Consider the following 144,179-nt stretch of genomic DNA (forward strand, 5'->3'; position numbering starts at 1 on the left):
GTTCGCTGCAGGTTTTGGACCTTGAGCTCACTTAAAAATGGCTTGTTGTGTCAAACACTTTGCAAATGTCATGGAGTCATCAGGGACTATGCCCCATCCTGATCATTATGGTGTACAAATTAACAACGCCTAGTTATGACATCACTGCGTGGTAAGTAAAGAACCCTGACGTTCTTCAAATTCTAAGGTTGTTCAGTCTTAATGGTTTCAACAGAGGGCTTTCCATTCACTAAAGGTCCCAAGTAGAACATCTTTTTGAAGCTAGAAAGCTTAGCTATCAAAAGAATCCTTGAGAAACCCATCTTTCCAAAATCAGACTCTCTTCACTGGAAGTTTTGTGATGGTGGAATAAATTGCCCAGCATCATTTGTTTTGCAAGCTCTTGAATACTGGCTCTTTTGAGAGCACTTGAACAAAATGGTTCTTCATTTTGTGCCTTGAGGAAAAGGTTCTATATAGAACTGTACAACCGAGGGTTTCTCTTAAACAAAAGAATCTAAGTAGATCCCCTTTAGGATGCTAGATCCCTAACTGTCCAAATGACCTTTACAGAACCCATTTTCTAAGGGTGTATCACATCCAGAATCCAATCTAGATCCTTAAAGACTCTACTTAGAACTCTACAATAAGGGTTTTCCTTTGACAAAAGGTTCAGAGTAGAACCTCATTATCAAGTTAGAAAGCTTAACCAAAAAGCTTTTTTACCAAGTCCAAAAACCAGATTCTCTCACTGGTGGAAGGTGGAACCCTTTTTCTAAGAGTGTATCTGTTCTAAAGCTCTAGTCTAGAACCCTAAAGAGTTGTTCAACCTTGCAGGGGTCTATTTAGAATCCTACAGCAGAGGGTATTCTTTCCATAAATGTTTCCAAGTAGAATCTCTTTATGAAGCTTGAAATCATAACCATCCAAAGAACCATCCTTGAGACCCCCCCAATCCCCCCCCCCTTCTTTTACTAAGTCCAAAACCAGACTCCCTTCACTGGTGGTTCTGTGATGGTGAAATGAATTGCTCATGATCAGTTGCTCTGCAGTTCCTTTAGTCTCTTCATTAAGTTTCTGAAAACTGGCTTGTTTGAGAGCATTGATAGCAAAAAAACCCAAGCTCACTCTTAGCAAAAGGTTCTTCAGTTTGTGTCTTGGGGAAATCACTTTAAATTTCGAAGACGCACCGTACAACTGAGGGTTTCCATTAAACAAAGGGTGCCAAGTAGAACCCCTTTAGGATGCTAGACTCCCAACTATCCAAATAACCTTTATGGAACCCATTCTCTAAGAGTGTCCATAACCCTAGTCTAGAACTCTAGGTTGTTCAAAGTAGAAGGCTCTGTGTAGACCCCTACAATAGAGGGCTTTCCTTTCACAAATGATTCAGATTAAAAACCCTTTAGGAAGATAGAAAGTTTAACTATCCAAAGACCCCTTTTTTCAAAGCCATCAGTGTATCAAATGCATCAAGTTGAAGTTCAAGTTCAACCTTGAAGATTCTATGTAGAATCCTAGAATAAGGGTTTTCCTTTCACAAAAATGTTCTGGGTAGAACCTCTTTATGAAGTTAGAAAGCATAACTATCCAAAGAACCCCTGAGAAACCATTTTGCCAACATGTTCAAAACCACATGTCTCCTTTCACTAGTGGTTCTGTGAAGGTGGAATGAATTGCTCAGTATCACTTGCTCTGCAGGTTCCTTTACCACCTTCAATGGAACCCTTTATGGAACCTTTATGGAACCTTTATGGACCTGTGCTTTATTCCTTACTTGTATTAGCAAACTGTGACATCTGGTTCAGCTGTTAAGGACAAGCCAAATGTTTTTGCCCTCAATTCTGGTCAGTTGGCAGAAATTTATTCTTGTAGCACTTCTTATTGTCAGTACATTAGAAATGTTTGGAAGACATCTTGGACAAAAGCGATAAAAGCGGACCGTCTGGGTTTGGTGCTAATTGTAGCCACAATGGCACTGGCATGTTTCTGTTTATCAGCTCCACCTAGTGTGAACACACACACACACACACACACACACACACACACACAGAATGGGGGTTTCTACAGTACGTATTCTCTCATCTCATCAGGGAAAGACAGAACTCAAACTGTCACATCCTGTCACAGTCATCGTGCCTCTCTATTTTTGGAAGAAGTGAGGACGTCTGCTGTCTCTGCACTCATTCACTTCTCCTTCCTCTTCCTCCTCCCTCTTCTTCTCTTCTGCTCACCATCTCTCATTTCTTCCTCATCTCTTTCTGCATTACGAATGACTCTCTGCCCTAGTTCCTGCTGTACTGTGGATCTTTCCTCTTACTCGTTTTCATCTCCGCACTTACTGCATCTTCTGCATCTGTTTATTGTTTACTCATAAATTGTGTTCATTCATCATCCACTTCTTTATTAACTTATTCATTCAGTCACTGTTTTAAACAACTGTACTTTTATTCACTAATGTGTTCATCATGCCTTTGTAATTATAAACACAGTAATCTGTCCTTCTTTCCCTTCCTCCCTCCCTCCCTCCCTCCCTCCTTCCTTCCTTCCTTCCTCTTTTAGAAAACACTCAGTTTATCAAGGGTTCTTTGGATACTTAAGCAAAAGGATTCTAGTTGGAAGCCTTCATGATGAGGAAACATTCTCTTGTATGATTTCATGCAGAACCTTTCTTTCCTTTGGTCTTTCTTTTGCGTACTTGTTTCCTTCTTTCCTTCATTTCTTTGTTTTTCTGTCTGTCTGTCTTTCTTTTCCTTCCTTTGTTTGTTTGTTCTTTCTCTCCTTCCTTCCTTCACTTTTTTCTTTCTTTCACTTCCTTCACTTCTTTCTTTCACTTCTTTCCTTCTTTCCTTCCTTCCTTCCTTCCTTCCATTTCTTTCCCTCCTTCACTTGTTTCTTTTTGTCATTTCCTTCATTCCTTCCCTCCTTCACTTCTTTCATTTCCTTCCTTCCTTCCTTCCTTCTTTCACTTCTTTCTTTTTTCATTTCCTTCCTTCCTTCACGCCTTTCTTTTTTTCCTTCCCTTCCCTTCCCTTCCTCATTCTCTCCCTGTTCTGGTTGTTTATATGCTCCTTCATTCATTAGTTGCAGTTTCACTTTGTACCTTCCTCCTCTCTCTCTCCCTCCTCTCTCTCTCTCTCTCTCTCTCTCTCTCTCTGTGTGTTATTTTAAGGTTTTGTGGCTCTTGGCTCTGCTTACTCATAACTCAGTAAAGGGGGAAATTGGAAGTTTGGAGTCTGCTCCAGTTTTGCTGTGACAGTCCCAAAACTCTACAGCTTTGACCTGAATATTCTCCACTGAGTGCTAGGCAAGCCTGAATAAAGGAATCTCTCTCTCTCTCTCTCTCTCTCTCTCTCTCTCTCTCGTAACAGTATCTCTTTTAGTTATATCTGGTACACCCAAACACAACTAGTATTATTTTTGGCACTGTATAAACACATTAAGGACAAAATGCGATTTCTTCACCTGGAGTCCCTGTGGCTCTCTCTCAAAGACCTGGGAGATCTGGGATGGCGAGACAAAGGCATAATTAGAGTCTTATTTGCATCTGCTTCTTTTCATCATACATTAAGACCTAATATGACTCAGAGCCATGGGGATTAGCAGGCCTTGCTCTGTTGATTTGAGCTTTCAAGAAATGTGTGCAATTTTTTTAGCATTAGGAGCCCAGAAACCTCTTCATGCAGTTATCCGTCACATTACTTCCTACCTTCAGGCTGTGTTGAGTGTGTAACAGCTGGGGAATGAACGCGTGACCTGCTACAATGTACCTGCACACTCTATTAATCAGGCCTGGTCTTTGAACAAGGTGTTGTAGAAGCCTTATCTTGTCTGGTGTAGTGTTGTTTTCCTCACTGTGATGATTTAACAAGAAGGGACGGCGTCTTTATCTCCGCTACTTATATGTCAAAACTAATAGTGTAATTGACTAAATAGTTATCTCGCTGTTTGTATGAGTGTGTGACCAAATTAATTTCCTGTGTGAGACAGAAAAAAAGTCCATTCCAGTGTGCGAAAAGGAAGAATGGGGTAATTGGCGTTTGACTCCTGAAAGCACCGATGCTGATGAGGGCTGTGAACTGAGTAGAGTGGATCGTTAATGCGAAGGCTGATGAGGACCGAGCTGAAGCAGTCATGTGTAGTGCTGTCTTTGCCCTGTTATACTCTTGAAGACATTTTCCTACTCATTTGTGGGGCTTCATTAGTGCTATAACTAGCATTGCTTCAAGCCCTGATCAAGCGCAGCATTTGGAAACCAGCGAAAACTTTCTGTCCTCTTCCTTCTAATCTCTGACGCTGTAAATCAATTGATCCTTATCTCTATTCTCGCTGACTGAGGTATCACATGTGGTACTCTGACTTGGTTTTTCCATCATATCTACACGACTGATCCTAGTATCAAGCCTGGAAATATTATTTTTTACATCACCTCAACCTCTCTACAGGGGTTCCTCAGGGATCGGGGGGTGTCATTCATCAAAGTGTGCATAAGAACCGTCAGTACACACAAGAAAATTGGTATTTATTTTAAGGGGTGTAATGATAAATCATGACACGACGCATTGCGATTCATATTGTGGAAATCAGCATTCTATTAATTATGCAAATACTGCAGTTGCCAGAGGTCCCAATTTGCACAACTCCTAGAGTTAATATGTATAGACAGCACACTGGTCACATGATTGCATCCTTTGGAAAGCCTGTGCCATTACCAGGAATCTGCACTTCTGAAGAGACCGATAGCTCTGGATCACAATGGCCGACGTGTATTATAGGTTATATGGTTACACAACCACATTATGCCAGAGAAAGAGCTCTTCAGTAGCTTTCAAATGACACCAGTCCCACATTGCTGTGATCTACAGTGCCTGAGAAAGAGGCCGTGGGGTTTGGGCATTTTAGCCGACGTTGGAGCTCTACTTCCGGTTAAAAGGCTTCTACGGAGCTCATTACATTTCAATCAGTCATTTTCCCTGGGTCAGAGACTTTGTTTATTCAATCAAATTTTTTGGGAGAATTTATAAATTTATTTATTTATTTTAAGACATCATAGTAAACCTCAAAATCATTTTAGGTAACAGGACACATTACACTCAGTCCAATATCAGGTGGGCCAAACCAAAAAATGATTAGTACACTAATAACTTCTCTTAAATGTGTTCATTTATCATGGTACATTCATAATGCATACACAGTTATACGTATCAGCTGATGAACAGACTGCAATCCATTACCAAAGGAAAAAAAAAACGAAATTAATGATTCCAAATTATATATACAAAATACCTTGCATAAGTATTCACACCCACCTCCCTCGAACTTTTCCACATTTTGTAGTGTTACAACCGGGAACTAAAATGGACTTAATTGGGCTTGAATGTCATGAATCTATACAAAATAGCTCACAATCTTGAAGTGCAGGAAATCATTTTTAAAAATAGTTTGCAAAATTATTCACAAATAAAACCAGAAAAGCTGTGACTGCACCCCACTGCTGTGAAACCCTTAGATTTGTTCTTTGCAAAGGCACATGGTTAATGTGCCTTTTTTGAGTTAGCTCTATAATAAAGAATTACATCATTAGCACATATTGTTTGAGCTCTATTTTTCTCCCTAGTGGAATTACAAACACTTGCTCTTTTCTTTCAATTCAATTACAGTCCATCCAATGATTTTAATTTAGGACATGGGTCAGATTAGAACCTTTATCAGCCCGGTATCAGTCTGTCCTCAAGTTCTCTCATCACACATGACCTAATTAGAGCTAGGTTTCCCAAAAGTATCACAAGGATAAAGATCATCTGAGAGAGAGAGAGAGAGAGAGAGAGAGAGAGTGTGTGTGTGTAGAGTATGATGCTTGCTCTACCATCTTTGTGCTGTGATGTGGGAGTTTTTGGGAAACTCGGCCCAGAGCATGCAGTTTTTTTTTCCTTTTCAGCACTGTAAGAACACAACCTTTCCTGATTACAGAAGCTGCTCAGTTTCTCAGAAAAACTCTGCACTGGCTTCATATATCTTATCTACAGAGCAGAAGAATACTGAAGAATACTGCTGCTCATCTGGTTCATCTTCTCCTGAAGTTCTTTCCTGTGAGTCCCCTACTGAGGTCACGCCATCAGCTTCCTGCTGCAGAAAGAATCAAGTTCAAAACTCATGTTCTGGCATTCCAGGCATCTGAAGTCTTTATACCAAACGATAAGGGAGATTAGAAGAACAGACATTTATTGATATCAGCCAAGGAACTTTTATAAAAATTTGAAATGATCACCAACTAGAAAGCCGTAAAGCACATTTCACATTTCTGTTTAGTCTCCGATGGCCTGCTATATGAGTGTATGTTGGTATTAGGTCAGCAATTCAGCTCCGATGGCACACCATAATTCTTCTGGCAGTATAAAAGTGCTTTCTAAACTGAGGAACAATCTGCCATTGTGGTTTACTTCTAGTCGCTGCTAGCTCTGTCTCACCTTCTGACTTTTGGTTAATCAAACTCACCCACTCAAAAAACCAGCTCGCTCTGCTTTGACAGTGAATCGAAAAGAGATTTGTCATGTGCTTTTTAGACTGATTGATACTTCAGACTCTGTTGTCTAAGAAGAAGAAATATATAAATAATATTTTGAATCTACATATTAACATATTAATGTGATTCTAATACAATATCATTTCTATAATAACAATTGACTCTCAGGGACTTGTACAGTATGTACCACATAATAAATAAATAAATAAATACTACTACTAATAAAATTAAGACTAATAATAAACAGATACTACTAATAAAAATAATACTACTAATAATAAGATTAAGACTAATAATAAACACATAAAAAAGTGTGTTTTTTAACAGATTAAAATTCAGAATTGATGATATGGTGATGTTTCTTTATGGAAGGAGTCTCCAGTGTCAGTCACGAGAAAGTCTTCAAGACAGAGGAGTTTTTCATTCTCTGTAACATGACAAGCTGAAAATTTTCATCTTAATAACTTTAAGAGAGAAAACAGGAACTAACTTGTTTTCACCAACGGAAAGCTACACAACTTTAAATAACGGAAATAAACGGAAAATTGCTGGAGGAGTAAATCATTTTAACGATATGCTGTTAGAGGAAAATAATCAACTTCAGGATGGTAACCGGAACTCTGTTTACCATCTGGCCTATTTCTTCTTTCTGTTTTTCGGTTATTTTCGAATACATCAATTTCAGGAACTCTTTGAACAAAATTCTGTCTTTTTTCATTATTTTTGTGGGTTTGAATCCGTCTCTGTGTGTCTATTTCACTTACCACACACACAAAAACAAACAGATGTGGAATAACATGAGAGATGGTGATAATCTGGGCTAGATGAGCGCTCTCCTCTTGCTAATTGGAATATATTAGCTTTCATGTTTGTACCGAAGCTTATACAAGAGCATCTCTTACATCTTCCACATTAATGAAAACAGGAAACAGACAAGACTTGTTTTTCTACTGACCCTTTCTCTAAAATAGTGTGTGTTTTCATTTGCCTTCATTCATCCTTTCATTTTACTGGCTGGAAATACTTACAACTTTGAGCCTTGAGCCCATTTCTTGTTAAAGGGACTTTTTTTTTCTTTTTTTGAGAGTACTGCATTTCATTTGGTTTTTTAATTAAACATGTGAATCGAAAAATCGACCCTCGGAGATAATAACTCGATCAAGAACTACTTGAATGGAAAATGGATGGCGAGATTCACTTGTGTATCTATTACACACTTGAGCAGTCAGTGCTTGTAAGTGGGTGCTGAGTTCAATAGACATAATCATACAGTTTATAAATTGACTTTAAATTCAGCCCCGGTTTTGCAGTATAGCGTTTCTATCAATCTTGAAGAGAAAAGTACAGCTTTGTACAATCCGTATACGTTTTGCGCATGGAGATTAAATTAATCAAAATGTGAATCCAGAAGGTAAGATCTGCTTTCTGGTGATATGCCAAATGAATCATATTCCTGCTAAAAATTTATAGATGCCAAGTAGTACTTTATACATCTACACTCACAGCCACATTAACAACAACACCTGCTCATTCATGCAATTATCCAAGCAGTGCAATGTATAAAATCATGCAGCGACAGATCAAGATCAACACCAGAATTGGGGCAAAATGTGGTTTCAGTGACTTTGACCGTGGCATGTTGTTGGTGCCAGATGGGCTGGTTTGAGTATTTCAGAAACTGCTGATCTCCTGAGATTTTCACACACAGAAGTCAAAAACAAAAACAAAAAAACCATCCAGTTCTGCAGTCAGAAACGCCTTTTTGAGGAGAGAGGTCAGAGCAGAATAACCAAACTGGTTTGAGCTGACAAGGGCTTGGGAATTCAAATAATCACTCTTTACAACAGTGGTGAGCAGAAAAGCATCTCAGAACGCACAATGCATCAAACCTTGAGGCTACAGCAGCAGAAGACCACATCGGTTCCACTCCTGTCAGCCTGGAACAGGAATCTGAGTCTCCAGTGAGCAAAAACTGAACAGTTCATTATTGGAAAAATGTTACCTGGTCTTTGTGTTCAGTTTTCTACTTATGTAGGATCTGGAAAGTTCAAATGCCAGGGAGAATATCAATTGCTGAATGCTTGGATTAGACCCCGCCTTGCCAGGTTTTGCAAACATACTATACACACTGTAAATAAAAATCTTTTAAATAAAAGACTTTAAATCCAACCTTTCTGTTTTTATTTATAACTGACTTTATTATAAGCCCTGACTATGCTTGGTTAATATTACTTTGTGGAAAAAGAAGACCAGTGTCATTGAGCTAAGATGGCTACCACAGAGGCATTATAGCATAGATCAGGTTTAGGGATCAGGAAAGCTTACAGAAAGACCTTCAGTGTGCATTATGATGCAGAATTTCAGGCCAAATGTTACTGCAATGGGAAGCACCAACTGTGGTCAGTTGACATTAATTATGTGTCTGTGTAGCCAATATGGGAAAAAGTTTTAAACATTAATCTTATCTGAACAATCTGCAGCGCCATGCTGACAAAGATTCGGATGATTTAGCAAAGGTAGGCCTTTAGCATGCCAGATAAATTTAACAGCAAATGAAATGATTCGCCTTTTAGCAGCTGTCTTTGGTGATGGTGAGCTTGATTACACAGAATAAGCTTATTTTGGGGGTTCCTGAGGGGTGCAACAGAAGAGCTTTTTCATCAAGAGATCACTAGTTCGAATCCTGATGATGTAACAGTCATCCATGGCCGGAAGACTAGAGAGCAAAAATGGCCATATTCTCTGGACAGCAGGGATGGCGTACTCTCTCTCCCCTGTCAATCACAGCAACACTAGCCAACTGTGGGCATTTTTCTGAGCTCATGTATGCGGAAGAGGGCAGATAGCACTTTCCTCTGACTGTGTTATGCTGGCTGGGGTTTATTTTTAATTCTTATCAAATTTGTTTGTGACTTTGGCTAGAAAACAATGTCCTTTGGTATGACAGCCATGATTTGATTGAGATATACCATACTTTGAGCTGAACTCATCAATCTAAAGTCATCAGTGGCTTACAAACCAGCTTTATAAGAGGCCACATGTATAAATAGAGCTTGTTTTCAACTGTATAGGATTTATCACTGCTAATTTGTCTCTAGTGACTTTATCATTTTTGGGATTTGAGAAAACAGACTTCTAGCCACAGTGCCTCAGACAGTTACTTCTAGATAGAAGAGTTTTTTTAAAATTTTTTTTTATACCTCTTCTCTGCTGCAGTGAGAGCATTAGGCTACTCATGGGGGAGAGGGAAAAAATTGCTGTTTAAGACCAGGCAGTAAAATAAAACTGTATTGAGAATCAAGCTCAATAGAGCACAGCCAGTACAGCTCTTGAGGATCCCCGGCTATGGATAGATGTGGCATCATTGGGATTCGAACTTGCGATCACATGATATGTTTTTTTAAAACACATTTTCTTGTGCCCCTTGGGACCCTGTGAAAACAAAGGGATCATTTTCAACCATATATAAAGCTCTAAATTCAAAATATGTGTATAATACTAGACTTTGCCAACTAAAGTCTTAACTATTTGGGTAGTCAAGGACAGATCGACCTTTACAATGTCTATGTGTGATTTTGGGTTTGGATTCTTGGATTTGTTTAGCCTGATCTCAGAGAATTAATGAAAAACCCATCTTTATCTTTCACTATTTTAATTCAGGTCTTGGTTTTCCCCGATTTCCAGTGAAGCTACAGTATCTGTGAAGCCACCAGACTGGCTGCACATGGTGCTGTTTAATAGGTGGCTTTGACAGGCTGTGCACGTTTCAGTGGTCTGGTCCGGGTCATCACACTGCCCTCGCTGATGTACGAACTTTTGCTCAAAAGTGCACTAGATGTAGAAAACGCGAGCCGAGATGTAATCTCTCTCTTTCAGTCTCCGAGGCATTTAAAACACAAACACAAACATAAACATTGTCTCGCTCTACAGGAGGTTTGTCATCTCCATAAAGGTCAGTGCTGAAAAAGATGCCGCGTACCATACCATAGAAACGTAATGAGAGCAAAATTAATGCAATAGCTGAAGAAAAAAAAAATCAGCTGTTCCCTATCAGGCTTGCATTTTTCCCTTTTTCTGGAAAATCTCTCTGTAAGTGTCTCCTGCTTGTAATTACATCTCATGAATGTTGTGATGCTATGAAATAGTCACTCACTTGCCAGAACAAGAAAGCATACCGAGCATTTTTCAAGATTTTTTATTTGTCACTTACATAGTTATAGGCAGTATAAAACTTGCAGTGAAATGAAAGCGATTTTTTGTGTAATACATCATTCTGGGTGGGTCACGTCTCCGAGGAGGGTCACAGTTCACTAACAGCTCGTTTTGTTTATTCTGTGTTGTCATAGAGTTACATGACGTTCTAGACATACGTTCTAGTCCTGCTTCAAGACAGAGTTTGGATTGATTATTTGAGATTGGATATTTGAATTTCCCTGCAAGCCTTGATTTACTGGTGTCCTTTAATCCTTGAGTTGTTTCTGATGTATTAATATTTCCTGTGCATCTGTTCCATGTCTCCTTGCGAAAGCTGCTCTTTAACAGGAGGTTGAATAATTTGTAGCAATAAAATTTTCAGTTGGTGTTAACTGGTGCATATTAAAATGTCGCTGTCTGGACTGGAACCAGGGCTTTTGGCAATAGTCTTTAATTTCTACCTTATTTCCACTGACTGAGTGTCCCTCCAGGCAATGTCTTTTTTTTTTTTTTTAATTCGAGGAGCTGTCTGAGAAGGCTGGTGTACCTGCTCCCTCTGGGAATGTAAGTGATTAGCTGCAGCAAGTGGTTTTATTTCAAACAATGGATGGTGGTCATTTAGAAAGGCGGCTGGAGAAGCGATAGAAACAATGCGATGTTAGAGTTCTACCTTTAGACTTGATGCAACATAGCAGCTAGAAGTCACTCATTTTCAACAGAGTAGGTGGGCATAAATAAAGTTGACATAATAAAGGTGAAGTGCTCATTCCAGCTTCCATTTATTTTCTATGGCAAATGTCTTTTATTTCAGTTATTCTGGTCAGGGTTGTGTTGTGTTTGGAGCATCACCTGGGAACAGCGGTTACATCACATCCATGTATGCATAGGTTCACATCTGCAGGCAATTCAGTGTAACCAGTCCACCTACTGCCATGTTTTTAGCAGGAGAAAGGAAACAGGAGAACCCAGAGAAATCCCACATGGAAAGGGGGAGAACATGAGAAACATACAGAGAGTAAACTAAGCTCAAACCAGGGACTCTGGAGATGTGAGGCAGCAACGCTAACAGCTGCGCATCTGTGCTGCTGGCAAATTTCTTAACGCTGTGCAAACATGACACCAGTCAGATTGTTGGTGGTGGTGTGGAAAGGGTTGTTATTCATGTACACCCATGCAGAATACAACTCCAGTGAACCTCAAATTCTCACTTCAGCACTGTGTCTGTGATGATTCTGTGATGATTCCAAGCCTTTTTATCTGTGTGTCTTGATTTCTTGATTAGAGTTTTGATGATAACCTGCTTACTGTTTTACAGACATAGCTTTGTATATTTTAAGCTTGTTTTCTGATCATCTGACCATCGTGTGTCTGTGATTTGCCTAGCCCTTTTGTTTGTTGCCTTATAGGTTTTAATAAAACCAGAAACCTGCACTTTTCATCCTTCTGTCCACTTTATGACAGACATGCTCACAAGCCAGACTTCTAGCTTATGGTAAGTTGACTGATATTACAAACCTTTCCCATGGCCTGTCATCCAGCAAAGATTATCCTATTTACACACCACTAATTACTTTAAACAAAACTTTTAAAACACGATGCCATAAACATTTTTCAATCCAGTGGTTATATCTTGCTCTGACAAACTCATTGTGGTGTCTTCTTCAAAAGTTTATTTATCCGTCAGAAGCTTGTGCATGTATGGGACAATCCGATTGCAGCCTTCAAGATTCTGAAGCTTGTAGCCAGAAAAGTGTACAAAAGAAATCAGCTACTCTGTGGGCCATGGGTGCAGCACTAGCAACAGAAGAGCAAAGTAGAATATCTGTATCAGTTTCCTGCATTCTTTAACAGGTCCTTTATAGAAATACAAAAAAGATCAATTTATGGAGGAATGTTGCAGAATTGGATGAAGTGGTCACTAAATTGCAATCAAATTTCCAGAAAAACAAAATGGTGACGCAACAAACCATTGATAATTGTGAATGGTGAGAATTATGTGTTTTATGTTCCCCACAATGAAACATTATCCGTCTTTTTCTTTTTCTTTTTTTATTCTCACAAGATGTTTGTTCATTGTCAAGATGGTGAAAAAAACATTATCCTTATACTATGTAGTTATAGGTCATCTTGTGGACACCATGTTGTTAGCTGAGCAGCAGCAGTTACCGAATCAGGAAAGGCTATTAGTGACCATTGTATAGTACCTCAGGCCATGTAATGTGAATAATCTCTGTCGTTTGTGAATGTAGGTTTAGTTTGGTGAGCAGAAGAGTGTTAGTGCGCCAATGCAGAAGACGGGTGTGTGAGGGTAAGTGAACAGCATCCTGTGTTGTTCTGCACAACATTTTAGAGAGAATTCTCTAGAAAAGATAGAAAAGTTCCTTTGGGCAAATTCATAGCAGAGAAATGCGGAAGACGTGAAAGGAGGCACCCACCGTGACGAGGTAGCAAGGTAGACGGAATGAAGCAGCCAGTGTGACTGTGAAAGAAAGAGGGAGAGAGAGAGAGAGAGAGAGAGAGAGGGAGAGGAATGGAGGGATGGAGAAATTCCCCTGCAGCACACTGTGAAGGCTTAGCGAACACATGGTGGAGAATGTTAATGGAACCGTAGCGCAGTGGCACAGATCTACCATTCTGTCCCTCGGAGCACAGACAGGCACAATAGCATACGAGTATAACAGCAGGGATACACAGATTTACACATAATACAACTTCAAAACTGCCGCAAGAGCACACACATTCAATAGCAAATAAATATGCTCCAAAATAAGGAGGGGTTGGAAAAGGAATTTATAAATTCCTATGTTTATTTTAGGAAACTAAGATGCGTGTATCGTTACATGCCTATAGTAATTCAGTTCAATCACTGAAATGACAAATTAGTGATTTACATATTAATTTTCTTATACTATTGGCTAAACAGTCAATGAAAGCATTCTGTAGTACTACGTTTTGCATAAATATTGACACCACAACAATTGCCCTAGACTTCGAATACAAGTCAGTTTCTAGTCAGTGGATTTTCGGTTCTTTTCTAAATACATGAAAATGTGTGTAAAGCATTTAAGTGCCTCAGTTTCTGTGTGATGTCTGTACCTGAGGTATTAGGCATCCCTGACTGTGTTAAAAGTTTTCTTGCCAACTTGTGTTTGCTTAATTATGCATTTAAACTCTTTGAAGCACACAGCAGATTTTTGCATGAAATATAAAGAACCTTTTTATCAAGGAGTCACATGTTTTCATATTCATTCATATGCATTACTTTGGATTTATAATTAATGTGTCCAGGAATGGCTCTGCTCCCTGCTGTTCACTCAGCAGCTATGATTATAAAGTACATTTATAGCTTGGCAGTATTTAAAGCAGTTTATATTTCCACTAGTATTCAGTGTAATGTTTTAATTACACACTGAGGCGATGTGATTAATAAATCATGATGTGCTGCTTTCCAACAATGATTCTAGACAAAAATCATGGTCAGAAATTAAATGAGAATTGAGAACCTTGCCCTGTTTAATACTGTCTAGCACCTTCCCAAGGCTAATGGGGGTCTCTCTCATGTTTTGCTAATTTTAGTCAGATTTCCCATGTGTCCTTGAAAGGGTCGCAGATATGTTTGGAATGTGGTGTCCTCTTCATAGCGTCTAGTACTAGGAAAGTAATTTTTTGACATTTTAACTGCTTGAGTACTCGACAGCAAAAATAAGGGAGTACTTGGGTTTTCAGGTAATGGTAGGTTTGCAACAGTTCTCTATAAGTTGCACCCATGAGAAAAATCAATGGTAACAAGTCTTGGCTAACAATTTAGATATAATCTGTGTTGTTCTCTCTATTGTTGTTAACGCTACTAGCCCACATATGCCTATTGTGGTAAAAGACAGTATTCAGGCTTGATATTTTGTGTTTAAATATGACATCTCAGCCAGCAGTGGTAGAACAGTTCCTGCCCAAACAGTTCCTATCACCATCACCAATTGTATCACAGCTCCCCTCCAAAATGCCTCTAACAAACTAGATTCTACTTTCTGCCAAAGATGCCATTGTAACCAATCAGACCACAGTTCCTGCCCAAAACAAAACCAATTGGACCACTGTTTTCATGCAAAATGTCACTGTAACCAGTCAGAATATAGTTCCTGCCCAAAATGAAACCAATCGGACCAGAGTTTCCACCCAAAATGTAACCAATCAGAGTATAGTTTTTAATCAAATATGCCAAGGCAACCAATCAGACCCCAGTCCCTCTCTCACAACATAACCAAGTGGACTACAGATTTTACCCAAGACACCTCTGTAACCAATCAGACCATAGTTCCTGCCCAAAACGTAACCAGTCATACCACAAACCACCTCTGTGGTGGTTTGCAACAAGATACAAAGAAAAATAACAAAATGTCCTTCATGCATTAATCCTGTTTAATTATTGCTGCCGTATGAGTGCACTTGAGCACTCATGCCTATGTCTATCCAGAACCACCCAATTTCACCAGTTCCACTTTGAGATAAGTACTGTCACTATTCCAAATCAAATCTGATCTAGTGTGATCAGATGGGAGATACAACATCAGAGGGGTTAGGAGCCAAAGTGTACAAAGATACTTGTACTAGCTTTTTAAGAAGAGGTAAGTATTGGTTCCCCTGACTTTCAATGGTCCTTATAAAAAAATAAAAAAAAACATTAAAACTGCTGCAGCGTGAAATGTCTTTGTAATGGTGTACGACGGGACAGCATTCTTCAAGTTGGCACCATTAAGCTCACACATCTTACAAGCTGTTCTGAGAAATACCTGTGAATCGAGTTTTGAAGTGAGATGCTGAGTACAGATATACGGTCCTATATGGTGTCAGGGAAACAGTGCTTTTGGTTTTCCAGTGACAGTGACATGATTCTGAGAGTGAGCACTTACAGGGAGTTCTTGTTCATGTGCTCGATGCAAGCCACAGAAGGAAGAGACTTGGTATGTCTTTTTTAGGCTTTTATCCTGCTTCTGTCTCAAGGTTTTCTTTGCCGCTGTTTCTGGGCTGTTTCACTCTTGTAGCTGTGTGAAGCTACTTTGAGATGATGTCTATGGCCAAGGCTTCTATATAAATATGACTGTCCATATATGTGTCCCAATTACTATCTTTCATATTCTTTCTGTTGAAGCTTATTAAAACATTTTCTTCACCACGTTCACCACAAATGGTCTCATTTGGTTTGTAAGCATGGTAATAATATAAAACCTTTCCTTTTAGGTGACTGAATGATCTCATATTCTTCTTTTGTTTAATTCACTAAATATCCAACATCACAACGAAACCCCTAAGGTATCTTATAATTAAGTGCCTTTTAACACAAATCTATTCAGTTTCTCCCTTATCTCCCCAATTGACAAGCAAAAATTGTTCTGTAATTTCCCTCCTTCCATCACCAGAATTGTCTCCTTGAAAGTCATCAGTGTGCCCGCACCATAGCAAGCATTGGGAACACATATTAATGAGCATTCAGAGCACCTGTTGGGGCCGTGCCCACTTCTGTTACCCTCCGCTTTCATCAGCAGTGACAGCACGGTCGGTCACAAGACACATCTCATTAGCTTCGGGTTCAAATTCCATCTGTCACTTGAGCCCTTTCTCAACCTCGCTGTCTTTCTGGGTGCCCTGCTGCCACTGTGCCATTCCTCTGTCCAGTACTCAGACTCGGACACCACTGCAGTCGCATAATGGACTGAAGTGGCCGTGTCCTGGCCTCAAATAGCCAAGAGATGTCTTAAAATATGTTCTTTATTCAGTGATGTACACACGTAGTTGAGTACCCGAGTACTCATTAACCACCCAACCAAATACATAAAATTCTACCTAATATTCAGTACAAGACACCAGCAAGTTTGTTGGCCTACAGTAATGATGGAAAGACCCAAACAAAGCTACGGGTGCCAATACTTTACTCCTAATGTAGAATGTTGAGGGTTTTGTCACTTTGTATTTTCTTGTGCTTTAAGGTCATGTGACAAGGTGTCACTGTTTTCTGAATGAAAAAATGGCAATATAAAGCAAAGAGTGCACTATGTATGTTCTTCTACGCCATTTTGTAATGTCCTATTTAGTGAGCAAGTGTAGTGACAAGGAAGTCATTTACGATTTGTGATGGCATTTGTTACGTCAAATTCAAGCTAACAGAAAGCAGAAAACATTACTGTGGGTAAATAGATTAAATTAATGCTATAAACTATGATTGGGTGTTCTGTTATAGGAAGGAACAAACAGTCGGTGTAGTGTGATGCCCCAGGTGCCAGTCCCAAGCTGATTATTTTCCAGTAACAGCACATCCTGAAGTGTTTTATTCCTCTTGTACCACAGGAATTCACTAGCAATTACATTTTTTTCATTTATTGCCATACTATGACATGCCATACTTTTTATATGTTTATAGTTACATTTAATATTGTTATCGAATAAAAGTTAGTTCCTGTTATCACGTGATATACCATCTATAAACAGCCATTCCCTTTCTCTTCTCTCTCTCTCTCTTGAAGTCTTAAAGTTAATAAGACAAAAAAAAAAAAAGAAAATGCAGTTTGTCATGTTACCGATAAGCATACCAACAAATTGCTGACACTGGAGACTCCTTCCATAAAATGTTATATTTATATAAACTCTCCTTACAGAAAACTTCACCATATCAATAATTATACATTTTTCTTTGTTAAATTGTTTATTATTAGCCTTAGATTATGTGGAGGCATACAAGTACTTGTGAATAAGGTGTTACTATGGAAACGATAACATATTAGAAGGAGCGCATTAATATAGTAGTGGAAGCACTTTCAGAATCAGAATCAAGAATCTAATCGAGCTGTGGTATAAAACTGTAATACTGCCCTACATAAAGTGACACATCGTCCATTTTCTTCCAATAAATGCCAGGTGTAGTGCTTCTGCTAATATTTGCTCCATCTGTGGTAGTAAACTATGCTTTTAAGGATAATTCTAGCCTTTGCATGCTTGGTTATTTCACTTGTTTAACTGACTGCATAGGTAAATGATGTAACTCCGTTATAAGATTGAGGCTGACGAGTAAAGCTAAATAACTTCACCCATGTGTCAAAATTTTTCTTTTAAACATTGAGCAATTGATTCTTCAGTTATACATGTTTAAGTGCTCGACTAGAATTATTTAAAATTAGTTTCAGGGAAGCAGGTCATTGAGTTGACTTGGAGTACAAATTCAAAATGATTGAACTTGAGTGGCTGTAATCTAAAAGATGCTCAATTTGAGGAGTTCCATCCGAATGGTAAATGAATACACCTCATATAGAGGCTTTTAACTGATTCTCAGTAGAAATCACAATTTAGTAAAATTTCCACTGTGGATTAACGAGAAGTCATGATACGGGAAGGACAGATGCAGGTGATTTTGGATTAAACTGAATCATCTTCGTCGCCCATTTGAAGCCTTTTGTATTCAGACGGTGTCCAGATGGGAGAAGACAACCTCTTAATTAGGGACCATGACACAGCCTCGGCCGTCACAGATTAAAGACGGCGGGGACGCCACTGAAATCCTTATCGCAGAGAAGGACAAGAAGAGGCAGGGTGAGTTATACACCTCACATTATTAACCTTTATTAGGAGGACACACTGAAATATGCATCCATGCAAATACATTGAGGGAGAGATTAAAGGATTGCTTAATGAGAAACATTCACATTTAATCTTATCAAAACAAACACTATTAGCATGTTATTATTTTGCAAATTCAATCAGTTATGTTTAACTTTATAGTCATTTTAGAATTTTGATCATGTAACCTTGAAACATAGCCCTTGCTGAGTTGTAAATGTAGACAGTACCTTTTGATAGCTGGAATGTCAAAACTTCGACGCCCCATTAGTCAAAAATGGCTCTTCACTTAAACTGAACCATAAAATATGAAGATCAGGAAGATTTGCAGAAGGAAATGGATAGAGAGAAGAGAGCCGGAGCCTCTTTCTCAGGATGGTGATTACATTAAACGGTCTGATCCTTTCACGTCATCGTGCTGCCAAAGTGTCTAATCTCAGCTCTCTGTATTCTATATTTAATGATTACTGCATGACCAAGTTTCTGTCATTCTCCTTTTCTATCTCTCTCACATTCCCTTCCTTTACATCCATCACTTTCTCATTCTCATCCTCATTCATGCCATCTCAGTCTCTCTATAGAATTAAATGAAGGTCAGTTGAGGTTCTCTGGTCCCTTGAAACACATCAGCATCATGACAGCCCATATTTCTTGGCAAATTCTGTACGGTTAAATCCCGTATGGTTAAATCCTATACAGAGCCTGATTATAATTCTATAGTTCTGCGCAGAGATGGAGTTCCTCATCTGGGAGTCTGAAACAGTTCCAGTTTACAAAGAGACATCATGAAATGTTAAAACAGAGGAGTCTGATATGAAATTGACTCAGTGTTGAATGAGAACATGGCGGCTGTAGTAAAGCAAGCTACATGTTTGAGTTCTGCTTTTGTTCGGCAAGTAAAAGGAGAGATTTCGAGAGAGTGAGAAGAATGCTTTGGGAAAATATTTCAGTGGGTTTGTGTTCTAAAAAACTAAAATTTAACGCAATGCCAAAACTCAGTATGATAAATATCCAAATATTTATATTGGCATTTACAAAATAACACCTTAACATGTAAGTCTAAGCTAACTGGACAGCAATTTTGGTGTACACCACTTTAGTGCCCCCAACAGGGCAAATTTATATAATAACATTATTGAATTATAGCAATAATAATCCTCTAATTCTTTGGGCCGTGCCAAGTTCAATGGATACCATGATCTTAATTTCCACCATACTGTATTTTTCCATTCATAACACGCAAACTTCATAAAACTGCTCATATCTTTTGAACTGGTCAAAGGTCAAATCAAGATTCTTGTTTCTCTTGATTCCCTGGAAGGTACTGAGTGTTCTTGATGTAACAAATTAGTGATTAGTCAAACAGGAAGTTGGCCATTTTGAATTTTAACAAAAACATTGTTTCCCTTCTTCTCCTACATACTTTGTCCAAACAAATCAAATTTGGATCAGAGAATTGTGAGACCAACTCGAACAAAATCTGTGTCCTTGGATTTATGATGTGCAGGAAGGTTCGTCCATAACCCACAAACGAATTTGATGGCAAAGTTGCCAAACAGGACGTGAGGGCAGAACTCAGTGACGATGTGACGTATTCTGACCAAAATTCATACACGAGTGAAGGACCAGAACCTATGAGACCCCACAAGGTTTTTGTCTAAATTTACATCTAGGAGTACTTAGCAAAACTGCTCAGAACCACGAAACATCAAAATCATGATTTCTCTCTTTCTGTTTATTCCCTGGAAGTTGCAGAGTGTTCTTGTGCCGATGTAACAAATTTGTGATTTCCCAAACAGGTCCTCCTCCGTTGCTAAGGAGTGGGGCCAGAAAGTGCTTGGGCCCTTAATTGCTGCTTGCATCTATATTTACTACTTTATTCATATTACATGAAACTGAGAGTGTGTGTGGGGTATTTGGTTGATTTTAAGCAGTTTGACAAATCTACAGTATGCTCCTTTCGATAAAAATAGACAATTCATTTCTACATTTAATTTGGCGTTCACAAGCCAACAGAACACAATGCATCACTTACATCACAGAGTGTTCATTGCTTTGCAAATCCAGTCTCCCACTTTCTTTTTCCCACTATTTTTCTTTCTCTTTTTCACCACAAACAGAGAAAGCATCCCTGCAATGACATGCCATGAGGTCTTTACAGAATAATCAACCTTATGCAACAGCAGAGAATCCTTCCCTCATGAAGGAATGCATTAGGGCTGACTGCATTAGACATTTCTGATTTGATGGACACACACATGTGCGCACTCCCCCAACACACACACACACACACATACACAGACAAGACATGACACATGGCACAGCAGGAAAGGAGCTAAATGTGGTGTGATTACCTGCTGAAGAACTCGGCTGCTCATTCTGTCTTACTGCTCTCTCGCACACTTTCTCTCTTTCTCTCTGCTGTCTTTTATTTCTGATCTGTTGCTATGTGGTTGAGGGAAATGTCAAATAAATACAGTAAACAAGCTAAAGCATGCAGCTGCGAGGGTGAGAAAATGACAGACCCAGCTGCTTCCACCTCTGCTTCACAGAGAAGCGTATTCTGGGAAAAACACTAAATATATTGTTCAGATAAGCTACAGAAGGATACATGAAGCCATTAAACGATACAGTTGTTGTGTTTCGCAAAAACAATTCCTTTTCTGCCATTCTTCTTGGCCTGCTCTTGCTAGCTTAATATTCTCAAACTCTCAAAGAAATGATGATTCCCCACTCCAACACCCCCTCCCCCCTCCTCCTTACTGTGAACAGTTTGATGTAATGGAAAACACTGTGTTAACGCAAGTTCAAGTAAAATATAAATCCTGATGAAACATAGAAGAACAGGAAAAAAGCAAATACTGAAAATACTGAGAGTTACAGGCTGTGTCTTAGATCCCCTAAATCTGATATCTGAAGTTGTCAATCATGCAGGAACTGCGGTCCAGTCTGGCCCGCTATCTGCTCTTATCAGATGAGCTGAAGTGAAGCACGGTATAGATAACACAGCGGTTAAGAGGTCAGCCCTTTTTCTCATTCGACAGCGAGAAGCTCCAGACTCTGTGGAGGATTGGCTGTCACAGGTTAGAAAGTAAATGAGATAGATGCACACGTTTACATGAAGGTTTGAGATCAATCTGGAGAAACTCTGAGTGGTCTTTCTGCTTGACTGGGATTAATGCTGAGGTTGAGGGAGTTGATTAATTCTCACAAAGCACCTAAATCAGAGCTAGTCAACTTAAAGCCCATTAAAAAACTGAGGGGAAAAAAAAACCACCACACGCTGGGTCTGTCTGTCTGCCTTTGCTATTAATGAAAGTGGATATATATATTTTCAAAAGGATTCCCTGTCAGAAAGGGTTCCAAACTACAGGCTTTTAGGAAGCTAAGAATCCTTACCTATACAAAAAAAAACCTTTTAATGAACCCTCAACCTTTTTTTTTTCTTTTAAAAACTAGGTGTACAATTTTCCGCCCAATTTTGTTGTTGCGGGAAAAAAAAAAACCTTGTAGATCCCAAAATAATTATTTGGTCAAGAGTCTAGACTGGTGGTCTTAGAATGTAATGTGCTCACCAGCAACTGATTTAATGCTATTGCGACCAAAGACCAAAGTCAATGACAAAGTTCTGGCATTTTTGATTAAAGCCACCAATAAGAGGACAGCATAGGGTACACGAAAGTCATGGGGAAGCTACAAATATGGTAGTAGCAATGACAAATATGTCATTAACATAAATGAAACATGCTAATGGACAAAAAATATCCTTATTACCTCAAGCTCACTTTGAAAAATATTTGTTTATGTGCGCCAATAAATCTTGGCTTGTGCAGAAAATAGGCTCACATAAACAAATATTCTTCAAAGTGAGATTGAGATCTTCATCGTATAATCTGACATGGAGAAGATGTTATTGCAAAGTCTGTTATAGAATCCGGCCAAAAATTTTATTGGGATCATCTCGTACAGTGCAATTTAATAATCTTAAAAGACCGCTGAAATCAAACAGTCTAAAACCAACTTTATACAGACGTGGAGTTCATCAGAACTAAAGCTTTAAGATAACCTGGGAAAGATAAAATCCAGGAAAACCTGGGTTTGAAGGACACAAAGACGGACAGCGAGGACATTTAGATAGTCAGTAACATGGAGAGGCAGAGAATTAAACAGAGAGAGAATGAATGAATGCGCACAGCAGAGATTAATCAGTGAGTGTATGAGCTGTTACCATCTGAGAGAGCTGTATTAGGAAGGAAAGAAAGAGAAAAGAGAGAAGAGAGAGATATAAAGATGAGTATGAGTCTAGTGGGACAGGCGGAGAGAAAAATAAACAAGAGATAAAGGAGAGCGAAGGGAAGACCATGGCAGCAGGGAAGGTGGTGCCTCATCTGTCTGTCTGGCACTGTCTCCACATTGAATATTGTCTCAGGACACCTGGGTACCCTTCTCACTCTCTCTCTCTCTCTCTCACACACACACACACACACACACTCTCTCACTCTTGAAAAATTTCTCCCCAAGAAAACAGACAGTCACACAGGTCCACCTACTAATATGGCTTTCTCCAACTGGAACGATGCCAGTAGATTCAGGCTTTATTGCAGGTCTCCATTTCAAACCCCCCCAAAACTGCATGGATAGCTGCTTAATCAAGAAGGGTCTGTTTGCAAACCATAGATTGGTGGGTGTGTCTTTGAATGGGAAAGGTAGTTTATTTGAGGCCATATATGAACTCATAAAGTATATACACTATACGGCCAAAAGTATGTGGACACCTGACCATCACACCCATATGTACATGTTGAATATCACATTCCAAAACAATTTGCATTGATATCAAGTTGGTCCCTCCATGGTTGTTATAATAATCTCCACTCTTCCTTGAAGGCTTTCCACTAGAGTTTGTAATGTGGCTTTGGGGTTTTGTACTCATTCAGCCAATTCAACCACAAGAGCATTACTGAGGTCAGGCACTGATGTTAGGTGAGGAGGCCTGGGGTGAAGTCGGTGTTCCAATTCATCCCAAAAGTGTTCAGTGGGGTTGAGGTCAGGGCTCTGTGCTGGACACTCAAGTTCTTACACTCCAACCTTGGCAGACCATAGAGCTCACTTTGTGCACAGGGGCATCATCATGCTGGAACAAGTTTGGGTGTCTTAGTTCCAGCAAAGGGAAATCTTAATGCTACAGCATACAAAGACATTCTAGACAATTGTGTGCTTCCAACTTCTTGGCAAAAGTGTGTGAAAGATCCACATATGGATGTGATGGTCACATACTTTTGGCCATATAGTGTTAACACATCCTTCAGATATGTCTGAGGAGGCACTCGGCCCTTGAAAATAGGTTTATGATTCCACTCAAACTAGTGAATCTGGTTATCTTATGCTAGTTAGATAACTAGTGTTCTCGTTAGCCCTGGGCTTCAAACCCAAACACTAGTACAAACACCTTTTTACTAGAGACTTTATCTAATAAACTGAACCACTTTCACACCTTTGCTCATATCTCAGGCCAATTATATGGTGTACTTTCTAAAAAAAGGATTACCTTCTCTATCACACTCTTCAAAGGCCTCTGTCTTCATTTCTTGTGGGCACCAAGACCCCCATGGGCCCAGCAGATTGGCCTGTTCCTAATCTCTCCTAATGGCTTTAGATGGAGAGCCAGTGTTGCTGTCAGAGAGATCCATTCTGTACATAAATCAACACTAAAGTGCCCAGCTAGCACAGAGTCACTCTAAATCTTTATTTGCGGGAACTCGCAGCATGATGCAAAACGTTGCCTGCCATTTCATTCTATTAGGGAAGGAACTTCCTCACTGAACAAAATGGGGGAAAAAAGAACAAGCTCTCAGTGGTGCTTGCTGAGTAAGTAATGGAGAGACACAGTTGCTAAAGAGGCTTCAATTTCAGAACTCAAAATTGGAGTGTGTTGTATTCTTTGGTGCATAAAATCTTAGTAGAAGCGAAAAATGAAGGCAGTGACTTCAAGTAAGGATAAGCCCTGCTCATAAACTTCACTTCTAACTGTAGCCAGCTAGCTAGCATGAGCTAAAGGATTTTTAAAAGCACATTCATAAAATGTTCATAAACTTCACTGTTAGCTGTAGCCAGCTAGCTAACACAGGCTAACCTAACAGGATCTTTAAAACCACATTCATAAAATGTTCAGAAACCTTACTGTTAACTGGAGCCAGCTAGCTAACATGACCTTAAAAAATCCTGTCCAAAATCCAGTGTTCATAAATATTCATAAACTTCACTACAAACAGTAGCCAGCTAGCTAACACAGGCTAACCTGACAGGATTTCTGACAGGATTTATTTAAGCCATGTTCATGAGTGTTCATAAATGTAACTGCTATCTGTAGCCAGCTAGCTAACACACACTAACCTGGTGTAATCTTTTAAACAATGTTCGTAAATATTCACAAACCTACAGTAACTGCCACCTGTAGCCAGCTAGCTAATATGAGCTAACCTGTTTCTGAAAAATCCCATGTTCATAAATGTTATTAAACTTCAATACTAACTGTAGCCAGCTAGCTAACACAAGCTAGCCATACAGGATTTCTGACAGGAATTTTTAAACCATGTTCATGAATGGTCATAAATCTAACTGCTAATTAGCAAGCTAGTTAACATGAGCTAACCTGACAGGATTTCTCTGAGGATTTTAAGTGTTCTTAATCACTGCTGCCAAGTCTAGCCAGACATATAACATTATAATATTTTTTTGAGGATTTTAAAGTCACTTTTATAAATTTCTATAATCTTTACTGCTATGTCTAGCCATCTTACTCTGATGAGATAAATTGACGGACTCTGAGAGAATCTGAGTGGACGTTGGCTTATAACATTAAATAAATCTTCCCAAATTCGATCAAGTCTATCAAGCTGTCTGTCTGTCACTATCCATCTATTTAACTTTAGCTAATATAGTAAGCTTTTGAAGTCATATTAATAAATGTTTAAGATAATGCTGATAACTAGCTATCAAACTAACACGAGCTAATCCCAGCCCTCAATGTGTAAGCCCACTTTGTAGCACTTGACCAATTTATAAATTGGAATAACACTGAAGAATGATCAGAAGAAAGAGGAATCAGGAGTAAATTCTCCTCATTCTCCTTCAGGCAAAGAAAATTTTAGGTCAAGCTGCTTCGTATTATCCAGCTCTCTCTGTGAAAACAAGTTAAATCAAGCATTTGGATAACTACATGACACCATTTCTTTGGTGTGTGACCTTATACCAGACTGTAAAGTCACACACCATTGCCTTGGGTAAATGGCCAGAGGGATTGATCTGCTAACACCACATGGCTCTGATATCATAAAGTCCAGTACAAAGCAATTTAATGATCAGTTAAATGCTGATCAGTGAATTTTAATTATTCCTGCCTTGCATATAATAAATGTTCAGGATCTTTTCCCCAAATGTGTCGCAGCAAGATCAAGATCAGTGTGAAATGGTTGCATATGGAAGAGTTAAGGGTGCATTAGGTTTTACCATGTCTTATATTCTGTTAAACAGACCTGCTAAATGTCTTCCAAGAAATATTGATTACGACAAACAAAACATGCAGAGATGCCAACATGCCTAAGAAGAAAATCCTAGCAGGCAATAATAATAATAATATTAATAATGATAATAATAATAATAATAATAATAATACTAATAATAATAATAAAAGCTGCAAGCAGCATTTTTGGGGGCCAAGCACCCAGACTCGGTGAGCCACACATTCACAGACATGCTACAATTGTTGCCTAAGCAATCACAGGAACGTGGAATTTAGGCAAAGGTATTCAAGAGTGATTTGTAGTTTCACACATGATGTGTATGTTTTGACCACAGACAGTGGTGGAATTCTCTGACTGAAGGATGAAAGGTCTAGATGAACAAATGGGCAGCAGGGTGCCATTGCTGCAGCATTGTTTAGACAGGTGTCAAGATGATGTGAGCCAAATTTGTTGAAGATTGGACAAAATTTGGAGGAGGAGTAGCAAAAATGGCAGTTAGATGTAAGCATTTTTTAGCATGTTATTGTTACTTTTGACCAATAGGTCAACCGTTTGGAATATTCAAAATTCTTTTGATAACTTTTGTCAGGCTTACTCTGAAGATGATATATGCCAAATCTGGTGATGATTGGACAAAATTTGTAGAAGGACTAGTGAAAAAACTGTTTTTTAACAAAATCCAAGATCGCAGAAAATCTAATTAGGCAGAAATTTACGTCATAGGGTGCATTGAATTCATCTTGGCTTTTAAATTTTGGACACAGGGTTCAAAAGTTATGCCCATAAATGTACTTCCAAATTAGGCCCAAATTCTACCTGATGGGGCACAAGAGTGTTGGCAGCACTTGGCCCCAATTTGGTCAGAATATTCTTCCCCAATCAGTGTGCCAAATTTCACAACTTTTTACCAGATGGTTCCACGGGCTGCCATAGACAACCTAGCCAGAAGAAGAAGAAGGAGAAGAAGAAACATAGAATAACAAAAGGGTGCCTATGCACCTTCGGTGCTTGGCCCCCTAATAATAATGAAAAACTTACCACAAAAATCGTAGAACGTGTTGGTGGACAGGATTTCCATTTTTTTCAGATGTGCAGCAAGTAGCGGGGTTATATTTTGAAATTTTCATGCTAGGATAGCAATAACCAAAAGTAAACTCCCGAATCCAACCTATTTGTCCACAAAAGCTTCAGAAGTTTTCTTTGTACTCGCATGTGCATGTTGATAAAATGCAAAATGAAAGACGAGAGAAAAGGCACAAAGACAGAAGTGAAAGTTATTTTGACTCATTAGCAGTGTAACAGCACATGAACGGGTTAAAATCTAGAGATAAATTCCAAAAAAAAGTGAATTAGGTGTGAATTAAGTGAGGTGACAAGAAAATAGCGTGACATGAAAATGGAGGAGCAAAAAAGTCCCCAGGTGATCATGCACACCAAGCACGTCACACAGGAAAACTGCTGTTTTAAAATCGTTTTAAGTGTCTTGGCCGACATACTGAAAGTTTTGCACAGTGTTAAAAGAAGATGCCATATCAAATGTAACTGATTTATAAGCCAGCTTTCATCTTCCGGAAGAAAAAAATCATACCGTTCTTTAAACATCCTTCCCCACACACTCAGAAGCATCAGTAGGATACGAATGTTTTTCTGAAATTACTGGATTTTCATGAATTCCAGATTTCTTGTGTAAATGCTCCTACAAACAATTTACGAATGAATCTGTTGATATCCAGCTAGATAAATGTGGCCCACTGTCACTATTGATCATGTTGTTGTTGTAAGCTGAAATACACAGCTTACAACAACTAGCAAAATCTAATTATGTGCAGTGCTGCTTGCCAAAATTTTATAGTCGTTTCATTTAGTTCTGGTCAGCAATGCTGTGTTCTTCTGTGCTTTTGATATGATAAAGTTATGAACATGCTAGGAATGGCAAAAGAGGTAGCAATGTAGTGGATTACACATCAAAAGGGTTTTCAGTACAGTCCGCATCCATTTAATATAAAGTCAACAGACTTCTTAACGTGTACAACTTAACGTGTAGCCTTACTCTTCTTACTCTAGATACAAGGTAGTTAGCTAGTTAACCACTGACTTTTGCCATTTCAATTACATCAACAAGCTAAACTGACTAAATCCAATTAATTCTTCTTCTTCTTCTTCTTTTGAAACCAGTGTTTTGTTTCTACTCTTCTGTTTTTTTTCTTCTTCTTGCATGTTTCCACCCCAGATAGATGGTTCTTCTTCAAGAACTTCTGATGTCATTTACTTAATTTAATTATGCAAATTGCAGTTTCTATTCTTTTCACACCACAAGTGGATTGCCAAATTATAGTAAAGTGTGCTTTCTTGCATATGTATTTTAAAAATCACGGGCCCCCTCGGGGTCCAGGAGACGACCACTAAGCAACCACTAATAACTCTGATGTCATATGACGGACTCCAAATGCAAATCACGGACTCCAACTCCCAACAGACACCGTGGCCTAGGACTATGGCCGCTTAGGACTACACTCCGCAGATCACTCAAATGCTCCCTCGTTCACAGTCACCCAGCTTCTGATTGAGCACACATGTTCACAATCACACACACACACACAGGACACTTTGTAAGAGACACATACACATCAGTCACATACAGGTATACGCTCAGCTTTGTCCTCATGTCATTACCAAGCCTTAGTTTATTGTTGTTTCCTCTGGTTTTTGACACAGCCTGTTTACGGTTTCTGAATTTTGCCTTGCCTAGTTTAGTCTGTTTGCTGATCTAACGACCCGTGCCTGGTTCCTGATTTTGAACTTGTTTGCTGATTTGGATTTGGTTTTTTCATTAAAGCTGCCTTACCTGCAACTGCTTCTTTCTACATCTCCATTATATAACAGCTTACAGCAAGAAATGGGTCTTACAATTAACAACAAATGATTGATTGTCATTACCTGAATGTTACAAGAATGTTACAAGAGGTAAAACTTTTACTTGATAGGAACAGCGACATCATTTCCTGCGCTTCTAAATATTCATTTAAACTGTCTTTAGAAATGATCATCCAAAGCAGAGATATTCAACTAAAATTTGTAAAGGTCCAGTCACATAAAAAGCTCTGGATGAGTAAAAACATGACTAAATGGTGACTTCAGTTACAGTTAGTTCATGGCTATAAATAAGACAATTTGAAGTGGATAGGTTTTGGTTGGCACTGGTGCTTCATGCTCCACTTTCATCTAATGCGGACTCTGAAACAGAAGTGTGCCTGCTGTGACAGTTATTATTTTTGATTGTACCTTTCTAACAAACGTAGTTGGTTCTATTTCTCAAAAATAGCCACCAAATATGTTTCACAAATTTAACCCACTGTGACTCTGCTCAGCATAAATCAGTTACTGAAGATGAATGAATGCAGTAAATGTGTTGTGTCTGTAAGCGAGCAACCTGTGGATTTGCACCTTAATGAATGTGGCCTTCACAAACTTCATATCTGACCTCCTGTATTAAAGTAAATAACACCTGCTCTCACACTCTCAACTCTACTCTGAACAGATGAAACACGTCAGTTTTGAACTTGAAGTGGAGAATAAACACATACTTCACAATTCCTCTTTAAGCATTGTTTTCATGATTGACTTTTTATTTAACAAGCCATGCTGTCAGTTCCCTAATCAGACCAGAAAGTGTAAATGAAAAAAAAAAAAATCCCCTTTCTGACTTATCTAGCTCTCTCTCTTTAGCTAGTTTCTGGTCCGATGAGTATGGTTCAGATAAATAATTCATATAAACGCAGAGGATCTGCTACAGAAACCACGCTGGTGTTGTTGAACTACAGTTTTCACACACTGATCATCTTTGTTACAGGTATTTTTTTCAAGTCCTTGGTTTGGTCCAGTGTAACAGTTTACCGGGTACATACCGGGTAACATGACTGACAGGTAAATAAAGACACCTCCTTCTCACTTTTCTCACTTTTTTCCAGTTGACACAGTAGAATTTTTCTGGAAGGAGATTATTTTGTAGCTCCTCAAATGTCAGAACAACTTACCAAATGTTATGTTCTGATGTATCCCTTCAAAACGAGACCCACAAACTTCTTCGCTAGTCTTTTTTTAAAGTCATTTTTTTCCACTTGATGCTTTTAAGCTTTGCGTACTAAGCTTTTGTTTATGAGCTGGAAGCTGGAGATGGAAGCTGTGTCAGGAAACTTTCAGACTTTACAGGTGGTCATATTTGTGCACTTTACCAGCAAAGAGACTTGACTACAGATGAAGATTTATATCAGTAGCGGTCTGGGACACACTTTTCATATCCAACGATGGCGCTGGACACTTCTTTTCAACAGCTTTTTGAGTTCATTAGTTGGATCTTCATGGCCTTTCTCATAAAAACCTATCAGATTGACGATGTTTTCCTCCTTCGTTGGGCTGCTGTAAGCCTCTGTAAACAGGCCAGCGGAGCCAGAGCCAGATGGATCCTGCCTAGCAGATGCTGCTGTGTGTTTCCCTGCTGGGTTTCTAACTGCAGCATTTCCCTTTACAAATCCCTGGAATTTATCATTCTGGCAAGCTCAGCTGCATCCATATCAGTGTTATGAAAAACCAGACTATGGACAATCCTCCTATCTGAGATACCAGATGGACTACATCGTTTGCTGAATGGTGTGTTGGGTAAAATGGAGTGCTGCTAAGACCTGATCTGGCCATAACCACAAAAAAAGAGCTCCATACTAAAGCCTGTGCTCCATAGCCAGACCAAATGAAGCTGGTGGCTGCTTAACACAGCTGGATTTATAAAAAGCTAGGCACATTGACCAAAGAGTCATCTGAGGATGGGAAATGGTATATAGTATCGTATAGTATAGTATAGTAAGATAGTATCTTTTTTCCCATTTAACTGAACTCTATGTACCCCTAGAGATATTCTTTAAGAATGACAACTTTTAACAAACATTCCGCCACTTCACAGTGTTTGAGCGTGTTTATATATATAGTATTGAGCATATTTATATAAATGTACTTACACAGGGACTTAAATGGTTAACACTTTGCATTATCTAAATCTACAAACAGATTAAAAATTGTGTTGTTATGTAAGGAGATGTTTATTTAACATTTATGGAAGGAGTCTCCAGTGTCAGTAATAGTTTGTAACAGTTAGTAAATGTTCCACCATAGGATAGTCTTTAGGACAGATGACTTTCCACTTTTTTGAGTGGACATACATGACATACTGTATTTTTTGTTTGTTTGTTTGTTTGTTTTATTAACTTCAAGAGATGTCAAGAGAGCTACTATAAAGTATATGATAACGGGAACCAACTTGTCGCTGATGTTCCACAACATTAAATGTAACTATTAACTGATAAAAAAGCATGACTTGTCTCTTTAATTGGTAGAAAATTGTAATAATTGACAAATTGACATGGTCTAAGGCAAACAAAACACTTCGCAATGTGCTGTTATAGAAAAATAATCAGTTTGGTATTGTTGGTAACAGAATCTCCGATTATCATCATGCTGCATCACACCAACCTGTCATTGATTATTTTCCTATAACAGCATGCCCCATGTTTATTCCTTACATATACAATAGATACAAACTTAATATAAACCAAAAAGAGAACAAAGTGGACCAGGATTGAACAAAAATAGACCAATGGACATCTCAGATCAGTTGGTGTTCATTAGGTTATATTCGAAGTTCAGTAAATGACTACTACCGTATGCGCTTCCCAAAGTCTTATCACTAAGACTTTCATCTAAAAAAACCTAGCTGGCTTTTTCGTTCTTTCACAGGATAAATCGATCCCGGTAAGATTTTGGCTGACCTCGTTTAATGAAAGGCAGTACTCATAGCAGGAAGGCATTAAAGGCAATTTGCCTCCTGACTTATTCCCAAATGGACTCAGTCTGCAAAACGAGAGCATTCTGGATGTCCGTATAATTGAATCTCCATGACATAATGGAGACACTGTATTTCTATTTACATAAAGATGACTCTCGAGCCAGTTCAAGATAGCTCATACGAGATGGTGACCTCGAAAGCACTGCACACTAAAATAAATGGTGTATGTTGAAAACAATGGAATAATAAAGCCATAATCTTTTAAAACGTTACATTAGTGGAAAGATCTTTGGGCTATGATCGAGTAGCATACATGTTTGGATGATGGCAATTTAATTTGCTATGTGCCTTGTGCATTTTTCTTCCAGACAATAATTTCCTGTTTAATTCACTGATTAATCATCACACTATTGTTTTCCGAGAGCTGAAAATGAGTTTGCAAAATGTAGTTTTAAACGTTGTAATTTGTTTTTTTCTTCTCTTTGTCAAGTTGAAAGGCTGTAGAGGTTTTTTTCCCTTTCAAGCCTGTCAGATTTCGAGATTTGGTTAAAATTTCAACAGCTTATGAGAAAGAAAAAATATATAAATCCACAAATACATAGATTGCAAGCCAGAATAAAGATGACACAGCTGTTTTTTTTCTTTCCACTGGGTTCATTAATATTCTGAAGAGAGCAAGTGCAGGTCTTACTTACTTCCAGAACCCTGGAGCTTGTTTATTCTTTCTTTTTATCTGTCATGAAAAGACAAAAGCACCCAACAGTGCATCTAATAAGCTATAATATAAAGTCATACCAACCTAAAAACATAAATAAATACTGCTAAACACACCAGTTAACACAGTACCAAGATGGATGAGCTTCAAATGTAGTACAGGTCAGTGAAATTCTCATTGGCTTGAGTACATTCGTTAATAAAACTGACCTTTTTATACAAAGTGATAAAACGGTGCATCATAAAAGCCATCATACAAGTCTCCAGCTAGCAGAAAACATACGCAATGCGTCACCTTGCAGATAAACATGTCAAGAAAAAATAAAGCTGTTAAAGAGACTTTAAAGAGAGAAAAATGCAGCACAAAGCCAAACTTGACATGCTACCTCAGACCTTTCTTAGAAAAGGATAAGGCCGAGTCCTCTCTGAATTTATATGCTCCTTTGTGTCTGTATTAACGCACTTAACAAGCTAACTAGCTCACTATACTTGTAATGTTATTCCATTACGTTAGCTACCAATCAATTCCATGCAACCAAAACATGGGACAGTCCATTAGAGCTAATGGATTTATGAATTGTCCCTTGCATATAATCAGAATATATTATCTGAGAGGACATGGATATTTAAAAATCATGTTTTTGAGGGCATGGGTACTTTAAAAGCACTTTATTCAAAGCTTAAAATAAGCCACATGTACAATGTGCACGTGCCTTGCTTTAAATGGCGAAAGAAACAAGGCACAGGATCAACCTGTTGGCCCTTCCGCCTTCTTCTTTTATTCATACACTTTTTCCGTTTGCTTCTACCTTCTCCTTCTCTGACTTATAAACAGTGAACATTAAACTGATGCTACCCTGTGCCCCGATACGCAGTGTTGTCGTTTTGCTGTAGCTAACTCCAGGGGAGGTCTCAGGGCACATGTAGAATAGCTATTTAAAAAGCTCGCAGGCAGTCTGCATCATTAGAGAGAGATAGAGAGAGAGAGAGAGACAGGGAACCCGCTAGCATAAACATTAATGCTCACACCCTCATGATCTCCGGGCTGATGGATGTTGAGGCAGAGTGGAGAATCGCCTGCAGGTGAACACCAAGATGAGATGCAGCTCGTCCTGAATGCACAATGAGCGGAGATGATTGCTAATGAACTATGAGGGGAACGTAGGAGCGAGCTCCACTATTATACTCCCATTACTGCTGCTTGTGTCATAAAAACAGAGCTGCCACTTGTTTATTGATCATTAAGTTGCCGAGGTGTTTGACGTCTAGTGAACCGTGAATAGATTCATGTGAGTGATAAATAAAATCAGTGAGTGATATGGCTCGAGGTGCTAGAGTGTTTACACTTCACACTTTTTCTGCTCTGTTTTTTTTTTTTTGTGATCATTAGCACAAGTGCAACATAAGACCTGACATCACAGGAATGGTGTGGCATAAGTAAGGAATAAAATACTTTAGGGGTGTGCTGGTATAGGAAAATAATCAATGAAATGGTAGTGTGACCTGGCCTGAAGCAAGGTGGAGTTAATGGTACCAGCCTAAAGTTGATTATTTTTCCATAACAGCACCTCCCGAAGTGTTTTATTCTTCTTACAGCACAGCAACTTGCCAATAATTACAACTTTTTCACAATCCATCTCAATCTTCTGGAAGATTTTTCACTGGGAATAAATACTGCACTTATGTACAGTATACCGCATGTTACTCTTTATAATAAACCAAGATTTAATTTGTATTGAAATTTATGTTCAGTTTATATATAAAGTTTAATTTATTTAAACTTTTCATTGACACATCAGTCTATTTTCACTTTGGGTAACTGTTTCCTAAATTACCCACAATGCAGTTAGTCTACCGAGTGATAGCGGAGCAAGAGGGATTTAGCCCTTGTGTCATCTCTACCTAAAGATAGAGATGCAGCAGCGCTTAAGTTCTTTAGTCTGTCCAGTTATCTCACCTACTCATCTGTACACTCTGCTCAAGCAGATCAGCTTCCAAAGCTTCAACTTTCATGCTAAAACTTCCACCAACGCCAAAGAGCTCGTCATCTCGTAGATCACTAACTAGCCGAGTCTCTGCCGTAACTACATTATATAGCTGGACTGCATTTCAGGACTTTGAGTCCAATGCTTGCACTAACGATCCACTTCTCTGTCAGATTTCTCATTAATATGATGTTGAAAAATTGTCGCTTGAAAATGGCGAGAAAAGAAGCTCTTGCTGTTTTGTTTTTAGGAGCTAACAATAAAACCTGACCATTATCCCCTGTGTCTGAATTTTTTCTCCTATTAAAATGCCAGTGTAACTGAGCTAGCAAAAACAATATCCCCCTGTGACGTCAACTTCTCATAGGAATAAAGAAAATACAGCATCAACCACAAATTAGCACCAGAATCGATGAATAGATCACAAATATTCCAGTTTAAACATATTTATGTTTCAGAGTGGAGTTTTTTCTTTAATGCACTGTAAGAGTATCAGCTATTGGTAATGAGTTTTGGTGTCCATATGTAAATGAGTCTGTATGGGGGTATCATTATGGCATTGATGGATTGATAATGTGGACCACCAGCTCCTCTTGGTAGCTCTCTTCTTGTCCTCCATCAATACTTCAAGAAATTTCTTCCTCCCATGATATGATTTTGTCTGCCCTGGGTGTCAGGACCTGTCATCTTTAGTCCATGTTGGAGTGGACTATACAGTCAGGTTGACCCTCAGCTGTTTAAAAATCAATCCCCCAGGAAATGGCAGCGCTCCTTGAGCTGACACACTCTACCATCAGTTGGACTCCTGGCAAGTAAAATGTAGACTCATGTTTTTATTGTTCCATGGACAAATCCACTGTCATTTCTAATAATCTTCAATAAACTTCACCCATGACCCCATGCATAAGAGTGACATTACAGTTTAATTTAGTCATTGTCGAACAGGTCACTGCGTTTACCCTTCTGCTCTTTAAAGCATGACACTTAGAGCACCACACTGCCAACCGCACAGCTGTTGCCTCTTTTTCAATGATCTGCAGCCAGGTTTCCTTTCCTGTGTGTGGATTAGTGCAGAAACAATATACACATTCATTCACTCATCTGAGCTCAAGATCACCCCGGGGACCCTGGAGCCGCATAACACTAATGAGTTAAACATCAAAATGTTAATGTCACTATGAAATCTTTGACAGTTTATTGCTGTAGATCATGCATAAGTAAGCAATGCAAAATAAATTTTAAATCGTAAGTATAGTGACATCTACAGACATTTAGCTTTCAGAAAGATGTGATGCTGTAGACTGATTTTTCAATCCAGTCCCTATATCTTCCTCCAAAAACTCATTGTGTCACCGTCAAACGGTATGGGTACGTATACAAAGAAGTTCGGACAGCCAATCAGATTTAGGTCCAACCTTTAAACTTCTGAAGCTTGTGGCCAGCAAAGAATGCAAATGATATCTGATGCTTATTAGTGGTCTGAGGCTGAGGCTACTCTCCTTACAAAAGACAAGCACTGTATCACTAATAAAAAGAATTTTTGCTTTTGGATCCAGAGAATCCTCTTGCTCTGTGAATGTTAACAAAGAAATTTATTCCTGCAAAATACACCTACAATCATAGACTTCCTAATGCTTCCAATACCACGTTTAGGATTTTGCTTTTGCAGAAATAGACTAGCCAGATCCATGAGCCCTTTGGGACTCTGAAGAATCCTATCTCTGTGGTGATGGACTGACTGAACTAGTGAACTGTGTTAGCACACCTGAGAGGGCAAACGTTCTGGGTCAGGGTTGGTTTGTAAGATGGACGCTCAGCCGTCTGCATGAGCTGCCAGATTCACTGATGTGTTCCAGTGTGGTTGGTGGTTTGAGAAGATTTAGTTGTCTTTAGGTCCATTTTTACAATCTGGTGATGAAAACATACCACCACCATGAACTCGTTAAATGTACTATAGTGGTATAATAGTACAGTAGTAATATGGTGGTGTCAGGCCACATCACAACAAGTGTTGATAGTCATTGATTATTTTACTATTTCTTATGGAAAAACCAGAAACCAATTTCATTAAAAAAATGCTAGTTTAAATGTTTTACTGTACCATATAAATTTATTTGGGGGAAAAAAACAAACAGAAAATATTTTGCTTTCATGTTGATGCCAACTGACAAGTTCTGGCAATCCAAATGTAGTTAAATTAGAGTGACTTATGCATATATGGCAGAAATCGGTATCAAAAACTTGCTTCACATTAATCACATTTCCCTGATGTCAGTTAGGGGGTTGCCACAGTGGATTGTTGTGGATTGTTTGGCACAGTTTTTATGCCGGATGCCCTTCCTGATGCAATCCTCCCCAGTTTTATCCAGGCTTGGGACCAGCACTGAGAGTTCACTGTCTAGTGCAACCCCAGTGGCTGGGGTTGGTTCCCTGACTGGGAATCGAACCCAGGCCGCGGCAGTGAGAGCTACTATGGCCTAAGCACTAGTTCTCCGGCGACCCTATGATGTCAGTGTTGTAAACATCCTATAATAACACTGTTGACACCCCTGAAAGAAGTAGAACACCTATACCTTCTAAATCCCAATTTAACCTGTAGTGTTGCCACCCTGACCAGGACAAAGTGGTTACTGAAGCTGAATAAATACATTAAATGAATGGTGTCTAATGTCCAGCTGTGACAGCTACTTTAATAATGTTTTGAGTCATTTTTAGTACACGCATGTATGTGAGCATCTTTAGTGAGTCAGTAATAGATTGTAGACTGTGAGTATGTGAGTCATAAAAGCAGTGGTGATATAAGACTCTAATACCTCTCTCCATTCAGTGGTGAAATAGTGTTTATAGCCAAACTCAGTATGAACAGCTTCTGAGCTCAACACTGCCCTCTATAGTGAAGAACAACCAATACATGACCTGCAACACAGAGCCCCTCTCGGGGCATTTATCCCTGCCAAAGAGAGATTCTGTGAGCAGTTCATTACTCAGCATGTGTCTTGGCCTTGGCTTAAAGTCCTCTAGGTACTATTGACGTGTCCAGTGCAGACTGACCTTTTGAACAAATGGCCCCATAGTGAGGGCTTTTTGTGCCTTGTGAATTGCAGAGAAGGTTACAGCTTCATCTTTACTGTGACTAAGAGGCTGCTTTTGTTGGGAATGTTTGTCATAGCAGGAAAGTGCCAATACAGGACTTAATATGGAGCGCAATAAGAGGGAAAGCATGGAGGAGGAGACATGTCTGGGGTTCTTACTGAAGCATTAAAATATTACTTTATAGCTAGAAAGCTGCTATTTTGGTTAAAGCTATTAGGATTTGTTCAAAGGGTGTGGTGAACAGAGCAATTAACGTTCAAGCTCAAACATGAGAACATAGTACATAGCTCCCCTTGGAGCAAAGCTTTTATCAAAATAGTATCTGTATATATAGTAGCTTTCTCTGCATTTCTGCAGCTTCACTTTTGTCTCATCTGGGAGTATGAGGAAAAAATATATTAGGTATTACCCATCTGACTCATCCTCAAAACCCTTCCTCATGATGCAGTCACACCAAACTACACCCCCACATGCTACACATAGCATGTACCGTGTCACATTTTGCCTGGAGAGTATAACAAAGGATTCTGAATTACATTTCTGTGCAACAGTGCACCATGTTGTGCAACAGATTAGCTTACTTAGCATACAAAAATTTTATGCAACCTCACACTCACTTCACTCAGATTTTAATCAGTCTTTCTAGTAAAGGCTGTCTGTCCATCTTGGCAACCCTTCGGGGCAATTATTTTTGGTCAACACCAGTCTACTTGATTATTGAGAGACCCATAAACCTGAAATGGATTGACAAAATGGCTGTTCATCTTACAAAGATTTGAAATCACTGCCGAAACTGAACGAAAATAGTACATTTGTAGTCTACTGCACCCACATGTTCCTTCATAACAAGCAAGGAAGTGGGATCATACACCCTTATTTACAGCTCTTTCTATGATTTACCACACAACCTTATTTACAGCTGTTTCCATGGGAACGGACGGTGATTGCCAGCTAAGAAACCATACCGAATCCCAAGTGGCTTCCACATAGGGTACATTATTTCAAGTTTTTTTTAAGTGTGTATATATATATATATTTCTATCTTTTTTTAGATTTTTTTTTGTCCATTATCCAAGCCGAACCTGTCATCTAAACATACAAAGCATTGAATTTCTGACCTTAGGGTTTTAGCCTCACTGTAGAAAAAATTTGGGGCTTTATTTCTCCTTCACCACCCCTCATTGCTTTTCACCTGCACATCCTTTGCCTTTATCTCACTGTCAAAGGGGGTGCCTGTCCTCAAAGGACAGCCAAAGCAGCCGAGAGAGACCGCCTGCTGTCAGAAAGTCAGAAAGAAAGGAAACGAAGGAGAGATGTGGAGAAGAGAGTGACTGACAGAGCGCTTCATAGTCAGTCAGGGGTAGCCGTTTGAGTGACGGTGAATAGACCTTCCTCCTTATTTTATACTTGTGTGTTTATGTGTGTGTTTGTGTGTTTGTGTATATAAACCTGCAAGCAAGGACCATCCATCAACATGGAGAAGACGATACAGGCCATACCTCACTCCGATTCTATAGGCACCAAGACAAAGAAAGAGACAGAGAGAAACTCAGCTCTGATCATAATAGTCCATCAGGTCTTCATTGGTGCACCTGCGTCCCATAGCAGCATCTCGGGTCCACAGGTGGGAACCACAATAGGATCATTTTCAGGCCACAAATCCATCACAGCTAGAGATTCTGCTCTAATAACATACATCTGGCTCAGAGAACGCAGCCAAGCGGTGGGTGAAAGAGGTTTCTATGTCAGGAGCAGATTTTAAAAATGATTTGTGTTTGCAGTGGCATTGTCGAGGGGAAATGAACACCTGCTTGCAAATATGTCACCAAATATGACAACAAAAGGGAGAAAAATATTCAACAGAATAGTGAAGATGGTGTCTGAGTGAATACTGCCTGCTTGTTTATAACAGAAACTCTTACAGTGTTCTCATACGTAACATACTGCCTGGTCTCTGTAGGATTTTTTTGCATATTCAGTATGAGCTTGATATCAAAATTGCACTATTTGAGGTTCTTTTAAGTCATAACGGAGTTTTTTTCCTTTATACTGTCACTTTGGATTTTCGATAGACCTGGATTTCTGTAAACCCCACACTTAGATACAAAATTAAAACTAGAGCCCTTTGGGGTCTGAGGCTATTTTGGCCATTTTTATAGGCGTTGGATTTTGTCTATATATGTATAAAACCTTTAGAAATGTTTACCATACCAACTAGTATCTTTTTTCTCTTAAACATACTATAAAAAATGGATTTTTTTCTGTGATGCACAGATTTAAACATTTTTTATAGAACAAAAAATATTGGCAAAAATAGTCCAATAAATGCAACGACTATCCTGTGCCAGTTTGGCAGGTGAAACAAATATAAGGTTATTTTTTATATCATCTTAACTATATCTCCATTTCTACATGGTCTATCCACATCAATCACAAGCCAATGATGTTCCAAGCCAGCACTTTTGACGGACATTGGCCACAATGCTTCAAATAAGGCCATTTTTGTGATATTATCATTAACAATTTGATGTAAATTGATCGTTCTAATCGGCATAATCTTTGTGGTAAAGGTTCTAGAAGGAGTTTCAAGTAGCGAGCAAAAAATTACTTAATTATCCAAAGATCCATTGAAAACACATAATTTGTCACAACCATGAGCAAATTGTTTTGGAGCCATTTCTGAACTGTGGGTCACATTGTTTTTTTTTTTTGTTTTTTTTGGTGCTTAACATTCCCATGGTGTGACCAAACATGCACATTATTTGTCCTTGTTTTTCTCTTTTGTATTAGTTATAAACTGTGCCCTTATAAACTCCCATAATGCACTGCACTCAGTTAGGTACATAACTTCTTAATATCTGTAAGTATACAGAAAACTCATAACCCACTTTTGTGTTCGTAGGGAATAAGCAGCAGGGCATTATTTCAGACACAGTACCAGTCTGTCAATGTGGGGAATCAAACTGCTGTCTAAAATTGCAGGAAAATTGGTTTGTTGCTTGCTCCATTGTTTTCTAACCTGATCAATTGATTTATGTCACCATATTTTTGGTGGTGCTGTGGGTAGCATTGCCAACTCACAGCTTCAGGGTCTCTGGTAATGGTGCATGATGTGTGAATGTGTGTATGTGCAAAGATGGACTGGCCTCCCATCCAGGGTGTATTCCCAAGTCACTCTCATTTTCCTGGGATAGGCTCCGCATTCCACCATGACCCTGACCACGATAAAGTAATTATCGAATATGAATGAATGGATTAATATTTCTGGTGATGAATAAAGAGTCAACTTATGTGTTTTATATCTTTTATATATGGTATCAATTACCTGTACCAATTATGACTGCACCATAGCCAATATGCCCATTAATATATCCTATAGTGTATAGTATATGATGTTTATTAAGTTCATTGATGCTACAGAATCAATAAATCTCATCGGTACACTGCTCAAGAACAGAGCAGACTCAGAATAAGAACTCACGTGGGATTTTATTTGTTGATGCTTATGCCCCTTGGCATGGCTAGTGAGCAGCAACATAAAATTTAAACAAACAGAAGTGCAGCTTTTTTAGCACTTGCCGCTTATCCTACTAATCAGCTTTACTCTGCTCACAGCCACATACATGCTCATCTTCCTGCTCAGAATCGAGAGAGAGAGAGAGAGAGAGAGAGAGAGAGAGAAAGAGAGAGCGAGAAAGAGAGAGAAGACATAAATAGGACGTAAACATCACTTTTTCTGCTCAAATCCACATCCTCATCCCTCCTCTAAACCACATTGCCACCTACTAAACTAATATTTTTCAAATGTGTTATGTCAATGTCAAAAATATGAAACCAAAACTACATAAAAAAGCCAAAAGGCTGTAATTTATTTGTGATATGGAATGGTTTAAGATTTTGCTGTAAATTTTACAGAAATAAATCTTAACATGCTGCAACTATAATGCCCAAGAATAGAGGATGTCATGGTACTTGGAAACTTTTAGCTGTAGAACAGAACAGAGCTGAATTGAATTAAGACTTTACATTGTGCCATGTTTACCAACCAGTTAAAAAGCTCTATATATTAGGGAACACATTTTCCTCATGTTCCAACATCTGACAGACCTGAGGCAGGACATCAGAATTCTGCGGCATTAGCTGGCCTCATTCATCTACAGCTGGAACAGAGTGACTGTCAGGCCAGGCAAGAGCTCCCTGAGGACTGGACTGAGAAACCGTCCAATGAAATTCATTCAACATTTTAATTATGTGGATCAAACAAACTGTAATATCTATTCACAAAGAGCTGAAAGAGCTGAAAGAGCTGAAGCGCTTCAGGATCATTATTCCCACCTCTATTGTTATAGCAGGGGTCTCAAACTCTGCTTGAAACAATCATGCCAGATTGAGCCACACCCTCAATGGTTATTTGTAATCACATTGGATATAGATAGAATGCCCTTGGGCTGTAGAAATAATTGAGTTGAGATATAATTCAGTTACAGTTTGGGGCTGTTTATAGTGAATTTGATTTAAACCAATGATTGGACTGGAATATGGTCAATTCGATTTGACAGCTGTGGTCATGCAGAGCCACAGTCCAGCACAGTTTGTTGATTTTTATGCTTTAACACACCAGATTTAATTTAGTTAACAACAGGAAAGTTATCAAACTATGCATCATTCCAAGCTTCCTTCAATGTCAGGTTGCTTTTTACCCCCATTTTTTAACCCCAATTTGGTCTTCTTCCAGTTCCCACCCACTAACCAGCTCCCCCCATTATACGACAGCTACAACCCAGAAAGGGTCAAGTCTAACACATGCTTCCTCCAAGATATGTGAAGCCAGCCAATGATGTTTTTGAACTGCTGCTCATGCTGCATCACAGGGCAATGTAATACCCTCGGTGGAAAGTGCTATCTGCCCTCTTCTGCATACTATATATGAGCTCACAGATGCCCACGATTGGCTAGTGTCACTGTGATTGACAGGGGAGAGAGAGTATGCCATCCCTCTCACCAGAGAGCCTGGCCAATTTTGCTCCCTTGACTCCCGGCCACAGACGACTGTGGCATTGTCAGGAGATCACAAGTTTGAGTCCTGGCACACTGTTGATAGCATTTTACTGCAACCGGTCCATTATGGTAGGCCTACTGCACATGTTTGTCTTGTGTTAGAGGCAAATGGATGGAAGTGTGAGTCATTTATTAACAATCCAAATTAGATATAAAGCTCATGGTCACAAACAGGCAGGTGTCAAACATCAAGCTAACAATGCAATGCAGGGTAGTCAAAATAAAGGGCAGGAGCAAAAAGTCAAAAATCAGGAATGACCAATACTCAGAGATTTACTCTGGAATGGCAAAATCTCAAAAGGTGGGTGTTGAATTGGTATAAATACATGGATGTAAAACAGGGTTAACAGGAAACAGGGGCATTCCAGCACCACCAAGCTGCCACTGTTGAGTCCTTGAACAAGACCTTTAACCCTCATATGCTCAGCTGTATCCAATCTCAATTGGAAGTCACTTTGCATAAATGCATCAGCCAAATGAGATTAATGTAAATGTGAAGTTCAGTAGGTGATTGAGAGCGAGCTAATGTCTGCACTGGACCGGATTGTGGATTTGTCATTGCTCCTGGACTGGAGATGGATTCAGATGTGACAATGTTCCAGCAACTTCCAGATTACTCTACCTTGCCCTTCTGGTATCTTAGTATATATATGCATATTTACTGTATTTGAGCTGGAATTATGGTCCACAATAATACAGTTAAGGTGATGCAGTGGGCGAAGTCACTGTCTCACAGCTCCAGGATTTGAACTTACTTTCTGTGTGGACGTCTCTGCATGTTCTCCCCATGTCCATGGGTTTCCTTCAGGTTCTCGGGTTTCCTGCAACCACACAAAAGCATGCCAGTAGGAGGACTGGTGACCTGTGTGTGAATGAATGCATGGTGCCCAGTGATGGACTGGTGACAGGGTGTTCAGTATGAGCAGATTGATAAATAAAAGTCCTGGGATGATTACAGGACAGTCTTTATGATAAAAGCAGCAGTTCTAAGGTACAACTCTACAGTGAAGTGTATTCATGTGGGTCCATCCACAGCAGCAGTATAGTGTAGAAGCTTGAAGTAGAGGAAGTATTTACTACTAGTCCAGTTGAAGATGTGACACATGATGGCAAGATTGTATCTTTTGTATCTTTAGCTGTTGTGACTGTGCAAAAAGTGTCTGAGTTAAAAAAAAAAAGAAAAGAGGATGAGAAGTTAGTCACTGCATGCATCCAGTGGTTAATAAAAGGCAATATGGTAATGGAGGACCGCCTTCACGCGTCGCCTTGGCAACGAGTGAGAAAACGGTATTGCAAAATTCTCCAACCATGCGCAGCTCAGTCACCTTGAGCAGGTAACTATGCATTTAGAGCAAAAGTCATTAAATCGAGGGAAGTGATTAAACATAGTGATGCACGACTGAGGATCGTCGCGCGCGCGTGAGGACCGCGGACAGCTCGGCGCGCGCCTTGTGTGAGAGGAATGCGCCTTATTTTCCCTCGGATGAGAGCTCTTTGCGCCTTTTCTCCCCGGAGGAGAGGCACTCGCCTTGCTCTGTCTGCACTCTCCTCATCTGCGGAGTGGCTGCACTGAGCAGCGTGGAGGAAAAGTTGTCGCGGCGCGGACTTTGAGGTCATATATGAAGATCGGGACTGCGCGCAGACATGCCCATGCACCCCGTCACTTCCACTTTGATGTACCGCGGGATCTGCACCATCCCGGACATCCTCTCGTACGGGACACCGGTCAACCTACCTGAAGATGAAGTGGAGGGTGAGTCTGAGCGGCTTGTGCACTAGATGAGCTTCATCTGATGATCATTACGCACCAAAACGCGGAGTCCAAATAGTTCCTGTGGTTGATTCTTAGTCATGTCTGTCGTCTCAGGGAGTTGATTCTTCCCTTCGCCACTGTCACCTCTGGCTTGATTAGTAGGAATCTAAATCTACATCCAACTCCAACATGACAAGGCTTACTGCTAAAAGCGTTATTGAATAGAAATGAAATGAATTATCATGGATAAGAAGCGCATCCATTGTTACTTACAGTCTCAGAGCACCTGTTAGTGTGCTCCCAGTGTGTTTTATTATATGTTTTTACAATTATTATTTTCATCTGGAAGGAATTCATGGTCAAAAATGCATAATAATAATAATAATAATAATAATAATAATAATAATGATGATGATGGTGATGGTGATTATTATTATTATTATTATTATTATTATTATAGTATAGGTGTCTCATGTATCTCATATATCTTGTACAAGACTTGTTGCTCCATATAATTTATTGATCATTATTACCATTCAATACTCTTCTGGTAACTAAGGAGGCAGCCTGGTATCATTTCTTTTCATTATTTTTTTCACATTTTCAGTGCGATTCATTTTCTTTCCTGTCTAAATTGGTGGAAAATCAACCACAATCAGGCTTTCCAGTTCTCAACAATTCATCTGAAACATGAAACAAATGCAAACCTGTGGTAGAAGTAACTAGAAATATTTTATCTTTGAACGTGATTTTTTTTCTTTGAAAAAAAAAAAAAGTGTTGCGTTCTTTTGAAAGTACAAGTCAAATGATCAGCGGCAGTAATCTCAATTTTCTAAAAATGTCTAATTGTTTTTTCCCCTGAAGGAAACCTGTTCTTTTACAGATACAGTGAAATGCATGTGTGTGAGAGCTAAAATCAATTTCAATTCCAATTTTCAGCTCTAGTCTATTGATTTTGTTCAAGGTTAAAGCAATAATTCAAATCATTATTGACTCGGGAGGAGTCTATCAGAGCGAGGTGTTTGATACTCATTATCCTTCCATTCTAGTATGTTTCTAGACTTCAGTACTTGGAAAGTTGTTGGCCACAAACAAAAGCAAGTTATGTTTAGAAATCCATTACTCAGTACTGAAATTAGCCCTATGACTCATGCCTTTAATAAATCTAGGACTCACCTTGACCATAAACCATAGACCATCGAGTTTAGTGTCTATGTTAAACAAGAAATTCATGAGGAAACATGCTGTCTTTCAAAAACGTAAAAAATATGACATCTGAATTTGTATTTTGACGTACGGCTTTTATATGAAGGGGAAAAAGTGTCAGCTGTGGCTCGTTCCAATATAAAGCATAAGCAGGGGAGGGGTTTGTGCTTAGTGATACTCCGAGGTGACAGGCTATTACAGCGGGCAGCGTGATGAACAAAACCATCTTGTCAGGCTACCACACACACACACACACACACACACACGTGTCTCTAACACCTGCATCAGGATTCAGCTCCATACGGCTGCAGCGCATCCTCGGATATGCAAGGCAAATTGTAAACACTGTCAAGAAGAGGCACACTAACACACAAACAAAGGCAGGCACATACCCACTCACACTTCAAGAGCGGATTAGTGTGGTCTGATATGAAAGAGAGAAAGACAGCAGAGCTAAAACACTCTTACACAGACGTCAAATATAAATGAGTTATTTTTTGCTCATAGGGTTCGGTAACCTCTTATATTGCTGTCTAATGCTTTGGGATAGAATAGAATATGAAGTGTTGGTGTGTTAGTATATCACTTGAAATACTGTAAGGATGCACAAATCTGACCTTTTTGATATGATACACATATCAGAGCTGTGTGTTAGTATACCTAATATTGATCCAATACTCATGACGTCGCAGTAACTGAGTGTCTCTGTGTGATAAGTTATGTAAAACATCAGCAGCATTGTGCTTTAAGACATTTCACATGTAATGTGGCATTTAAATTACTATCAGAGCATAAAATCAGTGGATCAGATCGAAAACCATGTCAAATCTGATACCAATTCTGCATTTTAGGCCAGTATCAGTTCAGTAAATCCATGACAGTGAATCATTATGAAGAGTTTTTACTAGGGATGCATCAATATCAATATCAGTATCAGTATCGGTATCAATATACGATATCACGTCATGTGATACTATGTGAAGCAAGCCTAATGTACGTTGCTGAGCTAATGAACGGACAACATGAAATGAGACCGATCTGGACGTATATCATGATTAATGATAGCAAATCGAAGTAAACCAGACCGCAAACTGTGCACCGTGAAAATATCAAGAAGAGGAACTACAGCATCTTCATACAATACAAGTAACCTGATCGAACATCTTTAAACACGGGGAGTTCATTGCCAGCAACCAACACAGTAAACGCTAATTAGGTGAGAAGAAATGCCCAGAGACAATGCTAGAACAGCGAAAATTAACAGCTCTTAAAACGTCAGTATCTAATGACAACGAGGAATTCCAACGCAGTGAAGACCAAAAACGTACTTTACTTAGAGCTGTACATATGTAGAATTCCAAAGTGAAAGAAAACCTGCTCTTCTTGATCCATGGCAAATAATGTAGCTAGCTAATGGACACTTCATTTAAAATCAACTCGCTAACATTATAAAAATGAGCCTAGTAGTCTAAGTGCATGAACACACACGTATGTGCTTTTCATGGGCACTATTTTAACCAGAGAAACATCTTTAACAGAGTTAAATATTATTGTTACTGATTTCATTATCAGTATCAGTGTCAATATTAACAGGTATTAAAAAAACATTGGTCTCAAGACAACGGTATTGATACATTGCTACGTTTTACAGAGACAGTATGAGTAGGGACGGGCCACTGACTGGGACAGCACATAACGTTCAGCAAGGCAACTGTATCACGCAAGTCCCGCCCCTCAGTAAAAAGAGCCAATTGACTTGTTGGCAAAGATGTTAGCGATAAGCGTGACCTATCAGATGCTTACACAGATACATACACAGATATAGGGCACTTTGCTCCATTTATAATGAAGAAACATGCATGTGCATTAGCTGAGAAACCTGAACTTTTTTTTAATGATATTAGAGCCACAAATTATAATGCCATTATTTATGTCTGATCTTCAAATCAGTTTTAAAATGTCATCCTGTTGACCTTTTTGTGGTATATGTGTCTTGCATGAATGAAAACTGCTCAGGCGTGTTGAAAAGATGGCTGCCAATTGGAAAGACTTCGCTAGAAGGACTTTGGTTAGAATTCATTTCAAAACTTTCAAACACAATCATCCAGTGAATTTAATAGCATGCCACAGGAGAAGAATTTAGGTATCCATAATCAACAACTGGAGCAAGTGAATGGTCATGGAGGCTTTATTTAATCTAAGGTTATTTGGATTCACATTAGCTGTTTTTTTCCTCAACCACCAGCGCATGTTTCAAATGTAATCCTACAGGAAGTGGCCTCAAGGCAGGCAGAAATGTTGCTTCAAAAAGCACAGCTACTTTTTTTGATCATCTCCAAATGTGCACCTTTTCAGACAAGAGATTTTTTTTTTATCAGCTAACCAATCAGGTAGCAGCTTAGTGTACAAGCAAGGAAAAAACAACAACAACATGGAGGACAGAGTAGTGAGCAATTGTAAGAAGATTAATGACAAGTCAAATCAGAGATATTTCAACATGGAACAAGCAGCCTCCTCACCATAGCCAGTCGGAATATTGAGAAATTGTAATATGTAGTTAGAATCAGGATGCCAGTGGTGGTATGTGTAATGCATAATCCAATAATAATTCCAGGCAGGGATCAGAGAACAGGATGACAACATTGAACAAGGGTAATCTATGATCATAAGTCGAATCACAAGCAAGATAAAAAAACAAAACAAAACAAAAAACACACAAACAAGGAAACAACAAACACATGCCTGGACATAAAGTTAGAAAAAGGCATGATAAGACTTCGCAATGAAAGACAGAAACAACAGGTTTAAAAACACAAAATAATTACAAGATTAACAGAGAACACATGGACACAATAAAGTAACAAAAGCACATGAGAAAAGTAAACAAAAGCACATGGAGTGAACATAAAGGCAGGCAGTGTTCATTATACTGGGAAACACGATTCACATGGAAAAGGGAAATTCATGACAGAAATCGAATCTAAAAGATCTAATATTCATTGTTAATAACTCTAGATAGCTGTTCTAGCTAAGAAGCCATTACAGTTAGATGGCTAACGTGGTAACACTGTTGTCATGGTCACAGCCTGTGTGCTGCATGTGTCATTTTTTTTAAATCTCTGGTCAGGCGTGATAAATCGATACTAGTCGGGTGGCCATAGCTAATTTCAGTGAGTATGTAAAAGATTAGGAAATTACAAAACTTAGTGTAAAAATGAAAAACTTGTGAACTGGTTATGAGTAGTTATAATGATTATGATTATGGATCTGGATTTGTAGCTTTTCATACATTTTTGTCAGAAGTCCTGAAAATTCACATTTGGGATCATTCCTAATCAGGATGCATCTCTTTTCCATATCTGATCCGATTCTGAGATCAGAGCTCTGAGTTCTGAGCTCTCAGCCGATACCTTTTACTGATCCGACATCTTAGTAACTGAGCCTGCTATCTTCAAGCTTCTAAAAAGATCAATGATAAATCTTAGATTGTAACCTTCTAAAATGTGAACATGCTCTCAGCATTAAACACATGAATGGGATCAGAAAATATCTGATCTGGACTCGAGTTTGAGGCCAAATATCGGATTGATATTGCTGGTTTGTAGAAATTCATTATACTATGTTAAACGACATAAATAAAAGCCTGCAGCCATTTTAATGATTTTATTCAACAATGAACTGGTGCCACAGAAGAAAATCTCACAAGAGTATTAAGTAAAGTGACAGACCACTTTCAGTGATACACTGCGAATATAGAGTTGCCTCATGCCATGCCAGTAACACTCTGTTGATTGGCAGTGTTTGCTGTTCTGAGGAAACTCCCAGATGTTGTCTGCACCTGGCCATGCGCTCCACATGGCATTCCACTGGCACCATGATGTTCAGGCGCTGAGCTTGTTTCGAGCTTGATTAAAGCGCTTGGCAGAGGTGGCAGAGGTGGAACTGCAACCATGATTAAATCTGCATTTCGCTCCTGTCTGAGGGGGTTGTGCGGCACACGAGCGTGGAGGATGTTATTTCCTGTGTGAGAGAGAACGCCATCTCCCAGTCATCTAGCACGTGTTGGAAAGCCATGGATCATACAGTAATTTCACACACTCCTGTAGGATGTGGAGATCCTGGTTCAGTCTCTGGTACACACATGAAGGTGCCATGAGAGAACACTGTGAATAATGCTTTACGCTTCAGTAGGTTTTATATTGAGTGAGGATATTTTTAGTCTTTTTGAAAACTCACAACCACTAGATAGATATATAGATAGATAGATAGATAGACAGACAGACAGGCAGACTGATAGATAGATAGATAGATAGATAGATAGATAGATAGATAGATAGATAGATAGACATACTGATAGATAGATAGGCAGACAGAGAGATAATCATATTGATAGATAGATAGATAGATAGACAGACAGACAGGCAGACTGATTGACAGAGATAGATAGATAGATAGACAGATAGGCAGACAGAAAGATAGATAGATAGATAGACAGACATACTGATAGACAGATAGGCAGACAGAAAGAAAAATAGATAGATAGATAGATAGATAGATAGATAGATAGATAGACAGACATACTGATTGATAGATAGATAGGCAGACAGAAAGATAAACATATAGATAGATAGATAGATAGATAGATAGATAGATAGACACACTGATTGATTGATTGATTGAGACACATTCTATCTAGAATCCTAGAACAGAGAGGTTTGTCTTTAGGAAGTTGAGAATTATTCAAAGAAAAACATCAATAATCAACTGATTTCTAATTTTAGTCATGTGATAGTATTTTTAGGTTGTTGCATCTTAACTAGACTGGTTTGTTTTAGTTTCATTAAAATAAAGATGGCCAGAGATGAAGCACTATTAATCTGGTGTATAAAGCTCTAAATTTCATACAGAAAAAGGCATTTTCCTATGATCCTGTTGGCAGGAAAGTGCGCATGGTGCCTGCAGTGAGGGCTGAGCGCCCGTGCTGGGTAATGAATGACTGTCGGTGAAAAGGAGACACATAATTAGGCTAAAGGTTTCCGGAAATTTCAGCATAGTCCAGAGATGCATCTACATGCCTGAGCTGTTTGCGTGTGCTCCCTGATGAAGCTCATCTCTCATGAAGAAGTTCTTACAGAATCAACAACTGAAGCATGGTAACGACTAGATTTTTTTTTTACTCAGTCTGTTTTTTAGGGTTGGTCCAAAGATGATCATTTGTTCTCTTTGCCCTGTTAGGTAACGAAGCTAAATAAGTTTTTTAAGATTTAGTCGCTGCCAGCAGAAAAACTAAAGTGGAACTTGTGTTCAATAGAAAAGTCAATACTTAAATGTACTGAAAAATCATTGCAGTACAAGCAGCGCAGTAAAAATCAGCAGTGACAGATTAACCCCTCCGAGGTGAAAGTCAAGCAGATTCAACACTGTGACAGCAGCCTCAAAGGTGATGCCGTGCTGGATTTACGCAATAATGTCTCTGCTCTTATACCATCGCTCGTCTAGGCCCTGGAGTAGAAAACGCATACGGTACTTACAATGTTATATGACTACTCTAGCTGATGTTCAGAGTAGTGCATTCTCACCGATATCTATGAATCCAGATTAGTGAATTGAAACGAACTCTTTTTTTTTTTTAAACAAGAACCTGCTTTTTATACTGATATTAATAGCATGGCATTTATAGCATCCTAATCTTTATAAATTTGATTTAAATTTGATTATTTGGAGGCACAGACTGGTCAAAGTGCAAAAAAACTGTCACTGCATCAGTTTTGCTGCATTTTATTACACCATTTCCAGAAACAAAACTAAAACACATGATGTGTAATAATGAAGTGTTATAGAAAGAAAATATCACTAGTTATAGGAAAATAATTAACATAATGGTTAAAAATAATCATTAACAATAATGAGGCCCAGATGCAAAATGGAATCACCGTTATCCCTCCTGGAGTCATTTATTCCACTTAGCGACTTTCCTAAGATTACACATTTAACTTTAATTTTTATCCATTTATAGTTTTAAGCTCCTGCTGTCGACTATGTTATATCAGATAATATCCTCCTCAACATTCAACTCTTGCTTGTTTTTCTCTCTTGAACACTTTCGTTGGGTGGAAACAGTTTTACATTTAACTTTTACAAAGTGTTGACACTGGAGACTCCTTCCTAAAATGCTAAACAAACGTCTCCTCACAGATAGCTTCTCCATCACAACTTTTTTTCTTTGTTTAAAAACAGTGCATTTAAAAAAAAAAAAATCTGTTTATTCTTAGGCTACGTTAAATGATGTGGCACTTTAGCCGAATGAGTCCCTGCGAATTAGGGGTTACTATAGAAACGATAAAAAAAATAACATATTAGAATGATCGGATTCATATAAGCCTGTGATTTTAAATGATAAGCTGGAACGACTGTCAGAGCTGCTGTTAGAATATTAATCAACACCTTCTGACCATTAGAATGTAAAATCTATGTTTGGTCATCTCACATGAAGGCTGTTTCCTATTTGTTGATTTTCTTTGGTCTTTTGGAATGCAGTTGAGGTTAGAAATAGCGAAGCCTGAACAAAAAGAATGACTCAGTGAACGATACTGATTCATTCACCTTAATGAGTCACTAGATATAAAAGAAATAAATTTACAACTCATACAGCTGAATTTCTAACCGTGAGATCATCAGGCTTCTTTTTTGCTTCTGGCTACTGTTTGGGCTCCATTTTTTTTTTTTGCTGTAATGAATTCCAGATTTCCTGGTGATAATCCTGTGGGTCAAACACTGACATTTTATTAGGACAAACTTCATATGATTAGCCTGACACTGTAATCAGTCTGTAATATGACACCGAATGGTTGGGCTTATACAGCGTTCATATCAGTGTCAGCTCAATCGACAGAAGAGGCTTGAATTATGTTTTTCACCAGTGCGAGTAAAGAGTGATAGCGTGATTTAGAAGGAAGATGAGTTTAGACCCAACTTCTGAAAAGCTATGCATAAATAACTGACAGCGAATCCGCGACATAACTGTTCTGCCTTCTGACTGCCACTGTGCTCCATACGCAGCATTTCTTCTGCATCTGTCAGAGCCTACTCTTCACCCCCTGGCGTGTTCTTCACGTGTCTGAGGAATGAAAATGGAGCAGGAAAATAGTTATCTCCTATTTGCATCTTACATTTTTTCTGGGAAAACTCCAAATCCCTGAACGGCATACATCTGATTTGTATGCGCTGATGATCAGAGGCATTTAAAATGTTTCAGTTGCATGACTTATAATAGCCAGAGGAAACAAAAGCAATTTTCGGAGTTAATTTACTTCTGTTTAAACATTTTCAGAAAGCGGCATCAGTGTATTGAAATAGATATGAAATCATTCCTACTCAATCTAAAAAATAGTGTATTCTTTTTTTTTGTGATCAAACTAGAGCTTGAATTCAACAGAATACTAATACATATTGTTGATATTGTTGATTTAGGTTGTATATATATATATATATATATGTATATATATATATATATATATATATAGATGTACGTATATATATATATATATATATATATATATATATATATATATATATATATTGCACAGAACTGTATGTCTTAAAGTCTTAGGCACATGCAATGAATGTATGTATGAATGTATGAATGTAGAGCAAAGATGCTTTCAAAAATAATGAAATTAAATGTTTCCACATTAGAACATACTATAAAGAGCAGTAAACCGTAATAAATGGATTTATTCATTTATAAGGAAATGAGCTGTAAGTGTTACTGAGCATCTTGCAGAAGCAACCACAGTTCTTCTGGAGACTTTGACTGTCGCAGTTTCTTCTTATTTCTGCAGCAAAACCCAGCAGCCTTCATTATGTTTTCTGTCTGAAAAGTGTCTCTTATGTAATCTGCTGCTTTCTTTACTGACATACAATCATTTTTCTGTAACATTTAATTTTGTGCTGGAAAACTAATGTTTGGAATCTAAAAAGTTTTTGTACTGAATCAATAATGTAGAAATCAGAAAATAAAAACCTATAACAAAGTTTGTACTAAAAAAATAGGGTGCCTAAGAATATATATATATATATATATATATATATATATATATATATATATATATATATATATATATATATATACTGTATCTACTAAACACCTTTTTTTTTAGAAGAATTGGTACAATTGTAACATTTTTTTGGTAGAGATTTCCCAAATAACATAAACCCTAACATCATGCACTTGTTTTCTTCTTTATCACGTGAATTTTATTAATATCATCAGTGAATATTATAAACTGTAAAGTACTATAAAAGGAGCAAAGTGGAACAGTCGCTTAGATCAGCTGTAACCTCACTCAAAAATTGCTTCACACTTGTACGTCAGGAAAAAAAATCGAATTAAACATTGATTCAAACATTGATTACTCTGTATGATACATCTCTGAGGGTAGCAGGAAAAATATTACTCAGTGACAAAAGAGCACTGGATGTCCTTTATGCACAAAACAGTCATTGTAGTTGACTGATGATGCAGAACTCATACAGATGTTAACTTTTGTGTTACTGATTTGTTTTCATTCTTTTTTCCATTATTTGTTATCACAGTAACTATAATTATTAAGGTATGGTTTATGGTTACAATGGTTTAACCACAGTTCTTGAAAAAATCGGATAATGTCTTTATTGGAGGTTGACTGGCAATTAATTAGAAAGAAATCAAGCATTTTAAGGTAATCGGCATCGGTCCATCAGCCTGCAAGCATGGCTGATTTATAAAAGTGCTCATGCTTCCCGTTTTTTCAGCTCTGGCAATCACATACTGCCTTCAAACGCAATAAAAAGCACTGACATTGGCGTTCCCAGAGAACAAGTGGTTAGGCTAAATTCCTTGCTCTCAACGAGTTCATTAATTAAAGTTAATCAAATTAAGTTCATTGTATTAGCCGCCTTTTATAAGATAAGCTAGTTTGCTCTAGCCTCTATATTATTTGGTTGAATTCCTGTCGCTTAGTGAGAAAACCTGATTCTACACAAATGCTGATGCTAACTACACAAAACTCTAATGCTGGTGTGGGTCTTTTTGCTATGTCAGACCTGGTTAAGCACGCAATGAACATTCATTTCTAATTTGAACACCGTGTCATTATTTTCCCTTAGTGCAGCTTGTCGGGTGTGTATCTCGAAAGCATGTGTTGCTGTTTAAATCAGCTGATGATTAGCCAGTTCTCAGCCCAGCATGGGCTTATTACTAAATGTGGAGACTTTCTTTTCATTCACGCACAGTGAGATGGATGATTAGAAGCCAATTAAATCTCATTAAGAAGCATTCATTGTGTGGCAAGGTGCCTTTCAGACAGCAAGTTGATATTTCTGTCACTCTTTGTAGCTTGGCTTGCATTAATATACATTGTATCATGGTGCTGTGGAATTTTCGAATCTGATTGGTCAGGAAGTGTTAATTAATTTTCTGTAACAGTAGCACAGACAGTAGTGCTGGCTGCTAGAGGTTTATATTAATTGTTTTAATATGTTATTGTTTCTATAGTAACAGCTACATCACAGGGATTTGTATGGTACACGCTGTACATAATCGAAGACTAATAAGAAACAGATTAAAAATGTGTTGTTATTTAACAACAAAAAATATATAATTGTTGATATGGTGACATTTTTTTGTAAGAACATGTTTATTATATGTTTATGGAAGGAGTCTCCAGGGTTAGTGCTTTGTAACAGTGAAAGTTAAAGCTGTTCCGTTGTGTTTTGTGCTTTCTTGGTAACACGCTGGAAAGAGAAAGTAAAAGAATGACTGTTTATAGCTGCTATAATGTAAGTGATTTTTTTTTTACAGCTGTTACTCCACGTGATAAAGGAATAATGCTTTGAATAACTATAGACACATATATATATCCAGATATATATACAGTACATTAGAGTTATTTTTATTATATAAGATCTATGAGTTTGTGACAATAATCTTCCACTTACAATTTGCCAGTGCATCTTCAGGACATAATCTCTGACAAGGTTTATTGCTAAGTAGTGACACAGAATGCAAATAAAACCAGGAGAAAAGCTTTAGAGGACAAAAACAATAACGAGACAAAATCTGCGATAACGTTATGCAAAGCATGCTGGGACTTTATAGTCAGTGCCGCAGGCTAAATGAATTCACCCAGGTGCTACAGTATGGATATTGAAATATTTGAATAAAAATGTTGATAAGACTTTTGCTGATGTTTCCGTTTCTGTTTTGGATGAAATGTATGAAATGAGTAAACTAACAGACAGGCTGGATCATACTTTGCATGCAGTAGGCTGTAGGCTATGTGGAAATGTAAGACTTTGAAACTTAAGGTCAGCTTGACACTTACACGTGCACACACACACACACACACACACACACACATATGCACAGGTTGATTTTCAATTACTGGCAATGGCAGGAACTAATAAAGGATGAAGAAGGATTTAAAAGATTTCCGCAAACTAACATTTACAGGGCTTAGTGTTAGGACAAGAGGATAGCTCTTACACTTGTACATGGTGTGTGTGTGTGTATTGCATGTGTGAATGTAATTTGCGATTTAACCATCTATCTACATTCATTCCAAGACAAAAAATTGTCACTGACCTATCACATTAATCAAATATCTGTTGCCCTACATGGAAGAAACAAGAAATCTGACATTTAAATGAAGGCGCTGAACTTTTCGTTGTCTCTCCGAAGATGAGAGGTGACTTTTTGGCTTAAGACTTGAAAAAGTGTCACTATTGTGCCCTTCTGCATATGCCATTTAGCTATTGCTGCATTGAAACATGTAGGTACAGTTGACATATTAGTGCCGTATATATTAAAGACATGGTTTGTATTTTTAGAGTCCTCTACTGCCTGAGGGGGGAATTGCAATTTCAATAAAACCACTGACAAGCCTGCCAAGTGAGCACTGCTTGCTTCTTAATTCACTCCATGTGCTTTTGTTTACATTTCCATGTGCCTTTCTTTCTGTTCTAGTCCTGTCTCCGCCCCTGTCCTGTCATTGGTGTATTTTCTGATTGTGTTCACCTGTTCTGTGTTAACTCAATGATTAGTTTGTCTGTTAAATCCCCGCCGTTCCTATCTTTTGTCAGGAACAGCCACTGTGCTTTTTTTTATAAGTGCTAAGCCTTTTTTCTTGTTTCTGTTTTCTGGTTCAGACCCTCGTTTGTTGTTCCTGTGTTCTGAACATAGATTATCTCTGTTTAAAGTTGTCTTCCTCTTCCTTGACAAAATAAATATCATGCACATTACAAAGTCTTCCTCATATGCCTAGAAGGTTAAAAACTGAAAAAAGAAAGAGTTCTTCTTTAATTGATAGTGGAGGTCATTTCTGGGCCAGATAAACTTGCCAGATCGATTCCATGGCAGTATTATGAAAGACCGTATGTTTACACCGGCAGCAGTTTTTTCACTCAAGAAACAACACTCGTTTCGCTTCCTGTCGCTGTAAATTAACAGCTCTAATTAAAAATGAATGACCTCCGTCTGAAACCGGATTTGGTCCTCTGATTACAAGTTCAAAACCTGATAAAAAAAAATAGAGAAAGAAAAACAGAAAGACAAACTGAGAGAGAGAGGAGTATGTACACTTGCAATAAGGGGTTCCTAAAGGGTTCCACTGATCATTATGAGATCTTGGGTTTTACCTGGAACCATCACTGTTAAAGGTTCCTCTAGAGGGACAAGCTGAAGAACCGTTAAGGGTTCTAGATTTCAAGAGTGTATATGATATACAGCGTTTACGGTATACAGTAAATGAAACAACATTTTCTATGACATACCCACAATCTCTGTTAATGCATTAGGATGTAAACTCATCTTGAGTAGGCACTTTATCCTGGTTAGGGTGGCAGTGGATCTGGACTCTATCCCAGGAACACTGGCTGGGAGGCAGGAATACCTCCAGAGTGGGCACCATGCACACACTCCCTCAAATTCGAGACAGCAGTGAACCTACTGGAGTGTTTTTGGGAGGTTGAAAGACACCAGAGAATCTGGAAGAAACCCAGGAAGACACAGGGAGAAAATGCGAAAGTCCACACAGACAGAAACACGAGCTCAGGATTGAACCAGGGACCATGAGCTGTGAGGCGGCAAGAATGATTTTCTTGAGCATCTGCTGTGTGAGGCACATTCACTACAGGACTGTATGAGTGAGCTTAGCGGATAGTAGGCGTATCAGGGTCAAGCATGGCTCATTTACAGCATATGCTTTAACAGAACAGGCACAACAAACATCACATCGAGTGACGGTATTCAGAAAAACAGAACAGCAGTAATAAGATACATATCCATTTAAAGTGGCTATATCGTGATAATTTCCTGTATGCCAGTTGTTTTTCCTTCAGTTTCTTCAGTTATGAAGTGACACAAATCTTCCTCAATTTAATAAGCTGTCCAAAAATCACAGACATCGTCTCCGTCACATGAGAGATGCACATTATTTGCATAATCAAATGTGATTTGGCTGCAAATCAAAATACAGTGCAAGCAAGTACAGCTCAGTTGAAGCTAGACACAGATTTGTAGAGAGCTAGCGACTGCTAATAAACAACACACAGAATATCAAATGAAAAATGTCTAAAGAAAAGTACCACCCCTGCTGAAAAGAGGCAAATTAATTCCTTCATGTTCCTCAGATAAAATGTCCTCCTTAAACTCTGCTTGATGTTTGTACAAATCCTTATACTCAGGTGTGTAACCTTTATTTTTCCTAGATTAGCATAATTGTTGATTCTTGGTCAGGTTTGAAACAGGAACAGGTTAACAGATTTATAAAAGACAACTACATGTATTGATGTGTAATATACTTCTCTGTTTGTTGAGTATGTTTTTAGTTAGCTAATTTACCGGAGTAAGCTAACATTACCTCACAGAGTCCCCAGTCCTACAGCTAAGTAGGGTACTGTTGATCAACGTTAGCATAAACCCACCGCTCTGAAACACATTGCTCCTCTCTGAGGTGAATATTTCAGTAATATTTCCAGTCAGATTCACAATGAACTAAGCTAATGAACATTATACCACAGCATTGTTGAATTCTCAAACTTGATACATGACTGGGACAGTAGTTCTGGCTGCACTATAAAAGATTAAGGTATATCATCTTAATATAAAATATTAATTATATCATCTTAGCCTAGTAATAAACATATTTTAAAAATGTGTGTTGTTCAACAACGAAATATGGTTTCACTGTGATTGACAAGCTACTTTTTTTTATACTTCAAGAGAGAAAAAAGCACAAACGGAGAGGTTGATGAGGGATATAGTGTCATTTCCTGTAAGGACACGTTTATTTAACATTTTCAGAAGGAGTCTCCAGTGTCAGTCAAAGGTACAGCTGTTCCGCTGTGTCTTGTAGTTTCTAGATAACAAGCTACTGTACATTTTTTCTGTCTTCATTAAAAAGTGAAGGAATGACAGTTTATAGCTGCTGTAATGTAAGTGATAAGAAGAACTACCAGGTGTGTTGTTCTTTTTAATTAATAAAAATGTAATTGTTGGCAAATTGCTATGGTATAAGAGGAAAGAAACACAGCAGTATATATGCTGTTATTGGAAACTAATCAACTTTGGGGTGGTAACAGTATGGTATCATGGTACAATATAGCGAAACCATATTTTTGCATTCCGCTACACCCTTCTTGCTACATTTCTCCCTCACTTTTCAATTTGATTAATTTTCTGCTTATTTCACTAAGTGATTCACATCTCTGTTTAGTCACAATGATGTCACACCCTACATGACTCTGTGGTTTCGGTAATCAAACGTTGTCAATCACATTAAGGTCAACAGACGGATGCTTTTATGGAGTGACTCAGAGGATGAAGAGCATCATGGGGTGCATATTAAAAAATCTTTCTTCAGAAAATAAAACAAATAACAGCTATACATAACGAATCTGAGGGCGAGTTTGTACCCAGCATTTAAGAATGTATCAGATTCGCTAGTAATTGGATTACTCATAAGAATTGTCAGAGTTAAGAGTCAAAATGAAAAAGATGGCAGGTGGCAGCTTTTACTCCTCACATCCTCTCACTCTCTTTCTCTCCATCTCTCTCACTGTCTGTCAGCCCCAACGAGATGTTCAGAGAAGTTTTTCATCCTTCTTTTGAGGTTTTTTTTTTTTTTTTGACAGATGACAGCTTTCCACTTGAAGTCAGGCTTCTGTCATCATGTAATTATGAGGACGTGTGCTAACAAAGGAGGTCTCGCTTTATTCACTGCTCCCAAATCACAAATCTCAGCTACGAACACTGAGTCGCACAATAGTGAGATGACAAAGTCTTGCTGCAATAATATATATACTATAAATCAACGGTTATAGCTAAGAAAGATTCAATTTAAGAGGACTATTGCCAGATTTTACAAATGCACAAAGATCATCAAGGAGCAATATGTCGGCTCTCTCCAGCACTCGTGCAAAACAAAAAAATAGAAAACCTGCACTGGCAATTAATATTTTAATATTTAATATTAATATGTATGTTCTAGGTCGGTAGGAGGCTTATTACCGATCTCACCTTGCCTACTTTTCTGCAGTGAGCTTTGCCATTTCCAGGAGTGCGGTCATGTAAGATCAGATTTTAGGTTAGCAGTGAGACAGAGAGACAGCATTATATTGATGACTCTGTGTTCTGTAATAGATACAATTCTGTGTTCTGCAATAGATACAGATACAAATACAGCCCTATTACTTAAAGCTAAATTTAATTATTAGCACCTGCCTGATCTCTGAAAACAAGCGAAAAAAAAACCCCTCTGAAATTAGCATAAAACTCTTCTTTTTTCATGGATGTAGCTTTAATTTTGATATGGTTAGCACATTCGCCTCATGCCCCCCAGGTTAGCACTTTCGCCTCACACCCATGCTCCGCGCCCTGCGTGCACAGAGATTGCATGTTCTCCCTGTGCTTTGGAGGCTTCCTCCGGGGTACTCCAGTTTCCTCCCCCAGTCCAAAGACATGCAATGTACGCTGATTGGCATCTCTAAATTGTCCGTAGAGTGTGAATGGGTGTAAGTGGTACAGAAAATGGATGGATGAACAGATATAAATTGTGGATATTAATTTTAAATTGATAAATTCATTTCAAATGAGCAAGCCAGAGGTATTGGTGGCAAGGAAAAACTCCCAAAGAGGACATGAGGAAGAAACCAATCCTCATCTGGGTGACATTGGATCGTACAGTTCTAAATTTCTCTTCTATAACTATATAGTCAAAAATTTCATTTCTGAATTCGTTATTGTTTTAACTTAAAGTCTATTGTATCAGACTGAATTTATTAACTGTGCAATGATGAAGACTTGAGTGCAAACTGTTAGCAACTGCAGTCCTAAGGCTAACCAAGGAAGAACATCTACAGCCATCCTTATAATTTCTATGCAGTACCATCCACAGTAATCTCATGGTGATCTTTAGGCTGTCAATGTGGAGCCATCCTCAGCAGCAACGAGTGATTTTCAGGTAACGAAAACTCCAAACAGAAATGGGGGATCAGGATGGATCAGGGAGGCAGAAGGAGTCTGGAGAGCAGAAGGAGTCAGGATCACTGGGAACTCAGGAGTAACACGTGTAGCTCTGTCGAGAAGAGAAGTTTGCAATCTCCATTCTGAGACTGTACAGTAAAAAAGTGACAGTAATTTTGGGAATTATGATTATACTGATATGCACCTGAGAAGAACAGATACTTGCATTAGCAGAGTGTCCACGCTAGCCATGTGTTCATAATAAATATTAATATCATTATCATTTTATAAGCATTAGCTATGGGTTACAGCTAGAGTGTGGTGTGAGCTACTGCTTTATCCTGATGGACTGTAAACTAGGAATACACCTTGGTTGGGACTTTAATTTGGGAATTTGCATTGTCAACCAGTAGCATAATTGGCTTTGGTTGCACTGACCAGATGCCTTCCTTTTTAATTGTAGAACAATAAATAAGATATGACAGCCCTATAAATTATTTAATAAAAAAGTGGTAACAATATGCATTCAAGATACAAGCATTCGTTTTCTAGAGTGGCACAGAGCCATGATTTCAGTGACAAGTGACATGTGAGTTGAGATTTTCTCAACTTAGGCATGATGCCGTAAAGCAACAAATCCAAACCACTGACTCGAATGATTCCTTGGACCAATTGCATGATACCACATTTTTTTTTTTCAATTCCCCTCTCACAACTTTAGTTCCTACCTACAATTAGTTCCTAAGTACTGCTTGACTCGAAAAAAATGGGAGAAAAACTTATAACCGTGTGTGGCAGCAGGGGTTTGGTCGAGCTTTGGCTGTGGACAGAGAGGAGGCGGGTCGAACCGGCAGGTAACGCATGATGATTCTCACCTCTGTCTTATTACCGCCACTTTACTTATGTGTGTCTCCTTGTGCCTTCAGGAGGCCAGTAACAGGCAGAAGAGAGAGCTGAGCAGCACAGAGCCGTGTGTGTGTGTGTGTGTGTGTGTGTGTGTGTGTGCGCCTGTGTAGCGAAATATAGTCGCTGAAAAGCAAAAAGGAAAATAAAGAGCCATTTGAGTTGTCCCAAGCCTGCCTCCGAACCAAAGGGAATTGTTACACCATGGTTTCATGTTATCCTCATCTCATTAAGCGTATGTGTAGCTGAAGAAAAAGATAAATAAAGCTTGGAAGAAGTAGCAGAAATCACTGGTGTCTCAGGAGAGTGTTAGCTAGTACAGTTTAGTTTCCTGTTAATCTGTTACTAGCTAATATGAAGTCTAGAACATAACGTAAACAATTTGCACATTGAATAGTGTGATACTTATTTTGCGTTTAACTAGATAGATAGATAGATAGATAGATAGATAGATAGATGTTTCAGCTTATTTACTTGCAAGACATTTTGGACAGGTTAGCAAGCAAGATTGACTGCCAAGAGACTCTTAATTTACAAAACTTGTATATATACTTAGGACTTGATTTAGTAGCCTAGATTCATTTAGGAGAGTTGACTTTGCTTTTACAAAGCTGGCGATCAGCCACAGGTAAAACGCTATGTCACGGCTAAAAACAAAATGTAAGGTTACCATCAGCATCTAATGATTTTAATGGTTAATGGAACCTTTAGGTCATCTTCCATTAGTGTTTTGCAAAAGGATGACTGATTGATGACTATTGTATAACTGGTTATCCTGAGCAGATACCTTTCTTGAGTCTGCTGGAGAGAAAAACATGTTTATAATGTCTTCCCCACAAAATTATTCTTCCTCAGGGGCAGAGTGAGAAGCGAAGGGAGAATCTTTCTGAACCAGTGCTGCGCTTAAGCCCATTTACAGACTCTCGAGGCTTGATAAAATACATTTACGGTGGTATTCAGATCTGAAGTAAAGTCTGCGCAGAATGCAGAATGGACTGAGTTTACCATGGAGGTTTAAAAATAAAGTGCAGAACACACACAAGGGGTTAAGGGTGTTTTTGCAAGCATTGATTTTTGAGAGTGTTATATAAACAGCTAGTATGAAAGTGCACAAATGTGGACCGGAGATCTAGTGTGTGTGGGAGATCCTGCAGCTCTCAGATCACATCTATTAGATTGAAACCATGGAAAGAATGAATAACGATCCCCGTCATGATGATGTATGTGCACATACTGGCAGTGTTAAACACCGTTTAACTCGCTTGATGAAGCTTTTGCGGTTTCCTGTCTGAAGATTTATATCAGTAACATAATTTTGATTCAGAATTTTGATTGCATGCTCATGAGTGTGTCCTCGCATATATTATATAGGGTCCAGAAGCATAAGGAATCCATTTAACCCTGCACAGATGCACTCTCCAGAGGGTCACTTTCATGTCGGTCTCACTTGAAGTCACCACGGGAATCATTATATCTTTGAAGTGTGAGCGCACCTTCACACATCAAACACAGCGTGAGTGTGTATCAGGAGCAGCCGAACCTTTCCATTTAAAAGAGATGAAATTGAGCAAGAGCCAAGCCGTCAATATAAACAACAAAAGAGCGACAAAGCCGGCAAGGATATTTAGAGGAGATTCTGGACCAGGAGTCAGAGCCTCATTGGTATGCAGCATGATGACAAGCTGAGATATTTATTAAGCTGGACAATCTGAGTCTCCTATGCTGTCATCGTGACCACTCAGAATAAAAAAAAAAAACAAAACTAAGATACATCTGCTTATCATCAAGGTGGTAGCCTCTAGGGTAGGTCTTTTTGTTCCTTTAATTAGAGGAACATCAATAAGGTACACAATAGTTGTAACTCTGAGGGCATATTTAAATTGTACCTTGGGGAAAAGGTGTTGCTGTACTTATTCTGTCTTTCAAGGTAATGTAATACAAACATTCATACACATGCCATCTGTAAAATGCCCCTGATAAAGCATATGAGGAGAAAAGTAGACATCAAGTAAGGAATGAATCTCTGGGGGGCATGCTGTTTTAGGATAGTAATCAATGATGAGGTGTGGTGTCTGCCTCGAGGCCGAGTTACTGTTACCACCCTGAAGTGGATTATTTTCCACTAAGAGCTCATCCTGAAATTTATATAAGAAGGATACAGTGTAATTATTATTCATTTATAGTTACATTTATTGTTGTGGAATGTCCGTGAAACAAATGATCTCCGCTGTTATAGCGGCTATAAACAACTGTTCCCTCACCAGCCTGTCTTTTTCTCTCCCTTGATTGTCATGTTACTGAGAAATCGCAATGCATAAATGTGTAAGACTTTCCCATGTTTTCAAAGTTACAGCTTTATCTCTGAGACTGGAGACTCCTTCCATAAATGCTAGACAAATGTCTCCTTACAGAAAGCTTTACCATTCATAGAAGGCTTCTATCTGTCATAGAAGTCCCTATGTAAGTTGTTATGATATAAATGATAGCGTATTACAGTGAATGCATTAATTAATATGTGACTTGCAGCCAGAACTATTGTCAGAGCTGCTGTTATAGAAAAATAATCAACATCTTCTGATCAATCTGAATCACTGTGATATAAGCCATTATAAAGAATAGTCTCTACTGTAAAACAAATAATTGTAGGAAATGCAGCTCAATGTAGAATCTGCAGGCTGTGTGTCATTGTGATATCACACAAGATTTATACAAATGATATCAAGTCAGAGCATCTTAGGAGTAAATATGTTACTTTTTAAACAATTTGTCTCAAATACGTACAAATCAAAAAATTTGCAGGAACCACTAGTACTAGAACCAGAGTGGGGCATATCGATTCTACCCCTCAGTTTCCTTGTGCGTATTTGCAAATTGTGTGTAATGCAAATTTGCTTAGAAAGTTGTCTTTAATTTCTACTTCAATGAAAATAGGTATATTTCACAAATATAGTATACGTAATACATTATCATGCCTGTCTTCAGTATATACAAATGCTCCAAGCTGAATATTCAACTTTACAATGTCAGGTTACACAACACATTATAACATCTATTCATGAGAACATTGTAGGCAGTTCCGTTGTAATGCACAATAACACCACCTCTAGTATTGTATCTGATCTGAAAAGTTATAAAGGAAGAGCCTGTGTTATAGCAGACGTGTCTTCTATGTTCCATTTACTTCATTTTTTGAGGCTTTTCTTTTTTTTTTTTTTAAATCCAAAGCTTCAGAAGCAGTTGAGGAATGAGGGCCTTGCTCAAGGACTCAGCAGTGGCAGCTTGGCTCTGGTGCTGAGATTTGAATTCACCTTCACCTTCTGCTTGGTAACCCAAAGCCTTAACCACTGAGCCACATGCAATGTTCTAGTGAATAAATGCTATAGCATTATGTAACCTTTATGAAGTGACATGCATGTTAGTATAACTACTTATGCTAATTTGTAGAGATTTAAAGGTACCTCAGGTACAGTAAGAGTAGTCTTTTTTTAAAGATTGAGACTCTAAAAGTTAGGTGGGTTTCACATTTGAATGATTTCCAATACTCCTTAAACCCACTCCCCCATTCTCAGCCATGTTCACGAAGCTCCGCCTCCAGGATCTTGGGTGGCCTGTAGCACATAGTGTCTATAAAATGACTAACAGAAGGCACATCCAAATACCAAAAAGCAATCCAGACCAGACGACAGTTTCCCAAACGGGGTTTATCGCCGAGTTAATAAACTTTTGCCACTTTATGCCACGGCTTAATCTGTTGTTTTTTTTTTATCACCTTCTACATATCTTCCAGGTTTATTGCACAAGTACGGAATTAAAAAAAAAAAAAAAAATCACCTATTGCACCTTTAAGCCAGGCATTACAAGGCATTATGTACGTGGTTATGTCTTAAAGAGATTCAGGAAGGTGTTATTCAATTAACTGCAATTAAAACATATTCATAAGATATCTGTTAACCTCTTAAACTCCCAGGAGCTGTGGGCAGGTCCAGACTTACATTCCTCACTCTCATAGCTGTACACATTTCCTTTTACTTTCATTGGAGTTACTGAATAATTCATAATACTAAATAACTGAATAATAATCAGGGACTTTAAGGAATTGCCTATAGTCAGTCCCAACAATGCAGCTGTAATCCTGATATTTCAATACTTATATATGAGACCATGCTGTCTTCATGTTTCTGTGTTCTTTATAGCTTAGGATACAGAAAGCTAATACAACAGGAAAAGCAAAAATGATTCACATCAACTCCATTCTCTCTGTAGAATAGGAGGCAGAGGATACCCCCTCTCCTCTACATCTTTTCTTGAGCACAGATTAAGACTAACTATGGTCTCTTTGTAGGTTTAAATTCTGTATAAAGGGCTCACGAAAAGAAAATTGGAGGCCAGTGAAAGATTAATTCATTTTCTTTGATCTAAGTTCATTCCTCACCCACGCGCTGTTCCCTCTATTCACGCTCTCTATGTTTAAAATCTATTTCAGTACTTTTGCCTTTAGCGAGACCCACACGGCCCCTTTTTCTACTGAGAGATAATAATCACCATGATGGAGTCACTTCTACTATTTCTTTTATATCAGCCACTCAGACAGGATTTCCCTTTTATCACACAATATAACCATACAGACTACAGTCTGTATATCCACTAACACAGGTTTATACCTTTATACCTACAGTATATTAGTGATGGTTTGGGAAAGCGCTGGATATGATGATATTCTGTACTATATATAGTTCTAAAACCTACTGACTTTACTGAAATATCTTTCTTTTTTGCATGCACACTGTATGGACTGATGTGTGTAGACACCTGACCATCACACCCATATGAAAAGCATGAGCATTAATATGGAGTTGATCTCCACTTTGCTGCTCCACACTTCTGAGAAGGCTTTCCACAAGAGCATTAGTGAGGTCAGACACTGATGTCAGGCGAGGAGGCCTGGGGTACATTCAGCGTTCCAGTTCATCCCAAAGGTGTTCACTGGGGATGAGGTCAGGGCTCTGTGCAGGACACTTGAGTTCTTCCACACCAACCTTGGCAAACCATGTCTTCATGAAGCTCGCTTTGTGCACATTGTCATGCTGGAACAGGTTTGCGCCTCTTAGTTCCAGTGAAGGGAAATTGTAATGCTACAGCATACAAAAGACATTCTATACAATTGTGTGCTTCTAACTTTTTGGCAACAGTTTGGGGAAGAACCACACATGGGTGTGATGGTCAGGTGTCCACATACTTTTGGCCATATAGTGTATCTCAATCACAGCTAAAGTTCTAGCATTTTAAAATCTGGTTACACTCAAAAGTGAATGGAGCAACTTGCATTTAAAGGTTTAATTCTGGCATTGCTGACATTTTGACAGCTGGTATCTGAATACAAACTGAATTCATTAAGCTCATATCTGTTTCAATATGGCACATACTATATCCAACAACTTGATCAAAATAAGGCATTCAATGTGTGAGGAAAAGCTAGAACGGTTTTAGACAGCTTTAGGCTGAAGTTTATTGGTGTAAAAGACAGAAAAACCTTGCTGGATAAATGAGATTTGCTCACACAGTGAATGCCACACTTTGATCAAGTTGTTGGATAGCTACATGCCATAGCTAAATGGACGTAAGCCTAATGTACTCATATCGCTAGCAAGGATTTAGCTATCTTTAGGCTGAAATATATTGGTGAAATATATGTATTATTTTTAAAGCTAAGATATCAAAGTCTGTTATAGGCAGAAAAGCCCAATTTTATCCAAAACCTGATTTTTTTGGTCTTTAATATATATGTAATAATGCAATATGTAATAATGTAATAATGAACTGTTTTATTTTATTGGGTTTGAGTTACATTTGATTTTTTATAAACACAAATTGCTCCTGTAACCCTAGCCTTAACCTCCATAACTTATGTGACTTCAGACATGCAAACTGTTATAAATTTGCCATGTGGTGTCTACAAATAAAGATAAATTTAGCATGAACATTTGCATTTACTGGAGCCTGAAAGTCATTTGGAAACTACAATCATGTGCACAAATTAATGCAATTGAAAGGCAGGTATTAAATTTCCATTTCTGCCATCTGAAGAAAAAATAACATTATTTCTATATAATATTTGATTAAATATTATATATATTATATATTATTAAAAGCAATGAGAAATGCATAATTATGATATTATTTTAATTTATTTGATTATTTAGAGAGAAAGTATAATAACTTATTACATCCCTAATACCTTATCGCATTATTGCAGAGTACCTGACCTAATGTAAATATGACCAAGACTACTTTTATTGCAGGTTTTCTTTTCTAAATCTCCTATTTTCTACTGCAGCACTGCAGTTACTTTGATAACTGTCATTCACCCAGTTATCAGACTGCACAAAATAAAAGCTCTCATTTCCATTCTAAATATTCCATCTATCGAACCATTTGTACAGCAGGCATGAAGGCGGGATTTCCAGTGTTAGTGTGTGACAAGGTTATGAGTGTGAGTATGTACCGTATGCATGAAGCTGTGTGCGTTTACGGTCACTTCTGTTTGCACAAATGCCCGTGCCCCTCGCTGAAAGCTTTTCATAAAGAAGACGGATGGATGCAGGAGCATGGACGGATATGAAATCAGCACTATTGTAGAAAGAGCGGGGTCAAAACTAAACACTGCAGTTTTTCAGCACCCATAACTGATGATCACGATCACTGAAACCTGAAAACACCACAGAGAGGGAAAGCAACTCTAGTTTATTTCTCTGTATACATTCCAATGCCTTAGGTTAATCAGTTTTTTACTAAAACCATTGCAACCTGATGCTTTATTCATTAGTCAAGTTGTATGTCTTGTGTTTTATGTTTGTCTATATTCCAAATGATGCTTCTTCTCCAAATGCTTATTGTCATGCATTTTTATAGTTTATTCTAACTTTTTTTAAGATGCATACATTATTGTTATACCACAGTGCTGCTGAATGCTCAATTTTGATTGGTCAGCAGGTCACCTTCAGTGATGTGTATAGAGGACGGTGCACATAATTGGATTAAAAAACAAGTGTTGGTATGGAGAAGGTTTCTGTGAGGAGAGGCTTATTTAGGAAAACTTTGTGTTGAGAAAGTCTTCAGGAGGAGTTTGCACTTTCTCTGTAATATGACAAGTTGCATTTTTGTCTTAGAACTTCAAAATAGAGAAGAAACGAGAGGCTGGTGAGGGAACGATTGTTTCTAGCTGCTATAAATGAAGTAGGAACTAAATTGTTTCATAGATATTCCACAACCTGTCAACAGCCCAGGACAGTATCCCTCCCTGCCAGCAGAGGACAATGTCCCCAGAATTCTAGTGTAATTCTTGTGTTTGGCCATTTCCTGCTTAATGACTGCGATTTTGATTTGTGATTCAGTAAAAACTCTGCACATGGACCCTGATCATCATACTGAATCTGCATTTTTACAAAACATAACTATAAACGGATTAAAAAGAATGACGTAATTCTTTAATAAACTTTATGTTGCCATACTGCTGTAGTATAAGAGGAATAAAACACTTGGGGACATGTTGTTATCGGAAAATAATCAACTTTGGAGTGTTAACAGTAACTCTACTTTACGTCACCACTCTGTTGTTGATTATTTTCCTATAACAGCACGCCCGCAAATGTTTTATTCCTTACTAATAATGCTGACGTGCTGTAGAACAGATTGAGGTTTAAATGATGTACGCTTTTCATGCATAACCAATATCCTGCTTCACTGAGTTCAGCTCTTGAAAATGACCTCTATGCTGAAATTTCTATTTTAAAGCCCAACAGTTTAAATGTGAGCTGAATGTATTCTTATGAACTTATTCTAGTTTTAAATATCGAATCATTTCATCCCATATTCTGTTATGGATTCCCTCTTTGCGTTATGGTTCATATGGTGATAAGCGCCATGTGCTCACGTTTGTTTCTGTTTGGTCCTGTCTCCGCCCCCTTTCCAGTCACTTGCTTGTTATGTGACTGTGTTCAGCTGTTTTGCATTAGTTCTTGATTTTTTTTGCCCATTTCTAGGCTCACAGCATAACAAAAACCACTGTTTTTTCCTTTAATTTGTCACCCGACTGTATACATACAGTAGATGTTGCTTTTGTTTGGACTCTCAGTCCTGTGGTCATTTATCAAACTCGTATCGGAAACAGCGCTTTACAGCACATTAATATCGCTGTTCAGACACCAGAAAAAAAACAATTCAATATGTTAAAAGCGCTTGGGGCAGACACATACTTCACGAATGCCACATATTTCATAATTATGATCCCGGCATTATAACTTGTGACTGGACGATGATCCATAATGCATATAAATGAAGGTTCAGTCCACTACTTGCTCATGTGTTAGGACTTCTACCAGACTGCAATCTGTCTGAATAGGACAATTTTTGTTTTGGCAGAATGTTTGTGTGTCTGTGTACCTATTTTAAGAAGTGCAAACTAAATATAATATATACAGAAAATGGTACTATTTTTGAATCACTGTGTCATGTAATTTTAATATCTGTCTCTCATTTTAACATCTGTTCCACACAACCGATATTAAACATCATTTAGAGATTCATATTTTCTCTTTTTTGTGTCCTTGTGCTTTTTGTCTCCTCAGAGATTCGGGAAGCGTTTAAGGTGTTTGATCGCGATGGGAATGGCTTCATCTCTAAGCAGGAGTTGGGCATGGCCATGCGCTCTCTGGGCTACATGCCCAACGAGGTGGAGCTGGAGGTCATCATCCAGAGACTGGACATGGACGGTGAGGAAAACCACAAACGTGACCAAACTTCCTACTAAATAATCCATTTCTAAATAATCCATTAATTCCTTCCATTTATAAACAGGCGAGTGGTGGAAAGAGTAGAAAACACACTGATTTTGAGTAAAAGTACTGCAGGAACTATAGCAATAATTCACATAAAAGAAAAAGTAGTGATCAAGAAAATGACTCAGGTAAAAGCAAATAAGTTGTCTTGATTAAAAACTACTTGAATAATTACTTTACAAATGATGTTCAAAGAGCTAATCTGAAAATGTTCTATATCTGAGGTTCCTTTTGTTACTAATCAAGTGAGCTGTACTAAAGTGAACACCACCTCTATTATCAACCTTATATAAACACATGTAACGTTAGCCAAATGCTGTTGGGGTTTCAGTAGCTTGCTAGGTTTGCTGGCTAGCTAGCTACTTTGTGTTAAATCATACATGTTTCTAGGTACATAGTTAGCTATCTAGCATAGATGCCACTTACACATTATCCTGAGCGTTACCAGGCAATCGCTACTGAACATTATACTGAGATTTCACACTGTAACACACCCAAAGATCTGGCTAGCTAGTCATTTACACTTACATTTACATTCATGGCACTTGGCAGACGCCCTTATCCAGAGCGACTCACAAAAGTGCTCTGAAGTCTCTATCAATAAACACATTCTGATACTGGCCCGCTAGGTCACAAACTAGGAATACCATCAGTCCAACAGCTCTGTTTGGGAGGTAATATAGTAATATAGTAATATAGTCTAGCTCACTCAACTACCTAATGGCTTACCTGTACGTGTTTTCACAGGTTAGACATTGAGCTATCGTCACAGGTTGATGATATCGCCACGATTTCGGCTCATTTCCTATGAAGCATTTAAAAATGAAGATATCTGTTTAATTGGGTCAGGAATGCTCATCTGTCTTGACTGTCTCAGACACTGCTGCTGCTGGCTAAGCATGTGGTGCATGAAGTGTAGCCTTTCAGTCGGAAACTGCTTTATTTTTATTGTGTCTCAAAATGATTTAAATGATTTAAAGCTTGCACATACAGTCTTTTAATTGGATTACAGTCTTCCAGGGTTAAAGGTGTTATTTTATTACAGCAAAGTTGAAAATTGTATAAAAAATAGTAATTATACACAAAAAAGTATCACTGCAGTAAACCATGTATTAAAGTTCTGCAATGAGAGTACCTGTAGTTCATTACTTTCCACAAAACCTTCTTTCTTTCATGTGTAGATGTATTTTTGGTGCAAGCCTCTCGTTGTCAACTATGCCAAATCAACATCTAACATCTAGCACCCAGCCTGTCTACTTCATGGTTCGATGCTTCGATCTGTTCTAAATAAAACATCTTGGGATTTGACAGTAGTGTAGAAAGTGCAGTAGTAATCCTGACACTCTGCATCGCCTCACATTGACAAGATATCAAGTGAAGAAATAGTACAAGCTACAAGTCACACCCAACTGTCATGTCAACCCTGGAACTGGTGTCAAAACTCTCCCAGAATGCACCACTGTCTACAAATATGGCCGCCAAGGACCACACCCAGCCATCTTATTTACTGTCACATTTGCAGTCACTAGATGACTGATCACACACACACACACACACACACACACACACACACACACACCTGGACTCCGTTACCACTCACCTTGCGTTTGCCTCTGATATCCTGTTTGTAAATTGTCTGATCTATTGTCTGCCCTTGACCAAGTTTAAACCATGTGTTTCTCGGAGTAGCTTGTTGTTTGCCAACTTTAATAAAAGCATTACCCTCCACTGCGGCCTTCTTTGCCTCATGACACCAACAAGCTATATATCAATTTTTCTAATTGTGCTTTAGGTGTCAAAATGACAAAACTTCATTAACACTTCCAAATTTCGTACACTTTAGGATGTCGTTGTTTTTTTTTTTTATCCTGGCCTTCATAGGTATCCCACAATGCATCCATCCTGCATCATTTTTAAAACATATACATCACACAAACATTTACATACACAAATACTGAATGTACCTTTAATCGCATTTAACCTTCAGCCTGGTTATAGAACAGAAGAAGTCCGACACATGCACTAAAAATTAAATTAAATTAAATTCTGCTCAAACATCTCTTCCTCTCTCTCGGTCTCCTTCACTCACTCTCTCAGGAGATGGCCAAGTGGACTTCGAGGAGTTTGTGACACTCCTGGGGCCAAAGATCTCTGCGGCTGGGATGCCTGACAAGTTCAACGGCACAGATTTTGACTCCGTGTTCTGGAAGGTAATTACTAAGTGACTCTGTCTTATTAAAACTGACACGAAGCACAGCCTCCTCTGCTCATGTCTCTCATACACACACACACGCATATACACACACACACACACATGCACACACATAAGCCAAATCAGGAATGTATCCGCCCTCACACTTACTCTGCAATTTGGTATTCATCAAGCAGTCAAATAAAGAGGTACCTCGTATTTGCATCCATGACTGTTTTCATGTATTTTAAGCACTTTGCTGATGTGCAAATTAATATTTTTATTTATGGGAACACACACTAACAGAGGCTGAGTTATCTTTCAAGTCCAAGCAGCAGACTGAAATGGCTTAAGGGAGCTGGTTAAGGTTTCCTGTTACAGCTCGGTGTTGTAGTGTCCTTGAGCAAAGCTCTAGACCCTCAGAAGCAGAAGGTCCTCCAGACTTAACTGTACACTGAGGTTTTACAGGTCGCTCTGTGTGTGTGTGTGTGTGTGTGTGAGACAGCTGTGCCTCTATACCATTTGAAGGATATAATAAAATATCTGCATGCTCTCTCACAGCTCTTATTAATTAATGTTTCATGTGTTATGTCATCAGTGGTGGAAAGAATACAAAACACAGTGACTTGAGTAAAAGTACTGCTACTGCAGTAATAATTCACTTGAAGATTATTCAAGTAAGAGTAAGTACCAGGGTGAGTCAAAAGGAAACCTTTAAACCACTACATTAATTTGTAGTTGCAAAAGTAGAACTGCACTTCTGGTCCATTGGTCTCAATAGTCCCTTTTACTGCTACCTTAAAGCTCATACACCTATTTGCAATAACATCAGAGTTTGTATCTAGTTACTAATCTAGCCTAATTCAAATTCTATTCTCAGGTTTTGATTGTTTGTATGATTAACTATATGCTTATAAAATGTCAGAAATTTACAGTATTATGTTATCAAAGTTGATTGAATTGTAATCGCTGTGGGTCTCTGGTGGCTTTGACCAAATTGCTCTGAAGGAATACTGTTGTTATATAGTGTAAATATTACTCTAATTCAACACACATTAAAAATATGAAATAAACTCAGCTAATCCTTTTGGTGAGTATGCCCATCCAGCATTTTTGTGGTAGCAGAAAAGCAGGCCATGGCAACAGGAAGCAGCGTCTGTCACATGACTCAGGTATTATATCAAAACAGACAAAATCAGGCTTCATGAAAAGAAAAAATTCTAAATGTATGCTAATGTCAGTTGTTCTAAAGGGCTTATCTGTGTGTCATGTAGCCTTATGAAGTAAAATTGTTGTTTCTTTTTGTTTTATAGTGCGACATGCAGAAGCTCACCGTAGACGAGCTGAAGCGTCTTCTTTATGAGACGTTCTGCGATCACCTGACCATGAAAGACATCGAGACCATCATCATGACGGAGGAGAACCACATCGAGAACCCTGAGGACTGCCAAGTGGACATCGACTGTAAGAGTCCTCCATGATTAAAACTCGAAATCTGTCTTTTGTGAGCTGCTTGATGTGATGCTGAGATGAATTCCACGTAGCAAGCATGATTTCTGTCTTTGATCGTTTTGTGATTTCTGTCTTAGTTCATCTATCAGTAACACACACCACTGTTAGAAAACCCTGGTGGTCATTTTCTCTACTCTGTCCTTTGCCTTTTGTCTTCATCCCTCTTTACTCTCTCTACTCAGCGGAGAGTCCGACACAGCAGGTGAAACAGACGTGTGTAAGGAAGAGTCTGATCTGCGCCTTCGCCATTGCTTTCATTATCAGTGTTATGCTCATCGCGGCCAATCAGGTGCTCCGCAGTGGCATGAAATAACGTTGGCGTTCAATCACAAAACCTGTGAACATTCAACACTAACTGTAAGCAACACTGTAAACAAAACAAATTATATGATCACAAGAAGCGACAAACTGAGTCCAACTAAACCACCTGGCAGTACTGTGATTCAATTTGTAATTAATTTAATTGCAAATTTGTAATAAGTACTGAATGGAATCTATTATACACAGACCTACAACTGAACAAAAGGGGAAAAAATGCACAGAAAAAAGACTGTTTGATTGGATCCACATCCTGATCAGGTCATGCGACTTAAGAAACTCTACTTTCCCATTGGCCTTGATGTCCAAGATGCATGGAAACCTCCAACCCAGGATCCTCCTCCTGCTCCTCCTCCTTCAGTGCATGAAGTGATGAAGTGATGCATGGACTTCCAGTAGTCTTATAGCATCTGTCGTTTTGTCTGTATGCCAGTGGAGGAGTTGAGGATGTCATCTTTAGACTGGAAATATACCCTCTATACAGCGTGTTGATCCATGTGCATGACTATAAGGGCTGTTCAGGATATGCTCATGTTGTACAGTGTGTATGTGTGTTACGTGTTGTTTATCAGTTCCTGTGCTTTCTTACCCGTTGCACTGAGCACATTGTAGTAATATTTCATACTGCCAAAGGGGGGCGCAGCAGCCCTGAAGTGTTGTTGTGGTGATGTATTGAGGTTCTGTATTTCTTTAGAACTGGGAACCAGAAGCTGACGACCCTTGAGATTCAACTTATTTACATGAGTAGCTTCTTCAATATTGGCTGTAGCTCCTCTGGTGTATTTACTCTCGACTGCAAAAGAAAAAACATGTTGGTCTTCGTTAATCTTGACATTTATTTTTGGTTGAATTGGTTCGGGTGGGGTTGTATCGGAAGTAAGTGACGTCTGGTAACGTTATGTCAAATTGTAATTAGCAATAACATTGTAATCGTTCCCATAAAAATACTAGTGGCCTCTTTTTGGCATCTAGCTCAAATTTTTTTGGAACATTTTAGACCACCTTTACATAACCATCGCAAGTAAAAAATAAATAAAAAAAAATGGTATTTGGCTGAGTAATTTCAACTAGCCATTACGTCTCTGGTAGGGAGGTTTTTTTTTTCCCCCTCCAATTAGGTCCAATTATTTTTAAAAGCTTTAAAAAATATGACCTTGCTTGAAAAAATAATTCATTAACTGTTTAAATGTCTGGAAGGAAAGGGATTTTTTTAAACCAGGGTCATTTATTTAAATGACAGTAGAAAGAAGGGTTAGCACAGTAGAAGGTTAATTATCGTCATTACCCTATAGTCATTGGTGGATGACGTTAGTGTGATGCAGTTAAATAATTGCACAGTAAAGATTATTTTTACACGGATGCAATAAGCGGACCACTTCTACAAAGTAATCAATTTAGTTTTTTGAACTGGAGGTGGAATTGGTGAAGCAGCGTGAACAAACTGCAACCTACGTTATTTTGCTGCTTTCTGCGAGAACCAAGTCCCTAAAAATACACACAAAATACACAAACAACGGTACATGTTTGGCTTTATCATACATACCAGCTTTTCTAGCACCGGTACTTTTGCCGAAGAGATGCCACTACCTAACATTATGTACGTATCTGACACGCCCACATCTTTTCTAATCAGATGGAAAGCATTACAAATCTTTAATAAATTGTTTTTACATTTAAAAGCAGATTGACATGGACTTTAAAAGACTAAAACAGTGCACACTTTCCCAAAATGACACAAAGAAAACATAAGGTGAAAGGAAAGATGAAGGATTGGGTCAAACTCAGGACTTCAAGGTGTACAGCAATATGATTGATTTGATCAAGACAGGATAGAGATTGCTTTAGGAGTCTGTACATCTTCTCTTGCACTCACAGACATATATATACACACACAATAAAAGAAATCACAATCTCAAGAGACGTTAACTGCAGGTTCCCGTTTCTGGAAAAAAAAAAAATGAAGCATGTCTGGTTCAAGAGACACTCTTTATGTTTGGCCAGAAGTGAAATTTTCAAAATTTGTGCTCTAAGACTGAAGTTTTGCACTGATAAAAGCTATGAGGTTAGTGTTGCTTACAAGTAATGAAAACTTGTAGCCACTAGTTTAGCCTTTGGGCAGCCTCAAATCATCACACTCTTGCTTAAAAAACTTAAAAAACAGATTTGCTTATCTGGTTTCTGACACACTGATAGTTATAAAAATATACAAACTGACAACACAGTCATAGGTCCATTGTGAAGCCAAATCTCTTTCTTACTTACAGCATCATTTGGTGTGAATGAGGTAGGAGACATGGCCCAAAATTTCTCAAACTTTTAGTAAAGTTGTGTTGTAGAATGTTTTCATAAGCCAAACTGAACTTTCTGCCAGATTTACAAAAGTATCTGTAGCATTGATTTTCTTCATACTCACTTAGGTATATTGATGAATGCCAATCATACGTAAATTACCAAGTGCATCCATGACAGCTGAATTGCAGTTAGGGACGCCCACAAAACTCCATAAGGGAAAAGCTCATAGACAGCTGAAAATGACAAAATGACGATTAAATAGTGAAAGAGTGCTTCCTAAGTGTGGTGTGTGCTAAATCTTCCAGTAATACAGCTCAGCCACTGCAGTGCATCAGTTACTATAGACACACTAAGTCTTTCTACTTTTATAGGGTGCCATTTCTTTTGTCCTAATTGAATAGCTAGTCTTTTTGGTCTATTAATTTAGGAGATTAAATTTTTTAATTAGGATGAAATGACTGAGTTTCACAAAATTTTCATTAAATTTGTGTGTGTAATTGAAATAAATAAAACTTGACAGTGTAATCTGTATATACGATTCCAGTAACTTGTACTAATTATACGATTTGAAGTTGATCAGTCGAGATTCACATTAATGAGTCTCTTTATATGTAAATTTACACAAACTCAGGAGCGTTGTGTAAATGCTCCAAGTGACTTACAAATAAATTAGTTATACAGGTTGGTAAATGATGTCTTTTGAGGCAAGTGTGTGATTATGTCAACATGCTGCCCAGCTATAAGCTTTCTTTACTTATTAGCAACATTAGCAACATTAGGCTCATAGTGACAACATAACCTAAGCAAGCAAGCTTCAAACACCAAAAAAAGTCTTTGTTGAACTTTTCAACATTTCATTTTTGGCCAAACTATCACTTTTATCATATGAATACAAACAGCATTAATTATTCCATCTTCAAATCACTATGCATAACCCAAACGGTCAATCCTATGTACAGTAATTGTTTCCTGTCGTTACCCACAACTACCTTTGCACTGTTGATGCATGATCGTGTCGTGTCAGAAATGATGCGAAGTTAGAAGAGTGCACTAAGTGCATCTTATCAACAATTTACTGTGATTTCAGGAAATGACTTTAATAATTTACGACTGTCCAGACATAATGTAATATAGAGAAAATAACCATAAAATATATTCTATCCATATTTTGAAATATAAATATAATGTATTGAAATATATTACAGTATATTTACTTCATATTTTGGAATGTATTCCAGAATATTTCATTTTACAAGTGGGTAAATACCACCAGAACAAATTCACCCTGTTATTCATGATGTGTAATAATTCTGTTTTGTTTTTCTGTATATAGCATGCATCCATTATTGTGTTTGACAGTCAAATGCAGCAGATTTGTTTGTGAATGTTTTCTGAGTCTATGTGCAATGTGACCCACTGACAGCATATGGAGTGTAAAATCACTGCAGTCCAAATCACACACACAAAATATGCTCCACATTGGTTTGGGGTTTAAACTTAGTGTCCAGGGAAGACTTCTGGTTCATTACCCACCAGCCGCATGAATAGTAAGGTCCAAAAGCCTGAATCCATGACTAAGAACTGTTTCATTTCATCAGTTATGAAATAAATCTGCAGTACAAATTCCTAAAGCTATATTTTTCAAACAAGATTCACTAGTGTAAGCCCAAAACTTAAAAGAGTCAGTTGGTTGTTTTCCTATAACAGCATGTCCTGAGGTGTTTTCCCCTTATACCACGGCATCTTGCCAACACTGAGTTGTTAGCTCCTTCATTTGCATTATAACAGCTATTAACAGACATTCCCTCATTTTTCTCTTGAAGTTTTTTTGAAGACAAAAATTGCAGTTCGTGACTCAAAAAACTTAAACTGCAAAGCCCTCCTTCATGCAGACATTCCTATGGTGAAATAAATTAAAATGACATCTTTACCTCTGACTGTTTCAAAGTGCTGACACTGGAGACTCCTTACATAAATGTTAAATAAACAGCTCCTAACAGAATTCTTCACAATATCAACTTATATTTGGTTAAGTAACATCACTTTTTGAATCTGTTTATTATTAGACATAAATTATGTGGAGTTTTCACAGTACAATCTCCGTGAATTCAGATCGAATGTTACTATAGAAACGATAACATTAGAATAAGTGCAAAAACATAAACCTGTGATTTGTAGTTGAACTATTGTCAGAGCTGCTGTTATAGAAAAATAAGCAACAGTTTCTGACCAATCAGATTTGAGAATTCAACATAAGTCATATAACTTATTTATTTTAATATTTTACATAAATTGAGTGATATTCAGTAGCTACCAAGCTATGTAGCTATTTAATTAATTATGTTTAGCCACTCCAATGATAATGAATAGTGCTAGTTATATTTAGTAGCTATATATATGGTACTGTTTGTAAGCTAGCTGTTTAAATTTATACGATGTAGTCTGATAATAAAGCTAGCTAGTTTATTTAACAGCATTCAAGATCAGATGCATGATTTCACTCAGTGAACAATATCTATGACATCCTGACTGCAGAAATGGAAGTCAAAAAGCAACAGACTTTTGGACCTTATAGCCAGCTTTCTGTTTATTTGACACATTATATCTATAACGACACATTAAATCAGAAGGACTGGTCTAGCTGAAATATGCAATAGATACGTACTTAAAGGGCATGATCACTATTTTCAAGCAGAATCTGGTGAGTTAGGGTAAGGGGACAGCAGTGTTAATTTGGTATTGTGTTACTGTGTTAGCTGTATTTCCATGTGGAACTATATAAATATAAAAGAGACATGTTGAACTTACATGAAATAAGAATGTTTACCTGAGAGTATGGAGTGCATATATGTCAATCATTTTAGAAACAGATCAGCTGTGGGTCGAGTACAGCATGTGCCCGACTATGAGGTGCTGTTTAGGTCAGTTCTCAAATTACAGTTCTTATCCACACACACGCACATACACACACACACACACTGATCTGACAGTCTCTGCTTTACGTCATACATGCACACAAAATATTCTCACCACTTTAACTCTAACATAAGCAAAATGCTCTCACCTTGCTGCTTTACCTCACAATTACACACAATATGCTCTCGTACTAGCTTCACTAGCTAGAGAACTAGCTTCACTAGTTTTACCTCACTCAAACTGATGTCAAATTGAACAGAACTCTTTCGTATTCACATAAATCTTCTCCTGCTCACCAAAATTCATTACATGCTTATTTTTTGTGAGAAGTACAATGGCAAATATGAGATTGTGAATAAGATACAATGGTGTATGTTTTTTCTGAGGTAAAAGGGCAAATGTGAGAATGTTCTGTGTGAATGTCTGAGGTAAAATGGTGAATGTGAGAGTGTGTGATTGTAGTAAAATGGTTAATTTGTGAGTTTGTGGTAATTTCTGAGGTAAAATGATGAACGTGAGAGTGTGTAAATGAGCTAAATGGTGAATGTAAGATTTCTGTGTGAATGTGAGTTGATTTTTTGTAAGGAAAAAGGGTAAAGTTGATACTGTTCTGTGTGAATGTGTGAGGTAAAATGGTGAACGTGAGAGTGTGTGTATGTAGTAAAATGGTTAATGTGTGAGTTTGTGGAAATTTCTGAGGTAAAAGGGTAAATGTGAGACTGTTCTGTGTGAATGTCTGAGGTAAAATGATGAATGTGAGAGTGTGTGAATGTAGTAAAATGGTTAATGTGTGAGTTTGTGGAAATTTCTGAGGTAAAAGGATAAATGTGAGACTCTTCTGTGTGAATATGTGAGGTAAAATGGCGAATGTGAGAGTGTGTGAATGAGCTAAATGATGAAATGTAAGATATATGTAAGATTTTTGTGTGAATGTGAGTTGTTTTTTTTAGGTAAAAGGGTAAAGTTGATACTGTTCTGTGTGAATGTGTGAAGTAAAATGGTGTAGATGTAGTGGTAAATGGTTAATGTGTGAGTTTGTGGTAATGTCTGAGGTAAAATGAATGTGTGAGGTAAAACTGAATTTGCAAGTGTTGTGTGTGAATGTCTGAGCTAAACATGAGTGTTTTATGTGAATATCTGTGGTAAATAGTGAATATGAGTGGTGTGTGTGTGTGTGTGTGTGTGTGTGTGTGTGTGTGTGTGAATGTCTGAGGTAAAATTGTGAATGTGAGTGCTGTGTGTGTGAATGTGTGAGGTAAAATAATGAATTTGTGAGTGAGATAGAATGGTGAAAGTGAGTGTTTTTGTGTGAATGTCTGAGGTAAAATGGTAAATCAGAGTGTTGTCTGTGAATGTGTAAGGTAAAATGGTAAATGTGTATGTTTTCTGTAAGGTAAAATGATGAATATGTATATGTTAGAGCAAAGGTTTGAATAACGGCACCTCCAAAAAAAACCTCATGTGTGACGGCTGCATTTCTGGAACAAATATGTTTTTTCATGGGTTGCGTTATCTGTCCCATTGGTGTTCCATATGCGCTGAAGCAATACATCGATTGTTGAGGCAGGTACTACATATATGGACAACTGTATAAAAATCTGGGCGCTATCTGAGATTTCAAGGTGCAAGAGCTGAACAAGACCAGTGGGATATTTTATTTTCTTATTGCACTTTAAAATCCTATTATACACAAGTTTAATGAATTCACATTGTCATTGGATCAATGATTATTGTAGATATGCTGTATATGTATATACTAAATGAGTTTTCTATTATATAAATGTTTGTTTGTAGGTAATATATGTACATGTCCAAAATTATTATTTGTTCAAAAGATGGCAATATATAAAGCAGGCCTAAGAGGTTGGATGTAAGGCTTATTGTTGTGTAGTTTTGTGGGATAAAAATACAAATGTTCGTCAAAGGCAGTGCTTGGTTTAAATATTTGAATACTTGAGATTTATACCATGCTGAATGTTGTTCATTTTTTATTTGCCCTATACAGTCTCATTTTTGTTCACTGTTTACAATGATATTTCTTTATTGAAATTTTAGACAAACCTCTGTTTAATCTTACTTTGGATTATATGTATATTTTTACTGGTTTTTTTTTTGGTCATAAATATATTTATTGATGCACCATGCTGTTTCTGAGCTTGGGTAAATCTGATATGTGATATGTGCGTGTTGGGTCCAGCCTGTGAAGTGTGTTTACTGCGTCTTCCTGTAATACTGTATCTGACAAGAATAAAAAGAAGGCCAGACAAACTGGCCTCGTGCAGTGCTATACACTTTTTGTAATAACACAACATGAGAAATGAGTTCATGTTAGTTTGTTACAGCAAGTCTCAACTTGCTGTAAAGTCAGCACCTCTCACAATTTACCATAAGTGTTCAATGTTTGGTGTGTAGATCCAATTCTGAGGCACAGGCCAAATATGAGATACACACAAAAAAGGTGGTAAAACAGAATGTCATTATGCCTTAAAATCTGCTATATCACCTAAATTCATACATTCAAACTCATGATTAAACAAATCTGTTTATGTGATTCATAAGTATATATAAAAGGGTGGAAAAAATGACAAACAATAGTGGCTCTGTTATGCTGTGGAGGCATTTATTTACTTTTCTCAGATAGTTTGGCTCCACTTATCTCCTTAATGCAAAATATCACTGCAAATCAATAAAATGTTCTTCAGACTGATCACATTATTCCTATGATGAAACATTTCTATCCTGTTGGGCGTGGTCTCTTCCTGGATGACCCCACCCCCAGGGCACACGGGCTCACTGATTGGTTTCATGAGGACGAAAATTATATAAATCATATGCTATGGCCTTCACAGTAAAACAGATCTCAACCCAATTGAACACCTATGGGAGATATTGGACAAAGTGTTAAAAAAGTGATCTCCAGCATCATCAAAACACCAACGGAGGGAAGATCTTTTGTAAGGACGGTGCTCGTCATTCCAGTACAGTTCCAGAGATGCATAAAATCTATGCCAAGGCACATGGAAGCTGTTCTGATGGCTTGTGGTAGCCCAGAACCTTAATACCACACTTTAATTTGTTATCCTTCTGTATCTGTCTATTAATCTGTCGATCTAATCTAAACTGAAGGGAAGCTATATGAAAGTGTGTGGATGTGTATTTGTGTATGATACACATTATATCAATGGATCAACAAAGACAACAAAGGAGGCTCAGAAAGCGCACTTAATGCTCATCTGTATTTTTGGGATTCAGTAATAACAAGCATCAATATGTGGGAAAATAAATAAATAAATAAATGTGAATTATATTTCTTATATTAAAATTATTAGTATATAATTATTGTAAAATGTATCAATATTCCAGTTTTATAAGGCCACAAACTACCATCCCTAGAAAAAAAAAAAATTCAAAATATATAAATAAATTAATGGTGGTGGTGGTGGTGAAGATGATGTTGATTACACAGTTTTGAAATTGCGGGTAATTTGGTGTGCATACCAATTCTGATCAGATGCAAAAAAAAAAAAAAAAGAAAAAGTCTATTGTAAAGAACTAAAAGAATCTCTGCACAGCAGATCAATATCGAAGTCAATTCAGTGAGTGCTCAGTACAATTCTGAGAAACCTGAATGACTTCAGCGAAGACAATAAACCTGAAACCTCGCTCATCCCATCCAATACCTGGCTTCCTGTGTGGAGAAACAACAAAAGGCAACAGGCTAGGAATCTGAGACTATACCTAACCAGGAAATTTGAAATATAACGATTTTTTATACCATGTAACAAAAGAATAATGTAATTAACCAGCTTATGTTTATGATTTCCTCCAGGACTAATGACTTTTGTAAGGATTTATGAAGTATTTCGTGTGAAACACCAAATTCAACTGCACAATGCTTACGTGGTCAACGGTAGGACAAAATAAGGTCAGATCAAGTATAGTTCAATTCAAGATTCATTGTCATTTCAAGAGTACAGTGTAGAATATGCAATAAAATTCTTCCTTGCATGTTTCCTGCAACAACATTACAACAATAGTGTTAGATCTTCCACAACAATGAGTCAGGATTCAGGAGACTGAGACAGGAGATTGATTTTCAGACTCTAATGGTAATTGTGGTAATCTTCAGACCAGCCTTTTCCCAGTAGAGGCACAACTTTAGAAAGGTTTCACCAGCTCAAAGCTGCAGATTGAACGGGCCTAGTGAATGTAAGAAAAAAAGCAACTTTATTTCACTCTTCCTTGCAAAAGTGCTTCAACTGCAAGGTGATCTCATGTGCACAGCCCTCTTCAAGTCATTCCACAGATTTTCAATAGGATTTCGATCAAGACTCTGAATGGGACATTCCAAAACTTTGATTTTCTTCTTCTGAAGTCATTCCTATGTTGACTTGCATTTGTTCTTTGGGTTGGTATCGTGCAGGAAGGTGAAATTGTTCTTCATCTTGAGCTGTCTAACTGCCAGTTGGCCTGCAGGTTTTGTGGCAAAATAGATTGGTATTTGGAGTTACCCATGATTCCCTCTATTGTGACTAGAGCTCCAGTCCCAGCTCAAGAGAAGCAGCCCCATAGCATGATGCTGCCACCACCATGCTTCTCTGTGGGAATGGTGCTCTTTGATGTGTTGAGTCACAATGGCTGAACACATTGTACCAAACCACAAGGAATGAAAACTGCAGCATTTTTAGAAGGATCCTAGGCATAAATGGTCATGCAAAATACAAAACATAATTCATTCAATGTTTCTAAGTTCTTAAACAATGTATTCATTAGGTAGGTATGAGCAAAACCTATGTCACCTTAAGCATAGAGTTAAGACATCAACAATCAAATTATATGACAAAAATGAACAAACCAATAATCAGAAAACTAAGCAAATAATCAAAGTAAAAATGATTAAAACAAATATTTATTTCAGTAGAAACAAACATAAATAATTTACATGAGCCATTCAACAAATGTTAATCTTCATAAAGTCTTCTTTCACAATTCCTTACATTTTAAATTTTGTTGAAATGCTACGCTACTTAGTTTTTTGTAGTGACCAATGATTTTAAAAAAATGTTGCTATATGATAGATGTAATATTTCAGTATTTCATTGATATGGTTGACTTTCAAAGATTGTTTTTAAGATCAATTTTTAAGGAGGATATTTTATATCATTTGATTATAGAGATAAATAGTTATACTTATATAATAATATTCTGTATTTAATGCTCAATTTGGAATTGACTATCAAAATAATTTATCTTTTAATATGTTTTTCAGTGTTTTTGGCCTCAAGTGAAGCCTGTGGCAAACAAAAGTGCTAGCCACTAAAGGCACTAAAGGTCAGGCAAATGGCAAATGGCCAAAAAGTAGTCAAGAAAGGCTTGGAATCATCACAGACAACGCTGGAGTGAGTCACTTAAGTGTGATTATAGATATAGTGTGATTATAAACAGACGAGTGTCATTAGTAATCATGTGACATCATGGATAGGAGCATGACTGAAGATCATGTGATGATATGAGTGACAAGAAAATACAATTTGGACACATAATATTAACATATTTGTTATTGTGACATTTTTTTTTCAGACACAAGGATAATAATAATAATAATAATAATAATAATCACCATCATCACCATCATCATCATCATTTTGATTTCTATAGATTTTTAATACTTTTTCAATTAATCTTACTGAAGAATCTATCAAGAATATTATTTAGGATTAGTATTAGCTAAAATGTTATCCACTTATTATTATGGATTAGCACTAAAAGACAGGCAGTGCTATTCAGCTAAATTAGCACTTTAAATGGTGTAACTCTAGAAGATCCTCATAGCTTGGCGTCCGGTCAGTGGCTAAACGATGCTATGCAGTGGTCTAATCTGCAATAACCAGACATATATACATATCTCATAGAAACTCGGTGTGTATACTACAGAAGCATACAAGCTGTAAGGCATACAAGTCTTTTGATGCTAACAATTTGTAATTTGTGGGCATATCCAAGACATAATGTTTTATGATTACAACATCAAGGATGTCATGACACTGGAAGACGTTATGCTGCCCAAATACAATCCGTAAACTCATTTGTATGCTGAATGACATTTTACCTAGGCTAACCTGTCTGTTATAAGCAACTTCTCAGTAAGACCATGACCTAGCTATCTAGCGTCAGGTATCTAGCGTTAGAGTTAGCGAGATAGTTTCTTGATGTAGGATTTTAAGTGAGCTAGGCAGGTTTGTTAAAATCTAAACCATCTAAATTAGGCATAGTAACCAACTAGCAATTTTAAATTAAGCCTGTTAAAATCTTAGTTAGCATGCCAACTCCTCTGATAAGATAGATAGCGACATAGCTGAGATGAAATGGGCGCTGCAGTCATCCTTCCTAATTGCCTGTGAGCACAACTATCTTCTGATGGCTTGGAAAGGTGTCTGTTCGATCGTATGTGGTAAAAATGAATGTTTATGAGCACTTTTTTGATTCTGACATGCAACAGCAATCCCGACATGACATTATAGTATATAATATATATATACTATAATGTACAATAGTATATATACAGCCAACTACATTGATGCAAAGCTTTGCAGTACAGTAGCCTCATATTCAATTAATGTGATGTTTAAATAAAAGTCCTCTTGGATAGATGATTTCAGTAGTATAGGTTGGTGTGTTCGTTAAATTTCTTAGCACAGTGCTATATTGGCATTTTTCTTTGTTTTTTTTTTAAATGAGACTAAATCGGTCTTGTGTTGTGTAAAAGTTATATTTTAACAGACTTTATTAAATAAATCTCTGAGAACATGACAATGCAACCCGAGATACTGAAATCCCACTCATGTTGCCTGTGGAAAGACAGAAAGATCCTCAAGGAATCATTTTTTACATTTGCATATCATGTATATTCATAGATTCTGACCTATTTTTTTAAGAGAGCAAAAGTGTACCAGTAGACCGTTTTAGTAGTTTCCAGAGAATAAAAACACAGTGAGAAATTTTTTATTCCACACAGATTTCAGGATAACAGCACACATATTCAGGGACTTTATGATTCATAAAATATATGTTTTGTAATTCCTAACAAATACATACCCTTCCTCTCCATGTTACTTCCAAAGCCACACCCCCAGACTACAAGGTCTTAATGCTAATCTGGGAGGCGGAGCTTTCTCGATTGTCACTGCCACATGTCAAACAAGTAAGGACACTTCTTTGTCCTGATTGGAGATTTATACTAGAGAGAAATTGAAGGAATATAAGTTTCTTGATGCTTATGACTTTGTTTTATGATTACAACATGGAGGACATCTTCATGGCATTGAAAGCTGAGGTGCTGCCCAAACAGATGCCATAAATTCATTTGTAAGATAAAGAGTACTTTAGCTAGCTAAACACATCCATTATGGGCAATTGCTCATTAAGAACGAGATCTAGCTATCTGGTGTTAGCTAGCTAGTTTCTTGATGTAGATTTTAGATGAGCGTAGGTTACAAAGGTTTGTTAAAGCAATATAATTTAGCCATATTAACTAACTAGAATGTGTGATTCATGAAATATGATTTGAAACTCCTAACAAATACATATCCTTCTTCTCCATGTTCCTTCCAAAGCCACACCCCCAGACTTTTAATGTGGGAGGCGGAGCTTTCTCAATTGACATGCGACATAACAAGCCAGTAGGGACACCTCTTTATTCTGATTGGATATAGACTGGTGGCTCACAATTTTTTTTTTTTTTTTTTTAAAGATTTTTAATAGAAGCTTCTGGAATGTGGGAACTTGTTGTGCCAAACATCACAATATGTTGTTAATTAACAATTAATTAATTAATGTGGAATTCAAATCCAAAGTGTTGGTATTATGTTTGGGTATGAACAGTTTACCAGACAATATTTTAGTACACACCAATAAAACCAATAATACAGTCTTAAGTAGAATCGAACTGAACTGGTCGTGAGATGGATAAGTGGAGGCAAGGGCGATAAAATGGTTAATTAAACACTGTTTGTTCATTTAACGTGCACTCGTATTTAACATCTGAATTGAGTAATCAATAGTAGTAGTTTCTGGCCAAATCCGCTGTGCGCTTAAGTGATATTTCCACAAGGGGACTTTCAGCAAATGGAGGTGCCAAGCGCTGACATGTTCTCTAACAATGAACCACGCCATCCATTAAACCAGTTTATAATTACACAAATCGAGTAGAGGACGCAGCGACTTTGTCTGAGACAAAGCAGCAATCAGCGCTCAGGCACGGCCACGCACCAGATGTGGAAATTGCTCCGGAACATTCCCTCAGTTCACCTTATTTGAATGTAGATAACAGATGGAGTGCGATGCTGAGATTAGATTAATATTTGATGATGCATCGAGCTCTGACACTCCCATTTTCTCTCTATATCCATCTCGCTAACATTTTCTTTCCTCACCACAGTTATATTCTTCTGATTTTAAGTTATTAAGGGATGAATTTGCTGTGGTGAGCTTTATCATGTTGGGATTGACTGTATTGAGATTTATACCACAGCAAAGTAATTTAGTATTATATTAGCTAATTCGAATACATTATCGTTTCTATGGTAACAGCCAGCAGAGACATAATTTAAGCCTAATAAAAAAGCTGTTATTTAATAAAGGTAAAACATATAGTTGTTGGCATGTTGAAGGTTTCTGTAAGGATGTGTTTATTTAACATTTATGGAAGGAGTCAGAGATAAAGCTGTAAATGTAGGTTTTCTGCTATGAGAAGGTCTTTAGGACAGAGGAGTTTATGCTTTGTGGTTTTTTTGGTAACATGACAAACTGTATTATTTGTCTTATTAACTTCAAGAGAGAAAAAAAGAGAGACTGCTGAAGGAATGACTGTTTGTAACTGCTACAACATGTGAGAATACAGATAATTCCACAACATTATACATTATACAAATGGATAAAAGGTACGGTCGTTCTTTAATTAATGAAAATGTGCAATCATTGGCATATTATTGAGGCATAAGAAAAATAAAGAAGCATGTAAACAAAAGGCATGCTGTTATAGGAAAATAATCACCATCCCATCGCTGATTAGATTTTGTTGAGCATTAATATTTAAAAATTGGAACCCATTACTTTTTAATTTGTAGTTCACATTTGCTGTTTCAACTTTCAACTCACATTTTCAATTTTCAACTCCTAGTTTTCTGTAAAAAAAAATATATATAAATGTATGTATAAAATTTTCTGGATTGTTTTTCTATCATGGTGTCACTTTTAATACCCATATTGGGCTACTTAAAGGTGCAGGCAGTGGATTTTGGCATTTAGCTGAATCTAACTCCTTTGTAAAATCCTACTAAATGTACTGTACATACATTTCCCTTCTGTATCCCTCCAAAGCCACGCCCCCAGACTCAAATGTATGAATGCTAATATCAGATGTTTTATAGAAGCTTCTGGAATGTGAGAAGAACTTTACCCAAATATTACAATTATTTCTGAGCACAAATCTCAGCTTTAATCATATAATTGTATTTTTTCATGCTTTTGGATATGAACAGTGATGATAATATTGTGCTATGTACTTAACAGCAAAACCAGAATTCTCTTTTGAACAGAGTTGAACTGAATTAAAGTGAACTAAATTAAATTCAGAGAGAGAGAGAGAAAGAGAAGCTGTTGCAGCAGCAGCAAAAAAAAAAAAAAAATCAGGTCATGTAAGAGAATAAGTACACATCTGTGTGTGTGTGTGTGTGTGTGTTCATGTGTGGGTATGTGTGTCTGTATGAGGCTTCCATCTTCACTGACAGTTTACAAGAGGCCCCTAGAGCTCTAGGCAACTTCATTTCTCACCTTCCCAAATTACATTTTTCGGTATCTGCGCTCTCCTAAAATCTCGCCTACTCTTCCACACGTGCTCCACGTGCAAGCTTTTATACACATCTGCTCTGTCCAAGAAACCAGTTTATCTAACAAGAATAAATCTGAACAATCGCTGCATGCTGCATACAAAGTAAGCCCTTTTCCAATTGCCACCTGCATTGTGTCTCAGGGTAAAGCAGTAATGGGAATTTTCTACACTGACACACGCTGGCTCTCGCAGCAAGGGGCTCATATCAGCACATTAACAAGCATCTGAATCCTCCAGCATAACTCGATGTTCCTCTGCCTATCGGCATCAATAATGATCCAGGAATCAGACTTTGGCCCTTATTAATCATTCATGTGGGGTCACTCATATCTTAAGCGTGACTCAATTAGATTTCAAGAGCCTTATTCCGGTCCAGACGGCGGGCTTTTGTAATTGACTCTGCACACTGAAGCGGCTTAAATCTCTAAAGCTGGTCAGGGTTTATTTGGGTGATTTATGAGGAAGCTGGAGCACTACTGAGCACTGATTGTGGGTCTTTAAGAGCAGACAAATGTTCTGTGGCTGTTGTACATGTGATGATTAACTTTCCTTGGGAGTAGATAAACAAAAGTTAAAGGCTGGCAAATGGAAAATGGTCAATGTCCATATATACAACAATTTACAAAGCCTTTCACAAGCATGTCGAAAATAAAACACTGGTCTTATGATATTTTGTGAAAATATCAGTGGCAGCGTGGTGTGATGCAGCTCTGTGCAAAGTAGCATGACTATTATTAGTGTTTTATTCCTCTTATACCACAGAATACCACTGTGCTGACCCTGGAGACTCCTTCCAAACATATTAAATAAACAACCGCTACAGCAAGTATTACACAGGTTGACACAACGATTACACAAGTTCTTGTGCAAGTTGTTTCTGCAGAAACGATAATGCATAATAACAGGCACAATAATATAGACCTTACAGCCAAGCTACTGTCAGAGCTGCTGTTATACAGCGATCAGAATTAAGCTTTCAACAGTGCTTCGGTATAAAAACGAAATAAAATGCACACACACACACACACACACACACATTATATAAATATATAATCTTAAATAGCTTCTATAGCTACATAGACAGTTTCAAATAGCTAGCCAGCATAAGCCTTCACCAGTGTTTTTCGTTTTTCTTGAAACACGAAAAGTTAATAATCAAAAGTTAATATTTTGCTTAAATTAGCATGCAAAAATGCACATGCATGGTACATGTTATTAATTTCATATAATCCCACAAATTGAAATTCTCGCAATGTACTCTACGGAGCCCTTATACAAAATAACAAAAATAATACTTAACAGATCATGTTAATACGTTTATCTAAACCCAGATACAAGAAGGTAACATGACAAAAAATAACCACACTGAAGCTACATCCCATATATGGTTCATATTTAACATTTATGGATTTATTTAACATTTATGGAAGGAGTCTCCAGTACAAGCACTTTGTAACTGTCAGTAAGTTTTCCATGATGGGCAACTCTTCAGGACAGACTTTGTGCTTTGTGATTTCTTGATAATGTGTCAAGCTGTGTGTTTTTTTTTTGTCTTATTAACTTCAGGGGAGAGAAAAAAAGAGGGAACAACTGTTTATTACTGGTAGAACGTAAGTGATAACAGGAACGAACTAATTTTGATGTTCCAAAACATTTAGTGATGTGCTGTTATGGGAAAATAATCAACTTTGGGGTGGTAACCATAACTGCCTCCTTGCATGTTTCCTGCAACAACATAAACAGCAATAGGTGTGAAAAAAAATGATGGAACACTTGTCAAGTAAAAAGAATAAGAAGACACTCAGTTTAAGCTGCAGGACTGGATGAAGAGTGAATTAAGGTATAAAGATGGATTGAGAAAATGAGATAGTGATCAAGATAGAAGGTGATGGAAGCACCTCATGCATACAGATAGACTCAGTCTCAATACAGACTCAATCTCACTCTTCCTTTATCCTGAACACAATGAGACCTTTCTGTGATTACTCAGAATTCTCTAAAGCATCTGATCCTGAAAGATACATGACCTCTGTAGTTCATCAAGCAAGGCCACTGCGTGACTGGGTGATGGCCACATGAGGAATCACACTCAATTTTTTTTGGCGAGGCAGAATTAGATTTCAGCTATAAGAAAGCTCAAAAGGTTCAATTCTATCTGCTGAAGAGGGGAGTCAAGTTCACGACCTTTCCAGCCTCATTGTTTGCCCACCTTTCTTAGCTGAGATATTGTTCAGGTTCTGGAGAGAATGTGCTTGTAATAGTGTCACAGAAATAGAAAATTCTTTGCAGAACCTCTCTTAAAATTCCCAATGCACTCATCACTTCAGTTCATTAGTTTATAATGTGCAGCACAAGGATTTAATTCAAAATTTACATTTCTTACTCAAAGTGTTTAAAATACTAATAAATCCATCAGTGACAGTCATTATCAACAAATGAAATTGCTTAAACCCAAACAATCTAATTTGTCATATAAGAATCAGTGCTATTATCATTAACTAAATCTAAAACAAATAAGAAATAAAAAAACAATGAAACTAAGACTATGTGATTGAATTTTCTTCACTTTTATATGAATGAAGTCATAAGACAAAGTATGAGCACAAACTCCACCCCTAACTCTAACCTTAACCTTTGTAAGTTTTCATACAAGGCCTTCAAATTTTTGCCAATTTGAAAGTGAGAGCATATTGATTCATTTCCTTTTTATTTTATGTTGGTTTGTGTATTAATTTTGGAGTGAAAGTCACTTAAATAAAGTGCAATGTTTAGCTGTGCAGATACTATGTCCAAAAACCTTAACCGTGGACAGTTGGCTTGGGTCCATGACTAAGGTTCTAGGTTTTAGTACATAAAATGGGAATTCTAGCTGGCAGAAAGTGATTACGTGCGACATGGGAGTATCTTGAATATATAAAAAGTACATACCTGGTTCTATAATATGCAGTGCTGGAATCAAAGGGAAAAACACACTAACCTGATTGTGCATCTGCACAGCAGACACTGTGAGGCTTATCAGAAATTCCTTTGCAAAAAAACAGAAAAGGCTCAGCTTTAGCAGCAACTACAATACTGAGATGGTTCACCTGTCACACAACACAGCAAACGTTCAGGGATTTAGTCAGTCAAGTCAACTGAATAAAAAAACAAGATGATGCATTAGATCATGTGATCGATATCTCTACTAGACGTACACACATTACTCTGTGTGATAATGCTGCGATGTCATCTCTGAAAACTTTATTTCTCTTTTTTTCCCTGTTGTCTATTGGCTTGGACTGCTGAAAAAAAATATTTCAGCACTGATCAACTCTGCTAGAAAGTTCAGTGATCATCACCTCAACGAGGAACTAGAGATCCTCACCACGCCAATATCTCAACAACTACAGGTTCAATCTCTTGACTAAAGACCTGTAGGATCCTAAAACATCACACATACTACCAAAGAATTCCATCTCACTGTTGGAATCATCCATCAGAAAGAAATCCCACCCCCCTTTTTTTCAAGTAAAATTATTATCCCATCATCTTATGTCTTCATAGGCTTGGAAAACACAACTCTAATATTTGTTGGGAAAAACTGAGCATCGTGTCATGGTCTGATGCCTGTATTCAATCCTGCACATTAAGTTCATGATATCATCTACCTCTTCTGATCAAGTAGAAATTCAGGTATCAAGATCTGTTAGAAATGTACAGTAAGAAGCAAGCTACCAGACTTCCCCATATTGTTCCCGTGCCATTGAGCAAGTACAGGGTTCCATAATACCTAGATTTACGCATTACCTACTTTTTCCCAGTTGAACACAAAGCCATGAAAGAGTATGTCAGTGAAGCCCTTGAGCAGGGATATATTAGATCCTGCAATATTCCCACCGCAGTCAGTGTCTTTATGTAGAAAAGAAGTTAGAGAGGTTGTGCCAATGTATTGACTGACTATAGCAGACTCAACAGTATCATAGTAAAATATCCCCATCCACTTCTTTAGGACTATTTTGAAGTGCTCGATATGTCAGCAAAGTTGGCAGTACCTATAACTTTGTCCAAATCTGAGTGGAAAACAGCATTCATAAATAAGTCTAGACATTATGAATATTTAGTAATGCCATATGGCCTGGTCAATGCCCCCCTCTTTAGTTCCGTGTTTTAAGGGACATGCTAGGCCATTTTCTAATAGCTTATATTGATGAGATATTGATTTATTCCTTATCATTTAGTGTCCATGTCACTCAGAGCAGTACTCAAGAGAATCCTTGAAAAGAGTCAACACTTCCTTGAAAGATTATACATGCTCAGTTAGAGAGTTTAGTAGTATAGCAGTCTTTCCACTGAGGCTGCTGTACTCAGAAACGGAAAGAACAAATTGAACAAGGCTTCCATACACTAACAGCTTTCCATTCTTAAGCCCCTGGAACCCTTGTTCATAGTTGAATTAGATGGTTCAGAAGTAGAGATCATATTATTGTAAAAATGGTAATCCCAACAAGAGGTATCTAGTATCCAAAATTTCTCGAAAAACATTTCCCTGCAAACTGGTACGAGGAGAATGGAGGCACTGTTTGGAGGGAGCTTTTATATCTGTTTGTAGTACTGACTGATCACAAGAACTTTGAATGTACACTATAACACTAAAATCTTTGGACACCTGACCATCACACCCATATTTGTTCCTTCCCCAAACTGTTGCCACAAAGTTGAAAGCACACAAGTGTATAGGATGTCTTTGTACGCTGTAGAATTATAATTTCCTTTCACAGGAACTAAAGGCTCTAGGCCAAACCAGTTCCAGACAAGAGCAAGGTCCATGAAGAGATGTTTTGCCAAGGTTGGAGTGGAAGCACTCAAGTGTCCTGAACAGATCCCTGACCTCAACCCCACTGAACACCTTTGCGATGAACATCAGTGCCTTGTCACACAACATCAGTGCCTGATCTCACTACCACATCCACATCCATGCTCCAAAATCTAGTGGAAAGCCTTCCCAGAAGAGTGGAGGTTATTATAACAGCAAAGGGGGACTAAATCTGGAAGGGGATATTCAAGAAAAAACGTATGGGTGTGATGGTCAGCTGTCCACAAACCTTTGGCAAAATAATGTATACGAAACACCTGTTTATACTCTATTTAAATATAAATAATTTATGGTTTTGACCTTGTTGCATGGCATTTTTTTTTACTTTGCCCTTGATTGCTATTTTCACTCTGTTTGCATTGTGTCATTTCTTTCCTTAACAAAACTCTGTTATTTTTAACCTGTGTATGTCTCCGCTAGTCTGGTCCAAGCATGACATATGCAAATGTGCTACTGACTTGGAATATTTAATACAATATATGGGAAACAGAATGATTGTCAGTCAGGACTGTACCTAAACAGATAATAACCTAAGCTGTAATAAAAAGGACAACCTGATAAAACTGATATTTTTATATCAAAGCATATGATTGTATAAAATACTGTCATTCATGCAATGCAATATTCCATCCTGGCAACATAAATGGATGTCTTTATTACATTTTCTTTCGGAAGACAAAGAGCTTATGAGTCTTTAGTTATGAGTCTTTATATTTATGACATCTTCATGTTATGATACATATTGTATTATACCACAGACACTCCATATAATCTACAGCTAATAACTAGATTTAAAAATGTGTTTGTTATTTAATGAAGAAAAACATATCATTGTTGATATGGCAAAGTTTTGTGTAAGGAGTTGTTTATTTATCATTTATGGAAGGAGTCTCTAGTGTCAGTGCTTTGAATAGTTATTAAGTTTACAGACACAGGAAAGTCTTCAAGACAGACGAGTTTGCGCTTTCTGTTTTTTTTTTTTTTTAATAAAATGACAAAATGTGTTTATTTTTTGTCATATTAACTTCAAGATAGAGATAGAGCAGAGCCTGGGGGGATGACTGTTTATAGCTGCTGTAATGGAAGTGATACAGCATTAAACATAACTATAAACTTTTAAAAAACACATAAAAATGGTACTTATTGGCAAATTTATGTGTTATGAGAGGAATAAAACACTTCTGGACAATATGTTGTAGGGAAATAATCAACTAGGTTGTTAACAGTATTTTATTCCTTACTTATGCACCATTATTTAAGCAGCTCACTGTTTGTGGTTTAACAGAGAGCATGATGGTAATATTTCTGCAGAAACCCATTCAGAACAGCTCATCAAAATATAAGCAGCCATTATTTGACTTCATATGCAATCATTGAGTTGATGAAATTTCTTTACAATAGTGATAAAAAAATGACAGTTAGCTATCACTTTAAAAACGTCTACAGCCCACTGTAGAGTATAATACCATAATTTGCTCTAAATAACACTTTCCAAGCTGTGACTGTCTGCAGATCTGAATAATGTATCCAGGTTTCATCTCATTATAGTTCAATTATTTAGTGTGTTATTAATTTTTATGGGTGCCGGGGAAAGTGTGTGTCACTCTGGAGACAGCAGGCTGTGTTTTACCCCACACACAGGACTGCAAACTCGCGCCTGTAATTCAGCGTAAAGTGTGACCGCTCTCTGAGGAGCTTTGCTGCCTCTACGATGTGCAGCGTGAGCATTAACTGGAGGACTGGTGATGGTGACGGCAATGGCACCGACTTCAGAATTTGGCCGAAGAACCCCGATGACATTAAAGGGCTTTTATGACTTCTAATGACCACATATATAAAATGCATCAGCACTAAGTGAACTTTAGACAAATTGACCACATGTGAGCAGACCCATAAAATGAATATTAAATGAACATTCAGCATCCAAATGAACATTGGAAGAGCTCGAGCATGATTCATCAGAGAGAGCAGGAGTATTTGCCATTCAAGTTTTTTTTTTTTTTTTGAACAAATGAGCTCTTGCTATTCAGCTTTCCTATATTACAAGTATTAAAAAGTATTTAGTGTCTTACTTTTATTACTGTATCATATACTATGTATTATTATTATTATTATTATTATTATTTCAACAATGTTTACTCTTACATTTACTTGTGCACATTCTAAATGCAGTTTAGAGCTATTTACATGTTTTTCCTCTATTTTTGTTTGTCCTATTTTTTCACATTTCCTATTGACTTTTTTAAAACACAGTGGTTTGGTTTTTTATATTAAGCAGTAAATAATTAATGATTGTAATAATTTTATGCAACAGCACTAAAATATTTAGCAATAATAACAAATCCAGCACTTGATTTTCTTTTTCTTTCAGTTTTCGGTCCATTGTGCCCTACATTTTAGTTTTGGCCAAGGATTTTCATTCAGTTGTATAACTTATATCCTGATAAGGGATCATTCTTCACAGTATGGAGATACCCATAAAGCTGACGGAAAAGTATTTTAAACCTTTCAAGCATAAATTATTTATACGCATATCCAGATTCTTAAGGATATATTTTAACCTTAAAATTACATGATATATAAACTTTGATTCTGTCTAAGTATCAAATATTAAAAAGTAAATGGATTGTCCATGAGGCTAAATCAGTCTTCCAATGTGTTCCAATGTCTAAAACATTAAGGTGTAAAATATTTTAAAATATTCGAGGTAGAAAAAAGTAGATACCAAAAAACAATAACAAAAAAAATACCCTTTTCATAAATCTAAGGCGTTCAGTGTAAACAGTGTAAAAAAAAATGTTATTTAATTTTTTTAGAATGTTAGTACAGATTGGGAAATAAATATAATATTGATAGCTAAAGAAGGTTATATTAATTTACAGTTAAAATAGGCGATTTACATTTCAAATTATAAAATATAAAATATATTTTAAAAATATATAAAAATATGTATTAAAATATAAAAAAGAGCCTTAAATTGACTGTCCATGAGTGTGGACACTATGCATGAAAGGGTTAAATTTTCCTTGTAAATGTTAACACTGTTGAATTGTTGACATCAGAGTGTTGTATTGTTGTAGCGTTGATGCTTACACAGCTGGAGTAAAATTCTGTCTCCTACACTGAGTGGCTTAAGTGAGCTTCTTAGAGCAGAAGACAAGCTATCCAGTTTCACCCAATGTGTACGCTACTGCAAAGGAAGTGTTTCATAATTTATAGTTTTCCCGACAGTACAGTCAGACACCTTATAGAGAGACAAGAAGAACTAACCATGAGCCTTTGCCAGGTTACAGGATTTTGAAGAAAGGCAAGCAACAGTAATTCTCACATGGCAAGCGACGACAAAAATATAAGGTAATGCTAATCCACTTTTAGGGTTTGGGAGTTGGAGCTTTGATATTCTAAATCTGTGGGTTTTTTTTTCTTATGCCAAATAAAATTGATTAAAATGCTCCCTCTGATCTGCCGTAACCTTCTTTGCAACATGAAGGGGAATCATTTGTAAAGGACTTTGTAATTTGGAAGGTTGAATATGACATATTCTATTTAATACTCATTACTTTACTCAGAGTAACCTACTGTAATACAGTGTATATCTAAATAATATAAATCAGACACTAACAGAAATAATTCCCAGCATCCTGTGTTTCAGAATAGATGTTATTAATCTGTCATACATCTCTAAGAAAATCCTTTTATTTTATTTTTAGTATATTTAATCATACAAACCATTATACACTGTGTAATTTTCTTGGAGAAACTCCTCCATATCTGTATCCAAATGTGTTTTCAAGTCTTAGTGTTCACAGTAGTTGTAGTCAGTTATGGAATTGGAGATCTATTCCCACTGCTTAGTTTTTATATTATGAAACATTTCCCATTTGCCCGTGTGCTCCGTGAAGCGTGGCCAAGTGAAATGCGAAGTAGGCTAAATAGGAAATCAAACTCGATGTTGCTGTCAGTGCTTGTAATAATAACAAAATGAAGCTTTATATTTCTGTAAGAGAGAACTGAGGGCAAGCCAGAGGGCTTGAGAGAAAAAAAAAAGAACTGACGATGCAGACTGCAATGGTGTGTCACGACTAGATCAAGAATCCTCTCAGCATCGTGAATCAGACATAAAGTCAATAATAATAATACTAGTATTAATGCTAGCATCAAGTCTGTTAGATATAATCCTGAGTGGTTATAGGGTTTTGGCTGGATAAATTATGAAGCGTTGGGAAATTATCTATAAAATTAGCTTTTACATTCATTCGTTTTACAGTGAAACTGATCAACTGCACTATTTACAAGGCTTTTTTAGGAGATTAATTTGGACTAATTTATCTCGGTGCCAAGATACAGCATGGATTACTTCTATAGATATTTTCTGATTTAGGCCTTGTGAGAGCTGTTGCAGCAAACTATTTGACAGTCTTTTTGAACTTTTCATGCCTTAAATACAGAATATATACACATTCATTGACCACTTAAATAGGAACACCATTACATCTACTCCATCATCCAATAATTATCCAAGCAGCCAATCATGCAGCAGCAACACAATACAAAAAAAAAATTAAATAAATAAAATATGCAAATACAGTTCAAGAGTTTCAATTAATGTTCACATCAAACATCAGATTGGGGAGAAATATGATCTCAGTGAGTTTTGTGAGTGCCAGATGCACTGGATTGAGTGTTTCATAAAAAATCTCTTGGGATTTTCACATACAACAGTCTCTAGGGTTTAGACAGAACAGTATGAAAAAACAATACATGTGAGCACAAGTTCAGACTGGTTCATACTGACTGGATGGCTACAGTAACTCAAATAACAACTCTTTACAACAGTGGTGTGCAGAAAAGCATCTCAGAACACACATGGGCATCTCAGAAGACCACATCGGGTTCCACTCCTGTCAGCCAAGAACAGGAATCTGAGGCTACAGTGGGCCCACTGTAGCAAATTAAAGGAATAACATGGAAAAACAATGAATCAGAGGATAAAGGTGATCAGTCAAAGAACTCTGTATGATTTGGAGTGGCTCTTGGGGAGACGTGGACCAAACCATGCCAGCAAAATAAATAAATGCCCCCCAGAGCATAACAGTGTCACCGAGCCACCTGTCTGTGTATACTGCTTAATATGAAATTCCACACTCATTTCATTCTGTCATTGTGTCTGCTACAAATCCCAGCACTGAACCACTTAAGCAGATGTTACCTGGAGACAAAGCTCTCATTAATATGTGACTCAGGTAAACGTTTCGGTAATGTACATCCACTAAGAAATGCAGGACTGTATTCACATCGGGCAGAACGTCTTTCTACAGTCATGCTACAGTGGAGAACGTGATAGCCGTCCAAATTACATTTTTGAAACTATTCGCGATTGAATCACAGAATACTGGCTTTCATAAACTACAACTCTGGACATTTTCTGACCTAACCTCTACAAATAGAATGCTTTCTTTCTTGTCTAAGTGAAATGAAATCAATGGAAACCCTACCAAATGAAAACCTCTTTTCATTCACAGACATTACTTTTCCATTGCTCTTTTTTTTTGCATTTTTGCTGCCACAAGCCACACAACCAATTCCTCTCCTTCATTAACTGCTTTACGTCGACCAATTCCCCCTGCACCACAATATAAATCGATCTATTCCCTCTTGCCTCTAACAAACAGGATTGCTGAATAAACTTTTAATAGAGAGCGAGCAAAATCCCGCTACACAAATGTCATCGTCGTGAAATTGAAGCTCTAGCCCTGCGTATTATACGCCGGATCCACACCGAAGCTTGAGTCATTAATGCCAGCGCCAGCTCACTAACAGGCCGAGGCGCTCGCTCGCTCGCTCTCTCACTGCTGCTGTCACGAAAAAACCTTGAGATTAAAGCCACACCAGAGCTGAGCTGTATTCATCAACGTCCTGAGCCATGTTTCCACCACCTGCAGCTGCTCAGATCACCATTTCTCCCCCCCCGACACTGACGGTCAGACAAATTGAAAATGTGATTCTCTAAATTGAGGGCCTGGCAGCGTTGGCAAGGCAAATGCAGCAAGATAAATGAGACCAAATACTTCTCCTGCTAAATCAAATGAAGTCTGCTGGTCAGGAGGGAAAGGATTCTGAATTGCTTTACAGTAATTTTAAGGAGGAGGCTCATGCTGCGATTACAGAAAAGAGTGCTCTAGACTTGGGCTGTGAGTTCTGTTTAAACTTTCTCATGCGTCCACTTGCAAGTTCATTTCACTAAAAACAGCTCAGTGTGGCTAAATATGGCTCGCTATGTGGTGGCAAAAGTGTAGCAGAACTCAAATTTATGCGAAAATCCCATTGCGTTTTAGACCGTCAGTGTTCTTCAGGTCTAATTAACAAATGTCAAAGTTTTAATAGGAGTTTCTGCTTTTTAAAATACCATTTAAAAAGGCAGAAGATACAAATGAACATTTTTTTTAAATGGAATTTTCGTTGTAAAGGGATGACAAGTTGTTAAACTCTTGAGTGGATGGGTAGTTTCATTACAATTTCCATCCTTAAAAATATCACTACTTCCGACTGGATAGATACTAAACACAACACTATTGTGTTTTCTCCCAGAAAATGTCCAGCACATCTTGTAGATTTTGATATAAGCCATCAGAGCCACTTCACGGACTTGACGTATGTTTACAGTGCAGCGTCGAATGATTTTCCAACTTTAATATATCACTAAACTAAAGTCTACATTCAAACTACAGAATTAACCTCTTCACAAAACAGCCTACAAAATGATCCTTCACTTTTCTCATCTATCCTCTCTGCATAAACACATGTCTCTAACTAACAATGCCATTCTTTTACCCGCTGATCAAATCAGTCTCATGTGGAACAGGCTGCAATCAGTCCTCAAAGGAAAATCTATCAGCAAAGTGTCAACATGAAATGAAGCCATCCATCCAATGACATCCATCACGTTCCCATTCCCAGTGGATAGCTCGCATTTTACATGTTACATAGTGGTGGAAATGTGCACCATTCTTGTAAAATTGGTAGAATCCCCTGTAGGCTGAATTTCTCATTTGCTCACACTGCATTAATGGCTCTGTCTCTTTGGGATGCTTTAAAAAAACAGGAAAATATTCATAGGTCAGTAATATAAGAAACAACATTCCTGCCATCATGGGTGCTTAAACTTTTGAATGCTCCTGGATCGTACTGTACTGGGTTGTACAATATATAAAGGGAACCCTGTGATGCAAATCACAGGTTTGTATTAATGCACTTTGTTAACGTTTCTATAGTAAAAACTGTTTTTACTACTGCATTTGTTTAATATATAAACAAATACTGTATGTGAATGGTTTCTTAAACTTGAAGCGTTTTATATGCAGAAAAGCCCAAATTTGGTCAAAACCCTTTATCTTTTTTTGCTGTTTTCCAGAATTCACAACATTATGCCTTATTTTCTCCCAGTTTGTTAATTTGCCATCCCCACCCACCGACCAGCTCTCCCCTATTCACAGAGGGTGAAGGCTGACACGTACTTCTGCCAAGACATGTGAAACCAGCCAACTACATCACATCTTTTCAAACTTCTTCTCATGCTGCGTCACACACTCATAGGAAAGCGTTATCTGCCCTCTTCCACATACATGTGCTCACAGACGCCCATGATTGGCTAGTGTCACTGTGATTGACAGGTGATAGAGAGTATATCATCCCTCCTGCTCAGAGACCAAGGCCAATTTTGCTCTATTTATAAAATATTAACTCCATGCTATATGTTTTCCAGTGAATCGCCCATCCACCTACAGATGTAGAAAAAAAATGCTTGGGGAAAATGAATATTTCTACATGACCAGGTCTGAAATTCATCCTTATTACAGCTTCTTCTCAGACACTTTCACAGAAATTAGAGAGTCCTACAAAGCCATTTACAACCACTATGCTGGAATACGCACAATATTCTGTAACCAGGGAGTGCTAGGCTTTATTTTCAGTTCTAGCACTAGTGAATCAGTATGTTTTAGTGTGCCAGGGCTGTTCCATTTCATCTCCTCTCTCCCTGTCCAAAATGTATTAATTCAACTCACTCTTCAAGCATACAAGGTCTGGGCATTGAAGAGCCCTGATCTCCAGAGTGCATTTCCATTCCCAAGCCCACTGCTTCTTCATTCCCTCTCTCTCTCCCTTTTCTGTAGCTTCTATCTCTTTCCGAATGATGGAGGGCAAAGTCATTAAGCTGCGGCCACGAGAGGCCACAGAGGGTGAGGTCTCACGGTTACTTACCCGGGAGAGAAATATGATTACACTTTAGTTTCTTTCTGTAATACGCCTGCAATCGTATAGATATGATTCCCTTGTGAGACGCATTTTTAAATCTTTTTGATGCATTTTTTTCTGGTGTCCAACTGTTTCACAGTTTCATGATGGATGCAGACATTAATAATGGATAAAGTTGTTAATAAGTAAGCAATAAGACATGGCAAAGCATGCTGTTATAGGAAAATAATCAAAGATGTCCCACTTTAAAGTTGATTATTTTTCAATAACAGCGATTATACTGCAGCAATTTGCCAATGCTAAAAAAATAAATAAAAACAAACAAACAAAAATCTCAGCTTGTCATGTTCCCAAGAAACTGGAAACTATATTTTTTAATCTGTTTATTCCTAGTCTTAGATTATGTTGTAACGACAATATATTAGTATGAGTGCATTAACATAAACCTGTGATTTGCCTTGCAGCCAGAACTACTATCAGAGCTGCTGTTCTAGAAAATTAATCAACACCTTCTGACCAATCAGAATCGAGAATTGAGCCGCTTAGATCTTCATAGGTCATAGATCTTCACACTTTAGTAAATTCACTATATACTTACTCTAAATTGATCAAAACCTCTCTGATATTCAGATCTACATATATTTAAAAATGTCATACATGGTATAGAGGTAAAAGAAATCTTTTATGTCTCCACCACCCCATCAGCTATATATGGATCTCTCTTTATCTCTTCTTTATTATGTAAAACTAAAATATCTGCCAACCCTATTGTTCCCTAAAGCAATTCCAAAGAAAGCATCATGCATGGATTGTTTCAGGTGCTTCAATAGTTCCAACAGAGCCCCAAAGTGCTCATTAAAAACCTTTAAAGGAGCCATAACCGGAGGCTGGTACAGCTGTAATATTGTAATTAGGGAGATATTTTATCACACACACACTCACTCACACACACACACACACACACACACAGAATAATAAAGACTGAGCAAGAAAAAGAGACTGCCATACAAATGTCAGTCAGATTTTTGTACCTGTACAGGTGCACATATAAAATTACACTCATGAGTTTTAGCTGCAACATTAGTGCTTAGTTAGGAAAATGTAAATTTTGTCCCTGATGCTGACTTTGTAGAGAAATTCTCCATTTCCACTTCAGTCGCTGCTGTGATCAAACCCTTTTAAATCTAACAGACACCAGTTTTAGATCTGGGATGTGATGCAGGTTCGTGTATTTGTGACCCAAAAAGCAAACTATAGTGTTTAAAATTACAAGTTCTCTTAATTTCATGTGGGTGTTATAAAGAGTCACATGACCAGAGTTTTTCGTCACGGATACCTTGATAACCCACACAAACCTGTTGCTGAATCCCCAGATTTCCTCAGATTTAGTGTGATGATTGTATAACAAAGTGTCCAATTGGTTTAAAAGGCTGTGTTTCGAAAGTGCTTGACCTGCTGTTTATAGCACAATTAATTTTGAAAATTGAACAGCAAATTAAAAAATACAAAACCTAAAAAAAAAGTTTTTACTCCCAACAAAATCACAAAAACAAAACCTTTTAATTGCTAAACTTTGAAGCTACAGGTGGATTTACAATCATGTTTTTTTTCCCCATTAAGCAACAAGTAGCAACACTCTCTTTGGTATAATAATAATAATAATAATAATAATAATAATAAGTTAGCTATTGCTAACACAGAGATGGCTAGGTTGCTACATCAGCTTTGTGTGAAGCAGGCCATCTTTACATGGAATATCTGAAATGACATACAACTTATAAGTCTGAAAAATCACACCAAACGGGACCTTTTAAAGGATCTATTAATGGTATCTTAATAAAGCCTGTGTATCAAATGTTTTTCTTTTATATAGTTTGATGTGTCATTTGTAAGACACTGTAAATTCATATGAGCCAAAAAAGGATGCATGCAGTTTTATAGCTTTACTTCTTCACTATTATTACATTTATATTGTCAATATAAGTTGCTTTAAAGTGTTATTCAAGTTACTTTTTGGTTATACTGTATAATTAAGTAATTCTTTATACTCATTAATAGAAGCAGATTGTAACCGAAAATAAAACGCATAGATTCACATACCTTTCCAGACATTTTTAAAAGAAGCACACAGTTTCTGTCATTGTGCTGAGTAAAATTCCTCAGTCCTCCCAGCGCTGGGAAAAACTCCGGATTCAACAAGTTAATGCAAATGAAAGATGGCAGAACATCTGGAACAGCAGCAGCAGCGTTCCAGAGTTCAGCTCCTAACTCTGATGAGACAAAATGATTGTAGGGGTGAACAAAACCTATCACATAATCATCACCACTGCTATATTTCATAACACCAGTTCCAACTGTCTCAGAAGTGTCACTCATACACACTGACTACCATAGCATCTGTTATAGTGTATTCAGCATAGCATCTATTGATAGCGAGCACTAATATAGTACCATATAGTATGTAAGGAATAACACTTGGAGGTGTGCTGTTACAGGAAAATAATCAATAACGTAGCCTGATGCGAAGCAGTTGATATTTTTCTTATGATAACATGTCATGAAGTGTTTTATTCCTCTTAAACTTTCTTGTAGAATTTGTCACTGATTACGATTTTTATTTATTAAAGAATGACACACTGTATGTATTTACAATATTTATGTTTTGGAATGGCCACAAAACAAGTTAGTCCCTGTTATCACTTACATTATAGCAGCTATAAACAGCAGTTCCCTCACCAGCCTCTCTAAATCCATATAAAATTTACACACTTTTTTTTTTTTTTCCTGTTTATGTGAAGCGTCCACCAAACAAGTCCCTGTGCAGGATGCTACTACAGAAATGATAACATATTAGAGCAATTATTAACAGAAATTTGCGAATTTGTATTACTGTCAGAGCTGCTGTTATAGAAAATGAATTAACACCTTCTGACCAATCAGATTCGAGAAGTCAGCAGCGATGTGGTATACCACAAACTGCCATATTAAAGACACCACCATTGCTATTAGCAAGGGAAACACTAATAATACAGAGAAAGCAAGTATTATAACAGTTTATGATTTTGCAGAAAAATTATGATCAGTGTCTTTTTTCAATATACCTGTTTTTACATGTTACTAAAGTTGTGAAGTAAAAAAAAAAGAACACTTTCGCACATACTGCTAAAGGTTTTACCCTGATTAACACAGACACTAGTGGTATTCCCTACTGCAGTTTGTGTGTGTGTGTGTGTGTGTGTGTGTGTGTGCCGCATGAGAACTAGTGTGATGAGTCATCCCATGAATGCTTACTGGCAGTAGCATTTGCTGTAAGTGTAATTGTTTTATTGTGCCACCATGTGCTTATGATGTGTATTACATGAGAGTAGGGTGCCAAAACTTTTATCCAAATGGTGAAATAAATACGGAGACACAGGCCACAGGTTATTTGTACTAATAATATATACATAATATATTAATAAAGGCCAGGTTAATTCAATTGCTTTTCAGTTTAAGTGAGCAAATTAATTTGTCAGTTTTACAGAAAAAAACAGATTTGTTTAGGCCTGTTTTTACAAAGTTCACAGGAAATTGTATCTCTTTCATCAGGATTTTGTAACAGATTTCACTCTCTGCTTATGTTCTCTCATTACTTCAGTCCTTCCCTAGATATTCCAATCTGCTTTAGTCCTCTTTTTTTGTTGTTCCTTGGTATTTCATGCCTACTCAGAATCTCTCTAACATTAATGTGGGACTACTATACTTTATTTCAGTATCGTTTTTGAAAATTGGAAAGAAGAGAAGGGAAGCTGGTCCAGTTGGATGATAGTGACACCCAGTGTTTAAACCAGGAACTTTTAATTTTTATGTCCTTCCTTAATATTTTATAAAAAAAATTTTTTGTGGGTGATTTGTGGGTTACTCTGTAGATGAATCAGAAACCCTGAATTAACTAATATTCCCAGCCTCCTTGGGAATCAACTAATGTCACAGTCACAGAGGTAAAACTTATGATCAATGATGACTCAAATTCAATGCTTTTCAAGGCTCCTTTACAGTTCAAATGCTGCCCAGTGAGACAACTCAAATGAAACACAGCTCCTATGTCTAATCACTGTGGTTGGACATTTCTGACTGGAAGAACCGGTAACACACTCCTGTTTCCACAGGAGAAGCTGAACATAGAGGATGTGTCTACAGGCCTGAACTGCCTGAGGTGGAACTGCAGAGCGAGTTTCCGTGTCATGACCCTCAGAGCCACAAATGAGGATAACACCTCACCCAGGAGGAAGGCCAGATACAGAGAGTGCATTACTCGCTCCAGAGGGAGGATTAGCAGGCCTTCATCAGTGAGGAAGAAGAGGAGGATGGGCAGCTGGAAGGCTAGAGAGATCAGCCAGAAAGCAGCAAGTTCAGGGACCTTACAGGAGAAGAGAGAAGGGAAGAACTATGAACACATACAAACACACACACTTTACCTCAAACGTACTCATATACCTTCTCTTTCAGGTTCCCAACATAGCCGAGGTACACACGGAGAACCTCAAGTACGCTAATTATTATCATTCCAACCACCATCAGACACTGGTAGTATCCAGGCAGTAGGGTGAACTGGGTTTAAAAACAAAATAAAAACAAAATAATTCATTTAGTGTCTTGCAATAATTACCATACATTTCTCTCAAACCATTATTAAGGAATAATTCAGTAAAAAATGTCATTTGTACAGTTTCTCATCTACTCCAAATCATCCAAAACATCTTGGTATCTCTTGTTTGCTTTGTCTTGTTTGATATTTTGATAGCCTTTGCTTACTTTTTAGCAATAGTAGCCTCACAGCTCCAGTACAAAGCCACTGAGGTGACATGGTGGTTATTTTTCAATAACGCATCACCAAAAGTTAATATATTGAGACTACCAGAAAATATTTCAAGAAATATCTGATGACCATTAATTATTATGATACCAAAGTTGTGGCCACAAATTGTGTAATTTGAGCCAATGACTGTGGGAACGTCACAGTTAATATGTGGCCTCCAGTTAATCATTTAGTGGAAACAGGCAAAATTTACTTTGAGAAGTCACTTAAGGTGATGCTTTAACAATGCCAGTGACTCCAGTATGTCTTAATGCCTCATTCCAAGAGTGCAATATTGTGAAAGTGTAATATTATTAGTCATCTCCATACTGGCTTCTGTCACCACAATGAGCTTGAATACATTTGGTAATAATTTGGCCGTGATAATTAAAAAAATAATTTTTGGCTGGATTATTTCTTAAATGGCAAACTGTCCAACTACCTTCAGTTCGATGATAGTTACAATTCCGGGTCACTATACCAGCCCAAGGTCTAAAGTCAAGGTCTAATAATAATTAATTCTAATAATAGAAATAATATATATAAGATATGGTCATTTATTGCTAAGCCAATGTCTCATAATACAGTAATATAGAATAAAAATGCTTTATATGAAACTGTCCTGGATTTCCAACATGCATGTACCTTCTATTTGAAACACATATATTTGAAAGACTAAGATTGAAAGACTAAGACACACCTTTAAGTCCAGCATGACGATCTCGGAGAGCCACCAGAAAGGAAAGAAGAACATGTTGAAGTAGAGAAACATCTGCAGAGGCAGGTGAGATGAAACCTTGCTGGAAACTGTAAATGTGTTGGAGATATTTTTAAATCCCTCTGCTGCTTGTGACGTAAATTTTAACTGCAAAGAACACATTGACAGGCCTTCCCTTTTCCCAACTTATACCCCCTCTGTAGAAACAATATATGCATTATGGTTTGCTTTTCAAAGAAAAAAAGTAGAACTGAGAAGCTGAGGTGCTAATTTCCAGCACTGAAAAATTATAACTGTGAACCTGAAATGAAATATATTTGAAATTGTGAGTATCCAATCCACCTGCAGGACAGAAGGAAATGAGAGTACTGGAAGATGAATATCTGATGAAATGTGAATGCTCAGGATTGAACTGGCGACCCTGGAACAGTGAGGCACCAACACTACCAGATATATCACCATGCTGCCAAAATTTGATCTCCTACAAAAGTATCCATTGTAGAACTCTGCATTTAATTCAAGATTTGAGTGTTTTTATTTTAAGTATTTTTATCTTATATTATGTTTTATTAACCCCAGTTTTGCTTATTAAGTGTAATAGCCTGACAATTTGTAGTTTTATACTGCCTTCTTTGTAAAGATACATAGTGAAATAGATTTTAATAAACTTACAATATCATAAAGTACCATAGTAAAATGGTAGTTTCATGGTAACTGTACTAACCATAATGTATCATATTGTAGCACATGAATTTCCGGAATCAGTATGGGTAAAAATATATATATTTTATATATATATATATATATATATATATATATATATATATATATATATATATATATATGTAGTAAAACCATGAAATTTTCTGGATTCAGAAATTGGTAAATGTAATTACTATAAACCAAAAAGAGTAAAACATATCACAAGTATCAAGATTCAGACTTTAGTAACCAAAGTTAGCATAAATTAACAAAGTAAAACTCTGCAATTTTAAAGATCCAGAATTTGATAACCATAATTACTGTACAGCACCACAATAAAAACACACAAGTATTAACATTCAGAATTTGGTAAACATAGCTACCGTAAAGTAAAGCAGTAAAACACACAACCAGCAGGACTCAGAATTTTGGTAAACATACTAAACTACATGTGAATTTTCAAACATAACCTTCAGGTTAACACTCACCTTCATTCTCAACTCCATGTCCCTTCAGATATCCGCTATCTCTTGTTCTGTTGTTGATAAATATGGCACTACTGGCATGTGCCAGACCCACTCTCAGATTCTGGGGTATTGGGGTGTAAAACACTGGCATGGTGGCCTAACAGAACCACTCAGCCATGCTGCACTTCGCCCATCTGAGGCTCTTTCTTGTGTCGGCTGAGATTAGAGACAGATGGCTAAACGTTAACCAGATTAAATCCCCCTGACAGGGGATTAGCTTTAGTCTTGCATATGCCTCGTCTGGATTCTGATTAAATATGCCAACTATATACCGAGTGCTTAACAGTTACCATTCGGGTTTCTAGACAGTGGTAATTAGACACTTTGTTCAGAGAAATTCGATCTGACAGAATCAGTGGCTTGTCAAGAATTTCTCATTATCTCTACTAAGTTGATGCTGCTTCATTCAGCTGGATGTAAATGCACTGAACATTTTCCATGATTGATTGGAGAACCATGCAAAGGTTTCAAAACCATTTATTAGGAAATTCATCATATTTAGCTGATTAGTTGCAAACAGCTGCTGCATCAAGCTAAAGCTATCTCAGCCCAGAACCTGGCCCGATTGTGAGGCCTTGAGGTCCTAGGCGTCATTTTGCTTGGTGCAGTTACAGCTGTTGGCCACCAGGGGTCAAAGTTCGTCTCGTGGTGCCTTCAGGGGGAAGTTCTTAAATTCTTCAGGGACTTCCTCGCCTTTCTGTGACCTCTTGTAGAAACCAAGAGAGTCCAGAAGATCACAGATCTCATCTGCCTTCATCTTCTTCAATGGAACAATCTGAGGATGAAAAAGACTTTCTGATCAAATGAGTTGACAATTTTCATGCTAGTCCATGCTAACATGTGAGGAGATTTCCCTCAGATGATGATGCATGATGTTTGAACGTTAGCCTATTAGATAAACAACATTCCAGTCAGATGAGTCAACTTTCCGGTCAAAGTTGGAATTTTCAGGAGGTGGAATTTGGTAATCATAGTTACCATAAAGTACTAAAGTAAAACCACATGATTATCAGGATGATGAATTTGGTAACCATAGATACCATCATGTCCCAAAGTAAAACCATGCAATTTTCAGGATTCAGAATAGTTACCATAAAGTACTAAAGTAAAACCACACCATTATCAGAACTTGATAACCATAGTTACCATTAATTACCACAGTAAAAGCATTCAATTTTCATGATCCAAAATTGGTAACCATAGTTACCATCATGTATAAAAGTAAATCCATGCAATTTTCAGGATTCAGAATTTGGTAACCATAGTTACCATCATGTTTAAAAGTAAAACCAATAGTGAACCAAACTTGTCTTGATTGACTGGTGTATTGTAGCACTGCAATGCTACGCCACAGAAACGTTTGCATAATATGTGGCTGTATACTGTACATTCAAAAGAAGCGCATCTTACCTTCACCTCCTCATCCTTGTCATTGTAGAAGATAAGACGTGGCTTTTTGTGGTCTCCTGAATCATACTCCAGATTATGACTTTCACACACAGGTTAAAGCAAACAACCATGTAATGCCTTTAACCAGTTGTGCATTTAAGTGTTTAACAACTACTCAAAGATGCTCCAGTTGTGCATTTAAGTAAACACTGCAGCTCTAAATTCACTTTACGTTTCACTGAAGCTGAACTAAAACTAAAACTCTTTAGATCTAAAACTCTTCTTCTAAAATCTTAACTTCAGAGCAGCCATTTTCATGCTAATTCATGCTAATATGTGAGGATACTACAGTGCCAAGCGCTCCATGAGGAACTTGTAGAGCTCAGGCATCTTCTTTATGGATCATCCCACCACACTGGGAGCCTCGGAAAAGAAAACAAAAGCAGACACGTAAGTGTTAAGAAAAGAGAAGCTATTTTATTCCATAATTTGTTCGTTTTCATTCTGCTTCTCCTGGTGGTTATGGTAGAAACCATTTTAGCATTTAGATAATGTAACGAGTTGCATTTTGAGCAACTCACAGTAAGCAATACACAGGAATTGGCGAACAATATTGGCATATTGAGAGCACAAGTCGACATGGTGTAACTACTATGATTAGCTAAAAACAGCTATTCAGGTGGCACATATTATCATTTTTCTTGGTGTAACTGACAACAAAGACCAGTTTACATACCAGGAGACAGACCAGACTTTACAGTCGAATAAAGCGTATCATGCTCATTGCCATATGATGATATATAAAGAATAAAAAATGACAGGATATGTTTTTATAGGAAAATAATCAACAACAGAGCAGTGTGATGTAGCCTTATGAAGAGCAGCATTACGCTTACTCAGAGTTACTGTTATCTCAAAACTGATTTTTTTTCCAGTATATCCGAAGCTGTTTTATTCCTCTTATACCACACGACACATTATATATTTATTTATTTACAGCTAGCTGCGTTTAATGTTGTGGAACATCCGTGAAACAAATCACCTGTTCTTGCAGCTATAAAGAGTTGCTCCCTCACCAGTTCCTCTTTCTTAAATACAGCTTGTCAGCGTGTCTTGTCTAAGAAGCTACAAACCCGTCTGTCCATGTCAGAAATCTTAGAGTTGCAGATTTACCTCTGATTATTACAAAGCCCTGGCACTGGAGACTCCTTCCATAACTGTTACATAAAAGTCTCCTTATAGAAAACTTCACCATATCAACAATTACATGTGTTAAATCTGTTTATGTGGAGTGTCCACCATACAAGCCCATGTTAAAGCTGTTACTATAGAAACGATACATACATACAGTATTAGAATGAGTGCATTAATACAAACCTGTGATTTGCCTTACAGCTGGAACTACTGTCTGAGTTGTTACTTTAGAAAAATAAATAAACACTTTCTGACCAATTAGATTTGACAATTCAACAGTGCTGTGGTATAAAATACACCAATGTAATGCATGAGTTTGATTAATTTGTGTTTTGATTTCATTACCATTGTCACTACTTTTTCTGAAATGTAAATCCTGTCCTATGCAACTGGGAACTACTGTAGCTATTTTTCACTAAAAGTGGTTATTTGCAGTTTTACCTCTACTTCATCTACCGCTAGTCATTTTATAAGTACTTTTATTATTATAATACCATGTACAAGACATGTAATTTTAAATTTTTTTTAAAAAAAGTACTTTTATTTGAATAATACACTCTAATAACATGTACAAGACAAAAATTGCACAAAGTGACAAATCTAGTTGTCTGTCTGTCCCTTTTTTGTCTACCTGGGTTTAATGTCTATATTTCAGTTCCACACTGATTCTCTGACTATATGATTGGTTGTAAACATATGTTTTGACCTGGCATCATTTTGCAACATAACCACAAAACTGTCCAGATTCTCTATAAAACTACTCACGATCAGTTTTCCTCTGGCAATGATGAGTTTTTCTTTTCCTGCTGGACTCTGTGTCGTGTTTTCCTCTGTTTTTCCCGTGGCACAGAGAGCCAGGAGGACCAGCAGTGAGAGCCACATGGTGAAATCTCACAGCACTGGAAACCGTCTGTGAGAAATACAGGTGTATTGATAACTGTACGCATGTGGCAAAGCCTGATTGGTCTGTCTAGTGTCGTTTTAGGGCCCTGTCTCTTTTCGGCATATGAAAGCAAACAGACAGATTTTATAATTTTATGAAAATAAAGGTAATTTTAAACACCTGTAAAGTCTTCTTGACAACAACCTTTGTGTATGTTTCATGTAAATGACTTAAAACACTAATAAAACCTCTACAACAGTTAGAAAACCCAGCCCACTACCTACTCGTTACCTTGAAATATAATCATTAATAATGTTATTATTTTTGCACTGATGTGCGAATTAACCTCTCATTTGTGAAACATACATAAAAATTTATTTTAGTTAATAGTCACTGTTAATTTTTAACTAAAAATAAGCCTGTTACCTGAACACATTCATATTTGGAATATTCCACAAGTCACATGTTCGACAGGAAGCTGCATCGTTTCAGTTTCCTGAAGATTATGGGTGCAATTCCCTCATTTATTATTATTATTATTATTATTATTATTAATTTTCAGTGATAAAAATTATCTGTTACTGAGATGGGTTAATACAGTTTTTGAACAGTTAAATGCATTTTTTCTCATATTCACTGTTAAAAAAAGTTATAAGGGCTATAAGGGTGAAATTGTTCCATATTGTACACTTATTACATATGTTTTACTGAAATCCAATCTGAAAAGCTAAATATAAATAAAACTATAAACCTAGCCTAATCGAGTGCATGTCATGGCTTTTAGTTCAACAATTTCTGGTGTAAATGAGCAGCTGAAGTTTTATCAGTGTTTCCCACAGTCCAACAACACACACCACTGCACTGCACACTTTCTCACACAACACTGACTTTAACATGTTAATGTACTGCAACAGAAATGAAAGCTGCTCATAACTCACTCAATGAAGCACATAATTCCCTCAATACTGGTCCTGGTGCATTGAATAAGTCAGCGGTCACGACCTCTGAGAGCTGAGACTGTTTACACAGTTCACTGAATCTACTGGTCCCTTATACTGTCAGAGTGTGAGAGTCTTTTTCTTATCAGTATTTTGTTCAGTGCTGACATTTCAGCAGAGACTGACGTAACACACAGGGCTAAACAAATGTAGGAAATGCACGTTTAGAATAACTGTGATACGAAAATCTATAAACTTATAACAGCTAACACCCATCAAACCCTGAGTATTCAGAGACAAACCACCACCACCAACAACAACAACAACAAAATGATATGCATGGTGGTCTGGGAAAATCCATCAGATATCACTGATTAGATACCAGATATCTCACTTGTTGAAAGGTATCAGAGAAGGAGAAGGATAAAAAAGAATTTGCAAAACACTAGTTGTACCATGGAACACCGTAAAGGCCATCATGAACAAATAGAGAAAATGGAACACCACAGTGACAGCACCAAGGACAGGAGATCCCTCCAAAATTTACAAAAAAGAGCAAGACAAAAACTTACCTGGGAGGCTTCCAAGAGACCTACAGCAACATTAAAGGAGCTGCAGGAATATCTGACAAGTACTGATTACTCTCAGCATGTGACAACAATCTCTTGTATTCTTCATGTCTGGGCTATGGGGTAGCATGGCTAGATGGAAGCCCTTCTCATAACAAACATCCAAGCCCAACTAAATCCCCCTAAACCATGTGGCAAAATGTGTTATGGTCTGATGAGACCAATTATAAAAGGTATGTTTGGTGCAAAATAAATCACATCACCAAAAGAACACCATACCCACGGTGAAGCATGGTGGTGGCAGCATCATGCTTTAGGGCAGATTTTCTTCAGCCAGAATTGGGGCTTTTATCAAGGTGGAGGGAATCATGAATAGCTACAAATACCAGTCGATTTTAGTGCAGAACTTTCAGTTGTCTGCTAGTAAGCTGAAGATCAAAAGGAATTTCACTTTTCAGCATGACGATGACGCAAAGCATACATCCAAATCAACAAAGGAATGGCTTAACCAAAAGAAGATCAATGTTTTTGAATGATCTAGCCAAAGCACAGTCCTGACTCCAACTGAAAATCTGTAGCGTGACCTGAAGCGAGTTGTGCACAGAAGACGCCCTTACAATTTGATAGATCTAGAATGTTTTGCAAGAAAGAGTGGGAAAATATTGCCAAGTCAAAAAACACTGAGTTGAGTAAGAAAATCAAAAGCTGCTTCAACAAAGTATTAGTTTAGGGGTGTGCACGTATATGCAACTAGGTTATTGTAACTTTTTTCATTTTTCCCATTTTTCCCTAAAAAAGTTTCTGATTGTTTTTCACTTAATTTTTATATGTCGTAATTTCATGTTGAGGGTGGAAAATGTTTTGACATGATTTAGCTTGGTTTCATTTTTTATCCGTTGTATTGATAGTGATTGATATAGTAGATATTACAAAATGATTTAAACTTCAAATATGCCAGACCCCAGAGAAGGTGGGAATAAATACAACAAGCATGTTGTAACATGTTGTTTAACTCCATTACAATATTTTATACTGAGGTTGTGCATTAACAGTAAATGACCAACAGAGGGCGCTGTGTTTCCTGTCTCACACACAAAGATACACAGTTTAAAGAAACCACTGTCCATAGGAAACCAACTGACCCACCTTACACTATATCATGACGACCACCCCTTCTTCTCCTCTCTCCTCCATGTCCGCTTTCTATTCCGTATTTTTCCCTCTTTTCCTCTCTCTCCACTTCCCTTCGCTATCTCCTTCCATTTTTCTTCCTCTCTCATCTCTCCTCGTTTCTTACTTGTTCCCCTCCATCTCATCCCTCTCCATCTCTCTCTCTCCATCTTATTTTCCATCATCTTTTCCTTTCACTCTTTTCTTCCTCCCCTCCTCTATCTCTCTTAAAATCTCAGCTCCATTTTTTTTGCTCTCTTACTATCTGTCTTAATCTTTCTTTCTCACTTCTCTTCCTCTATTTCTCTATCTCTCTATCCCACCTCTAATTCTTGCTCTTTCTTCCTCTCACTGTCTTCTCCTCTTTCTCTTGCTCTCTCTCTTTATCCCTCTAGCTTCATGTCTTCCCCCTCTCTTTCTTTCTCTCCTCTCTATCTCTCTATCCCACCTCTAAGTCTTGCTTTTTCTCCACTCACTCCCTCACCATAGTCCTCCTTCTCGCTTTTCTTTCTTTTTTCACCTTTCTATCTCTTTCTCCCGCTTTCTATACCTCTCCATCTCTGTCCCATCCTCTCTCTCTCTCCCCCTCTATCTCTCTGCTCTTCCTGATTCCTCCTCTCTGTCTCACTGTCTGAGCTTCTGTCCAAAGTAACCTTCAGGGTAGGTAGAGAGAGAGAGAGGAATTAGTGTGAGGACGAGAGGACTTTGTGTGCCTGAACAGGAACATTTCAGTGTTACGCAAGTGTTACAGCCACATCTGTGAAACGTATTCACATTGTTCACAAGCCTGTGCAGGTTCCTCATATTCCTGATATTTATTCCTGATGCCTCACACCTCCTCTTACAAACATCCCTTCATCCCTCATGAGTCACTTATGCCTGGATTAGGATCAGCTGAGACGTTTAGGAAACTCATCCTGTCCTTTCCTCTGTTTTAGCAGCGGGACATCCTAACACACACACACACACACACACACACACACACATGCACACAAACACACACACTATAACCCTGTCCCTGTGTTAACCATGCTCTTAACACAGCTACGGCATGCATAATGAGGAAGCGGAAGCCATTTTCAGCTGCAGGCTCTCATCCTCTTTGTTTACTTTTTCCTCTTCTTTAAAAAAAAAAAAACAACCTTTTTGGTTTCCTCCACACTCAGCGTTTAGGTACAGCTTCCTCCTGTGAATAATGAAGGCTGCTTTTGATCCTGCACGTCTGGGTCCCCAGGGTGCTCATTAACACGCACACACACACACACACACACACACAGTTTAACCTCACCACCCATCTTATACTTTCATTAACACTAAAAAACTGTAATTGTACATTCGGAAACAGACAAATATCACTTTAATTCCACGGCGCTGTTGAATTCTCAATTCTGATTGGTCAGATTAATTTTCTATAACCGCAGCTCTGATAGTAGTTCCGCCTGCAAGGCACATCACATGTACAGTATATATCAATGCACTCATTCTGATATGTTATTAACAACTTACACAGGATGCTTATGATAATTTAAGACTTATAATAAACAGATTTTTTTTTAAAACTGCTGTATTTAGCATTTGTGGAAGGAGTGTCCAGTGTCAACATTTTGTAACAATAACGTTTTATTCAAATGCAATTCAATTCAATTTTATTCATAAAATAGTGCTTTTAACAATGGGCACTGTCACAAAGCAGCATTACAGAAGTCTGGATATAAATTTAAAATTTTACATTTATGGCTAATGAGCAGGCCAGAGGCGACGGTGGGAAGGAAGAACTCCCTGAGAGGACAGGAAGAAACCTTGAGAGGAACCAGACTCTAAAGGGAACCCATCCTCATCTGGGCAACACCGGATAGCGAGAATATAAATCATTTCTCCTCTAGAACTGTATACTATATAGTCAAGCAGTGCTAAGTGTGCTGAAAGGAACTCGAGTATGAGATTCAGACTCATTTCTGAATTCATTAGAGCTTTAATTTTACGTCTATCGTATCGAAAGTCAGCAGGATGGAGGAAGTTTTGCGTTTTGCAGTTTCTCAGTAACAAGCTGCATTTTTTTCTCTTCTTAACTTCAGGAAAACAAGCATTTGAAGTCTAACAAGCATTTGAAGTATCTGATAAACTCCCACATCTAATAACATAATGGCTCAGGTTTTAAAGTGCGTGGAAACATGATGGATTCTAAAAAAAAAAAAAAAAAGATTTGCAGGTTCCCTGAACCAGCACCAGCTCCATGCTTGTGGAACCTGAGAGCCTCTGTGGGGCCCTTGGGCAAGACCTTTAACCTTCAGCTGCTCATATACCTATGTACTTGGATTGGATCCTGCCTCTTTGGATAAAAGCGTTCGCCAAATGTTGCGCTAGAAGTGCTAGATAAGGGATCCAGCGGGTAATTTCCTTTTCGCCATATATTATTTTTAAACATGAACATCGTGGTCGCAGCCCGACATTTCCTCTGCACTGCACCCTGAGCTCCAGAGAGAGAGGAAAAGAGGCAGAAAGCAGTCGTGTTTACAGATTTCGAGCTGTTGCACTGGTGACATCACCACACCGGGGACCGGATGTACGCTGGTTAGAGTCCCACCACACACACACTCACACACACACACACACACACACACACACACACACTGAGGTCCAGAGGTGACCACATCAATGGTGATATAGAGAGAGCAGACTACAGCAGCAATGCCACAGCTCTAATCTCACACTGATAATGAAAAACACATGCTCAGCCAGTGAAACAGCCAAGAAAAGAGAGTGGGAGGGAGGAAGAGAGAAAAAAACACATGAGAAGAAGTTTCATAATGACCTGATTCTTTTTCTCTGCAGAGATTTCAGGTTGAGATTTCGTCCAGAATAAAACCCAAACGTCTCATTAATCATCGCTGCATATTGCGTTTCAGTGTAGCTGGTGGTCTGGCTCTGGTCACAGCAGGACACATGGATGGCAGGATTTACACCAGGTCGATGAAGGTTGACCCTGCTTACACGTGCTGTTAAAAGAGAAATGAGTTTGTGAGACATTTTTGCCCATTTTGGTTCAGACAGGACACATGTTCTCTCTGTCCCTTTTTGAAACATAGTTGAAAAAAAAAAACAACAAAAACTGGCTTCTCTGTTAGTCTCTGAAACTTGAAACCTAGATTGGCCACACAACTTCCTCTGCGGAGAGAAAGAGAGAGGGAGGGGAAAAATAGGGAGAAAGAGAAAGCAAGAGACAGAAAGAGAGAGGGAGAGAGAGAGAGAGAGAGACGGATAAAGGTCTGTTTTCCGTTACAGCCAGATCCTCTTTAATAAACTCGGCACAAATTATGCTGACAAAAGAGGAAAAGAGAGCAGTGATGGGGAGGAGGCAGACAGCTGTTTGCAAATCGTCTTTATTTCTCACACTTACACGCCAAGAGAGACATAATATATTTTTTTTAATATTGCACTCATGCATTGTGTATATAAAGAATACAAGAACAAAAATTATAATTATAATCAAATGATACGAATACACAGTACTGTGCAAAAGTCTTAGGCACCCTATTTTTTTTTGTACAAACTTTGTTACAGATTTTTATTTTATTCCTTCTACATTATCAAGTCAGTACATTTTAGATTTCCAAACATTAGTTTTCCAGCACATAATTAAATGTTACAGAAAAATGTTTGTATGTCAGTAAAGAAAGCAGCAGATTACATAAGAGACACTTTTCAGACAAAAAAAAAAAAAAAAACATAATGAAGGCTGCTGGTTTTGCTGCAAAAATGAGAAGCGAGTGTGACAAAGTCTCCAGAAGAACTGTGGCTGCTTCTGCAAAATGCTCAGTAACACTTACAGCTCATTTCCTTATAAAACTGCACACACTGTACTTGAGAATACTCATTTTCTTTTTTAAGCAAAGGATCCTCACACCAAGCATTGACTTTGTTTCATTTATTAGTGTTTACTGCTCTTTATAGTATGTTCTAATGTAGAAACATTTAATTTCATCATTTTTGAAAGCATCTTTGCTCTACATTCATACATTCATTGCATGTGCCTAAGACTTTTGCACAGAACTGTATATATATATATATATATATATATATATATATGTATGTATATAGTGGTATATCAGTAGGATTGTTCGACCCATGTGTGGAATCGACCCATGTGAAGAATCGACCCATGTGTGTTGAGTTCTCACTGAGAATTTATGTTTAAGATGAAATAAATTTAAACTTGTCTTGCTAACTCTAAATGGATAAAAAGTAAATTGTCCCATTCTGAAATTAATGAAAAAATGTAATCAGTGGTAAACTGCTGTTGAATATACAGGAATAAAACATAGGGCATGCTGTTAAGGGAAAATAATCAACAACGACTGTTTCCATCTTGAAGTTTATATCCAATATTCCTCTTATACCACAGCAAGTTGTCAACAATTAATTTTTTTATTAACTAAGGAACGACATCAATTTATCGTTACATTTAATGTTATTTCCTGTTATAACTCTTTTGAAGTCTGTTAATGGAGGATGATAGTTACAAAAATTTTATAAATTCTATAGTATTCAGCCTCAAACTGGACTGGAGCAAAAAAAAAAAGGTGTTGTTAGTAGAAGTATTGACAATAATATCTTTATATTTGTTATTGTACTTTAAGCTGGACAATAGGTTACATTACATTTAAACATTTAAATATTACGCTAGAAAACATTCCTGAAACTGGAACCAACTATCAGTAGCTAATAGCTGGGTACAGGGGCTGAATTTAGTTCCAGGAATTTCTGTAGGTACTTTTCAGTAGAACTATTGGCACAACACTGCTGCTTTATAACAATGTATAAATAAAATGCTGTATAAATTAAATGTAATATTTGTGTGATATCACATTGGCTATGTGGGATGGTTTACGTGTTATGTATTCTTATGTATTATATGATTTTTTTAAAAAACAATCCTGCGACAGAAATAAGTTTAATGAGGTGAGTTAAATATTGTGTGTCAAAAACAATTAAAAACCAAAGCTTTTATTGGCTTATATAGTTGGCCAGTTAATTATAATGTATTTCAGGCTAAATCACTGTGCGAGCTCAATTTTGCCGGAAATAACATATTGCACACACACACACACGCGCGCACGCATGTGAGCGCACTCCTGTGGTTCTGCCTGCTAAAGTGCTGAGCTCAGCGTTTTTTGCCTGGAGGCCCACGACAGGGCCGAACGCCTTTTCACTAACAGTGCTTTTCCTCTCATGGCGACACGTCCGCTGCTCCATGCCAACCGCAGAGAAAGACCCAAGACCGATATAGGAGCGGCTTCAGAAAGCAGTGGAGTAGAAACCTAATGAAATGCACCAACAATGTTGGCAGTTACTGCTTCCTGTCGCTCTGCAGAGCCAAAAGCATGCTTTCTGCATGGAGGAGGAAACAGCAGCTCTTCAAATCTGCTATACAGAAAGTTTTACTATCAGGAAAAATGTTTCATTTTTCACTTTGGCTTTGTGCTTTTGTCCTTTACCTTGTTACTTTCTGCTATGGCACGCAGAACCGCGCTGCATGTCAACGTCACAAAATCTCACACACAGCTCCTGACTCACAGCAACATACGGTCTTAAAAAAAAAAAAAAAAAAATCAAACCCCTTTCAAGCGTAACTCTAGTCTGGGCTTCTTTCTGCTTTGCATTGCAGAAAATATTTGTCTTTTTTCCCCTTCACTCATAAATTTCTTTCTTCTGCTGCATTTTTTTTCCACACGGCCTGAAATCGCTACCAGATGTGAAAGCAATCCGGTCGTGTCGCCATAACGACGGTCCGGGTTGTGAATAGATTTGGGGTTTGGGGTTGTGGGGGCCGACTGGAGCTCGACGTGCGTTCAGTATGTCATGTTAGCACTCCACATCCTCCATGTGTGGCCAGTTCATGCAAACACCCGAGAGTAGATCCTTCTGAAAGAGAGCTAAAGAGATGTGAAGAAACATTCGCTCCTGAGAGTACACATGTTGGTGGAAGAAACATTCGCTCCTGAGAGTACACACGTTGGTTTTATCATAATGTTTACCTAGCACTTCATATGGCTCTAAACTGCAACTGAGACTTGCTGACATAATGAAGGCGGCTGTGTTATAGGAACGTTTTCTACACTCGTATGAGAGTTCCACTGATGAGAAATGTTTGTACTCGGATATCTGGTTAACTCGTGAGCAGATCTGCGTGGTCATGACTTCTTGGCTTTTGTTTAGTCTATTACACACACTCACCACACGTATCACTGGTGGTGCAAGTTGCAAGTGTATCCCCACTTCTCTGGTTCTAATCAGAGCTCACGTGACTCCCCTGTCCTTCCCCAGAAACCTTCTTCTCATGATGCCATGCTATCCCCCCTAACCCCATCCCCCACTTTAAAGAAGGTAAGAAAAACAAGGGCAAATACGCAGCGCATGATGCTTTAACTCCTGGGCCCCTTTCACACAGACTCCCGACTGTTCCTGCATGAAAGAGCCTGTTGTGTCTCGGCTGCACTTTTTGCCAGGCGGCTCCTCAGGCTCCTCCAAACTCTGGCTAGTACGCGAGTGTGTGATCACTGCCATCGCTCTAGTGGACCCTCGCCTCGCACGAGGCAGCCAGAAGTCAGCGGAAAACCATAAAGTATCCATTACTGTGGGGAGAAAAGTGGGAGAGGGAGAAAGGTGCAGTAAAGTCAAGCCAAGAACTGGGTCTTTTCATTGGTTATGAAGAATTAACACAATTTTGTCAAGGTGTATTTCCTGGACATTACACGGTTCAGCAAAAAAAGTCCAAAAAGTGTGTTCTTATTGACTAAGCAGTAGAGATGACAACAGCACAGAGGAATGTTCTTATTCAGTCAATATATTTGGCAATAAATAAATAAATAAACAAATAAATCAAATTTAGACATTTTTTGTTGATCAACCAAGACTTTGTGCTTCTTTAGTTTTGCACTGGAGCTGATGTAATGTAGCTAATGCTAATGGAAGTCTCTGTCACCCAAAATGTTTCCTGTATTTACCTCAAACTATATCCAGTATCTCAAAATGTCTCATTTTAAACCATTAGAAATAACCTCTATACTGTATGTAGAACAACAACATTTCTATATACTTGTTTTAATGCTCAAGAAACTAGCATAAACACATTTAGCCTTATTAGCAATGCTAATTTTAAACTTTAAATGCCCCATGTTCTCCTGCGGGTACTTAACAGCTAGTAAAGCTAACTATTTTGTCACAGATAAACCAAAAGTGGACTAGTATCTGAGTTAATTTAGTATCGAGGAGAGTTAATAGTATCTGAAATACTCATTACATTTGTGATTACATTTGTGATTTATATAACAGCAACCAAACCTTTTCAAAATATAGATTGTCAGCTAGCTAACTGCTAATACACGGGCTAGATTTCAGTACCCGAATCTCAGTTTGCATTGTGATCTTCATAGCCATTTATTTGATATTACGCAATCCTGTCAAAACATGCTATACACAGTTATTTTGTTTATTACTAATTTTATCAGAGTTTGCTAGCTAGCTTAGAGTGCAGGCTCTACTGCTAAAAGTTTCCAGGTGGAGAAGCTTCCACTAATATGGTTTAGGACACATACTATAATCCATAATCATGAACAAAACTTCATTGTGTAGCTGAATACTGGAATGTTATGAGGGCAGCCATCTTGGATTTGTGCAAGGCTTGGTGGCTGCGTGTACACAAGCGAAGTAAACTCCAGATAGCTAGCTAGCTAGGTAACACAGGTAAATTTAGTTATAGTTTAGTTTTAATCGATAATATGTAATCACTGAGTATGACTGTCTGATGGCAGATAAAATAAGAACAGTTTTTGGTTCACTCTTTGTTAGGTACCCAGACGAATGTATTTAGTAAGCTGGAACCACTAACCAATCTAAAGAGCCATCTGAAAAAACACTGTTCCTAGGAATGGGGTGGAATTTTGATGTGATGTTGGCACCAGATCCTGGCACATTTCCACTTCCGTGGCTCCTCTTGACCTCCGGACCTGCCTGATTCATCCTGATGCTCTATTTCTGCTTGGATTTTTCTGCACTTGTGACTCACTTTCTGCTGCTATGGATGCTCCAACATGGATACCCTAAACATACACTTCCCAAAACAGTTTATACCCAGGACTTGGTACTGCTTCAGGGAATAATCTCACCTAGATACTGTAGACCTGTACCTAAGAACTGCTGCTGTAATATTAAAGACTGTCCTGGTATCATACCAGGACACTTATTCACAATCACAATCTGCTCATACACTGAACATCCTTTAAACACACTTAGAACTGTTCGTGTTTACTCGTCTACACCTGTGTACGGTAATGATTTATAATCCCACTATCCGCTGTCACACAGATGAGGATGGGTTCCATTCCTGCCATGTTTGCCTCTGGCTTGCTCATAATGAATCTAAATTTACATCTGGATTGCTGTAAAGCTGCTTTGTGGCAATGTCTGTAATTAAAAAAAAAAAAAAAACGAATTCAATTGAATTGGACTTTCAGACCATATGAAAGGTCTGATGACATGAATAAAGAAAATGAATCTGATTCAAGCAAATCCTTCAGGTTCAGGAGCTACAGGTTTCATTTTTATTTCAACACAAGGTAACTGAACAACCACACGTTAACAACATGAAAACAAACAGAAGTGAAGTGAGAGATCCAGACCGATTCAGGGCCATGCTTCAGTGCAGGCCTCGTTCAGAACGCGAAACAGTTCTGACACGCATCTCAGGGTTATTACTGCAGCTGGAACAGTTTCAGGGTCTGTGCAAAAACATAAAAATGTGTTCTTTGTCATCAATCACTGGACCTCGGTTTTAAGCGTAGATGAAGTTGATCTCTCGCTGACCTCTGTATCATATGATTTACCGTTTAAAACAATAACATCCACAGAGAAACATGATGAAACAACACATTGTAAGTAAAGTGTTCATATGTATAGGTTTGTACCTGATGCTTGAATGTAAAAAGCAGGAGGGATTAAAAAAGTATCAAATTTGAAAGCCAGTTCATTTGACACAAAACAAAAAGAAAGAGCAAAATATTATATACGTTATATAAGCACAGCTTACAAACATAGATAACAATATTATTACAAAATACCTTGCAATGTAGAAAAATAACCATTATAAAAAGGGAAATTTGTGGTACCATTTAATAGAAAGATTGACGGTAATAAAAAAAATTCTTACTGTACATCAAATTTCAATAATATTGCTCGCTTACATTACACATCCAACGCGACCACCAATGCCTAGACATTTATATATAAAACTCCAAAACTGTCCAGTTTTTAAAATGCATCTTTCTGCCACTGTCATCTCTTAGATCAGTTTATTCCCAGTCTGATCCGAGAATAACCTACAAGTGCTTTAAGGCTTAAAGATATGAAATATTTAAATTATTCTATAATGTAACTGCTTTTTTTTCAGGTTTGATAAGAAAAGCTTCAATCGTTTTATTTAGCTAAACTGAAGAAACTGTTTTATTTAATCAGTTATAAAAAACGCACACCAGTGATTCTATTATTATTATTATTATTATTATTATTATTATTATTATTGATGCCATATTTTGCTCAAATGTTAATGTGAATGTTTGAATGTTTTATAACAGCATGGAAAATCACAGGTTTATATTAATATGCTCATTCTAATACATTTTCCTTTCTATAATAAAAACACACTCAGGGATTTGAATGATGGATGCCTCACATAAACCAAATAAAAAAAACAGGTGTAACTGTTGTAACTGTAACTGTTTCTGTGAGGAGATGCTTATTTAGCATTTTTGGAAAGGAGTCTCCAGTGTCAGCGCTTTTTTTTTGGACAAAGTCTTCAGGACGAGTGCTTTCTGGTTTCTCTGTAACGTGACAAGCTGCATTTTTTGTCTTATTAACTTCAAGACAGAGAAGAAAATGGAGGAGGGAATGAATATTTATACCTGGTATAACAAAAGTGTTAACAGGAACTCACTTGTTCATGGACGTTCCACAACATTAAATGGAACTATAAATGGATAAACAGTATGATATGTCATACTTTAATAATTTATTTTTTAAAGTTTCCATTTGTTGTAGTATAAGAGGAATAATAGAGGTTGGGGCGTGATGTTATAGGAAAATAATCAACTTCAGGGTGGTAACAGTAACAGCATCAGGCAGCATCATACCAAACCATCAATGATTATTTTCCTACAAAAGCACACCCCAAGTGTTTCATTTCTTACATACTTACTCAATTTGTCTACTCAATTATTATTATTTTATTGCTCAAATTTTTTAACTATGTGAGAAAAAGTTTCTTGTTTGAGAAGTAAAAAAATAACTGATTAAATAAAAACAGTACAGTTTTGACCCTGAATAGACAATGCTTCAACAAGTAATGATAACTGAACTCGAAACCAACATATGTTTTGTAGTTGCTGTATATGAACAATAAAGATACTGGCATATAATGCTGTTCACTGCTTTATACACATCCAATAAGTGCATTTTTGTAAGTGTATAAAGGATTAAATCCATTTGTAAATGCACTATGTGTTATACATCCATAAAATATAGTAAGCTGCACTTATTGGTAAAGAGCCTGACAGTCCTGGGAATCAGATGAGGAAAAATGTGGACCACATAAAACAGCCACACACAACCAAAAACTTTACAGTTAAAAATAATCACTAGCTGAGTTTGTTGGCTGTTAATCCTCTTTCTGGCAGTTCGCCCACTAACATAGCACCAGACTTGTTTGCCTAACTGTAACGGGACACCGTCTATCAATCTCTCGCCAGTCCGTGGTCTGTTGTCCACATGCTGTGACTGGAGCTGAGGCAACAAAAACCTCACATTGTGCTCTATGCCGCTGTTAATTCTTTTACTACTGAAAAACCACAAATAGTCTGACCTAGACATCTGACCTAGGGGGTCTAGCTTATTCCCCTAGACATCTCTGAAAGTGTAAGCAATTCAAATAATAAGAGACTGGTACGAGAAGCAAATAAAATTACTGTCTATGTTCTTTAACAGCAGCATTAAAGTATTAATGGTTCCTCTGTCACTCATAAACTTCCCAGAGGCATTGTATGTACTCTCCACTGTTTGCTAGAACATCTATGTTTGCCTCAATCCAACATGGAATCTAAATTTTTAGCTGAGAGAAGATGTTCCGCGTATGTTTTTGGTATCTTTATGCTGTCTTTGGTCAAGTTTTACAAGTTTCACCTGATATAATTACATATTGAAATATAGTCTCAATATGGTGTATATATGAAATATCTAGACATCAACATAGAACTGTTACAGAATGACAGAATCTCTTACAGATATGATAGGTGTGGAAGAAGTCGTGTCACACCACTGTGATTAACGATAGTACCACTGTATTCACATATGCAAAGAACTACCTTTGCTCATACTGTGGATATGCTTTTTTTTCATAAGGCATATAGCTATGAAAAGACAGCCTGGATCAATATGAAGATTGGTATGGAGTTTGGTAAATGCAGACCTGCCTATGTATAAAATTTCATAAAATAAAATTTCACCTACTGTACAACTGAATTTGTTCAAAAATGTACAAGCAGTACAACTGTCCCTTTCAAGGCACAATGTGTTAACCAGTGACTGTTCCTTCTCCAAGCTAGTCCTGGACATCAAAAGATATGAAAAAAACAAAACATCTTGCAGAACAATATACCCAGTATGCAGCAATTCCATTTGATAACCATCCAACAGTTTGTTTATCATGAACATGAGACAAGAAAGTATTAAATCAAAGGCTTCATTCACTACAGACAGGCACTGCATGGTCAGCCAAGTTATTTCTGAATTAAATGTCTATTTGACAATCTGAGGTGGCATAATAGCCATCTTTGGAGTGGTCTTAGGTTCTGTCTCTGAGGTTGTCTCCTTGCCTTTCTTTCTAGGTGGTTTTTTAATGGGTGTTTTCTTTGGTGTGGCATCTCCTGCATCTCCTATCTGGGTCCCATTTATGGCCTGCATTTCTGGGCTTTGAGGCTCAGGGTTGGAGGAGTCTGTTACAGGAGCGATCATCTTCTGAAGGTTATTGGAGGTTGGTAGAAGGGGTTTGTTGGCTCCAGTCACTGATCGCTTGGCCTTCTGGGGTGGCGTGGGCTTCTCCCTGTTGGCCTGGGGGGTAGACACCCCATTGGGTTTGATTCCAACTGAAAGGCCTTCATTGCGATTCAGGCTCTGGGTCTTCTCTTTCAGCTGGGCAGCGAGAAGAGTGGCCGCCTCTGAGTTTATATGAGGATGCATGATCTTTGGACTCTTAGGTGGCTCTTTGGTAGTGTCACTACCTTTCCTATCTGAGTGGAAGTTTCCAATTTTCTTTAAGGCATTCTGGACAGCTCCATTGATGTGCTCAATGGGGTCTGAAGCTTTGCGGGCTTTGGTTTTGCTTGCGGAATCATTCCCATCACCCTTGCCATCTTGATTCTTCTGATCACATTTCTTGCTTGACTTCTCCTTTGATCGCTGCTTCTCTTCCCCCTTTCCAGAACCTTCGGTGGTGGTTCTTTTCTTCTCTTTTGGTGGGGAAGGTGCCTGGCCCTTCTCTGTTTGGTTGGCTCCAGAAGTTCCATGGATCCAAGACACCTTTGGTTTGGTAGAGGGGTCTGGTGGCCGGGGTTTGGTCTTCTCAGGGGATGTGGCCTTGTCACTGGCTTTGGTCTCAGCTGTGCTGTCCTCCTCCTCTTTGGAATTCTTAGAGAGGCGAGCAATTCGGGCATAAAGAGCTCCCATAGCTGACTCCGATCCACTTGTGGAGCCTTCACTGTCTGACTTCAGCAGCGGCTGCTCACTGCCATCGTTGATAGGCTTTGTTGTCGCTCTTGTGTCTTTGAGAGAGGTGTACTCTCCAGCATCATCCTCATTCACAGCCACTAGATTCTCTGTAGTGGCATTGGGGCTGGGTCTTGCATTACCCTCATTTATGGTATCTAAATGAAACATGAGGAAGAAAGTGGTTAAACAAGGGAAAGAGCCAGATGTTCTGCATTTTAACTACTCTATCAATCAGCTTTTTACTTTTTCTTATAATACACTTTGGTTTTCAGGGTCTGTCCAGAGAACATTCACACTTTACTCTAAAAAAGACTGCCTGGGAACTGTTTCTGGCTATTTTTTTTTTGTCATCAACCCAAATTGCTTAGAAAACACCAATTGTTATTCTCTCTACTGCTCAACTATTTACACAAGAAAATGATTCATGACTTGGCCACATTCCCAATGCTGACTCGACCATTCATGCCATTTCCTGTTTGTATTTTCACAATGCACACACAGTGCACACGCCTGAAGGCTTGGCATTACCACAACAGTGAGTCTGTCTTCACAATCGCTTTCCATCAGACTCGGTCAGCACAAAAATTGTTCAGAGACTCCTCAACTCCCTAATTGCTGCTTCCTGTCAGCCAAACAGGCAGCTGGATTTGACAATGACTCACCTTCATGGGGTACGCAGTAAACTGGGCCATCTTCACTTGTCTCAAAAGAGGAGAAGGACTCCTGGGAGGACCAGGATGGAGTCTGATGCTCGGTGGCAGATGGGGGCTCTATGAAACTGCAGTCAAAGGTGTTCTCAGGGTCATGGCGAGATACTGAAAAAGATGGGAAAAGAAAAACAAATACAGGGGTCAAGATGGGCAAGCATCGGATGTTTCCTTGGGTTTCACCAGAAACAAGGGCTCTTTTTATGATTTTTAAAGAAACAGATTCTTGAAGGGAGCAGATGCCACACATTTACCACATTTGGCAGACACCCTTATCCAGAGTGACTTACATTTATCTTTTACATTTATTTAACTGAGCAGTTGAGGGTTAAGGGCCTTGCTCAAGGGCCCAGCAGTAGCAGCTTTGCAGTGCTGGGATTTTAACTCACAACCTTCCAATCAGTAGTCCAATGTCTTAATCACTGAGCTACCACTTCCCAGAAGGCAACTGGGCAGATGTCAGGGAAAGGGTGTGTTTTGCCATCTAGTCAGAATGCAACAAAGGCATCCATGCTTTAAACAATTACAAAAGCCACCAAAACCCTTCTTATTCTTTATCCACAGAGGAATAAGGAATGTAGTTATGTTTAAACATTTAAAATTATAACTATTTGATGTGTGCTTTGATATGAGTTTAACGTGATTTAAGGCACTTAGAGTTGAAAAGGAAATGCTATTTAAGTATTTATTTAAAGTTTAAATAAATTCATCTGAGCTCCATATGTGATTGTTTAGCCTTCTTAACTGGATGAATCTTTGTTTAGAACAGGTCTCCAAACCTAATATAGTTCAGAGTGTTTTTTTATGGCCCAGACTCCTTGTCCTACTCTCCTGCTTGTGGCTATTGTTTTCTGCTGATCTAGAGAAGCAGGACAGCTGTGGGACGCCTGTGGTTTATCCTCCACATCTGCTTTCAGACAGGAAGAGCTGGAGAAGATGCTAACCACCCAAGCCTGGCTTGTTTACAGCTCTCTGACGTGATGCAAGCAATTTGACCCTTTTTTTTATCTAAACCTTTTGAGAAGGCTCTTTTCATAGCCGAAGATGGATAGAGCCCTTCCAAAAGGTACTTCCATTATCATTAGTATTTAAGACTCGCTTTCACCAGGTCATGGACTTATTTACAGGTTAAGTAAATCAAATTACAAAGCAAAAATAATAGCATCTGTGCTAAAAATGTGAACGAAACAGATGGTCAGTGTATATCAACAGCAGGACAACCAGGAAGTGACGACTTAACATGTACCACTTTTCCAACATATTTTACATATAGAAGAATGCAAACAAGTCTTTGCTCTACATAATTTCACACTGCAAGAACATTAACAGAGCTAACTCACGAGGGAATGTCACACTATAAACTGGCACAACATGCATGTGAGAACTATGTGCTAGCAGACTGAATGCTTTGTTCCTGTGGGGTTAGCGGAAGGCTGACAACTGCAGGCCTTGGGAGCAGAGAGACAGCCCCAGACTGGCCTCGACGCCACTACAAACCCACAATCTGCTATGCAAGTTGGACCAAAGCACATTCTTGGCACATCTAGACTGCACTGAGCCACACAGCTGTCTATAAAATGCCTCCAGAGATACCAGACCAGGTTTAAGCAAAATCTAACCTTAGAACTTCTAAAGAGGGCTCCAGAGATATATGAGTGATGACATGGAGTTGGTTGAAATGCCCAGAGAACATAAATACCCCATAGCATTTTAATTAGGTTAATTTTGATTGCTTGCCCTGCAATGGACTGGCATCCCATCCAGGGTATATCCCTGCCTCATGACCAGTGTTCATAGGCTCTGGACCCACCGTGACCTTGACCAAGTGGTTACTGACAGTGAGTCAGTGAGTGAGTAATTTTGATTTTTGTACAATGTCTAAATAATTAGTGATCAGTTGTTCCAGTGCCTTTGTATACTTTGTCTTAGTTAATGTTTGTGAAACCCCACCCTCACCAATCACAAAACCGAGTTCAATCATCCATCCCACATAACTTGTATCAAAATTATGAGTTCCTGCTTGAACCAACTTTTTGTCTGAGAAACCTAGAGATTTAAAGCAAATTAGCAAGTATAGCCTCCTGTGATATATTTTGCCTGCTAGTCTTGGAGAGAATTAGACTATTAGGCCATGCTTGCCTTATTCTAATATCCAATTGATCAAAGAATTGAGCCTTTATCTCGTATTCATTCATCGTCAGTAAATGCTTCGTTGGTAAGGGTGGTGATGGCGCTGGAGTTTATCCAAGGAACACTGGATATGAGGCAGTAAGGGATACCGCATCGCAGGGCACCATGCACACACGATCATTTACACCAAGGAGCCAATCAACCTGGTATGGTTTTGGGAGGTGGGAGGAAACTGCAGAACCCAGAGGAAACCCACATGCACATGATGACAACAAGCAAACCTCCACACTTACAGAAACCCAAACTCAGCATTGAACCAAGGCCTTTATCTGCTGTGCCAATGCCATTTTACATTTTACACAAGACATAGAATCAAGTGCGGCTCTTGATTGGTCAGAATGAAAACTTGCAGCCATATTGGTCCTTTGTGTATATTATTGAAGATCCCAGGAATTTAAACCAGATCTAATCTTAGAATTACATTTCTCTTCTAAAAGGGTCTGTGGAGATACAGTGCCAATGACTGCCAGCAGATTTAAGCCACATAAAATCAAATAAGACGAATATTTGTCCTAAAATGAGCTAAAGAATGTACTTTGTGCTGTGGGAACAAACAAAAGTTGGAGAACTCAAAGTGGCTGCGCTCATAGCTCATGTTGAAATGTCATGGTTATGTATTACACTATTGGCTGTAGATTAGAAAACATTCTGTAATCAAATAATGCAATCAAAAGCTAGCTCACATGGCTGAGAAAGATTCATGGAAAAATAGTTTGTCCCTCTGTTAAATGGGAAACCAACCACAGTCTGTCTACATCCTCCCTTTTGTGAGATCTGTGCCAATTTGCTCAATATGTCGAAAGCAGAAACTCAGAGCAACGTCACCTAAAATTGATTGGTTTCATCCACAGAGCTGCTTATTTTAGATTTTAGTACATTTTATGAAAGATCTCTGTGCAGCACTGCGTTATGAGCAGTCCTACGGCAGATAAATCACCACGCCAAAACAGAATGGCATTTGCTCACTTCCTGTTTCAGGCTGGCCCAACCCCCACTCTCTTGGAATGCTCAGGATGCTGGATCCCCTCTGAGGGTAGGGTTACAAAAAGGATAGAGGGGGAAAACTAGGGAAGGGGAAAAAGTAGGGGGAAGCAGCAGACCTTAGTGCAGCATGCAGCCAATGAGGACAGCAGTCACTGAAAAAAGATGGAGGTTTAGGGGAAAACCTTAAACATACAGCTTACTTTGTGTTCAGTTCATGTCTTCATATAGTATTCCAACTATTGGTGGATGAAATAAACATTGTTTTGTGCCTCCAATTTGGCTGGACATTAATTCATTTCACCGTGATTTGCTGACATTAAGACTCCTTCTCTTAAAAGTGGTCACACTCCAATAAAAAACATCTTTAATTGCTTTTGGCTCCTTATTTGTTTTATTTATTATTTTGTTCTAGGTTTTTGCAGCTTGAGAAGGTTTTATTGAAATATGAACCTCAAGTTCATCTTCAGCCAGGCTGACAAAGATATTATTGTTTTGGAGTGGATTTTTACACAGACATTGTGTAGACGACTCTTTGAATTATGATGCGGTGAAGGAAGCGCATGTCTCCCATAGGGAAGAAATGACTTTGGGCAAATCTTGGCCTTAGTATCCAGCACAGGCTTGTGACTTGTCTGCAGGCCACACATGAACATGTCTGCAAGTTAAATGAAACCCAGTCTGTAGAGTTTAAACATTATTAGTCATGACCAAACCTTTTTATAATGATGCATTTGAATGGAGAATAGTCCATGCAGGAAAAAGGAAATGACAAGACATAATAATAGATGTGCACATGATGCTGTGTCACTGGGGCTTTTTAAAGCTTTCGACTTTTTGCGTGACTTTCAGAGAGTTTTATCTTTTTAGGCTGGAAGCCATCATGTGATGTAAATGCAATAAACATTTTGCTGGACTTTTTTATGCCTACGGTAATAAAAAGTCTATACGAGAATGTCAAAGAAGCACAAGCGGTGGTTAAAGAAACAAAGCCCAACTACATAATAAATCCTTCATTATGTACACTCTTAAAAACAAAGATGCAGTAAATGTTGTTTAGTCTGATGCCATAGAGGAACCATTTTTCCAAATGAACCAAGGGTTTTTCAATTTTTTTGAAAGAACCAAAGCTCCTTAAAGAATCTTTAGGTGGATTATTCTTTTTGTTGGTGCCACAATGAACTGAATAATCAAAAAATATACATATAATGTAAACCTTTATGGTGGACAATTGGTGGAATTCTGCATTCACTGTGGTAAAACACCAAAATATCTAACAAAAGGATTTTTAAGGAACTAAAAACGGTGTTACTCTAAAGAATCCATTATGGAAACCTTAATTCTGGATGTATGAAGTACACCGAGTAGTTGAAGAAACAGCAAAATTAGAGAAAAAAACACACCCCTTAGGTACACTCTTAAAATAAAGCCAGCAGAAATGGTCCTTTAGAGGAATGCCATAGAAGAACTACTTTTGCTTGCCTGAAGAACCTCCTATTGCACGATTTTTAAGTATGTTTGCATTGGTGCTCCAATGAGGTGAATAGTTATTATTATATTATTATTAATTAAGATATTTATGGGGTGAAAACTGAAGGTTATGTAAGTAACCATGGTTCTATGACTGAGTGGAGGACCGCCAAAGGAAATCACCCTGGCAGTCTAGAACAAAAGGAAGTAGAGCTGTGGGGTTTTGCAGTTAGTTGGAACACCAAAAAAATAAAGCTTAAAACCAATTTATCAAAAGGTTCTTTGGCAACCAAAAATGGTTCCTCTGTGGTGTTGCTCTAAAGAACCCCTTATAACATCTTTTCATGAATGTATAGGAACGCAAAGCATAAGGGATAGATAAAGAACCATAACTAGATAATAAAGCCTCCATTACATACAAAAAATGACAGAACGTTTCAGTGCCATAGAAGAAACACTTCTGGTTGCCTGAAAACTTTGTTGGTTCCACAAGAACCCATTCAAAAGTCCAATACACATTTATGATGTGAAAATTTATGATGGGAAATATGGTAGAATTGTCAAGTTCCTAGTCACACCAATAAAAACTTATTTAAGAACATCCCTGAAAAAGTTCCTTAAGGAACCTAAGGCTTTTCTATGGTATCAGACCAAAGAACCTTTTTTTTATCCTTAAGAGTGTATTCTTTGTAGTTCTACAGGGATACCAATGTCCTCTTCTGTAGGGTTTTACATAGAACTTTAAAGGGTTGCTGTAACTACAAACTGAGTGTTGGGTTCTACACGGAAACTTTAAGATGTCCCCATCTTCAAACTGAGGGTAAAAGTGCAAAATACTGGTTAGCTTCACTAAAAGCGTCCAAGATTTTGGAGATGTTTATTTGGACACCTTAATTTTCCCAAAAAAAAACCCTCTTAACAGCCAGTTTGCCAGCATCACGCAGACCACAAGAGCTCACCACAGGGGTTCCGTCTTGGCAAAAACAGGAGCGTCTTTGATTAAGGACCACTCAGAACCTGAGCTCTGAACCACAGAGGTTTTAATAAGGAATAGGGGAATGAGAGAAGAAACTGGAGGAGAAAAAGTGCCTGTTTGGACTCAGAATAATACAGACACGCGGCACTGCAGGGAGCCAAGAGCAATAAGACCGGTACCGAGAGCATTCCTTTCAAATGAAAGCAACAAGACCCTGATCGAGTAGCCACGGTTCACTTTTTAACCCAGCGACAGCACTTTACCGCTGGTCTCAGATCAAACAGTGAAAGAAGAGGAGCATTAATGTTTGGTAGCAATAACGTAAGGCGACATGGCGTGAGACGTGTGGCAGCACATCAGTCGAGAACACCGGATCCCACAAACATGCACAGTAAAACCAAGTAAACTAATCCAGTTTATATAAATAACACTGAGCCAGAGCAATGAAGAAGAACCACAGTGGATGGCTATTAATAAAAACAGCACTGTGTACTTAAGCCTAAGCAAGTAAAACAACATGTCCATCATGAAGACAACCATTTATATATAGGCTCAAATTAGAGAGGTAAAAAAGGAAAGCATGGGCTGCTAACCGTTATGAAAAATGACACGTTGTACTTACGGTAGGGTCCAAAAGTCTGAGTGTACTGTTTTTATTTCATCAGTTATGAAAAACTAACACAATTTTGTCAGATTAAATTTCTCACACACTATTACATCACGTTCTGAGTAACTGGAAGTCAAAACACGTTTGTTATTCTTTCCTAAATGCGGTAGGAAGAATAATAAAATGCCTACTACCTGAGGTGTAAATCATTAATATTGACAAAAGCTATCATTGTGCACTGTGTAAAATTAAAGCAACAGTAATAAATATTCCGATATGTATTTCAATATCATACAAGGGTCTACCAATTAAAGTATAACTGTCTAAATTTTAAATGTCATATTACAAGTCAATTCAAACATGAAGTCTTTTTTTTTAAAGCAAACACAAATTTTTATGAGAGTGTTTTATGTAATTGTTTAACTTATTTATGTAATTATGTAACTTCATTGTAAATGCATAACAATATATAATAATTAATAAAAGTATTTACATTGCATCACTTTTTAAATACTGTATCTTATGTTGCATGAAGTGAATAAAATTTGCAATTTTATAATTGTGGATGGAGAGAAGGCGGGTCGAACCGGCAGGTAAAGCGTGATGATTCTCACCTGTGTGTGATCAGTGAAAGGTGATTTGTTTGTGTCTCTTTGTGCTTTCAGTGGCCTCCAGGAGAGGCAGAATGAGAGAGAGAAAGTCAACCAGCACAGAGCCGTGTGTGTGCGTGTGTATGTGTGCGTGCTTATAAAATAAAACTGCTGAAAACCAAAAGTGGTGCCGAAAAACAGGTGCCGAAACTCGGCATACTGAGAATCATCACGCGTTACCCGCCGGTTTGACCCGCCTCCTCTCCGTCCACAGCCGACACTCGACCACGCCCCCACTGCCACAATAATCTTTGCTTTGCTGTTTGTTGGCTTAGTGAAGAAAAATAAAGTAAATATACATTTGAACATTTTTGTGAAATTTGGTCTAACTGATAAATAGGTGCAAGAATAAAAATAATACTATCACTAACTTTTCTAAAACAATTTTTTTCGGAAGAGGTAGTGTTTTATGTACCCTTAACTGACATTACTGACATTAATGCATTAGTTAATACAGACAAACTTCATCAGTACGCCACAAGTAACTAACACTTGTATTTATTGACGTTGTTTTTATAGCAAACCAAATAAATGAGTAAATGAGTAAAATGAAGCTTATAAACAACACCTCAATGAACATCTTGATTAAAATTCAGAACTGAGGCTAAACAGCAAGTTTTAATTTACACCTTGTGACCAGAGTTCGGAAAGTTATCAGCATGTAGTAACATGCTGTAATTCCCCCCCCCCCCCCCCCCCCCCACACCCCATTTTCTCCCGTTTGGTCATTTGCCAATTTCCACCCACCAATCAGCTGTCCCCAGCACACGATAGGCTAACACATGCTTCCTCAGAGACACGTAAAGCCAGCCATTTTTTTGAGCTCATGCTGCATCACAGGGCACTTTCTCTGAGGACATTCGATGAAAAGCACTATCTGCCCTCTTCCACATACATGAGCTCACAGACACCAGTGATTGGCTACTGTCTCTTTGATTGACAGGGGAGATAGAGAGACAGTGCCATCTCTCCCACCCAGACAGATCTCTAGTCCCCCAGCTATGAACGGCTGTGGCATCGCCAGGATTCAGACTTGAGGTCTCCCAGCATTTAACTTTGTTTCTTTGTTTATGCTACCTAATGCAGTAAATAATGCTAGTTAAAGGAACCTTAATGTAAAGCATTACTCAAAAAGGTTTATGCATGCTTTCTGCTACATCTGGGAAAATTTGGGTTTACATGAAGTTTCATAAAAAACATCCCCTTGATAGTGGATTCAGACATTTAGATCCTAGCATAAACCCAACAAGAGACACACAGCCTTTACCATAATTAGAATTAACTAGAATTACTGTAACAAATGACTTTGCTCTTCTTACTGTATCCTAATGATATCTTCAAGATATCACATTCAGCCTGGTACTGTTTATTTCTCAAATGAAGAATGTGGACATACCGACGACTTTGGGGAGTTTCTGTCTGCGCAGGGGAATTCTGGGAAGCTTTGTGCTGATTCGGCTAAATCGTCCACACAGGATCCTCTTGGCCTTCTTACTGCTGGTTGAATTTTCCCGGTCTGAACTGTAGACACAAGATGTGTGTTGAGGACAAAACAATCAGCTCTACACTTCAGGCTGCTGTGTGTTGTGCATCTGTGTGGTCCAACAGTCTGAGGCCAATGTGCTTTGTATTTCTTTAGTTACAAAAAAATGCAAGTAAAAATAATTTGTGTGAATTATTCAGAAGATCAGGGTCAAATATGTAAGAAATAAAACACTTGGGGCCAATTTCTTATAGGAAAAGAACTAATGATGGGGTGGTTATCACAGCAATTTCAAAACAATTATTATTTTTTTGTTTATTAGAGAATGACCAGCCATATTTTTATCCATTTATAGTTACATTTACTGGTGTAGAATGTTCACAAAACAGTTAATTTTATCACTTGTCACAATGTTTTAACAGCTATAAACAGTTATTCTTTCACCAGCCTCTCTTTTTTTCTCTCTTGAAGTTAAAAAGACAGCTTACAGCTGTTTGTGTTACTGAGAAACTGGAAAACACAACATCTGCCCTTAGACTTTCTCAAAGTTAAAGCTTTATATCTGGCTGTTAGAAAGCGGTGACACTAGAGACTCTTTCCAAAAACGTTAAATAAATGTCACCACAATACACTTGGCACTACTGTCAGAGCTGCTGTTATAGAATTACGAATTCTACAGCCTGTAGTGCATAAGTGATATTAGATGAGATGGAACAACTTAGATCTGTGTTTGATTAGACAGTGCTCATTAACGTACCTACTGCGGTCTTTGTTGCTACAGAGGCAGCAGCAACAGAGCAGTAAGAGCAGGATGAGCAGCAGTAAGGACACCAGCGTGCCTGCAGCGATCACACCCATCCGCTGGTTAGGATCTAAGGAAAGAGGGGAAGGAATAAAACTTCAGGGACTTGTATGATTAACAACAGGAATTGGACAGGACTTGGTTTAACTACTGGCTACAAGGAAAATATTTGGGAACACACAAAACGCTTCAGTGCAACAGTTACATAGCGTGTGCAGTCGAGAGTGATTATGATTTACATACACATTTGTGATTAGGTGATTTGTCTAACAGGATAAGTATGTCTAATTGGTTAAGATTCTGATTGTCTACAGGAAAGCTTTACCATCTGTTTGAACATGGTGGCTATAATAAGCTTTGCTTGACGTTCACTAAAAAACCTCTACTGACCTACACTATATCTACCTGTCTGTCTATTGTACAAGGTTTTTACTTTGTTTTCTTAATTTTCATCTATGCTCTCTCTATCTCTCTCTCTCTCTCTGCCTCTCTCGCTCTCCCATTTCTCTTTTTCTTTTGTAGTATTTCTCTCCTCCATGAGAAGCTGCACTCACTCTCGCTAAAGCAGGAAGGGAGCCAAAAAACACAGCCATAAAAATCAGACACCACTCTGGAAACGCCATTAGGGCAGCCATGCTAAAGGCTGCAGCTGTCTACTATACTGACCTACATAGGACACACACACACACACACACGGACACTCCTAACAACGCATGTTACTAGCAACAGCTGTGTTTCATTCAGCCATAAAACTTTGTTTTCAGTGTTAGGAAAAGTCTCATGTTTGACATTATCAAAGCTTTTCTAAGATGTTTTTGATGCAGGGATACTTCAGCTTGAAAGTAAAGATAAATCATGTGATTGCTACGGTGGCCCATTAACAAACCAAAAACACAACAGCAAATCAGAAAACCAAACAGCAACTTTGGAAACACAACAACGAATTTGAATAAACAACAACAAAACAAAAAAAAAAAATACACAACAACAAAATGAAAAGCACAACCACAAATTTTGAAAAAAAAACAAAAACAAAATCAAAAACCAACGGCAAATTTGGAAACACGGCAGCAAAATTAAAACATTAAAACACAACATCAAATTCAGAAACAAATTCAGAAACAAAACCAAAAACACAACAGCAAATTCAGAAACACAACAACAAAATGAAAAACAACATCAAATTTAGAAACAACAACATAACCAAAAATACAACAAATTCAGAAACAACAACAAAACCAAAAATACAACAGCAAATTTGGGAACAACAACAAAAACAACACCAGCTAATTTGGAAACGCAACAACAAAACCAAAAAAACACAACAGGGAGGTCCTAACTGAACATCAAATACTTGTTGCTGATTGGCTAGAGCTTGCGTCAATCTGAGAGCCTAAACGAATCTTCTGGTGCTTCTACTTGTGCTTATTTTTTTTATCAGGAGGATTTATATGATGTTATTTTAGACATGCTGTCAACTTTGCACAACATTAATGTGAGTATGCCTAAAAAAAAAGCTGCCTAAAGAAAGCCAGGTTATTTAGAAGAAAGAATCACTCCACACTACAATAACATAAGTAACTGTAATAAATCATCTTTGCTATCTAGCTAGATAACTGACTGAGAAAGCGGAAATCTTTTTCCGTGTTATAGTCATACCCCGTGTCCAATCAGAAAGGAGCATGTGCACACGTTTCGTTTTGAAGTAATGTTGAGGTGTTTCTGAATTTGTTGTTGTTTCTGGTTTGTTAATATGTTTTGCGCTTATGGACCATCGTGGACTACACACAGAAATTCAAAACATCGCTAATTCTGTCCAATTTTTTTCCCCTCTTTCGCAATAAACCAAATCCACAGCTTGGTTGGTGATGACTCATGTGATGTCCTGCATTCAACCAGAAACGTTGACTCACGTGTACTGAAATAAACCTTCCTTTTTCTGTGTCAGTATTCTCTACACCGCTAGGAACATCAACAATAACCGTGGGCCGATATTACATTTTCATATCACCACAGAGGCCTAATCTTTTCTCACAGATTTTGGTTTTTTACTTAAGGATAGTGTTCATAGGGCTTCATGACACCTTCATAAGCCTTTTTAACGACAACTGACATAAGGACATCAACTATAACCATGGGTTGATATTACATTTTCATGTCACCATAGCTGCCTAATCTCTTCACAGTTTACAGGCTACATGACACCTTCATAAGGACTTTATGACAACTGACATAAACCTACAGAATAATTTATAATGATGTCACTTGTCATAAGGACATCAACTATAACCACTTTAATCTCACTTTCTGGTAACTTTATTTAAGGACAAATAACACAGGGCTACATGACACCTGCATAAGACCTTCTTGAAAACTGACATAAACCTTTATAACATTTATAAAAGCTTATTCCACCATTTCAGTGTCAAATTGTGATAGAGAGATGTTGACATATGACTGTTATGGCACTTTTTCAGGGTGACTCATGTTATGTCAAGGTCACTTGATAGTTATTAAAACCCAGTTTACTCTAATTTAGATTTAAGGATTATACACTTTTCAATATTATCACAACATTCTAGTGAGAATTTTTACTGGCATTAAGTAGTTTCTTAGAAAACTGATTGGTTACAAGCTTTCTTTCTTTCCAGATTTAGATTCTTTCTTTCTTTCTTTCCATATTTATATTCTTTCCTGATTTATATTCTTTCTTTCTTTTTTTCCTGACTTGTATTATGTCTTTCTTTCTTTCTTTCTTTCTTCCTTTCTTTTGAAAATATGTAACTAGTTCATTGACACATTCCACACTGATCACTTCAGACTGTGCCCTACAACCTTTTTTTAATTAGTGTTAGTTTATTCACAGTTTTAAACATCTGAACTTTTTTAAACGCTTGCAGCTGACCCAGTCTGCCCTCTGCATTAGAAAACACACCACGTCCTTCATTTCCCTTGACGCAATGGAAAAAAAACAAGTGATGTGAGACCCCACAAGTATGTCTCAAGCCTCCAAGAATACTCCTGTGTCTCCAAAACAAACGTCATACCAAACTATCCCAGGCTTATTCATCTTATTTTCTCACAGATTATAAGTAAAAGAGAGAGATGGGAGGTTGTTCTTACATAGATTGCAGGCTCCAGACACGGGGTTACAGCTTTTATCATGGCAAGGACATGTTTGTGCGCAGTTTACCCCAAACTGGCCTGACTCACAGGTCAGATTGCAACTGAAAAAAGGAAAAGAGAAGAAACAGTCAATGAAAGTGCTAATGAGTAATGAGTGTAAAAATGAGAAGCTTTAAACAACATGTTTAACTTTGGCCAAGGATATGTATACGTCAGCAAGACTCTCATAACACGAACGTGACTGAGTCATTCAGCGTATGTGGAAAATATCACATCGTCCATAACTTTGTTCGGTCTTTGCTTTTATGGAAGGTGTACGACATTGTTATTAATGGAAAAATATCTCCAATCTGACGGTATAATAACATCTGCACCTGTTATAACTCCAGAACTGAGTATATCCAACATAAAATGATTTTACACATCAGTGATTGATTATATGTGAATTACAGAAACAACGGAAACAGCAGGAGAACGAGAGAAAACCCTTATTTTCTTCACTTTGCATGACCCAAGTTTGAGTTTTTATGACTTTCTCGATGGAATTTAGGAGCTGCTACAATCAACCTCCTTGCTCTGTTGGAAAAAATGCTGCTTGGCAAACTGGTCTCATTTCCTAACATTTCGTAAAGGTCTAACTTTAATAAACACACTGTGTGATTTGTGCCAATCAGCCATTTCTGTTAAACAGATAAGCTGGAGAAAAACAGAAGACTTTTTTTTTTTCCCCTAATTCACTTAATCTTTCAATGCAATTAGTCGCTAAATGCCCCAGTCAGGATGTTTTCAGAACTCTTTCGCACATTTTCTTTCCCACAGAGAAAACGGCTCCATACTGGATTTGTTCACTGATCTGATTTCAATCCTTAGTGTTTTTGTGCCTGTTTCTTCTATAAACATATACATGAAATGGGACAGAAATGGTCTGTTCACATGCATTTTAGCAACAAACATCCTGGCTGAGGTCGTAATCTGCTAATGTGCTGAGTCGCATCGAAACCACAAGCTTTCATGGAATGCAGCGTTCCACGCCTCTGGAGCCGTGGAAAAACATGCACATATTATGAAATAGCAATAAATGTTTAGGAATTTTATAATGGAAGAAAAACCTTCAGTGATCTTATGCACATGGGCTTGTACATTCACACGGGCTTGTGCTCACCCTGTTTACAAAAAGATTTTTAACATGTTTACAAAAAGATTTAACGAATGGCCCACTGTTCTGGTATTCATTTCTTCTAAGTCTAAATTTTCTGATAACTCCAAATTGAGTTCTGAATATGGCAATAGTGTGAGATAATTTACCAACACACCAATATTCCTGTCAGTTTTGTGTTATTTCCACCTTCACTGGGCTGTATAAAAGGTTTAGTCCTAGCTAAACAAATCATTAGCATCTGTGATTAGCTAGCTATATTATTAACTTCCCATATTGTAGACACTAACTCACAATTCATGTTGCAATTTGGACAAACCAGGAGACACCTACAGGAAGTCTACGATGGGTTCTAGAAGGTTCTAGAATATACTTTCAGGTATAGAATGGAAAACGTTCATTGACTTAAAAAATGGGAATTCAAAAATGGCAAGACTTTTCCTGTGATTTTATAATGAAAATAAACCCTAAAGGAGTCAAGAATAGGGAAATTCATCAGGAATCCTACACCGAGGACCGATTTGTCAATGGTCCTTCAATGGAAAGATTACTTCACGGATTCGAGAATATGAATTGTTTAGGAATTCTAGAATGGCAAGATATGCCTTCAGGGAATATAGAAGGGGAAGATTCTTCCAGAGTTCTTGAACGCCAATAACTTTCAGAGGATACAGAATGGCAATACACCTGTATGGATATATAGGATGGCAGGAAGAAACTGTCAAAGGTTCTAGAATATAAAAAAGGGTTTTTGGAATGTGAAAATCTTCGGGAATTTTAGAATGGTAAGATTTTCCTAGTGTTTTAGAATTTAGAATGGTGCTTGAAAGTTTGTGAGCCCTTTAGAATTTTCTATGTATCTGCATAAATATGACCTAAAACATAATCCAGTTTTCAAGCTGATGTACAGGACTGATCAACATTTACCGGAAATGTTTAGTTGCAGTTATTGCTGCACAAGGGGATCACACCAGATAATGAAAGCAAAGGTTCACATGCTTTTGCCACTCATAGATATGTAATATTGGATCATTTTCCACAATACATAAATGACCAAGTATAATATTTTTGTCTCGTTTGTTTAATTGGGTTCTCTTTATCTACTTTTAGGACTTGTGTGAAAATCGGATCATGTTTTAGGTCATATTTATGCACAAACTTTCAAGCACCAGAGTAAATGAACCTTCAGGGGTTGTCTTATGGACTCAACTGTCACTCATGATTACAGAATTCAACATGAAATGTGAGGATCCTGCAGTCTGACATGTAATTTCTCTGTCCGTTTGTCTGAAACCATACACTTGGCAGTTTATAGGGCTCTATTTTTGGCGTCCGCCATTTTGATATCTATCGCTTATGAAATTGT

The 144,179-nt window shown here is 37.8% G+C and overlaps 4 protein-coding genes across 5 annotated transcripts in view; 1 reads left to right on the forward strand and 3 right to left on the reverse strand.

Moving 5' to 3' along the window:
• The first annotated feature begins 43,310 nt into the window (after positions 1 to 43,310).
• On the forward strand, positions 43,311 to 83,117 carry LOC113537126 (calcium-binding protein 7). The gene is made up of 5 exons (XM_026931452.3): positions 43,311 to 44,257; positions 70,493 to 70,636; positions 72,800 to 72,912; positions 74,207 to 74,357; positions 74,588 to 83,117. The coding sequence occupies exons 1-5, from the start codon at positions 44,149 to 44,151 to the stop codon at positions 74,716 to 74,718; spliced, it is 648 nt and encodes a 215-aa protein (XP_026787253.1). The 5' UTR covers positions 43,311 to 44,148; the 3' UTR covers positions 74,719 to 83,117.
• Positions 83,118 to 104,629: 21,512 nt separating this feature from the next.
• zgc:112294 (transmembrane protein 17A) lies at positions 104,630 to 110,023 on the reverse strand. The gene is made up of 4 exons (XM_026931035.3): positions 109,671 to 110,023; positions 108,463 to 108,569; positions 107,402 to 107,515; positions 104,630 to 107,324 (listed from the first exon to the last, which is right to left on the reverse strand). The coding sequence occupies exons 1-4, from the start codon at positions 109,798 to 109,800 to the stop codon at positions 107,016 to 107,018; spliced, it is 660 nt and encodes a 219-aa protein (XP_026786836.3). The 5' UTR covers positions 109,801 to 110,023; the 3' UTR covers positions 104,630 to 107,015.
• Positions 110,024 to 110,169: 146 nt separating this feature from the next.
• Positions 110,170 to 116,414, reverse strand: selenoe (selenoprotein e). Of its 2 annotated transcripts, none has more exons than XM_034298879.2 (5): positions 115,829 to 116,414; positions 113,058 to 113,202; positions 111,445 to 111,521; positions 111,120 to 111,198; positions 110,170 to 110,484 (listed from the first exon to the last, which is right to left on the reverse strand). In XM_034298879.2, the coding sequence occupies exons 2-5, from the start codon at positions 113,172 to 113,174 to the stop codon at positions 110,341 to 110,343; spliced, it is 417 nt and encodes a 138-aa protein (XP_034154770.1). In that variant the 5' UTR covers positions 113,175 to 113,202; positions 115,829 to 116,414; the 3' UTR covers positions 110,170 to 110,340. The 2 variants fall into 2 exon arrangements, with proteins under 2 accessions (XP_034154770.1, XP_026786837.1); XM_026931036.3 differs by lacking the exon at positions 115,829 to 116,414 and adding an exon at positions 114,114 to 114,239.
• Positions 116,415 to 124,423: 8,009 nt separating this feature from the next.
• scarf2 (scavenger receptor class F, member 2) overlaps positions 124,424 to 144,179 on the reverse strand; it is a 37,060-nt gene continuing 17,304 nt past the window's right edge. The window contains exons 7-11 of the mRNA XM_026931363.3: positions 141,655 to 141,758; positions 138,487 to 138,601; positions 137,643 to 137,767; positions 129,328 to 129,480; positions 124,424 to 128,820 (exon numbers count right to left, since the gene is read on the reverse strand). Of these exons, the coding sequence (XP_026787164.3) occupies positions 127,697 to 128,820; positions 129,328 to 129,480; positions 137,643 to 137,767; positions 138,487 to 138,601; positions 141,655 to 141,758 (1,621 nt within the window). The 3' untranslated portion in view covers positions 124,424 to 127,696. The remainder of the gene's footprint in view (positions 128,821 to 129,327; positions 129,481 to 137,642; positions 137,768 to 138,486; positions 138,602 to 141,654; positions 141,759 to 144,179) is intronic.

This window comes from Pangasianodon hypophthalmus, chromosome 24 (genome assembly GCF_027358585.1).
Source record: "Pangasianodon hypophthalmus isolate fPanHyp1 chromosome 24, fPanHyp1.pri, whole genome shotgun sequence".
Lineage (NCBI taxonomy): Eukaryota > Metazoa > Chordata > Actinopteri > Siluriformes > Pangasiidae > Pangasianodon > Pangasianodon hypophthalmus.

Excerpts from the sequence above, each read along its gene's own strand:
- zgc:112294 (XM_026931035.3), bottom strand. The coding sequence starts at position 109,800 with ATGCCAGTGTTTTACACCCCAATACCCCAGAATCTGAGAGTGGGTCTG. Across the intron at positions 108,570-109,670 it reads ACATGGAGTTGAGAATGAAG|TTTCCAGCAAGGTTTCATCT; the intron begins GTGAGTGTTAAC and ends ACACATTTACAG. Across the intron at positions 107,516-108,462 it reads TCGTCATGCTGGACTTAAAG|TTCACCCTACTGCCTGGATA; the intron begins GTGTGTCTTAGT and ends TTTTAAACCCAG.
- LOC113537126 (XM_026931452.3), top strand. The coding sequence starts at position 44,149 with ATGCCCATGCACCCCGTCACTTCCACTTTGATGTACCGCGGGATCTGC. Across the intron at positions 70,637-72,799 it reads CCAGAGACTGGACATGGACG|GAGATGGCCAAGTGGACTTC; the intron begins GTGAGGAAAACC and ends TCACTCTCTCAG. Across the intron at positions 74,358-74,587 it reads CTGCCAAGTGGACATCGACT|CGGAGAGTCCGACACAGCAG; the intron begins GTAAGAGTCCTC and ends CTCTCTACTCAG.